The sequence below is a fragment of the Ambystoma mexicanum genome, chromosome 6q (assembly GCF_040938575.1).
Source record: "Ambystoma mexicanum isolate Mex_15411 chromosome 6q, UKY_AmexF1_1, whole genome shotgun sequence".
NCBI lineage: Eukaryota > Metazoa > Chordata > Amphibia > Caudata > Ambystomatidae > Ambystoma > Ambystoma mexicanum.
The window spans coordinates 259197603-259341781 of NC_090937.1; positions in this window are offsets into that span (position 1 = coordinate 259197603).

Sequence of the window (144179 nt, forward strand, 5' to 3'; positions counted from 1 at the left end):
AAAAGAACATTTTAAGCTGACATGCATCTCTTTTTACCTATATTTCCACCTTCAATTGGTGGAGGACATGTTAGCAGACAAGGATGTTCAGGTCAAACAGTGCCAAGAAGCAGCCCAGAAACATTCTTAGGAGCTGTCAAGCGCAAAGAAATTGTGCAATGACAAACTAGAAGACATTATTGGATTGCAAGATACACTGAAAATGTTTCAGGTTTCCATAACTGCAAAAGCAAAATGCAATTGATCAAATGCAAGCTGAAATCAAGACATATCGTGATGAACTGCACTACCAAGTGACACCGTTTTTGAGAATCCAGGCCGCTAATAATCAATGTATGGTGGCAAAAAATAAACTTCAGTGAAAATATAATGACCAATATGCATGTAATAATGGCCTGCTACACAACATTGTGACACTAAAGCAAACCATTGTGGAATTGAAAAAAAACAATAACAAATACATTTTCAAAGACGTTGCGTCCCAAACTGAATTTGATCAAATTAATCATCATTTTAGTGTTTTACAACAAAAGAGAGATTAGCTAGCACAAGCATGTGTTGCTCTAATCCATGAGGAACAGCAACTGATTTAAAACGTAAATCAGGCACATGTACATAAGGGTTTGAGCCTAGTATCTTCCTAAGAAGTATCCTAAGTAAAAGATGCAAATTTACATCTATAAGGTTATTTGGAACAAATAGAGACTGCCTTTATACAGGCATTCCAGTGAAAAGAATAATTTGAAAATTTTATTTTGCAGTAGGAAGAGAAAAATCTTGAAAAATCTGGCATTCTCAAAACTTGCCAGCATGATAATACATTTTTACAACAGGAACGGCAAACTAAAATGGACTTGTTAACTTCACATTGGAAAATCCTGAAAGCTAATCAGGGCACCATGTGTGATTTGAGAGAATAATTAGTCCACTGTAACAAAAAGAAAAATAGTGTTGCGATAGAAGAAATTAAAAGTTATGCCAGGAACTAAGGGACTATAAAATGACCTTACAGCAGCACAGCAGACAACCACACGATATTGGTGCTTTGGACTGGGGGGATTATGCCATCTACCGGAAACTTCCCTTATGCATGCTGAAGGACACAATATGCCTGTCCCTTCTAGAAAACAAGGAGCTGTGAGGTATCTAACATCCACTGCCCCAAATATTTCTGCCCAGGAAGGTGAGCATTCCTTATCAGATATAGATTACTTCTCACCACTACCATCGACAAGGGGAGAGGGTACCCCATTCAGTATGTAAGGAGGGGATAGGACTTGACATGAAAATACATTTGGACCTGAGGTAAAATATCAAGAAGGATTGAGAGACCAAAAGTGCACAACATTATTCTGCAGAAAAATTCTTCAGCCAAAGAAGGGCATTTTATTTTAAGTCTCTGCCCAACGGAAAACTGGGAGGATTAGTCTATGCAACCTAGGAGAAGCAACAGTGTTTATTTTCAACCCTCAGAGGAAGAAAATCACTATTATCCAACCTCTAAAGAGGGCTCCTGGAAAAAATCCCAGAGAAGAGAACAAAAAAAATGGAGGCTGTGTCCCACACAGGCATCCCTGAAATTCATATAGGCGGGAGGGCCCAGATGACAACTGGAAATGGGGTTCCAGCAGTAGGTTTGACTTTGAGGGGGAGTGGACTCAGGTTCAAAGATACAAGAAGGATATATCCATAAAGAGCTTAATCAAAAACCCCATGAAACTAATAAAAGCCATCAAAATTTGTATGACTCTTTATCAGAAAAATGTTACATATTATGTGTGTTAACATCTAGAATTGTATGAACAAATAATGCCCTTGTTTGAAATACAAAATTATGTCAAAAAAAGGGAGCATGCAAAATGGATGTTCTCTCTTGGGGTTTCCAGCTTCTTTCAAGGGATGGAAGACCAAAATGATGATAGATGGTTGACTGATAAGGCAACCATTTCAAAACACTTTTCTGCATATAAAACCCCCCAATAGGTATGTGCATACAATATGGTGTGTGGTGAGGACCAATCTCCAAAAGAATTTGCACAAGTTAAAGCTTGCATTCGCACAGACATTTTAGCAGGTAAACACCAACAATAGGGAGTACATTACCACATGTTTTAATTCCCTTCCAGAATACATGGTCACTCAGTTAGTGAGTAACTTTGATGACTTGTGAAGTCTCGAATGGGTGATTTTTCAAGCTACAAAGATGTATCTAGTACATCTGAAGAGAGAGTAAAGAGAAGAGAAGAGAGTAAAAAACACATCTGCAACTGCAAAAGTGGCCGAGGGGAAGAGCATTCCTCCTTTGGATCAGAACACATGGGGGTACAAAAATGCTCCTCTTAATACCAAACAGAATGATCAACAGAGAAGGCCATTTGCCTATTCTGAATCCAATGATGCTCAATCTGGGTTCCAAAGTTCAGACGTCCTCAGACTCCAGTACATATTTAAGTTCACAGTAACTTGGTTCTAGGCCAATCATGGGCTACCGGTAGACTCCCAACAGGGGTGGAATTAAAATCAAGTAACAGTTCCCCTAGAAACAGTAATCTGAATTTCGCATGGGAAGGCAATCAAACACCCTCTCCACATAAAATAATTCCAAATGCTTACCCTCCTAATTCACATTTCCAAAACAACATTCTTCCTCCTCCTCCCGATTCCAGGATAATAGAGTCAAGAATCAAGATAAGTGGAGGCCCATAAATTAGGGTTAGATTAGTAATTTTCAACAATACCAAGGGATATTTAGCCTTCCAGGGACAATCAAAGGTATGTCAAAATATCTCCCCACAGTCCTGAGGGAGGAGAACATATCTCTCAACTTGACCAACAAGATAGAGAGCATTGGACAGATGTTGAGAGCACAACCAAAAACTCAGACTGCCAGCATTCCCCAAAATGGCCCTTCGTATGGATCAGGTGCTCCAGGTGAGAATGATATGAGTCAAACAATCTTAATAACAACGTCCTAGTGGAAGAGAAAAAATAGATATGGGGGAAAATACATGCCATTCCTTCAAGGAACCTTCCTTTTTGACCCATTAAAGACCATTGAAAAAAACAGCAGAGAAAGATATGAGATTCTGAAAATAAAGAAATCAAATTTTAATGATTCAGAGAGAGGAGAACCCCAAAAACCCAGCAAATACTGTTTTCTCTTTCAGCGATGGAGTGGCATCTAAAGAAAAGTGGGTCAAAATAGAAGACCCTGAATCCAATGGTAGATAAAAGGAGACTGAGAAGTGCGTAGAAACCCCTAGACATGAAATCCAACCAGATAAAAGAGAAACTATTAACAAAAACACCCACAAACAGTAGAGGGACCCCTCCACACCCTACTAGCGGTTTCTGAAGATTAGCCTCTGTACAGAAAAGGCAGCAACGAGGAGTCTCTGGATAAGGGAGGTCCACCTACTCCATAATTAATTTCCAAGTGTGTGTTTATTCTAATAGGTTCCCAAGTAAATTCATGTGAACTTGATCTCAAAGAAGGACATGCATACATGGTAGCGACCAAAGTTCAAGTTCAAGAACTAAATGACATCAAGAAAATTCATGACAAGATGTCAGATAACTCACACTTTCTTTGTAAACTAGAGTCTAAAGACTTAGATTGTATGTTCCTGTTCAGGTCCAAGGTCCATGTGATTTATCAGCTCTGGTAGACACACTGTCACAGGTGACCTTGATTTCAGAACAACATTTTGACCGATTCAATCTAGGAAGGGTGAGAGTAATAAAATCCCTCTCATGCTTCTCCAACACTCCAACATACCAAATTGTGAATGGAAAGGATATTTATGTCAATGACATTGCGGATATGGAGATCAAAGTTGCATGACAACATTTAAAAAAATCCAGTGATCGTCATGGCTCTAGAGGACACAACCTGTTTACTGGGGAAAGCTTTCTTATGAGGCAGTTCCCTCTGATTACTTGCATGAAGAATGTTCTCTGGATCCAAACCACCCACACCATCAAGCTGAAGAGGAGTGACATTTGCATTAGCCTGAATGGCACTTGTAACTTGAATTAACTATACCCACCCAGATTTAATTCACATTTTCAAAACAATCATGCTCCTGAGATCACCAATTCTCAGTAGGAGAACAGATTGGTGATGGGACCTCATCTCAACTCCTAAAAATGGATCTGCCTCCCAACAATCAGTGGTCCTCCATGTTGGATGGGGATACCTCAATGTTCTACATTCAAAAGGACCCCAAAGAAGTTTAAAGTTAAAAGTTGTCCTATAAAGATTCAAGAAAAACATATGCACAATTTGACTCACATTCAGAAAAAGAGTAAACACATATTCTTCCATATCAGGATGAATGGGGGGAAAGATCATGTGCTTACCAAAGGCTGTATAGGAAGGAAAACCCCTCATTAGAAAAGACCTGTTTTGGCAACCCCAAAAAGATCAGATCATTCCCTCTTCTAATTTAACATGTAAATGGGAAATTGGATAAAGACTCTGAGAAATAATGAGGTGCTGGCATTGGAAACATGTTGGAGAAACACATTGGTGAATGATGTTCCCAAACATTCTGCTTGTTACAAAATAGGTCACAAAGTACTCAGGTGGCAGAGATGTTGGCAATTTATCAAGCTGTCCCCACTGCCATAAACCATTAACTCATAGAACTGATGATTATTCCTTAATCTGATTATGTGTGAAATGGGTTTGCGGAAAAACAGATTCATTGGGAAAATAAAGGCATGCTTTGTGCAAACATTAATCCATTAACACATGGTAGATTGATCCAAACTATTAATGATCTAGTGACATCTACTGAAATTACCATCTATTGGAAAATGTTCAAAGGTCATTCCAAGAAAGAGTGTCCTGGTAAAAGTTGAAATAAATTATATGAACATTTGGCCAAAATAGAAACTTTATAGAGAGACTTTAGAGATAAAGAACACTTCCTGGGAGCAATACAGTGACCAGATCACAAAATCACGCTGATAGTGAACGTTCAGCTACTCAGAGGAGTAGAGATGCTCGATCACTACTCAACAGGAGGAACCCATTATTGGGAAATTCTATCATTATTTATAAAACTCAATCAGTTTTCCTAGGACAGATCTAGATTATCAAGGAAAAGAAGACCTCTGAGTGCTGTGATGGATCCTGCACATCCCCTCACTAAACCCACCCCCCTTAGGACTTCTCCCAGGTGGCCAAGGAAAGGCAGATGCTTCCTTATCCTGACCTTGTGGATGGTGTATTGTGGGAGGAGCACCTGGGAATAGACAAGGCCCGGGGTGGTGAGGAAATCCCATAGGATGAGACACAATATTTGTCTTTAAAAGGGAATAAACTTTATCAGGTACCAGGGCATATAATGGCTTATTGTCGTTATGGTGTACCTGAACCACACATCCTAACGAAGGAAAACCCAGTTGAGGTCTCTAAGGTTAGAAATCCACCTCACTCCCAGAAGAATAGTTTGAGGAAACCTGTCAATAATAGCTTAGATGAACTGCCTTCTTCTTTTAAGGTAAAATCTTGTAAACTTTTCTTTAAAGCATTTAAGAGGAATATATCTTCCTTAAAAGCTGACAAGAAAAACATATTCTGTTGGTTGAGTCCCATACTTCCCTTACTACTGGGATGAGGACGAGGGCTCAAGAGCAATGCTCTATGCGTAATCAGCATGTTAAGCTTAATGACCCTCACCTGACGGAAGCAGAGAAGCTTAAAAGGCCCCCTCAGGTGCAGCCCATTAGATGGTGCTCTGGCTGAGTAATCACACACAAGCAGCAGTAGAAGGAGAGCACAGGGCTTGCAATCCAAGCAGTTTGGTGGTAAAAAGGGATGGCAGGACTTTGACCAAGCAGAACCCAGCTGCCTGTCATGATAGGGTCCTGTTCCCCCTAACTTTGAAGCACAGAAATTGCGCAGAACAAAGCGTGCTGGACACCGTGGCTGAAAGTTGGTGTACAACCAAGGGTCCCAGGAGGAAGAGGAGCTCTGTAACCGCTTGGCAAGGATGAAGAAACCTTTACTGAGTAAAGGTGTGTGTCCAAATGAAGCCAGAAGCAGTTCAAGTCCTGCAGCATGCAAAGGGGGCAAGACAGAAGCAAGTGAGTGTTACTCAGCGTTCTGATCATTTGCATGAACAAAGGCAGGCAACTGTATCCAAACAAAATCACTCACGTGTGAGTGAAAGCTTCGTAAACATGACCGTTGATTGTCAGATAATGGGAAGTTACAAAAGCAGCACTCGGATACGAGTGAACTGTTGGAATAGCACTTGCGCAAGATTAAAACACTCTGAACCAGAATAATAGCATTTTAAAACTTCTAAAAAGAGAAGAAAGACTAGTCACATGAGCTTAAAAACAATTCTGAGGAAAATGTTAACTGGCTAGTCAATTGTGAAGTAGTTGAAGATAATGTAGCAATGACTTTAAGTGACTGAACATTGATTAAAGTGAGTCTGAGGGAACAAGCATTGCCTATGCCAAGAGTGAAACAAGTGTTGCCTAAGACAATGGTGAAACAAGCATTGGCCTCCCGAAGAGTGAAATAAGCATTGCCTAAGCTAAAAGGGAAACAAATATTTCCTAAGGTCAAGAAGGATACCAGCGTTGCCAAAGCCCAGAATTGTATATGCATTGTCCTCAGCCAAAGAGACTAACACCAGACACACAAGTGGGCTTCTTTGATGGACAGGAAGTGAAGAGGCAAATACCAGGTTGAAAAAATGTGAAGCTTGCTGATTTTAATTGTTGCTTTAAAAAGTTGGTATAACTCACATTGCCAAAGCCACATGGAAGAAAGGTAGAATTGCATCCTTAAGGGTGTTCTGGTTTTTGATGTGACAGAAAGACAAGAGTGGCAAAAAGACTGCCCTTTTGACACAGTGAGTGTGACACAGAAGATTGCTGTGCTTACTTGGGAATGTTGAAGGAAACTAAAGTGAATCTTGTCTCTTCAAAAAGAATGTTTGATGTCACTAAAATGCAGATTGCTGAAGCTTCTGTAAATATTGATGTGGCAAAAAGACAAACTGGCAAAGAGGCAGCCCTTATGAAAGGTGAATGTTCAGAGGAAGAGTGCTTTGCCTACCTGTAGGTGTTGAGGAGCACTGATGTGCATATTGTCTTTTCTGAAAAATTGATAAATATTACCAAGTTGTGTTTCTTCTTTTGCAGTCATAGGTTGTGGGAAAGCATATTGACTCAGAACACCATTGATGCTATTTGATGAAGTGGCAATCATTATTCAAGGAAGAAGATACATCTTTCTTCTGGTTGAACATTTGTTAACAGAACCTTCTTTTGACCAAGTGAAGAAGCCAAGACCTGAGTTGGAACTTTGTTGCAAACCTGGATTTCCTTGTTTCTTTTTGTTGAACCATGGAACTAAATCTAATTTGAAAACTGCAGAATGGAAGTACACTCATGTCCTTAAGAGAGACTGCGAATATACTAGACACACAATTGTTGATGTTTTTTTGTGAATTGCCATACATCTTTGTGTATATTTTATGTTGATTGTGAGGGCCAGATTCCTTAGTTAGAGCGTTTCCTTTAGTTTTTTATGGGCAGGGAACTCCTTGCCAAGGTGGGGATAGCAAGGTGTTTGTTGAAACTTATAATTTAATAAAATGACAGAATCATCCAAACGTTGTCGACCTCACATTTCTGCCCCCTCACAGTACTGATGACAGCCATCACAGGCTCATTTACAGAACTCCCAATCTACAACCATATCTTGTCTGGGCGGAGAAAAAGCAGCATAGTTTGCTTATTACCAGGGCAAGATTTGATTATTTAGTATTGAGGGGTAATACTGTGAAATGGCCTAGATATCCAGATGACCATAGTTGCCCTCTGTGTGGAGCTCCCAAAGAGAATCTGATCCATTTGATTTTATTTTGCTTGGGCTATCGGGAGATTAGGAACAGACATTATTGCAGATTGTACAATGTACGGATATACGTCAGTACAGACCCGCTATGATATTTCTCTTGACGGCAGGAACCAAACTGACGTCATGGGCTCTTTTGTCCTACTTGAAAACTGCTACGTATAGAAGCAAGGTTTATTTTACGGGGATTGGATGCTGTATTTTAAAACTGGCCAATACGCGGTTTTAAATTCATTTTTGAGATTTATGAATATGTTCTGGTGTGTGATTCTCATATTTTGTATATTCTGTTTATGCATTGATGTTATGTGATTGATGGATTTTTTTATCTGAATAACTAACTTGTTACGCTCACCTGGTCTCTACGGAGGCGTTGGGGCATGGTTGCAGCCCTCCCTGAACTTGAATCAGCCTCTTCAGGCCTCTCCCTCAGTAGAAAAGCTGTGAGCGGTGGTACGTGGTGATACTGCTCCTGCATGGAGATAACAGTGAGTGAGTGCGCCAATCTGTGATTGTAGTACCTCTCGAACCCTTCACCCCAAAGTACGGTTTCTGTGAGCATACGCCGGCCCATAAAACTCACCTGTGAATTATGCAAGATAAGCTTGCCGTCCTGCTACTTCTGGAAGGGGCGCGTTGAATGGGATGTAGTTCCTTCACTGATCTTTGATAAGGATTAGTTCAGTCCAGCTGCGACTATGCTTCTCCTTATGATTGGTAAGTCTTTCTTGAGCTCTTGTGATGCGGTTCATTCTGTTTAATGTCTTTATCAGTCAGTCAGTCAAACAAGTTTATTCGTATTTGAAAAATCCATCAAACAACATAAAATAAATACATACAAACAGCCAAAAATTATACAATTCTTGAATCATTTCTAAAAGTCTGTGCAAACAATGTTTAAAATGGGGCATAATAAGATAAAACAATAGTTAATTCATAATCACTAATTCATAGAGTCCAGTTTTTACAGGGACACAGTTAAATAATTGTACAGAAGAATTCCACCAATATTAGGTTTTTCATAATTGGCTTTCGTCTCCCTGGAGCCTCATCATACTTTTCCTAAAATACATTGCTCTTTTTAAAAATGTGAGTAGAGCCCACGCCGTAAAAACAGTACCTGCACTCAGAAGAAAGGCGAGAGCAGGTTTATAGTGGCATATCTCAGACCTCCTTAGGGCTGGAATCAAGGTTGCTCTGCGAATGCCTGCATAGCACGAGAAAAAAAACAATAAATGAGCCATATCTTCCAACTGGTGGCCGCATACCGGACAACCACCCGCATCTGGGTATCCTTTCCAACTTGCTGTATTCGCTTGCAAGAGGAGGAAATCAAACCATGCCCTTGTAATTAGCCACCTATCTTTTTTGTATGGTCTCCAAGTTAGATAAGGTTGGATCCCAGAGGGCCTACTGATCAAAGAGTGGAATTCATCAGATTTATTGCCATTTTCCAAAAGTAATCTTTTCCTCACTATAGCCTCTCTTACCACAATTTTGTGGCTCGACCCCTCAGTCTTTGTTATAAGTAGGGCTGGCGGGAAAAGAGCACTGAGGTTGACCTCCCCAAGAGCATTAGAGATATAGGCAAGTAGAGGAATTTTTTGCCACCCCACTTTGCCCACCAAAGACCGGATAATAAAATGGCACAGGGATGCATATTCGTTGGTCCACAGCCGGATCCAAAATAAGATCAGGGCCAATGCCCACTGGTCCTCCCCGAACTCCATTCCCAGTTCTCTATGTATTGAGATGCAAGCTGCTGAGTTCGGGAGCCGCAACAGCTGTCTGAAAAATGTATTTTCTTTGACTTGGAATTCCGCAGCCCTTTGGAGGCCCCAAATTGGGGCACCATACAAGGTTACGGCCAATGTTTGGGCACCATAAATCTTGTAAATCACTTCTAGAGGCTGGTCCGTACACCTAGACATAAAACGAAAAATACCCCAAGTTTGCTGGCTCATTTTAGCCGATAGTTTCACCACACGTGCTCTACCATTCAAGGTTTCCGAGAAACTGATGCCCAGGTAGTCAAAAGCATTGACTCAGGGTATAATTTCACCAGCACAGAGCATCGGTTTCATAGCCACTGGCCGTTTTCTACCCACACATGCCATCACTGCAGATTTTTTAGAATTGATTTTGAAACCTAGATTGCACATGAAGGTTGTGTATGCATTAATCAGGGCCTGTAGGGCTCTAGGGGTTCTTGCCAACAAAACTGTATCATCAGCGTAAGCTAAAACTGGAAAACCCCGAACCCCCAAAACTAAGAAATCTGCCAAGATATTAGTAAGATCAAGTGAAAAACCATTGATGTAGAGGCAGAAGCAGATAGGGGCTAACACATAGCCCTGCCATACACCAAACCCTACCCTGAAGCAGGCCGTGCAGTGTCCCCCTGGCCCACTACGCACACACGCCTCATTGTCTGTGTGCAGCTCGACCAGTACCTTCAGTATATCCCCGGGCACCCCAAGGACCCGAGCACGGCCCAGAGATTTGCCCTATACACCTTATCAAAGGCTGTCCTCAGGTCGATAAAGGCTAAATATACTGCCTCTCCCCTACAATGAGCCGAGTTAGCCATCAGGAGATAAAGGTTAAGGCTCTGTTCCATTGTGCAAACCCCTGGACAGAATCCAAACTGGATATCCGAGAGGATCGATGCTTCCCCCAGCCAGGATTCAATGCGAGCCAATAATATTCTCCCAAAGATCTTAAAAGAGGAGTCCAACAAAGAGATTGGTCGATATGCACTTGGACTAGCCATATCTCCTTTTTTTAAAATTGGGAAAATAATAGCCCTTTTCCACTAAGGGGGATAATTCCCTGATTGCATACATGCATTGAATACCATTGTTAATACTGGTGTGCACAGATCCAGCGGGTCTTGAAACATATCAGAGGGATCATGTCCGGTCCCTGAGCCCTATTATGGGCTTGAAGGTTGATGGCCTTTCTGACCTCCTCCACCTCAAACTTTAGACCGGACACAGCAAATTCTACACCGGCTTCGGTGTTCGCCCCCACAAACAAACTCCCAAAATGTTGTAACCATGGCCTCTCCTCCACGTGGGTCCCACTGCCCATATTAGTCCTACGTCCCTCCGAACCAACCTTTACAAATTCCCAGAATGCCTTCTGATCTCTACTATTAGCGGCATTTAGGAAGCCCTCCCAGGCCACCCTTTCAATTTCCTGTTGTCTTCTTTTTATCTCCCATTTATAGGTAGTTCTGGCTTCAGCAATCGCTCTTCTGCTGGATATTGGGTCCTTAAGTATTGAAAGCAAGGTTTGTTTGGCCTCTTAACAGGCCAAATCGAACCACCACCTCTGCGGTGACCTCCCCTTAACCTCAAAAGTGGTCGTGAATTTCAATGTAAGAGCAGCCACCAGTTCTACAAATTTGTCAACAACCACCTTTGGTGGTAGACTGTTCCCCAATATGTCCACCAAAAGGGGTTCATTCTCCCTAATTGCATTAATGTGTAGTTCCTCCTCTAAGATAGTCCCCCATTTGATTCTACGGGAGCCAGTGGGCACACCCAACATTGGTCAGGGGCAGTGACCTTGGAGAACCCCACCCCCAACAAGCCCTTTAACGACAAACAGATAGGGTGGTGATCACTATGTACGTCGGCGTTCACCTCAAAACTCACAGTGCTCTCCCAAACGGTTACAGAAATGCAAAAGTAATCAATTGTGGAGGAACCCAAGTGGTTGTTAAAGGTCACCTCGCCCGGTATCCAGAGCTAGGCAACCATTAACGGTACATAGACCCCATTCATTCAGCCACATGCTCGTCTGCAGGCCCTTCGAGCACACTCTCACATCCCTCATACAGGGTGCGGAATATTCCCTAGCCAGACCTCCCACGGATCCAGTGCATCCCTGGAGGCTCCCATTCCCATTTTAACATTAATATTGCCCGCCCATATGTATGAAACATTTGTGTTACTTCCTTTGAGCAATAGGTCTTCAATAAACAGCTTGACTTTTGATAATCTGTCTAACTTCGAGATGTGCGGACTGTTGTAGAAATTAATAATGCAGATTGACTCTCCCCTTGCTGAGGACAAAATATCCACCTGTAAAAAGTCCATGCCTGTGAGAATCACCTTGGTCCTACATTCAAGTGAGCATTTAATCAGAATTCAAAGACCCCCAAAGCATCTGCCTCTCGATTCTTTCTTAGCCGGAATGTCATATGAAGTGAAGCCATCAAGTTGCAGGGGTTCCAAGGCCCACGTTTCCTGAAGTAGGACCACTGCGTTGGCTTGCAAAAGCTCAATCACAGGCCCAAGATTCATCTTATTGGTTGAACCCGCAATGTTCCATGAGAGCAGACGACATTCAGTAGTCGTGCTCACCGAAGCACTGCGAGTTGGGATGGGGACCATCGGCTCATCTCCCATTCTAGTCACCAGGGGCTTGCTGCACCCAGGTGCACCCTGTAGTCAGTCTACGTCCTCGCATGAAGTTAAAATCTCATAATGATTGACATGGGGAATAGAGCTTACTGAGGCCTTCTCTCTCACGGAATTGGGCCCCCTCCTCAGTGGAATCCTGCTCCAGAAAATCCCCCCGATCTTTGTTTGGAGTAGGCCGGGTAGGAATAATACCTTTCACCCTAGTGCCCACAACTACCCTTCTGCCAGACAGCTGGCCACATTGCACCAGCCCCCCCCCCATTCTCACATAGAAATAATCCAGAGGGAGCAATGTACTGATGAGTCTATTACCGTTAGTCTTAAGGCCCCTAGCTAAGTTTGTATTCAAAAGGTAGTCTGCTATTGAGGTGTCTGTGAAGGTCACCATGACACAATCCCCTTACAGATCTTTGGGCCGATTTCCAACCCAACCCACTCTTCTTGCCATGCGGATAATTGTGGGGTCAATCTTGTCTTTATATGTTGCTCCTATTTATGCCTGCAATAATGTCTCTCTTCTGTGTTCTTCTCTTAGATGGAAATGCGGCCTCAATGCAGCTGTGAGACGCGAGACGCAGCCAGATGGAAGATGGATGCTACCGCAATGTTCGACAGCCGGTAAGTGATGGTTTAAGGAAAAGCGCGAAGTATGGCGAAGTGCAACCTTAAACTGACTGTTTTTTTCGATGTCTAGCCTTGTCTTCTGTTTTTCCTTACAGGCGCTGCTGTCGATGATGGAGCTTGTCGTGCTGCGGTGCCAAGATGAAGATTTCGGCGTTCCGGAAAGTGTAAAGATGAATACTTTGTTTCGCCGAAGAGATCTACAGGTAAGAACAGCCTCCCCCAGTTGGTAAGTATGCTGGCAGGAAGCAGGATGTCCAGGAAGCAGGATCTTCAAAAGTAAGTCTGACTTCAGGCGATGGTGAGTGTTACGCTGCTTGCAAGTGCAGAATAACGCGAAGCGTTTGTCTTGAGGATCGGGGCAGCTTATATAGCGGAGATTGTGGGCACGCCCATTAGGGCCGGATTACCAGCCACACCCTGCCACTCCTAGAGAGTGAGCACGTTTGAAGGCAATCCATTAGCAGCCACACCCAAGAATACACTTGGGGCTGCTTAATGGATGGAATGTTCAAGGTTAATGCATCCTGCTTAATGGATGGAATCTTCATGATTAATGCATCTGAATTGCTATGTCCATAATAAAAGCTTTTTGGTGCTGAATGGATGTTCTTATTTACTTTTGTTCATGAGCCTGGCGCCAAAGGCGCCAGGACAGTGTCCACCCAGGTTTTCTGTGCATGCGACCCCTGCATGCCTGTGCCCCTGACTTCATGACCATGACATAACTATGATGATGATGGCTTGAGTGCCTTCCTACCCCAAAATGTAAGGCAGAAACAGCCACCACTTTGGTGATCAACCACGTCTTGCCTCTTTTGGTCCAGTTCAAAGAAATGAGTCCAACACAGGTAGTTGTTTACCAGTGAGCTGTGGAAAATCCTAGGACTGAAAAGAGAACTCCAAAATACCTGCTGCCCAGCATCAAGCAGGGTTGTGGAAAGACACAACCAAACAATTGTGAATGGCTTGAAGAAGTATGTGACGGATTCTACACCAAATTGGGACATACAAATACCACTTGCTCTGATGACCCTCAGATTTACACCTTCTTCTGCTACCAAGATGTTTCCAGTTGAATTAATGACAGGATGAAAAATGTTACTACCTTCACACCTGCTTTATCTAACTCAGGGGGAGACTTTGATAAATGCCTCAACTATGCATGAACACAGAGAATCTCAGAAGACACCTATAGCATGCTTTTGCACATGCACAACACAATCTGGTAAGGTGCTAAAGGGGTGAAGATATATTATGACCTGAAGACAACAAAAAGGCAGTACAAAGTAGGCGATGGAGTTCATCTTTATACATTTCAAAGGATCCAAGCCAAGGAAAAAATAGTTTTTACCATATTTGTGAGGTGATTTTGAGATCATTGATGATATCTCACCTGTCGAATATAAGTTTCTGGCCCCAAAAGAAGATCTAATTGAGGACAAATTAGCCAATATCAATCAATTGAAAAGCTGTGACACTCGACCAGCTTTGAGAAGAAAATTAAACCTGGAGAACAGAAAAGGGAAATGATTAAAAAAGGGTAATTAACTGTGACACATTTTGAGTGCCATGGAATGATTGGATGAAATATCATTAGTATAAAAATGTATGCATTCAAAATATTCACGATTGGATACCATGTTTTTAATCTGTTTCTTTATGTGTTAATAAACTCACCTTTCTACCCCTCTCATTAGTGAAATAAGCAGAGATTTCTTTGTGGGGCCCAAATGGAGGGGATGGATTTTCCCAAGAAATTTCCAAAGAGGGGAGAAGATTAACACAAAAGAAACCTCAAAGCAAAACTTTACATTTAAAAATAAATATATGAACAGCATCCTGCGCAAAGCATTTGAAAGAAATACATGTGATGAAATGTGACTTCAGAAGCTTATCTAGAACTAGAGTGTGTTGGTCCATAGTGAAACACAAGGCACAAACATAAATATGTTTAGTCACATGAAACAATACAGCAATCAGTACTAAGGTGAGAATAGTCAAATATGGGATGAAAATGACAGCATTTTACAAACAAGTGAAAAATCGAATTGAAGTCCACATTACTTTTACTTTCTCCTTTGCAGGAATGAAAATCAGCATCAGCAAATTAAACTTTTAGAAACTTGAAATATCAATATTTGATAGTACCTTGACTGCGAACGGGTTTATAATGTTGCCGCTGTTCAAAGAACCAATCAGAATATTAAAATGTGGAAAAGAAAATAATGGTAATTGCTACATTTGCGAATTAAACCGTGACTTTGTCTAGCCAGCAACATTGCAATTTCTCTGGCAAAAATAACAGTATGGGAGGATGTTTACCCAACTAAATGAAACTCAGGCTTTGAAGAGGTGCAATAATCGTTCTGACACTGCCTGGATTCACCAAAAGAGCAAAGGTTCTCTTTGTTCTGGGAACAGCCCTTGCAGGAAAATAAATACAACTCATTAACAAACTCTACTTGTCACTGGGTCTAACCAACAATTCCCTAACAATACAAGTAATACATTCTGAGAAGCAGGCTTGCAGTGAATTTGCACCAGTAATCAGAATATTTCAGCAAACAGGTATTTCATGTAGGAGGCAATTCACACATGCAGACACCTGGAGTCTGACATCTGTGACAGCAGGGGCAGAGAAATGTATTGTATTGTTGTATTTGTATTTATTAAATGTAAAAAGCACCTTTCGTCAAAGGCGCTGAGCAATGAAAGAATCAAAAATAAATAGTACAATCAAATTGATACAAATTAGTAGAAGTTACATCAGCAGAGAAAAACAGAGAATTTTAAGTGGCTAAAGATGAAAGAAGATAGAGTTTGATATTAGTCTGGAAAATACAAAGAGAGGAGGAGGTAAGAAGTGAAAGTGGAAGAGCGTTACAGTGTTTGGGAGCCAAAAGAGAAAAAGAACTGAAACGCGATGAGGCACCAAGGGGTTAGGAACAGTCAAGAGAAATTGATTCTGACATCACAAGGGGCGTGAGGGGACATAGAATGAGAGTAGAGAAGAAAGGTAAGGAGGGGCCAGCCCATGGGTGCATTTGAAGGCAATTGAAAGAAAGCGATAAAAAAGACGGTATTCAAAAGAAAGTACTGAGATTGTAAGTCGGGAAGATATAATAGAAGCCAGAGAGGGTGAAGAAAAAAGAAGGCGAACAGAGGAGTTAAAAATGGAATGAAGAGGGAAGCAATGACAGGTAGGGACCGAGAGCAACAACGATGAACAGTAGTCGTTACGGGAAAAGACAAGGGAAAAGAGAAGACGTTTAGTGGCATGAAAAGAAAGATAAGCATGAGCAAGACAAATGTTAAACAGAGCATAATGGCATGAATGGGCAACTGAGTAAATATATGGAGAAAAAATGAGGTAAGGATCAAAGATAATGCGCAGATGTGTGCGCTGAAAGTGAAAAGGAATGAGTGGATGGAGGAAAGGAAAGAAGGGGGGTGGAATGGGAGAAATAGTAAAAGAAGGGAAGAACAGAACCTCAATTTTTGAGGGACTGAGATGTAGAAAATGGGAAGACATCCAGTTCTGCACTGCTAAAAGACAATTTGAAACAGTGGAATGCAAGACAGAATCAAAGGAAGAGAAAGATCTATCTGGGTTTCATCAGTGTAAAGGTGAAAGGAGAGATTGAAAGAAGAGATAAGAGCGGATAGAAGAGCAGTATAGAGGGGAAAAGAGGAAAGGGCCAGGTACTGAGCCTTGGGGAACACCATAAAGAAGAGGGAGCGAGGAAGTGGAGTGTCCAGGCCAAGTGACAGAGTAAGTCCATTGCGAAAAATAGGAGAGGAACCATTTGAAGGCAGACCCCAAAATACCCAAAGTGGAAAGAGAAGAGATAGGAAGGGAGTGGCCCACAGTATCAAAAGCCACAGATAGATTGAGAAGAATTCAAATAGAAGAAAGCTCAGAGTGACGAGCTCTGAGTAAAGAATTAGAAACATGAGGAAGAGCAGTTTCAGTAGAGTGAGATGGCAGAAACGAGACTGCCAGGGGGGAAAAAGAAAATGAAGAGTCAGGTAACGAGTTGCCTGGTATAGTCCCATTCAAGACTTTTAGAGAGAATGGGTAGGAGAGAAATAGGGCGTATGTTAGCTGGGGAAGATGGATTAAGAGAAGGTTTTTTAGAATATGGAGGATAAGTGCATGCTTAAAAGCCAGAGGAAAGCAAGAAAGTAGAAGAGAGGAATTAATAAGAGAAGAAAGATAGGGAAGAAGATGGGGGAATACTTGGGGTATCAGAGAAGAAGGAAGAGGGTCAGAAGGAAAGGCCGTAGTATGAGCACGAGATAAGAGAGCAGAAGTATTGAGGTCCAGAATGGGAGAAAATGAGAAAGAGTAAGTTAATGGAAGAAGAGAAGGGAAGGAAGAAGGAGAGGGGGTGAAAGCAAGATGAAGATTAGCTACTTTAGATGTAAAGTACTTTGCAAAGTCAGAAGAAAAAAGGGACTAGAAAGCAGAAAGATCTGCAAATTACCCCGAGAAGCCTAATTTCAAAGGACCTTCAGACAGTGGTGCCCCAGTCTTTTCTGGGGTCATAAATGGCCCAGGTCTATGCATCAACGGGGCCAACATTATATGGCCTTTTAGGCCAGGAACTGGAAATACCATTAATAATTTCTGAACCCATCACATGCGATTGAAAAAAAGCACCTTTAAATGTTTGCATATAGGATCAGATTTAACTGAATATCTGTTCATAGGAATGCTGTAGCAACTTACCTTTTTTTAATTTTGCATGGTGTAAAACTATATCAGCTGAATGTAAAACAATATTTTTTGATATGTGTTAAACTATCCAAAGTAGACAAAAGTAGATATGTTTGAGCAGAAATGTTGCACATCAGTAATTCATATATCCTGGTGGCCATGCCAGCTAGGATATTATTCTGAGATGGAAATATTATTGTTGATTGAAAGTATTAGAGAATGAAAAGCAGAATTCTGTCACACACACATCATATGTCGTGCTTTGGTGAAAATCACTTTATTTGATTTGCCTGATTGAGAACAATATAGAAAACTAATTAACTTAATCACATATATGGAACATGCTGTTTTAGAAAATCACACATTTTTTATTTAGAAATCTCCAAGAAGACATCACATCAAATGGCCAGGAAACTGGATTTAGGAGTTATTACCAGTACACTGCCTCCTTCATTAATATGCCAAATTAATGTTTGAAGAGTATGTTTTAGTGTGATGTCACTTTTGGAGCACTGTCCAATCACATAGGCTGACCAATCAACATGGAGAAATGATACACATCTCTAAATGAACTGGATTCTAATTTATAAAATGTCAAACCCATAGACAGGCCCAACTGCAGAAGGAAAGAAGGAAAGAAACCAGGCAGTGGAGGGAAGCTGACCCATCTTGCTGACTGATGTCCACCTGTTACTAGAAGTGGATAATCTGACCAGTCCTTCAGAGGGTACCCACCTGTCTCTGAAACACTTCCTGTGTAAGTTTAATGCCATGGGGAAATATAATTCTACGGAGTGTGTGAGGTTCCAGAATTAAGGCATGGACAAAAGGGTTGCATGTTTTGGGGTGTAGACTTATTGCTCACAAAAGGTTGGGAAAAGGCTTCTCTGTCCCTAAATCTAAGAGATGTTTCCCTGACTCAAAAGAACCCATGAATCCAGTCAATATGTCCATCTTTCCCAGTCATGTCCCCAAAACCCTTTTTCTGTCCGTGCATCACTCTATAAATGAACAAAATGGTGCAGGGATGACCTCACTCTAAAGCAAACCGTGTTCATCAAGCAAAACATAATTATTCTCAGCCAGTTGGGCTTTAAAAAAGATGTTTTAAAAACAATGTTCAAAAAAGAATGTTCCAATATTAGGGGGTTGCTCCTTTTACCTTGGCTTCTAAAGGGACGAATGTCTTTTCAGTCTCTTCTTATTAAACACGCAGTGATCTTCCAGACGATACAACACGTTTCTCAGTCTTAGTGTCAAACTCACTTGACTCTGATCTTCTTACCACCTGCTTCCGGTTGGTCTTCTTATCTGAGAGGTGTCAGTCCTTCTTTTCGAAGATAGGGTCTATCTCTTGAAGCGGCCAAGCTGACACCCCAGTATGATCCACAAGGTGTTCAGGTGGGCTACCTCCAAGGCAGATCCAAATATATTAGAGGGAAGCCCTATGGGGTAGAAAACCCATCTTATTGTGTTAGTACCGTTCCACAGAGATTAGAATGCCAATGCTGCTCCAGAACCATGAAGTAACATCCAGGATAATGCCAGGCGGACAGATGGAGGGTCCAAAAAAAAGAAAGAACACGGCCAGAACGACAGGTACAAGAGCAGGAACTAGTGAGGAGAAGGGGGGGGAACTGGAACGGACTCACACAAGAATAACAAGGAGTAGCCAGGAACAGTAGAGACAAGGATTCAGAAGATTTGAGCAAGAATAAGCACAGTAACAAGAACAAACAGCGCCCAGGCAATTTACCAATATGCTCCGATTATGGAAGCAATTAAGAGACTTCTGGGACCATGAACTGAGTCATCTGATTGGATGAACCACGCCACAACAACTAGGCCGCTACACGCGTCTACTCTAGAAGGCGTGTCAGGACCAAAGGGAATAGCGGAAGTGTCGTGCACGATTCATGACACTTGGTTAAGCCCTTTTGGTTCTGGCTTCCTATTTTGGGTGCAAATCCCAGAATTGCAATATTTGAGGAATCTTGGTGTACTCTCCTACCAAGACCCAGTTGGTTCTTAAATTCTCCTTCTTTCTCATGTAGGGCTCCAGCCCCTGTTATTTCTGATTAGCTTTGGGTTTCCAGACCCACAACACGTGAGGGGTATTGGTGTACTCTCCTGTCAAGACCCAGCTGGTTCTTATAATCTCCTACTTTCTCATATAGGGCTCAAGCCCCTGTTGTTTCTGGTTATATGTGGGACCCCAGACCCTTTTGTCCTTAGTCTCCCTTCTGGGTGCAGGTCCCAGACTCGCAATACAACTTTGGGCTTGTTTGGTTTACTCTTCTCCCAAACACAGCATTCCTTCTTTTTAAACTTGCTTTCATGTGGAGTTCCTGACTCCCTTATGTGTTCTACTTCAATTGGGTGTGGGTCCCTGACTCATAATTGCTGTCCACAATTGCTTGGTTCACTCTGCTGCCCAGCTAACATTTATTTTATCTTGTGCTTATTTGTCATGCATTAATTTGCTCTATAACCATTATCTCTTGTAGTAACTACTCCTGTTTTTCTGTATTTCTCTCAATGTTTTAGACCAGAATGTTCTCTGACCCTTATTCTGTCCTTTCTGTGCTTTTCTCAGCTTCCCAGGACCTCCTCTTACTTCACACCAGCTCGCGTATCTTCCTTCTCGGGTTAACAACCTCTAGGCTGTGAGATTCTGTCCTGATGCTCTGGTAGTGCTCCCGCATGTTTTCGCTTTGGTTTCCCACATCTATTCGGTAAGGCTGCTACAGGGTAGCTGGCTTCCAGCCTACATTCGTTCGCTCAACTTTCCTGACACACTGTGTCTTCTCTCCTTGACAGTCTTGCATCTCTGTGTTCCACTCTCCAGCTGCCAGCTTTGTTTCTCCTGTCTCAGCTACGTGGAGGGATCGCCCTTTGCTGATCAGCTGTACTACATTTAAACTTCTGTGTTAGTAAAGAGAGTTCTCTTGAACCAATGAGATTCTGAAAAGAAATAGACTGCCCACTTTGGTTTACCAGAGGGATCTTCATCCTCTCAGTCCTCTTCCTCGTCTTAGTACATGGTCTCAGATATAGTAAATCAATACAGGTTTGCTCTTTACTCTGCATGAATGAATTATTTGGATTGGTTTTTACAACAAAACATATCAGTCACATCAGGGCAGATGGGAGGGGAATTTAATTCCTAACAAGGGTAAAAGCACTCTGCAGGATTATACTGCATCTCCGGAAGATGACTGTCTCCAGTTCCATAAGGGCCTTCCCTTTTTAGGTAAACCTACCGCTGTGCACCACCCCAGGGGAATTATTGTACTGTGGATGCACTGCCCCAGGCCCCAGGGAAAGGTCTACCCTTAGAGGAGTAGGGATGATATCCCCAGATCTGTCACAAGAGGTATACTCCAAAGGTGAATAGATTAAATTCAGTTCCCTCTTATTTGTGAAAGTACTGAGGGTAGTATATCATTTGACTGTATATCCTGGGAAATTTGTACATATTTCAGATGTGTGAGTGCTTCTGGAAATTTCAAATTTGATCAAATAGGCCAAAATGGTGTGTATATTTGGAGATGCCTGTCTTCTTTTCTGTGTAATGGCCAAGTACAGAAAAGGGAGCCATACAATATCCCATTTTGGACATGCCTAGAACAATAATGTAATTGAACTCATTCTCTAGCTATGTCAGTTAGTAGGGTCCTGTTACTATCACTGAATTACTCAAGGAATTAGGGAGTGTTTTTCACTTACACTAATTTTCCCAATTTAAATGGTTCATTGAAATATGACGATTGTACACTTTTAACACATGCAATAGAAACAGAATTGAAGAGAACATAGCAAGCATACACATTAAATGTGCACTATTCATATGCAAGCAATTTCCATACATGAATGTTAAGTGTTCTGTCTTTAAATTGAGTTTTCTACAATGCTGTTTGAAATACTGACATGTCTATTAAGTAAGGGAAGGTGTTTATTTTCAGTAAATGAACAATAGAGACAGTTAGATAGGCAGGATATTCTGGTTTAATTTGGTTTTCCATCAAATGAAGGCTTTGTCCTCAATCTTCATTTACTTTTCAATGCATGGTGAATGTGCACTCAGGGTAAACCAAATGAATGTATGATGACGTGTGTGCTTTAAAAATTCTACCTTGAAGTTAAATGCATCTTCAGAAACTCAGTTTACCACTGTATGATCATTCATCATTGTAGTAGCGATTGACAGTGACATTTCATAGATAATGGTAAAAATGGGAATTTGTTTAAATTGAAATTGGTGTGATTATTCCTATTTCCTAAATCAATAAACCTTTTGTGCACACCTGTGGGTTTCTTGTCCTGAAAGAGGAGGGGGGCTCTAGGCAATCAATACTGTTAAACAGGTGCATCTCAGGTTCATGAAAATAACTTTATTTAATTAATAGAAATTGTGCCTGATTTGGGGTCGGTGGAAATTTCCCCAAACTAGGTGTTGCCCAATTAAAACATCCCACAGTTTGCACACTATTGCCATGTTTTCCTACCAAAATCACAGGTCTCAATGCCATTGCCATGTCTTACCATCAAATTCCCAGGTACTAACAACATTGCAAGGTTTTGAAATGTAAAGTCCATGTATGCCGTTTGGCAAGTATTGTGATCATATGGCAAGTAGAGAAGACTTACTTTTGTAGCAGGATGGTTTTGCCACCTGGGCAGGGAGCATCAATGATCCCTGAACTGTGAACAAACCACAAACTAGGTGATGATAGGGGAGGAGCAAGTAGTCTCTGCACTTCCTTATCTCAGACTCTCTGCCTTTTCCACGATCCAGGGGTGTGGTTGGAGCAGGCAGAGAGCATGGAATCTGGAGTGAAGCATAGTTTCGTTCTTACTGTCACTCACAGCTCCATCGGTCTCCTTTCAAAGGCAGGCGGGCTGGAGAAGTAGGTTGATCAAGGGAATGCGGAATGACAGTCTTCTCTGCTGCTCCTCTCACAGGGTCCAGGCAGGTGGTGGGAGATTACAGAGAGATTCCTTTCCACCCCACTTCCTCTCTCTGTAAAATGGGAGAGGGTCACAGTATCCATGCTCTTAACCTGCCATCTGAATGCTGTATTACGGTTTGGAGGTGTTTGACCGTATGAAAAGTGGCCGCAGCAAACTGGCTGAAAGAAACAGCCCGCATGCGGTCACTTTTCATATGGTGAAACCCTCTGCCAAGTGGCTACCGCTGTCTCTGGCCCTCAAATCCAGAAAAGTCATCAAAGAGAATGTATTACCCTCCTTGACGGTCACAAACCCGAATCCTTTCATGCATCCGATCCAAAAATCTTAGCTGATCTTTACACTAGCACACTAACTGCTGCTATTGACACTATTGCCCCTCTAGCCCCGAGAAAGTGAAGCCTACAACTCACGCTAACTCCTGGTACTCACAGGAGCTTGCAGATCTCAGAACTAAAAAAAAAAGATCTGCAGAATCTTCCTGGATAAACATCCCCACTGACGTTCTCAAACAGAAATTCACCAGCCTGGCTAAACAATACAAACAGGCCTCTATTACTGTAAAAGCCTCCATCTTCAACACAGAATAGCCAATGCCAACTCAGACACACGAGAACTATTCTCCATCCTCAGATAATTGGAAACCCCTGTCCCCCAAGTCTCCACCCAGATTAAAGACTCTTCCTGATGTACCAGCATACAGAATACTATTTTACATTAAACTGGCATGCTTCAGAAAATAATACTCTACAATCAAATCAGCCTTAAACACTCCTGACAGAATATTCCAGCCAACCATATCATTACACTTGACACCCCTAACACCCTGAAGTTCAGCTTTACTAAAATATACACACAGGATACCCTTAACATGCCAAAAAGCCTTAAGCTCTCCAGATGTAAAGGAGATGTCTGCCCAGCCTCACTCATCAAAGGCTGTGTGGAAACACCAGCCCGAATCATCACCAAATTCATCAACGCCTCTTTAGCAACAGTCAAGGTCCCATGCAGCCTTAAAGAAACTTGGGTTTTACCCCTACTAAAAAAACTCTCTTGACCCAGCAATACCTAATAACTACAGACCCATCTCCACAGTACCTTTTCTACTTAAAATAATTGACAGAGCAGCTTAAATCCAGACCCAACACCAATTAGATTCAATCCACATCCTAGGTGTCAGGGTTCCACCTGGGTCAAGGCACAGAGTCTGCACTCCTCGATCTCAAGAACCAAATAGACGATATCAGAGACAAGATAAGCCTGCACTTCTACTCCTTTAAGACCTAGCTGCAGTTTTCGACTTTGTTCACCACAACATACTGTGCCATCACCTCACTTCAGCAGCCGCCTTCTACCCAGAAGCTGGATCATGGATAACTTCCTTCCAAGAAGGTAGAGTTATGAAGATTTTCTCTTGTGCGTCCCCGGCCCCTATCAATTTTGGAGTTCCCCAAGAGTCATGCGTATCTCCTACACTTTATAAAATCTTCACTAAGCCACTTTTTTGACCTCCTGGACTCTCTTTCCATTGTATATATCAACTATGCTGACGATACACGCATTCTCCTCCCTCTCTCTGGCACTTACACCAATGACACCACCCTGCTTAACTGCACATACGTGACCATTCAAGCCTGGATGACCACCCTTAGTCTTTGCCTTAATGACGAAAAGACAGAACTTATCCTAATTGGTCCCCATTCTGCAAATAAATACTTGACCAGGACTACACAGCCTTCAGCATCAATGGTACCAAGATTCTGGTCTCACCAACCTTAAAAACTCTAGTAGTCTACTTAGACTCTACCCTCTCTCTATCCGGACAAGTAAATGCCATATCCTCCTCATCAGCTTACTCCACCAAACTCCTCAATGCCGCCAGACCTTATCTCTCAGAGGGTAGCTGCCTGATGATCACCCAGGCAGTAGTAGGTGCAAGGCTTGACTACTGCAACGCCCTCTTCACTGGCATATCCTCACACAATGTACATAAACTTCACAGACTATTCAAAATAATGTCCTATGAGCTGCCTTGAACCGACCTAGAAATGAACACATATCTGATCGCCCATAAAGCGGTACATTGGCTGGCTATCCATCAAAGAATCCTATTCTAGACACTTGCCATCACACACAGATGTATCTCAAAATCAGCTCTTTCCTATCTGTCCCAATAGATTGTCATAAACCAAATGGATAGGCCAACTAGAACGCCTTACACTCACAGACTGGTGCAATCCAAATTCAAACGCGCTGGAGCTGAAGGCTCGAACTTTCCGTTAATGGCCGCAAAACTATGGAACTCTCTCCCACCAGCTCTGACAGCAGAAGAATCATACTGGGCCTTTTCGCAGTGCCCTCAAAACCAGGCTGTTTGCTTAAACTCCACCACGATGAATGACCCTTGTTAATCGATGCACCTTCTCTGTAACTCTAAGCCAATGAAATGCCGTTAACCATACGTAACATCTCTGAGCTATGTAACCTCTATGTGTTGACTATGATTCCAAGACCCATATGTCGTTATGTTGTTTGAACTTGTACTCTTCTTGCATTTGGGCCACATTTAACTGGTTTCCATAAGCGCCCTGATGCCCAGCGGTTTGTGTGCACTATATAAATGCAAAAAATAAGTAAATAAAATAAATAAATAAATCAGAGTTTTCTGCACCCTTCAGAGGAGCACCATCTCTAGGTCGCCGCTGGTTCACTTCTCATTGGTTGCAGATCCCCCTTCAGGGTATGGCAAGCAAAGATGAACTCCCTTTTGCTGTGGCAGTTAACGGAGTTGCCACATGGGTCCTAATTACCTGGTAGCTCTCATAGTCATTCCAGGTAAGGGCTAATCTGGACCTCTGCTGCAAATGAGTCCTGAGGACCGTACCAGACCTGGTTGAGACTTTCAAGGTCCCTGCAAGGAGGCAGCAGTTATAGCACTAAAAATGCAATATTGTCTGGAGAGTCTTCTTCTTTGAAATGTCAGCCTCCGTCACAATTGTATTACGGTGGGACAATGCAATAGTACAGTAAAAATATATGCCTACTTAAATTATTAGACAAACAAATATGCAAACAATCTATGGTTTCGTTATAAATCTCTAAACGGGTAGAAAGTCAATGACGTTGTGCATGAACGAGCAACAACGAGTTTAGCTAGGTGAGAACAGATTTGGCTTTTTCATTTAAATAGGCTATTTCAATGGTTCTGCTGGGATTCCAGGAGCCATGTTTATGCCATTATATATTTATGGCAAGGGGGCAACCACCGTTCAAATTTTGGGGGAGACCAATATTATCAATGTACATTTAGGATTGTGATCTTGGAGCAGTTTATCAGCACTCCTACAAAATTAATCTGTTATCTCTGTTGCAATGTAACAAACCTATATACAGGGACTATATGGTTGAAGCCTGTGGTAAGGAACAATTGATCTATCTAGGAAGGATTCCGTGAGGACTGCCTTTCGCTTAGGATGGATGAGTTTTTGAAATAATATTTTTCCTGTGAAAAGCATCAGCTAAGGGGATTCACCTATCCCCATGGGATGTCACCCCAAAAGTTTGATGGTCTCTAAAAGTCTGCCTATGGCTAGCGTATTCCCACTTTTGGGGGATAGAGTCTGGAGATTTGTTAATGGAGAAACTACCTTCATCCCATAGGGGCAGATGGATTCTGGGAATTGTCACCAGTAGAAAACAGTACAAATAACCTTTAAGAAGGACAGAGTCTGCCCATTGTCACAGGGATATAACACTCCATGTCATTTCATCTGTTAAATTCTGGGCATTGTCTCTCTCACTCATAGGAAGCATGGGTAACACATGTGCCCTTTGAAATAAGGGTATGAGAGAAAATGCAAGGTCCCAGGAACAAACCGTGTCTTATTACCTCAGGATGGAGTCAGTGAATTTTCTTTGGGGCAAAAACAATATTTCCCTTTTATTAAGTAGAGATTCTGGGTATTTACCCATAGAGAAAGATCCTGCTGCCTCTAGAAAAAATGGGCTCTGGGGATCAGCATGAGTAAAGAAGAAATCATTAAAATTTGAAATTGCGCCAGTAAGCGCTAAACAAACACAAGGTAGTGGTATGTTGTGAAAATGGGTTCTGACAATTAGCAAAGAGATGGTGGGCCTTTTTGGAAGGATTGTTTAAGGGGAATGGCTCCAGTATAATAATTTAGTTACTTTTAGGAGGGATGGGTTTTGGGGATTGACCAGAGACAGTGGTCGCCTGTAGGAGGGATGGTTCTGGAAATTAAGAAAAGTAGACAGTGATCAAGAACCTTGGCTTAATAGTCAAGGTGAGTTCCCACAACATCCTCATCAATCAGTCACAGTCAGATAAATGTCAGGCTCCTCCACAAAGTACCCACATTGGTAGCATAGGCTAAGCTCAAGAGTTATATCCCTGCCAGATGTGCCAGGGATTAATGACCCATAAGTACAATGCAAATAAGAAATAACAAATAAAAGAATGGACTCATGATATGAATACAAGGAGTGCATTCTGATACCTTTAGGAAGGATGGATTCAGGGATTCACTTACCCAGGGATATGAAACCTATCACTCAGAGGAACAAACAGTTCTGTGTTTTCAATGTAGTACATACAATATGTTTCCTGTAGTGCAGATAGGCTCCGATCAGTCTCTCAGGCATATACAACTGCTAAAATGTAGCAATAGTGGGTTCTATAGGTTCATACGGATAGGGAAGCCCTTGACCATAGAAAGGATAGGTTTGTGCAGGGAAGGAGAATATGCTACCTGCAGAAATAACGGGTCGTGCATTTTCTCCAAAGACTGGGAACTTTGCCTATAAGAGAGATGGGTACCTGAAGATTCATTCAGGGTAAATTGAATTGTTCACATGCAGAATGGATCCTCAGACATTTTTATTTTTAGTGTAGAGGGCACAGTTTCAAAGCCCTGAAAATCCAAATGAACCCTTCTCCGGTTAGAGGTCTATAAAGTAACAACCATTACAGTGGCTGTTAACACCTATTATTACATGGCTTTGAGGCTCAGAAGCAGGAAGTGCTGCATAAAAACAATATTTTTAGCCTAGTGGCAGAGAACCTGTCAAATAATATAGACCTCTCGAATTAGCATATAGGTACAGAGTTTGCATCTCTCAAGCGTGCTAGTCACAGGGATACAAAGGCTCCCACTCCAAGACAGGGTGGGCTGAAGTGGTTATCCCAGGGACAAAGAGCCTTTTAACTGCATTGCATGATGGGTTCAGTGGATCAGAGCAGGCATACAATGTTGTTATCTTATATAGAGTATAGGTAAAATAAGACTAGAAAGGGGCAAAGGATTTAACAAAGAAATAGAACAGTCCATCTCTCAGACTTATGGAGTCTGAGCTGTTCCCGGGAACATGAGACTTGGGACATTGGCAAAGGGATTGCTATCCATATCAACACCTCCCTTAATTAAGAATGGATGCCCTTATTGGAATTGTTTGTCATACTTAACTCAACATCTCAGCATTTGAAAGGTTCAAGACAGGGATTGACCAGTCATGTATGTCTTTGTCTCTTTCTAGAGACCTCAAATTGAGGTTGTTGCGTTTACCTGATCATTCGTTCTTTAGTCTCTTACGAAAGGTGTGAAATCTTGAGTGATTTTGAATGTTAGGCCAATGTGGTACCTAGCAGATTACTCTAAACACTCATCTAGAAATTAGTCTTTCTGTATTCATGCTCATCCAGTCTGGATTCTCATTTCTGGAGAGATATCAAACCAAAGGTGAGGAACACACTCTATTTCCTCATATATCCCTTTGTATTGCCAACAGAGGGACAACTCCTTCCATCGTCTACACCCTCTCCATAATTATCCCTGCTCTTCTGTCTGCCCACCCCTTCCCATGATCCCCCTGTATAATCCATTAATATCACTTTCCATGCACGTTATCTGGTTTAGTGGTTAGGGTCTAATAAATGCAGCACCACATCCTAACAGTGTTTCTTTCTGAGCTCAGCACTTAAACTGGCTGTGGGCAGTATATGAGCCATGGGGGTAGGAAGACCATGGGAGAAACACATGAAAAGTGAAAAATAAGAAAGTCATATTGTAGAGAAGAACATGGTGTCATGCTGCAAAGCATTCATCGGTTTGTTACCAATTCTGAATATGTACCAAGTGGACGAGACGCTCGGCTCATGCAGCGCATTTTAGGTATTGGAATTTGAGATGCATTTATTTCACCCAGAGGAGGAATTGCTGTAGGATGAGATGAGGCTGTGGGTGGCGCAGATCTCAGGTGTCTCAATCTAGTGCCTGGCATTGCCTCGCTCACAGATTAGTGGCCTGGCACTGTGATTATGGGCACACTGAAGAGGTGGGCCACTAGCTCACACCTTTATGCCAGCAGACAGTACTGCATGAGCCTGCACAGCTAAGAGACATTTGTATCAATTTTAGCGAGGTTTGCTGGTGCTAGGCATAGCCTGCATAGCATGCTGTATGGTGAATAAAGTGATAGTGCGCCGCAGCAGATGATATCCAGGAAATAAAACAGACATCATAAGTCAATTATAGGCACCAGCATGTTAAATGAAGATCAGCACATTTGCCAATTTCCCCATATGAATGTGTTATCGACAGGCCAGGTCTGTCAGAGGCAGCAAAATTAGGGTGCTACCCTGTGAGTCTTCCTGAGATGCTCCCCGTGGCCCCCAAAGAATCTCACACCACGCTACAGACTGCCAGGCCAACCTGAGTCATCACACATGTGAAATGCGCATGATGGTCATGTAGCCTTAGGGCATGCCACACGCTGAAATAGCTGAAAGAATTAAGTATATTTTTTAATCAAACCTTACATCTTTCACACAGCATAGCAACAAGGGGTGGAGGTTCCTTACCCATGGCACCTAGTTGTACCAGCCACCAGTGTGGATGGCTATTAACATTATTACGTAGGTGTCAGCGGTAGAGGCAGTTTTTGACTTTTGGTGCTGTGGGTGGGTGGATCATGAGGGACACTGGAGTTGTTAATGATTCAATGTCACAGACGGGAGGTGTATATTGTTGAGTGCGGGACAATAAAATCTCCCACAAATTAGTGGGAGCGACTGAATGTAGTGGGTTCAGCTGGGCTCTCCAAATTTAAAATGGTGCATTTTACAGCATTGTTTTTTAGAAAGATTGCGGAAAAGGCACTTGAATTCCCAATTGGTTCCCTAGGGTAACACAGAAAAATATCCAGTAAATGCAAAAATGAAGAGAGCGTTGTTACAAAGGGGAATGGCAAAAGAGTGATGGGTGTTGCTAAGTAGAAGGGCAATGTTTGCCTCAAAAAATACAAAATGAGACCAGGCAAACATGTTTTTTGGATCACTCAGCATGATCTTGCGTGGACTTCTTGGCATCCAGTCTGCATATTTTAAATACTTCTCTCCAACTCAGTTTGCAAATAAATCACTGTCTTTAAATAAAATGTGTTTTTCACACAGTGCATAAACAATTTAATCAGACTGTCTCATTTTGTTAAAAGTACTAAGTTCATGCCGGCAACCGCCAACATAAACACTTATGTGGTGAGTCCCTTCAAATTTCCACTTTTACTAAATGGAGTGCAAAAGGAAAGTGTTAATGCAGAGGAAATGTCATTTATTCTTTCATTTTACTTACCATTTTGTAAAAAAAAATATAAAAGTTGCCAGGAAAAGATTAATCCATCTGTTCTTAGCATGTACTAAATGTAGGTAGATTTGGCATGAATTAATTAATTTTATGCCTGCACGAAAATCTCATGCAGCCATAAAACTAGGTGGATTTGCAGGTAGAGCTGAATGACGTCAAGGACATGTATTTCCCCTCTTATTTCCCATTCTGCCTGCAAATTTCAAAAGCTGTGAAGCGTTCGAAAAATGTATAAACTGGTGTTAGCCTTTAAAAACTTGTTTATACACTTAATTTACTGCATTGCAGATTTTAATATGATGGCCAGTGAGTAAATTGCCCAAATTCTGTAAATTTAAAAAAAAAAAAAAACAATGGAAAAAGAGGGCATCAAGAATCACCTGGCTGATTTGCATAAAGCAAAGGGCACTTTGGGATCATGTGAATAGCATGTTTTTATATTTAACAAATATATCTGTGATAGTGGTTTAAGCGGAAACCTTTCTGAGCAAATGCACACTGGCTATGGTGCTCATTCCAATTATCACAATTTTCACCATACCAGTGAAGTGTCTGCAAATCATGAGACATATATATCCATGTGGACACCTTTGGATGTGGTTATGGACATCAGGAGGAAGATTGATTGGTGCGTGCAGGGGGAATGGATTTGGAGTTGGTGTGGGTCCCCAGTCACAGTGGCATTTTGGGTAATGAGTTAGTGGATCTGGCGGCGGGTGAGGGTATGAGAAGAGGAGCGGTTGATAGGAGATTACCTTTGAGTGTGGATGAGGTGAAGGCGGTGGTGGTGAGACGAGTCATGGATAAGTGGCAGGAGAGGTGGGTGAGTGGGGTGAAGGGCAGGTGGATGTTTGGTGTTCGTGGGAAAGTGTCGGTGAAGGAGGATGCGGGGAGTCTGGAATGGAGGAGGGGGAGGAGGTGATGCTGAATCAGTTGACGATAGGGCATGCAGGACTGAATGATTGTCTGTTTCAAGTGGGGAAATGTGAGTCGAGGGATTGTGCGGTGTGTGGGGTGCCTGAGACTGTGGTACATTTTCTGCTTAGGTGTGAGATGTTGAGGAAAGAGAATTGATGAGGGTTCGATTGTCTGCGCTGGGTGTGGCTGAGCTGAGTGGGAAGATTTTGCTGGGAGGTGACGGGGAGAGAGGCAGGAGGAGGAATAGTGTGATGTTGGATTTTGTGAGGAAAACAGGGCGGTGGGAGGAGTTGTGAGTTTATGTACGCTAAGTATTGATTGGTGGGTCTGGTGCACATCATCCTTTAGGATGGGGAAGCGCCTGCGTGGGTCCGCCCACGCATCTGATAATTAAGAAGAAGAAGAAGAAGGACACCTTTTGGTTTATTTGTGTAGCCTGGACAGTCTTGCTCAAACAGCCATTCCTTTCTTGCAAGGTTGCGTGGAATACTTGGGCACAGAGGAAAGTCATGTTCTTTATTTTGAGGGAGACAGCAAACTCTTAACCCGCCCACCCCCCCAAACTGCATAATGCCGCCCCCCCGCACCCCCCCCACCCCACCCCGGTAGTTGCACCTATGGTTCGACGGGATCAAAGCATGAACTCAAATGTCTCATTGCAATTCCTTGACCGTTTCCCCAGGTGTTCAAAGGAAAGCATTCCCGGGCGTCATCTTGGAACCACAGGAGTCAAAAAACCTTTGAATGCCTCCCGCCCAGTATTAAGATGCATGTATGTCCTGCAATGAAATGAGCCATTGTTATCAGGATCTACTATAATATTTGTATTTTGAGTGTATTGCTTTACAAAGTGCTTTCACCAAACCGTTGAATAATTTTCAGGCGGTACAAAAAACATGAAAAATAGAAATTGCATGATATGATATGATATGGCATTTCTAACTGCCTAAACACAAGTGTTTCAAGGCGATAAAAATCAGATTCGAGTGAAGAGGAACGTGAGAAAGCTTCAAAACATGAGCCAGACCTAGAAAGGGTGAGAGAAGATCTTAAGGAAAGGCGTTAAGAATTCCAATCTTTGGGGGTTAAGCGTGAAACAGAACGCAGGCGGGATTGGGCACAGGGCAACTTATAAACTGTGAGTTTGGGAACGGGAACGAAGAACGTGAGATGGCACAGAGAAAGAAACGAAAGAAGAAAGATGTACAGGGGCAAGGGGAGGCCATGAATGCATTTCAACACGATACGGAAAGGGTGAAAGAGGAGTTGTGGTTAGAAGCAAAGCCAGGAACTGGAACGGAGAAAAGATAAAATAAAAGTACGAGGTGAAAGGCAGAAGAGAATATGAAAAGCACAATTACAAATGGAGCAAATGTGTAGGCGGAACACCAATCAGAAAAGCAGAACAATAATCGAGGCTGGAAATGAGTAGTTCGGTAACAAGGAAAGAGAGAAAGGAGTGGGTCCTGCGAATGTTCTAGAGGCGACAGTGACGTGGACAGGAAATATGGAGCTGGTCGAGGAAGAGGAAAGAGAGGTGAGTGACCTCTGACTTGGAGAGCAAGTGGCAAAAGATAGAATGGCGTCCCGTGTGCCCTGGAAGGGTTAAGAACGAACTCTTCTTAGTTTCTCTAAGAGGCACTCTTTGAAACTCCCATTTGCGAAGAGAATTCCGCCTGCATCGATGCAAACACATTCAGTTCAGGGGGAAATCCATTGAGTTTAAATAGTGTTTTCCTGCTCAGTGTGATTTCATCGCTGTCATAAAAATAACGCTGTCGCCCCGAGAACAACTCACCAACGACAGTGAATGTTGCTCTCCTTGTTTTATAGTGGTGACCTTTTCAAAACATTCGTTCGCATGTGACCAAATAAACCCGCGACGCACATGTACTGCACTCTGTAGCGTTCTTCCAATAGCTGGCTTTAATTGGTCACTAGCCATGACCTACATCCCCCGTACACTGCTCCTTCCTCCTCCGCAGCTGCATGCTAATCGCCCGGATGCGGTGTGCAGCAGGGAGCTCGCCTTAAATTATTCCTAACCTACATTGGACTGGGATTTCTCTCCTAGTAATCTTTTATATTAATGCGGGTAAGTGGATTTTTAGCACCACAGCTATAAAGGTCCTTCAGAATATGGCCTCAGGCAGCCAGCGCGGGATTTGAGTTCCCCGGGAAAAGCGAAGTGAATTGCGCGTTTTCCCACACTGCAGAGCGGAGTCGGCCATGCTTCCGAAGGCTGCCAGGCATGCATGCCAATGCGTTCCCTAAGCCAGTGCACCAGGCCCCCGTCCTGTCTGCGCTGTTGAGGGGTTTTTAGTCAGGTTTCAGTGGTAGTCCCAGTCTGGCTGCCTAGCCCCTGGGCCGAGGGCTCGCCCCTCACACGGGGCCTTTCGAAAGTTTGTATTCAGCCCTTGATCTTTCTGACCTGAACACACGTGGCCTGATTCGTGGAATATTTTGCACGGAGCAAAGTACTTTTCACTGGTACAAAGTGACTCTGCACTGCCAAACATACACCCTGATTCATGAAACAGTGCAATGTGACTTTGCACAGCAAAAACACTCTTTGCACTGTGGCATGAACCAGGGTGGGGCAGTGTAAAGTGTATTTGTTGCTGTGCAAAGTGACTTTGCACGGCAAAAAGACAATTTGCACTATGGTTGTTTATTGGCAATGCAAAGTCACTTTGCACCAGTGAAAAGTACTTTGCACCGTGCAAATAATTCCACGAATCAGGCCCACTGAGTACTAGCAACCTGAGAAATGATAACAGCTATTATTGCAGTGCTCAGAAACGAGAGGAAACCAGCAATGATGGATATGCAAACATAAAATGAGATGTTATCATTATTAATACATAATCAATGCTGGTCATAAGGATATGCTGATGGCGCTTTCATTTTGGTAGAAACATAAAGCACATTATGTAGGAAAAATAACTAAGTAGAACACCCTGGGTCTGATTTACAAAGGTGTTTAACAATAATACAATCCCACTAAAAACACCATTGTGGCCCTCTGGGGCTGTTTCCGAACGCATTTTCAATGAGCAAATCCCATTGCAAAATGCTTTGTGGATCATGCCAAATGTTTGAGGTAGCATAGCAAAGTGATTTGGGAAAGCACAGCATGGCGTTGCCACTAATTGTCACAGTGTGTATTTTTAGAATCCACATTCATCCCAGTGGGGCATTTTGGTACTGATAATAGGCGCTTTTTGTTACTCAACTCAGAGGTACTCATGTTGTCGACCTCAGAAGGATACATAGCTGTTGAGATGCGAACATCTGGCCATGAGGTCAAACTTAGATCTCTGTAGCGCAGTGGTCTGCGATGCATGGCTCCCCAGATGTTTTGGATTACGAATCCCATGATCCCTCCTCTTTGTCTTTGCGAGTTTAGGATAATAGGTGCTTTAGGACAAAACATGTATCGCGCGAAAGGTTGTAGACCCCTGCTGCAGTGGGTGCATTAGTCATGCGAGCCACACACCCATTTACACAATAACATGTTGTCTACATGGATGGGGCGAAGAGTTGTGAAGTTCTGAATTCCTAACATCCAGCATCTTTTTTGTGAGCCAGCTGTACTACTTCTTTGACCTCCAATATCAGCACTGAGGGCATGATTTACAAAAGCGATTTGGAATGGGAAAATCCCATTGAAAACCCCTTTGTAAACCAGGGCACGAAAGTATAACTTTTCTGTTGCTATTATGGGCGTCATGTAGAGTTTGCCAGATTGTTCAATCGACAGGTTTCCCACCAGCGGAAACAACCCTGTTTTAAGTTAGTGCTGCACCGGCTTTGCACTGGCGGAAAGCTGTAGGAGAGTGCGCCGGTAACTAGTGCCATGCGTGGACACTAAAGGATCTTCTGCTGGTGTAAAGCCGGTATAGTCCGATCTTAAAACAGTGCTATTTCTACCTGCGGAAAACTTGTGTATTTTACAATCCGCCAAACTCTAAATGAGACCTCTTGGCCCTGATTTACACAAATGCTTTAACATATGAAAGTCCCATTACATTTCTTTTTGGTACATCGGGAACTTTGAGTCTTTGGAAAAAGGTAACAACAACAGACAGCAGCCTGTGGGAGTCTGAGTGCCCAAAGTCTGAGGCCGGGTATGAATGCGTAACACAATATTTTGTAGATTGCATTGTGTGCAAAGCGGGGAGCCTTAAGGTGCTTGGCTCGAACCAGAGTTTGAATCAGTAAAATAACGGGTGGAATCAGTTCACACAAGTTAAAACAGTAAAAATGACAACTTGCCCTTACAATTCTTAGCTTGCCTTATTGTTGCTTATCATTCGAATGTCTGCCTCCTGCCATCCTAGAGGAGACTGTTGCATCTTTCTTCTTTACGCCATCTTTTCCCCAGGACAAAATCCACAGGGGAACTTCCTCTCTTTTAGTTGCATCTGGAATAGTGGGCATTTCTCAACCGAAAGTAGGGCGGGGCTTGACCATCCACCCAACAGGGAAATCCATTCACGTGTATACATTGTCCATCAAGATATTCAGGTAACCCCCATTAGGTACATGTCTGTTGATATATATTTGTATTTGCTATCCGGAAAATCTGACTGGAGTTTATTATTCTGTGTGTTGACTAGTCCAGCCCGGTTGTAGGTCATAGTTTCGAAAACAAAAGGATTGAATGCCTTTTGTTCGGCAGTCAAAGGACTGAAAAAAAGGATCGAATTTTTTAAAAATTATTTTTTTTATGGGGGGTTTCCCCCCAACCCACGTTTTCTTTATTGAAAACACTTTTTTACCAACCCAAACTAAAAATATATTAATAAATAAATAAAAAAATCCTTTTTTTCCGATCCTTTTGCATTCGAGCAAAAGGTTATTCGATCCTTTATTTTCGATCCTTTGACTGGACACCGTCCAGCCCCAATTGGAACCATAGCAACAACACAGACAACGCTCAAATGTGTGTTTTTGTGTTGTTGGTTGTTTTTATTTTTTTCTGGTGACTTACTGTTTATTTTTCACAGGGAAAGCACCAACCGTATCAAGTAAAACTCTTTTCAGTGTATGGCCTTGTACCCTGAACGCAGTCCCACCGAGTGAAGGCTGCACACAGCGGCAAGGCCGTTGTCATGTATGCATTGCCATTCTGTCTCCCTGTCATACTCTCCCCACTTCTGCGCGTGCTCATTTTTCTACCCATATCACTTGGTCACACAGCCTAAAGAAAATGGGAACATCACTGAGGATATTGTCCACTTTCTAGTTCTACTTCAAAAACTCGTGCCAGGCTTCATACGTGAATCCCAACAGTTTAAGAAAGCATAAAGATCAACGTGAAAAAGCCAAAACTACACCCCCTACTGAAAAAAACATACTCGTTTTAGTTCACTGAACATTTTATAGGATCTAGTACGAGAGTATTTTTTGGAAACTGCTCACAATAATACAATCCTATGATAATAGAACAGAAGCGAGTCACATTGGTGAATGAGCAGGGATGTATGTGATGTATATTAAACTCTGGAAAACATTGCGTGAATATTGATTCATACGTTAACATGCGCTGGTGTGAAACACGTGCCATCGTTCCTGAGAGTACAGCCCCATGAAAACAAAGGGAGGCATCATTTGATATCACAGAACTAAAAACTGTTTTTATTAACAGTCGGTTCTCGAAAAGTTTTCTCTAACATATCCGTTGCATTCAGTTATTTAAAACCTGATTCAGTACGTGTTTCCTGTTTATTTATTTCGTTTTACAAATACGTCGACAGACCAGTTGATGACTGCTTCGTCCACGTTTAACAAGTGTGGATACTCTCTCCAACGTGCTTTTCAAGAACTCTCCGATTCATAAATCAGTCTAGTTGCCAAAAGGCAAGCGAGATTAGGGAACACAAACCTCTGCATGATAAAACAGCAAACGTATCAAGTGATTGCCTGCGCTGCCCAGACGGTTCAAGTTCAAAAGGGCTGCGCGCCTCTCGCGGCTATCACGCTGCCAACGCAAAGCCGAGGCACGCAGCGGACGCGCACGCCTCCATTTTGTATTCCATTGACAGGCAAGCTGCGCGATTGGACGGAAGGAATGCCTTGGGAACTGGAACAAGGCTTGACCATGAATCATTCCCCTCAAATCATAAATGAGGTGTGACCGGCCCAAGGCACTGCTTCTATTTATACATGGAGAGACATGTCGGGACAGACGGTACTATTACTTTACAAGCACAAGGCCGCAAAGCAGGATCCGCTTCCCAACATAGCGCTGATTTGCTAGAAAAATCCCTTTCATACACTAATGTGTCAACTAAAAATATGGAAACGGGTTCACATATTTCGGAAACAGGTTGCCTTTGTTCCTTGCAGCCATCCTAAGAAAGCTCAACCCTTGCTGTTGTGTTGGTTCCGTCCCAGGAAGAGCCCCTGGGGGAGATGGGGTTTCTCACTTACCATGTCTAACTAAGCATTTGCTAAGCTCTGCGCTTGTGGTCCTGCAAGCCCACACTGCAACAAGGAGCAGAGCGGCATTAGCTCCCTCAGAGCTTCACCCTCCATAATTCACTTCAAACCCATCCTCCAACATCTTATTAACCTTTAGAGGTTTCATCAGCAGAACGCACTCCAAAATCTGCCCCATTTGTTTTCTTTTATACAGCAGAAGTGGCTACATCAAATGCCTTTAATTAAATCCCTGCCAATATCGCCGGCGCGTTATTAGTGTGTTTTAGTGCGCCAAGTCCGCGGAAGGCCTATCCAAGCTCTCTCGGTCTATGCTAAAGAGGCGAGGCAAAAAATAAAAAAATAAATGTTTCAGCATGTCTGGATTTTTGTATTTCAAAGTCCTGACTGCTTTATCTGAATTACAGATTTAGAGCTTTGTTATGTGTGATGGTTATGATAATACGATCACCAAGGCACAGAGACAGGGAGACACAAATCCCCACGAAAATCCCTTTCTCCATTTCCTAGCGCCGTCGGTGGAGTTTAATATGTGATCGAATGATGAAAAAGAACAGGACGAACTCGAGTTTTAATAAAAATTCCAACAGGTCTACATATAGTTATGAAAAATGTTATTTGCGAGGCCAATCTTTAATAAAGAAAAAAAAAATCTGCTACCAAAGAAAATTCCCTCTGGTCTACCTGCTATGAATGTGTTTTTGGAGATGTACTATTTAAGGCTCTTTAAAGGTTATGGAAATGATCAGTTAAATAACTTCCAAGCGAGCACAACAAAACCTGTGCATGCAAGCTCCCGTTTTGCAGTTTAATCAAATACACAGACAAAGCCTCCTCTCTTTCGTGCAGTAAACATTTTCCGGCTGCAGAGGAAATCTTCCACTTAATTGTTGGTCAGAACGCCCAGACAAAGAGGGGAAGAAAAACACTCTTTCAGAAATGCTAAAATCCGCATATGAAAAACATCGCTGCTTTGCTTTGAGTCGTCCCCACTAAGCATATGCCAAGAGCTGAGAGACCACTGGAAGGCCCAATTGTGCCTGCTGAGATTTAACGTTTTTGTAAACACACACACTCTTTGATGCGGTTTCGCTTTTGCTGCCTGCATTACTTTCGAATTAAGTGGAAGTACGCTTGATGCTTTTTCTGAAATAATAACATACTATCATCAGGGTTTTATTCATTATGTGCTGTAAAAATAGCTGTTATTATCACTCAATTTATTAGTACTCAAAAGGTGCTGGATGGTACCACACGTTATTTGAAGAGATTCTGAAAAAGACTCCTTACCAGAAAGACATGCCTGCTTCCTAGACAGCAAAACTGTGCACAGCACCTGGTTACCAAATAAAGAGCCTGGAAGTGGTGACTGCAACTTGGCTGGAGCAGCGACACTTCGGTGGAGGCAACCATGCTGGACAGAGGGCACCGTGCTCCACTGTACCATACTGCAGTGTTGGTGAGGGATGGGGTGGTGTTGCACCGACTGACCATGAATAGAATGCAGGTTAGTAGTGGTGGCCATCTTAATTCCAGGCATCCAAGCTTTGACATCCGCGAGCCATACATATAAACCCTGGGACCAGTGGCCCTTTAAGACAAGGTATCAATACTTACAGATGGATGGGGATGCACACCTTACTCATACATCAATAATCAAACTGACTCAGGAAGTTGGCAAAACTTAGTACTTTTTAAAAACAATTACTTAAAACAGGGAGTTACAACAGACATCAACAGACGTTTGCTCAATTTCTCTCAACGTGTTACATAAAAAAACACAATTATAGCAAAAATGTGTCATCATTGACGTCACACTATGTGGCAAACTAAGAAAACCTACTTGGGAATGTGATAGACTTTAAGGGAACATCTAAGTATATGTTGCATACTGACGGGGTTGCAAGTGGGTCTCTAAGATCAGATGGACAACTAAGCTCATTCCAAGTGCAAGTCATCTTCCGTGTCATACTAATACTCAACGCTCTATTGGTTACCCAAATTATAGGGCTCTTTAATACGTTGCCCTCTATAATTGGTTGGCATGCTCATACCCTTCTGGACTATTCTAGTTGCTAGCAGCACGCAAGCTGGTTACCCCAGGTGCTGGGAGGGTTGGCCTGGTCATGCTTCCCCACCCAATTAGCCCAACAACTATCATCACTCGTGCAGTCTGCCATTCAATTAGGCTTTGAACTGTGCTTGAGAATAAAAGGGAGTGTTGCATGGTCTTATCTTCTGTTTTTGGTGTAGCTTGATCCAAAGTCTATTTCGATCTGATCATGTGACTAGAGAAAACGTTTTCGAGCTCTTCGTTGCATGTAATACTATTAAATGATTAACTCTTGACACTTCAATGTTTTTCTATTCCACCTCAAACAGAAGATTGTTTCTTTCTCACATTCATGTAGCGTCTTGACAGACAACCAGGCTCATGGCGGCCTCGACTCTTGGTGCTGGGCCAGTCAGTCTTTCTTGAATTCTCCTTTGCCATCAACATTTTTTCAACTGTACCACACTCAAGCCCTTTCTCTTGACTGGGTTTTAAGCTTGCTAAAGTACATTATCGAACATCCAGATTCTATATATTCCTATGTATAAACATTGGCGCATCGCCACAATCTAATCACTACGTAGCCAGCCTCAAGATTACTTCGTCTGCTTGCGGTACAGCATCTGTACAAGTGTAAAATCACTTTGCATTTTCTTCAGTGTTTCTTCGCACAACCATCTTCATTTCGAACCCGATATGTTGCTTAACTTCAACACCTCCTCTCTGGATCTTTTAGAATGTTTATTTACCTTGTTCATTTGTGTCTTTTCTAGGTGTATCAGTTCTGCTCTATGTGACGTCACCAGACCTTTCTCTCTTTCAGTTTCATACCTCTTCCGGGACTTTCTCCAAAAGACCATTATTTCTTCGGGAATGCATGTAGAGTTTTCTAAATGGATACCTTGTCTCAAGAATTCTTTGCGGTATAGGCATCATCATTGGTACTGCACGTGTCACATTTTCTGGTTTCCAACATATAGGCAACATGGGGACGAAGCTTCTGGTAGGCATATTTGGCTCTTCCTCTACACTCTCCCATCTGGGCGATTCATCAACCACTCTCTCATCAGTCTTCACATCTAGACTTCCTCGTCTGAAGAAATGTTTCTTTGGAGTCCATATCTTTATGACTCCTTTCAGCAGGGGCTTTGCTAGGGGGGGCTAAGGGGGCTAGAGCCCCGGATCTTTTGGTTGTAGCCCGAATAGAAGCTCAGGAGCTACAACCAAAAGGCTAGCCAGCCCAGAGTACTGGCAGCCTGGACATTAGCATAGCCCCTGATCTTTTTCAGACCTACCAACACCCCTGCCTTTCAGGCATCCAGCTGATTTCAAATGCTCATCAACACTCCAGGTCATAAGACTGCATTGTCCATTTGGACTGCAGTAGATCCATTTTCCCACATACTTCTTGTGGTTCTTCGGATACAGGAACTTTGTTCCTTCAAATGCATGAATGCTGACCTTTACATAGTCTCTGATTTCTTCATCTGACAGATCTTTAGGTTTAGTACCTGATTCAACATCAATCACAATCATCATACCTACTGCTTTCTTCACAGTTTTCTTGCATTGTGTGATTATTAACCTAATCACACAGAACCCAAACATGATCATTACCAACAGGGCTCCCAAGAACTTGAAAATGTCCACCATCCATTGTGGAACCCATGGAAACATTGACGCAAACCAGCTGTCATCAGCAATATCTTCCACTTGGTCTTCCATCTTGACATGTAGGTTTGTCAGCTTCGTTATGGTCCCTGTCAAGGTGCCATTCTCATTGTCGTGAGAAGGTGTGAATGTGCAACATGATTCTCTGATTTTGGCACAAACACCTCCATCCAAAGCTGTAACCATATCCAAGACACATGTGTTCTGAAGAGCCGTCAGATATATGGCTCTGAGCTCCTCCCTGATAGCATTGAATCCCTTAATGGTGGTGTTGATCGTCTGCAGAAGCTCCCATCTGGTTATCTGTTACCACTTGGCATTTCCCATCGTCTGGATCCCAGGCATAAAGATAACGGTAAAAACTGAAGCAGTCCTGCTGACCAATCCACGTTCATATGGAATACCATCAAAGGCTTCTCTCGATTTGGCTGAGAAATAGTTCTCTCTCTTCATTCGATCAAGGAGTTTGGAAGATTTCTTCTTCTTCAGGTGAGCATCTGCTTTTGGAAACTCCTCAATGTTCAGGTCACATTTCGGGATCACCAATGTTGGAATATGAGCAATCACGACTGAACACAGTCCTCCACAATCTCTGGGCATGTATGCTCTGAAACCGCAGGCCTAGTAGTGATCCATTATCACAACTGTCCCATCTTTCATTCCTGGCACATCGAATATTTGACCGTTCTGCTGATTCTCTCCAACTTTTCTTGTGCCATTATTTCTGAAGCATAGCTCTGCCCTAGCCAAAGGCACTATCTGCAATGGGCCTCCTTTGTCTTCGACACACATCAGAAGCTTTGCCAGTCTCAGCCACAATGGTTTGCATCCTTTTTCCACTCGTTCAATTTCTGGCTTGTGATAACCAGTTACTACCACAGCTCTGCATACGACTTTGACTTCTTCCCAGCCAACTGGAGAAAGTACTGTTCCCCGGATTCACAGCTGCCCCTTTCCTTACAGCTTTAAACTTCTTCATCAGCCTTTTGCTTGGCAGTTGAGCTTTCTGTTTATTTCCCATCAAAATCCAGCTCCCTTCATGCCAGGCTGTTCATATCTTATCACATTATCTCTGGTGTGTGCTCTTTCTCTTGTCTTCAAATCTTGGACATAATCATCTTCTTCTGGAGTTGACCATTCTGTGACCCATACCAAGGATGCCGTTCGACCCTGCAATTGACTTCTTGTAGGACAGAGTGCAAGGTGAGTCAGGCAATGAGCTGTTTGGACATCTATCTCGATAGCTATGAATATTTTAGACTTTCCAATAGCATAAGGCAGGAGAGCACATACATAGCAATCCTTCTTAGAAGTTATTTTTCCCACTTCATTTATGTGCTGGTACCACATGTTATTCCCCAAATGTGTTGTACTGTCTAGATAATCATTTAATTCATAATCATCCTCCCTTGCACTTCTCTTAGGTCTCTTTTTTTGCCAAATGATTCAGCACATAATGATCATGGAGTAAATCAAAAACAGACCTCCCTTCAAAAGGAAGTTTAGGGCCACTTGTCACAGGAGTAGGTACCTTCACATGGGCTACAGGTTTAGGGACAATCACATACAGCCTTGGCCTTCTTACAGCGTCTAGGTCGGCAAAGGTGACTCGAGTGGGAAGGATTAATGGGACTCTTTCCCTTTAGGGACCATTAAAGTAAATAGTGTGGATCCATAGAATCAGAAAAAAATAATAGATGCTGAATAGGCATAAATTATGCACCAATAAATTAGTCTCTTCCATCTGTGTCTTTCCACACGTCGTTGACTCTGCTTACTTTCTGGAATTGCAATATGTTCAATAGACCACATTTTGCCTCTGATTACTTTTAAGGAAGGAAACATTCTTTTTAATCAGGCAAATTTGTCAGGTGTTCAGGAAGTGGTCTGATTTGCTCTATAATCTCCACAAGTAACCGACTGATTGCAGGACAATTTATAGGATCTCGTATAATCACATAAGTGTTGGTGTTACCCCAAACAAGATGAACTTGAAGTAAATAGTAAAAGATCATGACAAGTAGATTGTGAGCATCGTCATTAGACAGAACCATTTGTGTGTCCAAAGAGAAACTCAGTGAGAAACGAGTCGGGGGAATGTTCCCTCTTCCAGTCGTTGAAAAGAAAGTCAAGATCGGGCATTTTCCATTTACTTTAGTACTCCAAGGTCCAATGTCAACAAACTCCTGTGGCTTAAGAACAATAACTTTCTCACTTCCTGCTGTAATATCTATAAGGAGTGTTTCAGGGCAGCCACAGTCCAAATGTACACTTTCATCCATCTACTGGATAGTCTTTGCGTCCTTCTTCCTCATCATCAATCGAGTCTGCACATGCTGAACTTCTTCTTGACTTGCTTCTGAATGGGTTGGGGATATGTAGACTTTCACATCTCCTCAGTGAATTCAAGCTTGTCTCCCTTAGACTTTAACTGCTGAGGGAGTAATGTATTCCACAACAAAAGGACAACTAAATCTGGATTTGTGCCACTTCCTTGTGAAGTACCTTACTAATACAGTGTCTCCAGAATTTGTTTTAGAAACAAATACATTTTCAGGTCCGTTTGCTGTATTGTCTTCATCTGTGTTCTGAGCCCGGCACCCCTTTCACTTGAGTTGATCTGAAATGACAGAGATGCTAGCGGTCATTCATGTTAAGTACTCAATTCTGCAGTTGTCTGGGCATCACTCATAGTCTTCGATGGAGGAGTCAGAGGCATTCTCATCCACCTTCCTGTAATTAGTTTGTGGGATGTGAGGTGGTGGACAGAGCCGGGCTGATTTCTCAATGCATATAATGCAAGTGGCAGGCAATGCAGCCACCCCTTCTTCAGTGTCAATTTCAACTTTGCGATCCTTTCTTTAAGACGACCGTTGAGTCGCTCACATATTCCGTTCACTTGCGGGTGATAAGCAGAAGAAAATGTATATTGAATGCTAAGAAATAAGGTAATCTGTTTGAATACCTCATTCACAAAATGAGGTCCATTATCTGATCTCAACACCTCACATACTTCCCATCTAGGAAATACTTCTCAAACTAAAAACTTTGCATTGCAAGTGCCATCAGGATGTGTGCATGGACCAGCCTCAATCCATCTTGCAAAGGGGCACACTACCACTATCAGATACCTATATCTATTACAAGCCTGCAGCATGTCAATATAGTCAGTATGCAAATGCTGAAAAGGACCATTTGGTTGAGGAATTATTCCTCTGATGGTTCGCAGCATGTGGCCAGCAGTAAACTTTTGACATACGATGCAATTTACTACATAAAAAGAAATGTGTTCTAACAGGTTTGGGACAAACCAGTCCTCCGAAATGGTTGCTGTGAGGATCTCCCTAGTAACATGCGCAGGGTAGTTTAGCTGTTCTAACTCCACCCTTAATAAAGCTACAGGCATCACCAATTTACCAGTGCTATCTTGTCGCCACAGTGCTTCAGAAGGGGTAAAGAACACCTCCTCTGTGTCAACAGATCTTTTTCTTCCTGTGGAGCTCCACCTTGAATTTCCATCAACTGTGTTCTTGATAAATGATTAAACTCTTCATTCACAACCATAATTATAAAAACAATTATTTCACATCAGGAGTATCAAAACTAGAAATATCAGATGAATATGCAACCCTTTTGGCCTCTTCGTCTGTGGATTGGTTTCCATGCGAAATAAAGTCAGTCTATTAGTATGTGCAGCGCACTGAACTTTTGCAATGTCCACTGGGAGTTGTAGTGTTAAATAGCCTGTCCAATATTTTGGCATGTTGCACTGGAGTGCCGTCCACTAAGAGGCAACTCCTTTTCCAACATGCTAATCCTGTGTGCATGGTTGACATCATGTAGGCGGAGTCACTGTACACCGTCACTTCCTGCCCTGGCCCTGCTTGATTCTCAAGCGTGACAGTAAGCACCACCAATTCTGAAGCCTGCACTGAAAAATGAGACGGAAGTCTTGCACTTGCTACTACTTCAAATACCCAGTTAGCTCTGTGCCTTACCACAGCTGAATCTGAATGTCTTTCTCCACCAGTTTGATCGATCTTCGAAGACCCATCAGTAAAGAGAACCTCCCCAGCTGCTAAAGCTTTCTCCTCTACCCTCGGTATCTCATCACAGAGCTCCTCATTATTTGAGCAATCATACACTTGTTCATCTGCTACCAGTGGTTCAGCTACAAATGTGGCAGAGTACACCATTTTCCTCTGGCTGTCTTCATTGTGAATTTGATATAACCACCTCATAAGCAAGCTCTTTGAGACGTCAGTGTACCCTTAGGTTTCTCCAAAACAGCAAACAGAGCATGCTCAACAAATAAAGTCATGGAACTCCCCATCACTATGCTTGCAGACTTCTCGATAGCGAGCATGGCTGCTGCCAATGGTTGTTCGCATTGGAAATGAACCCTCATAACTGGGTCTAAAATACCACCATAAAATGCTAAGGGTTTATACCCCAATGTCGTTCTAGGTGTGATTACTGCTGTCATAACTGTTCCATTTGTGTGCGAAAACAAAAATAATTCCTCAGAATGATTGGGAATCCCTAAAACTGGTGCTGTGCAAATTGCTTTTTTCAATTCATCAAACCCTTCCTCCATCTCCTCAGTCCATTACATTTTTTCCTTATTCACCCGTGCTTTCTTCAAAGCCTGCAAAAGGGTTCTTGTATATGAACTATAATCAAATACTCATGCTCTGACATAATTACACAGCCCCAAAAACTGTTGCATTTGCTTTATTGTGAGCGGTTTTGACGTTTTCATGAGTGCTTCAGCTCTTTCAGGGGTAACTTTCTTTCCTTCATGTGAAATTAACTGACCTATGTACAACACCTCTTCCTGACAATACTGCAATTTCTCCTTATCCACTTTATATCCTTTGTCTGCTAAAATAATCATTAGCTGAATCGACTCTCGTCAACACTCTTCCTCTGTTGCGCTACAGACTAAAATATCATCTATGTACTGCAGCACAATGCTTGGCAAATCAATTGTGCTTAAGTGCATCTGCAGGACCATATTAAAGATCGATGGAGACTCACAGTACCCCTAGTGCAAACATGCACTTTTCAGCATAGTCTGACAAAACGTAAATGAAGTAAGGTCTTGGTAATCTTTGTGCAACAGGATTGAGAAAAGAGCATTTTTCAAGTCAATCACCATAAAATATTGTGCTTCTGTGGGAAGACTCCCTAAAATTGTCGCAGGATTCGGAACTAGAGGAAATTCTGCCTCTACAATCTGGTTAATCGGCCTCATGTCCTGGATTAAACACCATGACCCTCCCTACATTTTTTTATCAGATACACTGCGGTATTACATGGTGATTCTGACGTCACCAAGATGCCTTGTTCCATCATGGCTGATATAGTCTTGAAAATGCCCTCATCTGCCTCTCGAGACATAGGATACTATCTTGCTTGAGGTAAAATTGCTCCTGGTTTCAACTTAATCTTGACTTCTCCAACCCCCTTTAACAGGCCTATGTCATAGGGGCCCATAGTCCATAAAGAGTTTGGCACCTTTTCCATGTCCTCATCAAAAAATGCCGGATGCTGCCACACTATCCCCATTCGCTGTGGAATCTTTCTTCTTTCTATCTTGATCCAATGAGTAATGCTCACTTCGAACACCACTACACCATCTGACAGGTCATCTTTAAACATATCCTTGTCAGTGACATTAGTCAATCTGTACCCTTCCCCATGGCAATCACTGTTCTCCATGGACTGCCTTCATCATCAAATCCTTCTAGCATGGCCAATTCTCCTCGCACTATTGCTGCCTGCAATTCTACAGGAAAAACCTGCCCCCCCCTCTCCGTCCATAGGTATCTGTGAACACAAAAACTAAACCAGGTAGCCATGTTAACAAAATGCATATCCTATAGTGAAAAAAACATCTGGCTCCAACAGTTTTCCTCGCAGAGCTATTTGTCCTGTAAATGCCATGAAAAATGTGCCTACATTTAAATAATGTTTTCCTGGTGTGGAACACACTATGCCTTCGTCAGTGAAGCAAATCGTCATATTTAACTTTGTCACTAAATCTCGGTACACATATTAACTGGTATCTGCCTTGAATACAACAATGGGACAGACATATCACACTCTCCTATAGAGACTGGTAAAAGGAACTCTACTTGTAGCTCCAGAGAACCCTTGAGCATTCAAGGCATTTCCTGATAAGGAAAATGCTCCCTTCTTGTATACATGAGCGAGTTGCCCCAGTGTCTACTAAAAAAGAAAATGATTTGCCTACTGTAGTAACATCAACCCTTGGTTCCTCTTGAGGATTTGGCATCACCGATAGTACTGAACACATCAAGTCATCCTGTGAGCTGTCCTATTGTGGGTACATGCTTATTCCTGTACCTGTAAAATGATTCCCTCCCGCGACAGTGACACCCCCTATTCTAGGAGTCAGTAATTGTCCTGGGTTTGTACTCTTCTGTATCTGCATGGGTCCGTGCTGTGGCTGCCCTTGTGGCGGATTCAGTGGTGCTTGCTGTGGTTTCAAATCCTATTGTGTTTGCAGCACATGTGCTTGATACACTGTCTGATCTTGGGCAAACCCGTCCCTACTTTGTGGGCTATATGCTGGAGGATAAGCTGTCCCCTCTCTTGCGAAGTGCCCATTCTGTACATACCCTTGGCTCCCATATGTTCCCACAATGTACACTGTCATTCCACATGTCCAAAACACAGGAGGGAGTCTTCTAATCTGCCCTCCCTACATGCCTTGAATATCAATCTGCACATTCTGAAAACCACCTTGGTCATTTTGGAAGCTTCCTTGATTATTCTGAAAGCCTCCTCTTCCTCAGAAACCTGTTCCCCTGCCTCTCAGCATGAATCTGTTCCATCCTTGAACCGACTGTTGTTGATTATTTACCCGTGGCATCCCGCTACTTGCTGTGTCCCAGCCCCTCTCCGCTGGTCAACATTGCCCATTCTATAGCATATTCTGACAGTTTCTTCTGTACTAGCTTAGCTTCCTCGAGCTTTCAGCATGTTACCTTTTTAGATTTTTCTCTTGCAACAATTGGCAGTGATGCACAATGGTCAGCTGTATTTCTTTCCATGGCTTTGCTTCCATACCCACCAGCTTCTTGAGCTGTCTCTGTACCTGTTCCAGCAGTCTCTGACACAAAATATGATAGAATACAGGTATTGATTTTTCCCATGGCCCTTGGGTTTCCAAAGATCACTGCTCCTCAAAATTCGGAATGTAAGCAAGCAGATCCTCACCTTCCTGCATTTTACGCGCCATAATTGCACCCATATCTGACATATTAGGATATTGTACTCTAAGCGCTTTCCAGACTGCCGCTCTGCAATTATTAAATGGCACTCCATCATGCGCTGTGTTCTATGCAGTGACACTCGAGTATCCTGCTCTCATCCAAATGTTGTCAGCCATTTCCCCAAGGATAGCTTCAAGAAAACCCTTAATGTCCGCCATAGCTAAGGTATTTCCTCCTGTAATTTTTTCCGATTCATAAATCCATTTCCCCGCCCTCGCTGTTAAGCTGGGCAATTTGCATCTTAATTTGACATTATCCACCTGGGGCCACGGGATATACTGCGGTCTGACACCTCCTTTTTCTAACAAAGGGAATTGCGAAATCCTAAAACCGCAATCGGCTCCCATCGTCTGCCTATCCATAGTAGGGACACTGGTTCCTGACCGCCTTCTTCCTGGTAATGACCTCATTCTGCTCACATATGGTGGCGATTCCACCCTCTCACTATGAGATCTCCTTTTAAGTTGGTCTGAGAACTCCATAGGTTCTGGCGTCCTTTCTTTAGGCTGGTCCAATTCCGACCACCTTACTTCCTTGTCTATCTGAAAACATCGCTCAGGACCGCATGCACTAACACCCTTCTCCTTACGGAAGGTTTCCCTGTCTTCGTCTGACATATCTTGGCCCCAACTAGAATGGCTATCACCTAGTGAGCCCAGTGCACACCAAAGAGTGTATAATATTTAGTTAAACTTAAATATAGTTGGTAGGGTGCCGGGAAGAAATCCAACCTTGACATTGGGTTGTATTAACCAATGTAAGAACAACAGATGTCCACAGAATTGTGGTACCCTCCCGTCCCCTGCACATTCAAAGGTTATTGTAAACAACAATCAATGTCTTAGTCATTGTATTTTATGATATAATTTATAACATATTTTTGGGAAAAAAAGGCATTTTTAGCACAATATTTTTAGAAAAAAAAGTAATTTTACTTCAATTCTGTATTTTTGACACCAAGCTTGATTAGCTCATTACTGAATCTTAACACTGTTACAATTCACATATCATTGATTCCAAAAAGTGTAAAACCATTTTGTTTCTCAAATCTCAATTTCTGTTCTAGGTGATCTATTCAGATGAACAAATAAACACATCAGATCCTTGAATTTTTGTACATATGTTGAGTTCAAAAATCATATTTTATTCAGTTAATCCTTGCGTGTTTAACATTCTACACGTTTCGCAGTAGAGAATCCCCTTCTTCAGGAGTTGTTGATCCCTTTTCTCTGTGTCTTAAATGAACCTATGGATTATAATTGATAACATACATTTAATTTCACATACTGTTCCAAGCAATAATCTGTCATGATTTCTGGGACAGCAAATAATCACCTGGATGTCCAATGTACTGTTGCTTATGCTTTTGCTTTTGTTCTGGTATGTTTTCAACTTCTAACCACTCCTACTGACTGGGTCCCATGTGTTGGTATTTGCAGTAACCTAAAATCTATTAAGAACGCTGTGGTAAATCTAGATGAAAAACTAATCACAATTAAAACCACAATTTGTCTAGATTTTAACAGGAGATCATAGTAACTCAGACGAAAATTTCAAGGTATTCAACTGTACCCAGTTTAATCAATGTATATTGTGTCACCCCAATCATTTGTTCTGTGTGTGACCATGGTGGTCAGCCAATCTATAATTTAGTGAACCTATGAATAGGCACCTTCTTGGGGCCTAACACAGGGTCCCATCTGTATAGTTCTGGATGTTAACAATTACTATAGTGGTAAATCTGTCTTGTTTAACAAGTGTCTAGAACCTCCTTATGGGCCAGTTCTTGACTCAAAATACTGGACAAAGTCAATGTCATACAGTCCTTTCATAGTATATTCTGGATTTGCATTGACAACATGAAAAATATATATTTAGCAGGCATTCTTACCCCTTTTGGCTAGGATCTCAAGATGGTGCCCTAGGTAAAGGGTGGTTCAAAGGTATAGTAGTGCCTAAGATAGGTGGTTAGTCTGGTAGTGCCTATTATAGGCGGCTAGTCTGCAAAAACAAAATATAATTAATGATTATTAGACTAGTAGTTAACTAGTGATTATTCTGCAGTTGTACTAATCTCTACTATCTATTTTAAAATAGAAGTAGTATCTCCCATTAGTGGGGATGTCTAAAACATACCTGAAAAAGGTTTGGGAGTTTCAAAGCTGCATCTTCAGATAGCCGCCGAAGATGCAGACTAACAAAAATGGCTGCCTTAAATCGTGTGACATCATCACGCCGTAGCGGAATGATGTCACGGTGTTGCAGTGCGTCAGCACGTAATGTGATGACATTGCTATGTGTATATTTCTTCTGTCAGCCGAAAAACAAATGATATGATTAAATGGGTCTAAACAATGTGTGTGCATAATAAAGACATTGTCAATGCCCAATGTTGCTAATCTCAAGAATGATGATTGTGAGTATTTATAAAGGATGAAGAATAATTAAAAAAAATGGTTGTCCAGTTGGTAGGATTTTATATTTTGAAATTATATGACATTTTATGAATACTGAAGTGAATATCAAGATTTAAATGGGTTCCCAAGTGGTGTTCAATTCTAGATGTATTGTAAATTTAGTCAATTCCCCTATTGGTATCTGTTATGTGAGGTAGTAGGGCAATGTAAGCTCTTTTATTCTGTTGGAATATCCTGATGTAGTTAAAAATTCAACCTCCTATTGGCTAAACCCAGTTTATTAGTGGGGGCTACTGCTCTGGTCATATTGGGATATGTGTACTGGAACATCCATTAGAGGTCTACACAATATACTTGGGAAATATATATTTGACTATATCCTGTCAAAGGTTGTTCATCCAAATGCTTGTCTGTTAATCATGCTCACATTCTAGTGCCGTACATAAAGGAGAACACAACAGAGAACATTCCATATAAATTCCAATTTACAAGGTTTGTACCATACATTGATGTTTTGTGCATTATTTCAAAAACATGAGTATCCTGTATAATATTCCAAACCAGAAGCTCTCAACCTTACCTTTCATAACAATAGTCCAATGCTATCATTCAAGGAGACCGCTCAGGCTGAAGTACTCATACATCCTGTTCATCTCTTACATAATATATGCTGATGTTTTATGCATGATTCCAGAAACATAAGTATCCTCTTGTAGTATTCCAAATCAGATGCTAGCTATCAAACCCTTCATAACAATAGTCATATGTTTATATGTACTTTAGTCTCTATGTTTCAACGGAAATCACTCAGACTGAACTCTTCATTCATCCCATTTGGTGTCAAGCTGTTAAACCTTTTTATTCAATAGACTTCTCTTTGGTTCATATGTTTGGCATGGTTTCCCCCTCTTGGGAAATTGTTCACTATTTCCAATATCACAACTTTCAATTGGCAATGTTGTGTTTACTCTGGGAAAAATGTCTAGATACTGGTGTGCACCAATCGTTGCAGCTCCAAACCTATATGTCTCACCTTACTTCAATCTAACCATTCAGTCAATACCATTAGCGCCAGGCTCATATAGAGATGTGAGCAGGAACACTTTATTTCAGTGCAGGAGTGCTTTTACTTTATTTCAGTGCAGGAGTGCTTTTATTTTACAAGAACTTTCCAGGAGCTGAAGGCCTTTATTCCAGAGAACATCCTCATGTGCTTACTCATCGGGTGTGGTTCTCTAGGCCCGGTCTTCATGTGCTGACTCTTCGGGTGTGGCAGGGTGTGGCAGGCAGGCTGAACCTGGTGGGCGTCGCTTTAGAAGCTCAGCTATATAAGCTGTTCCAACCTTAAGGCCGGTGCTTTTTCGTTACTGTGTACTTGCATGCAACGTGATGCTCACTGCCGCTTGGACCAGTTAACTTACCTTTGAAACCAGGCGTTCTCTTGCATACTCACCTCCAGGAAACCAGTGCTTCGTCGCTTCATCAGCAGACTCATCTCCTGACATCCAGTGATCTTGATCCCGACGCCACAGCACCGCACTCGGCATCCACGAACTCGGGACCCTGTGAAGAAGAAGAAAGACAAGGTTAGAACATCCGTCCTAGGGCCACGCTGCTTTTGAACCCCACGCACCCCCTAGTTAACAACTTACCAGCTACTGTAAAGCTGCAGCTTCGTTCCTCATTCCCTCCGGCTGTCGCCTCGAGCTCTGCAGCTCCTGCCGGGCCGGCAACATCACCTGCAAGGGAAGAAAGCAAAAGAGCAAACATCAAAAGTGGAATGGACAGAAATACAATGTAAGATCAAACAAGGAATATCGAGGCTTAGTACCACCAAAAATTGGATCCGCCAGTCACGAAGTCAAAAAGTTAAGAATATAACTTTATTCTGTACAGATTCAAATATCAAAGCCGATAGCTATCTGGCTCCCAACCCCGCGCAGTGTGTAGCAGAAAACACTGTGAGGGAAGTGAGTACTGGTCATCACAAAACATGCAGTATTTATATACAGTCCTGGTCATAGCCCAGCCCATCTCCAAACAAATAGGTTACAAATTTGGGTTTGTGCCCAGTTCACATAACAAATATACAACAAGACAATGAACTTTACAATACAACAAAAACAGACGAGGAAAGACAAAGGCAAACAGGAACACTCACCTGAAGTATAGTGGCTTAGTTGCAGCAGGACTGGACTACCACGTGCTAGGGACCAGTGAAGGAGCTGAGTCCAGATCATAAAAGCGCCCCTGCCAGAAGCAGCAGACAGAGTGCTCACCAAAACTAATCAACAAGAGCAGTCCTGAGCAGCATCACTTATTGCCATCAGTCACCACATAAGCGCAGAGGGCGAAGTCAGACTCAAGCAACCTCACTCCGGTGGGCTGCAACCATGCTCCAATGCCTCCGCAGAGACCAGGTGAGCTTAACAGAACACAAAGCCTCTTCGAATCTCTGCCTGGGCGTTATGGAAACTTCTCAAATGGACCAGTTGGCCCAATTACTCGGAGTGTTACGGGCTGAAGTTCATGCCTCAAGACAGGAAACCAATGTCCTAAGGAGGGATCTAATTGTGAACCAGAAGGCAACAGATGAACTAGTAAGGCAAATGCTCCAGGCACAGGCAGACCAGGTCCCACTGCTGGGGTATGCCCCTCCTGCCGCGCCTCCACAGCCCCCGCCAGTACAGGTGGTTCTTCCAAGGGGGGTTCCACTGGCCCCACCAGCATGCTTCACAGGCGCTCTGAATAAGTACGCCATCTTTATGAATCAATGTTGCCTACATTTCTTGTGCAGACCTGGGGCATTCCCCAACGATCAAGCGAGAGTGGCATTTGTACTCTCATATTTGTGAGGTAGTACAGCGGACTGGTCAATACCCTTGGTAAACCAGGATGATCTTTTGCTTTGAGACTTCAGAGGTTTCCAGCATCAAATTGGGAAGCTATTTGCACGGCATACTCAAGGGGGGCTCTGGACAATGAACTGTTATCACTACAGCAGGGTAATCATGACTTACTAACATATATCACTTCCTTCAATCATCTGATAGCACAAACTAACTGGCCAGAGGAGAAAAGAACTATGCTCTTTTACCGAGGCTTGCAAGGGGAACTTAAGGATGTATTAGCGAAAGTAGTAAATCCCCCAGAAAGATGTGCTGAATACATTGACCTGACTGTGTAGCTCAATCACAGATTGCAGGATCGGAAGATGGATCAGGCTAAGGCTGAGGGGCGGTCGGTCTACGTGCGACCACATGAGAATCAAATCATTTCACACTATCAGTCCAAGCCAATGCAAATCGGGGGGTTGCGGAGCCCACTCACCAAGGCAGAAAGGAAGAAAAAGAGACAGCAACAGCTTTGTTTGTACTGTGGTAAGGCAGGTCACTATCTCTGAGAATGCCCGGTGAATCCACCAAGGAAAGCAGTTGGAGCAACTGACAAGGGTGAAGAAGAAGAACAGGACTCGGGGAACCCCTAACTCCCTGCAAGCGTAGGGGTCCACTTGTCGAGCGGTGAAAAGGAACCTATACAGACCTCACATCTAGTCATCCCTGTGCTCCTGGTAAAACACAAGCAACCGTCGAAAATACATGCCTTGGAGGCATACATTGACAGGGGGGCTGTGGGAAATTACATGAAACAAGATCTGGCTTCCCGGATAGGCCTTCCTCTCTGACAGAAGCAGGTTTTGAAAAAAACGTCACAGCAGTTGCTGGATCTCAGCTATCATCCGGCCCAGTGACGCATCACACTGAGAAGGTCACACTTCTGTGTCAGGACGGTCACCAAGAGGACATCACCTTCAATCTCATTGGCGCTCCTCAGTTCGAGATAATATTGGGAATGCCCTGTCTGGTGACCCACAATCCCAGAATTGACTGGCATAAACAAGTTCTGACCTTTCCCCAAAACTGTGCCGACACATGTTATAGCAAGGGATTCTCATTAAAAGGTCTTCCCAACCCAGGTTCATCGAAGAAAGAAACCATACTGGGCCTCACCAGTTCACTACACCCTGAATACCTGGATTACCAGGATGTATTTCAAAAAGAGCAAGCAAACATCCTAACTCTGCACAGACCGTATGACTGCGAAATTGATCTGGAACCTGGAGTTCAAGTTCCTTGCAGCTGGATTTATGCCCTAACAAAACAGGAAAACCAGCATCTAAAAACCTACCTCGATCAGTATCTGGCAAATGGCTTCATTCATCCGTCCAAGTCCCCTGCATCCCCGCCCCTCTTTTTTGTGCCTAAAAAGGAGGGAGACCTGTGAACTTGCATTGACTACAGAGCACTTAACCAGATCATGGTAAAAAAACGGTACCCATTACCGCTTATCCCCGAGCTCTTGCATCAAGTCAAAAATGCTCAGATATATACAAAACTAGACTTACGAGGGGCCTACCATCTAGTAAGAGTCAAAAAAGGAGACAAGTGGAAGATGGCTTTTTACACAAAATATGGCCTTTATGAATATCAGGCTATGCCCTTTGGACTATGTAATGCCCATGCGGCGTTCCAATTTTTCATGAATTACATGCTCCACGAACTGTTGGACGTCGGCGCTCTTTTCTATATTGATGACATTCTTATCTATTCGACCACCAAAGAGGAGAACATCAACCATGTCCGGGCAGTTTTGGGGAAACTGCAGCAACACTGGCTCTATGCCAAATTGGAGAAATGCTTCTTTCATGTGACAGAGGTGGAATTCCTCTGCTTTATTCTCACACCACAGGGCGTATGCATGGACACGCGCAAGGAAGACGCTATCTTTAACTGGCCCTCCCCCGAGTTCACCAACTTTAATCACCAGTCAATTCCCGAGTTCTCTCAGATCGTCCACCCAATCACCTCTTTACTAAAGAAAAATAAACAATTTAATTGGTCCACAGAGGCAGAGAAAGCCTTCCAGGAACTAAAACAAGCATTACCACAGCACCAATTCTACGGCATCCTCGACCAGAACTACCATACGTGGTCGAAACTGATGCTTCCAACATAGCAATGGGAGCAGTCCTGTTACAACGAGACCCCAAAACAGGTCAGTTACATCCCGTGGCATTCTGGTCTCGCAAGTTTTCAGCCCCTGAATTGAATTATGCAATCACTGATAAAGAACTGCTAGCAATTAAGGCAGCGTTCAAAGCATGGAGACATTATCTTCTTGGAGCTACACATACAGTCACCGTCATCACGGATCATCGCAATCTACATTATCTGAAGAATGCTAAAGTGCAATCATCTCGCCAACTTCGCTGGGCTCTGTTCTTTGCGGAATGCGACTTTGTCATCACCTATAGACCCAGAGTACACAATGGAAAAGCAGACGCCCTGTCTCGCATGAGTGAGGGAGAAGAGGCATTCACTACACCAGACCCTGGGGGCATCATCCCTGAAGGACAAATCAAAGGCATGATTGACGCAACCACCACTCTAGACAACTTGAAATCTGACCTGCAATACTTGATGAGTCCACCAGCGCAACAGGAATGGCTAGGGAAGGGAGACCGGTATATGATCGTGGACAACCTACCATACTACCAAGGACGATTGTACATCCCAGATAAGAAATTACAGAATCAATTCATCACAAACTATCACGATTCAATAGTAGAAGGGCATCCGGGAATAGCCAAAACCCAAGCTAAAATAAAGAAAAATTACTAGTGGCCAACTTGGTGAAAGGACATTGTCCAGTTCATCGCAACCTGAGGCACCTGTGCACAACACAAGTCCCAAAAACAAAGGCCTGCAGGTCTGCTACGTCCTTTAGAAGTACCCCCAGCACCTTGGCATACGCTATCAATGGATTTTATTACGACCTTCCCTCTTGTAATGGATACAATACCATTTTAGTCGTCGTAGATCTATTTTCCAAAATGACCCACTTTATTCCCCTGAAAGGTCTCCCAACTGCTTCTACTTTGGCTACCGTGTTTTTGGAACAGATTGTCTGGCTACACAGGTTCCCATCAATATTGATATCAGACTGAGAAACTCAGTTTCTCTCTGCATTCTGTAAAAGGTATTGTAAAATTGCCAAAATCGACCTCCGGTTATCTACAAGCCATCACCCCCAAACCGACAGCCAGACTGAACAGACTAACCAGACCCTCGAGCAATACATACGGTGTATGCTGCAACAAACCGAGGTTACCTGGAATTACATACTTTGGTTACCTGAATACGCATGTAACAACTCCATTCACACCAGTACGGGACAAAGCCCATTCTACATAGTGTATGGTCGACATCCACGGACATCCGTTTTTGACCCACTTGAATCATTAGAAATGCCAGCTGTAACGACCTTACACAAAACCATCACCCAGGTTTTTAAGGAAGCAGCAGAGCATCTTGCCAGAGCCAAAGAGAAACAGAAGCAGTTTGTGGATCGACACCGAAGGGAAGCTCCCAACTAGACAAGGTTTGGTTAGCATCCAAAAACATCCCCCTGAAAGGACCACGGGCGTTCCATCCCAGATATCTGAGACCCTACATTATGAGGGCTGTGATCAACCCTGCGGTCATGAAATTAGAATTACAGGCCCACATGCGGATCCACCCAGAGTTTCATGTCTCCCTCCTAAAACCATTGAGACAAGGTACGCGGATCGATACTCTACCATATCCTGAAATAGTTGAAGGAGAAACAGAATATGAAATTAAAAGGATCCTAGACTATAATATGCTACAGTCCAAGTTATACTACCTTATAGACTGGAAAGGTTATGGACTCAAGATCGGACCTGGGAACCCAGTGAGCATGTCCATGCTCCACGATTAATCAGGCAGTTCCACCGCAATAACCCCACTAAACTAGGGCCAGGGGGGAAACCACCCATGAGAGGGGCCTTGAGGGGGAGTGCTGTCATGGCCACAGGCCCCAGAACACAAAAACCACACCATCTAGTGATGGTAGCAATGGGTCACTTGACTCACTTATGTCCCTTTGAGACCCATAAAGACAGGGGCCCTGGCTGGACTCAGGCCTGACGCCTTTGGCCAGGCTCATATAGAGATGTGAGCAGGAACACTTTATTTCAGTGCATGAATGGTTTTACTTTATTTCAGTGCAGGAGTGCTTTTATTTTACAAGAACTTTTCAAGAGCTGAAGGCATTTATTCCAGAGAACATCCTCGTGTGCTGACTCATCGGGTGTGGCTCCCTAGGCCTGGTCTTCTTGTGCTGACTCATCGGGTGTGGCAGGCAGGCAAGCTGAACCTGGTGGGTGTGGCTTCAGAAGCTCAGCTATGTTAGCTGCTCCATCCTTAAGGCCGGTGCTTCGCGTTACTGTGCACCCGCATGCAATGTAACGCTCACCGCCGCTTGGACCAGTTTACTTACCTTTGAAACCAGGCGTTCTCCTGCATACTCACCTCCAGGAAACTGATGCTTCATTGCTTCATCTGCAGACTCATCTCCTGACATCCAGTGATCTTGATCCCGCCACTGCAGCACCCCACTCCGCATCCACGAACTCGGACCCTGTGAAGCAGAAGAAAGACAAGGTTATAACATCCATCCTAGGGCTGCGCCGCATATGAACCCTGCATGACTCTAGTTAACAATTTACCAGCTACTGTACCGCTGCAGCTTCGTTCCTCATTCCCTGTGGCTGCCGCCTCGAGCTCCGCAGCTTCTGCCGGGACAGCAACATCACCTGCAAGGGAAGAAAGCAAAAGAGCAAACATCAAAAGTGGAACGGACAGCAATACAAGACAACGAACTTCACAATACAACAAAAACAGATGAGGAAAGACAAAGGCAAACAGGAACACTTACCTGAAGTATAGTGGCTTACTCGCATCAGGACTGGACTACCACTTGCAAGGGACCAGTGAAGGAACTTGGTCCAGATCATACAAGCACCCCTGCCAGAAGCAGCAGGATGGAGTGTTCGCCAAAACTAATCAACAGGAGCAGTCCTGAGCAGCATCACCTATTACCACCAGTCACCACATAAGCGCAGAGGGCGAAGTCGGACCCGAGTGACCTCACCCCCAGGAGGACAGCAACCATGCCCCAACACCTCAGCTGAGACCAAGTGAGCATAACAGAACCATCCTCTGCTACCACCTGAATCCCGGGATCTGGGGCCCTTTAAGACGAGGTAGCAATACTTAGAGATGGATGGTGATGCAGAACGTACTCATACATCAATAATCAAACCAACTTAGGAAGTTGGCAAAACTTAGTACTGTTTTATCAACAATTATCTGAAGCGGGGAGTTACATAGGACATCAATAGCTGTTCGCTCAATTTCTCTCATTGTGTTACATGAAAAAACACACATTTATAGCAAAAATGTTTCATCATTGACGTCACACTATGTGGCAAACTAAGAAAACCTATTTGGGGATGTGATAGGCTTAAAGGGAACACCTAAGTATACGTTCCATACTGACGGGAGTTGTGAGTGGGGGGTCTAAGATCAGGTGGACAACCAAGCCCATCCCAAGTGCAAGTCATCTTCCGTGTCATACTAATACTTGACACTCTAATGGTTACACAAGCTACCCAGTAACAAAGCAGTAATAAAGTGTCAGGATTGGAAGGAGGGATTTCTTAGGTTTTTGCATGGTGTGAAGGTTTGCAATCTTGCTGTCAATAGAAAAGATTCTCTTCTATATCATTGCATAAGGCAAGAGGGGCAAGCAATACAGAGGAGGCTTCCGGTTCTTCTGACAGCAGATGCTGACAGTTTGAATGTCTTTAACATAAGTATTGCAAAGCTGGATAAGCACTTCATTGTTAAGGAGAATACAATTCTTGCAAGATATCACTTTTGCCACCAAAGACCAAAAGAAGCATGAAACCATAGAGGGATTCCTCACTGTGCTTAGTGCATTAGCCATAAAGTGTGGTTTTGAACATTGTAAGGATGAATATCTAAGTTACAAGCTTATGATATGCTGCAGCAATCACAAGGTGAGAGAAGCGCTGTGGCGAGAATGTGATATAATCTTCAAGAGAGCTGTTGAAGTGGCTAAAATAGTTGAACACACTGATAAATGCATTAAAGAATTAAATACAGATTCGGAGAAAAACCCCAGAGGTGTGACGAACCATGTTGAACCTGGTATTAAAATAAAGGATGTTAAGCAAAAGGAACAAAAGGAGGAAACTAAACAGTAGTTCATGAAGAGGCTGGAGATGAAGCAGAAGTTTTGATGGAGGCTCTCTGTAAAGCAATGCTTTCAGTGAGGGAGCAGAGAACATCTCGCCAACGGCGAGGAGTGTTTTGTGCACCACGTGATATGCAGGGAGAAAAGGACATTTGGCACTTGCTGCAAGAAATGGTCCAAGCTTGTGACAATGAAATGTGTTCAGAATGGAGTGTCCTCGTTGAGTGGATGGTGTGAGCAGGATGATGATGAGGGGTGGGTGGTGAAAGCAGCGGTGAAGACGTTGGACGCTAGACCAAAGAGAATCAAGCCTCATGTCGAGATTGAAGTTAATGATGTTGTTGTCAAATTATTGATTGACAGTGCGTCAGATTACACTTTGATGAACATGAGTACCTGGAGAGAGAAGTTTGATTGCTGTTATTTGCAGGAAGCAACAGTGGGGGCACACGCTTATAGTGAAGCGCCTATTAACATATTTTGAAAACTTGAGGCATGTTATGGGTTTAAAGTGCGCAGTGCAATACGGTTTAGTGAAGGTCACAAGCAAAGCGGGTAATTTGTTATTGTGGGACACACAAGCAGATTTAGTGATTAAGTAGGACCCCAAACACCCCTCCCAGGTTTTGGGGTGCAAAGGGGGATGAAGAATGGCAGAAAGCTGATTTAAAGGAATGGGATCCTAATGTGTTAGAGGAGATAACGGGATGTCGCAAGGGTGTTCCACACTACATTAAGATGAGGCCGGGAGTGGTGCCAGTGAGAGTCAAGGCAAGGACTATTCCAGTGGCTTTGAGATCAGGAATAGAGGGAGAACCTGACTGCATAATGAAAGAAGGAATCATAGAAGAGGCTGAGGCAGTGGAATGGTTCAGCTCAGTGGTGGTGATAAGGAAGCCTAATGGTAGCGTGACGCTGTGTATAGACCTTACGGGTCTCAATAAAGATATAGTACTGGAAAGGTGCCACTAACAAAGATTAATTAACTCTTAATGGAAATACGGAGGAGGTACATTTTCAACCATTGATCTAAGGGCACCATACCATCAACTTTATTTACACGCCGCATTGGTGGATCTAATGACATTCATTACACTGTTTGGTTTATATAGGTCTAGGAGGATGCCCTTTGGCGTGATTTCGGCCTCAAGTGTCTTTTAAAGAGTGATGAGCAAATTGTTTGGAGGCCTAAAGGGTGTATGCTGTTATCAAGATGACATACTGGTGTGGAGAAAGAATGTGCAGGAACATGATGCAAGGTTAAAAGGAGTTTTGAGAAGAGTATGTGAAGCTGGTTTGATTATGGGTGCAGTATTGGGCATGACTTGTCTGCTCAAGGGATTACATTTAAAATCAATGTGATTGCACATATGAAAGCGCTGAGGAATAAGGCTGAGTTGTCCTCATAGCTGTTTTTGATAGAGTACTTTGGGAAATGTATCAAGTATTTAGCGTAAAAAAAGTATGAGGGAACTCATCACAAGGAATACCATTTTTTTTGGAGTGAGAGGTGTCACTAGGAGTTTGAGCATCTGAGGTAAAGTTTGGTGGATGCACCCATGCTGAAGGGTTTCAAGGAAGATTTGGTGGTCCATTTGTTTACTGATACCAGTGAAAGAGGTTTAGGATGTGTCGTCATACAGTAGAAGGATGGTGAAGTGCATATATTGGCATTTGCGTCACAGGTGCTGGAGGATGCAGACACAAGCTATTCAGCTGTTGAGAGGGAGGCTTTGGCTTGTGTATTGCGTGTAGACAGGTTTAAGAACTATTTGTGGGGAAGGTAGTTCTTCATTGAGATGGATCATAAACCACTGGTAGCCATTTTCAATAGGTAACGCCTGGAAGGAGTGTCAGAATAATCATTAGGTGGCTAGCATGGCTGCAAGGTTTGCACTTTGAGGTTCGGTACATTAAAGGAGGACACAACCTAGTTGCAGCACTTTGTCTCGAAATGCTGTTCAGGATATCGCTAATCCTGTTGAATGTGAAATAATTAATTATCTGGAGGGAGATGTTTTTGTGAATAACCAAGTTGGTGTGGAAAAGGATTGATGAGCACAATGTGATAGAGGTGAGGTTTATAACAGAGTGGTGGAATTTGTTCAGAAAGTTCCGCCCACAGTGGAGTTGGGAGACGAATACAAGATGTAAAGGAAGGTGAAAAATGAGCTGTGCGTGGAAAAAGGATTCTTGGTGCGTAGGCACCTAGTAGTGGTGCAGGAAGGGCTGAGAGAAGTTGTTATGAGAATTGCCCATAAAGGACATTTGGGAGAGGGGGGTAAAATGAAAGGTGTAATTTGGCAGGAATACTGGTGGCCGGGTATGGATTCTCATGTAGAACAGTTTTTGAAGGGATGTGCAGGATGTGTGTATAATGATAAAGGGCTGATTACGCCAGCCATGTGTGTGTGGTGGAGCCGCCAGCTTCCATGTTGGATGTAGTGGCGGTGGATATTGTAGGGCCAATTGCGGATGGAGGAGGCCAAGGACATTTTGTGATTGTGGCAGTGGATATGCTGTCAAAATGGTCAAAAATGTGCATGGAGACGGATATTAGTGCACAGTGGGTGGTGACGTTTCTGGAATCAATATACTGGAGGGAAGATTTTCCGAGGAAGATTGTATCAGATAATGGTCTGCCATTTGTAGCAAGGTAGATGGAGGAGTTTGAGAGAGAACGGCATGCAGCATTCCACAACAGCTTCGCACAATCCCAAAGGGAATTCAGTGGTAGAGAGATTCAATAAGATATTCAATTGATATGATAAGAAATGTGGTTGCACCAGGTGGTGATTGGGTGCGTGCTGTCATGGAAAGGGTTTTCCAATATAGGTTGGCTCTGCGCAAAACTACAGGGGCATCACCTTTTGTGGAGAAGAAAGCCAAACACAAGGTTGCATCGGGGTTGGATGAACATGTACAAGGAGAATAGGGAGTTGGTGACGGACGCTGAAGCAAGTTAGAGGAGGAGGTAGGGACAATATAGAGCCAATTACAGGTATAAGAGAGAACACAGTGTGAGAGATACACAGATGCCAAAGGGCACAATGATTCAGATGAAGCTGGGAAAGAGAGTAGATCAAGTCTTGTCAAAATTTTCAAGGCCGATGAGGGCTGAGGAGGACATGGGAAACACTGTGAGGTTGTGCAAAGGAGAAAAGTGGAGTAAAGAGAGAGTGGCTGTACTGGCCAGATGAGGTGAACACATTACATGCTTGTGGAGGTAAGGGTGTTATAGAGTGTTGTCCAAATTAAGTAAGGGAAGGAGGTGTGTTATTTTGCAAGCTTAAAGCACAATTTATAATAGGTAATCTTTTGTTAAAATATATGTTGATGTATGGGCGATCTCTTGTTTCAGTACATGTTGATGTGTAGGTAGAATCTTGCGTTGAGTACAGTCTTCATATGGAACATTGCTGGGACCCAGTTGGAAGTAAGAGTTGGAATGTATGGATTTTAAAGAGAGAAGAAGGTGTAAAGATGAAGGAGGCGTTTGGGGCTGCTAAAGCATGAGCTTGAAAATAAAAAGAGCCAACAGAACTCTACCTAAGGTGTTGCGTTTCCTAGTTGCACATGGAAACATAATTGCTACCAGCACCCAAAGCATGTAACAAAACATTTTTTGTGTGGCTGTGTCATTTTGTAAACGTGAGCCTTTTATTGTGGGTTGTACGTGTTTTACAGCTCGCTTGCTGCTACCCGGCCAGGAAAATTCAGGCTGGCTTCTGTAGGATATCCTCAGTGAATAGGCATGAAAACAAGGTACTTAGAGACATTCTAAAATACAACCACATTCTTTTTCTACTCAGGGTGCAGATGAGATCACTGTTCTTATTTTGGACGCTCCCTCACATTTCCATCAGATGTAGGTTGGTGGGATTCTCTCTTCTTGAGCACAGAGCACTCCTTCTGGCTTTTATTATTTTCCTAAATTCTATGGATGTGGGTCTTTACTTCACCTGCATTCACTTCACAATATATTAACTGTGACACATTCACTTCTCTAAACGTTTACTTCTGCTCTCTTCCATTTCTCCTAGCATTCACTTTATCATTACAGAGGGAGACCCCATACCATCCTCCTTTCTATCCGATTTTCTTTGCCCTGCCACTCTTTGACCAAAACACTAAACATAAGCTAACCTTAACCACATGCATTGCCACCTTCACAGTGGGAAGATGCAGACAAAGTAAAGGCATGAAGAAGTGAAATGCATGAAGAAATACATTTCAGGTGAAGTGAATGTAGACAAAGTAAGTGCAGACAATGTTTTTTGGGGGAAGGAAAAGGGCGATACCAATAGCACTGGCCAGGTCTTCCACCAGATTAGATGAATCCAGTCCAGCGTTTAGAATTTACACAGTGGAAATGTTTGAAAAAGTGTTCTGTGTTTCATTGGAGATTACTGGGATAGTCCTTGGGCCTTCTGAAAACACAACCTGATTCTTCAGCTCAGCTGGCAACAAACCTAACCAAATACTAAAATGGGATTGTGCGGAAGGCAAAGTACACCCTAAACTGAGCATTCCACCTCAACCAAGCGTCCCATCGTCATGGTTTATATTTTATTAAATGAGCTCTAGTATTACTCCAATAAAAAATCACATATCTGCCAACAGTCAATTTAAAAAGAGGCAATGCAACCAACAGTGGTGCCACCTCAGTGTTATGATATATGATAGGTTACTTATAACGCGCATACCCAGAGGTTTCTAAGCGCAGACCTGAGAATCAGAACCTGTGTCACTCCCTGTCGTCTTGCTTCTAAGACGAGCACGTTGCCGCTGAGCTATCCTCCCGAGACAACTGGTGCATAGTTAATGAAGGCATACCCAGTTCCGCTGTGCCCACCAGCATAATTTGGTGGATAATAATGGAAATAATATTTAATAATAATATACTGCACTGAAACTCAACAACTGAGTCCTTAGCATTTCATCACAGAGCAATTGATACGGAAGCTTCTGACCCTATCGTAGGACTTATTAAATACACCCAAGTAAGTACACACTTTCTCTGCAAAGCTTTTATATGACAATTTACACACAGGTGGGCAGGCACTATTCGTCGAGCAGGAAATTCACTGAATACACATGTATACAATGTTGTGTCTTGCATAGCTATGTGTCTTATTGCTTAATTCCTAACATTGCCTGAAATTCACAATTGAAATGAGAACTGGCTGTGTACTTCACATCACGTCACTACTAATCAAGGCCTTTTATGCGATCAAGTACATGATGTAGCTTGAAATGACAACTTTCTTCCGAATATTGCAAACAATAGCTGATCAAATCGATTTGAAAGTGTCAATGATGATTGTAATATATAAAATATGTTGTCGCTATATTATCAAGTCTTATAAGTGCTGATTTCTTAATAAGGTGTGAATTTCACAGACAATTTAAACGGTAACATTTGCTATATACGTGTTAATTCAACATTCACTCATTGATGCATTCACTCACTTGCTCCCTCAATCACTTTCTCACCTCTCACAATTAGTCTCTTGAAATCGCACTGTCCATAAGAGTCAATGGAGCACCTATTCCAGCTGTGAGTCTGCGCTTGGATCTTGGTTCAGGGGTTGGCGCTTCTTTATTTCATAAATAGGGAGGAGATGAACCAAGCACAGTCCCAGCAGGGCCCTGCCTAGAGAAAAATTCACAGGGCCTAATTTACAAAAAAAAAGCGCAAAGTGCACGGACGTCATTAAAGGGTCGCCAGGGGTCGCAAGTGCGACCCCTGAGGTCTCCGTTGCTCACCCTGTGGTCTTCCTTGCTACCCCAAAAAAGAAAAAAAAAGAAAAACAGTGTCTTTTTTATGTAAGCTCCTGGGCTGTGGCCAGCACTATGTGGCTCTTTGCTTCTGGAGTGGCTGGCTTTATTGTTCAGGCCCCTTAAAAAAAATGAAAACAAAATAAAAAAGAACAGCGGTTCAATAAGAAAGAATAGGAATACCAAAAAATGTGTCTTTCTGGAATTCTGTACAATAATTGCTAGCCGCATTACAAGTTTATTTTAGGCACACTTCAAGGGGTGAGTCACTGATTTAGTCTGTTCTTAAACACCTTAAGTCAGCCTTTCATCCTTCTGAGATTGATAAATGAGTACCAACACAGGTTGGATGATATTGTATGTATAGTTTTTCTAAATAAAGCACTTAAGATTAAGTGCTATATAATAACACATCATTATTTTGCCATGGATATCTGCTGGCATTCACAGTTATTTGGTAATATGGGCCTATACACAATGATCTTAACGATACATATGGCGATCCATTCTTGTATGAAATGTATATCACATTATAGTGATATCATAAACATATTTTTCATAGTGTACTTAGGAACAATGCTATGTGATACCACTTCCTGTTTTGTCAAGGGGTGGATGGTCGTGTTGCCTCTCTACCCGCGATATCACCTCAGGGTGGGGTCAAATGTCATCACTTCCTGTGATGTCATCAGAGGTCAATGGCCATGTGATATCACTTCCGCTACCCCCAGCATTTTGATGAAATGACGTCCCTGGCAAAGTCTGCGCAAAGTAGTTAGTGCGAGAAAGAACATTTCGCAGGCAAAAAAGAATAGTGCTGGGAGCCGATTTATGGAATTAAATGCACACAGAAACCTGTAGCACAAAGAATAACGAGTAGCGCCCAGAATGTACCCAACACACCCCCTTCAAAAACAGAACATAGGAGTATCAAACAACATATGCCCCAGATCCATGGAAGAAAGTAATCAATGATTACTTACCAGCAATCACCTTTCTCTAGAGGAGCAGGTGGAGGCCTCTTCTCTAGTCCCCACCCCCTCACCACTGTCCTATTTGAGTAGCAGATAAAGGGCTACCATTGGTAATTCATGCACAAGTTTATGTGACATGTCCATATCGCGTCGATTGTATGAAGATATGCACTCAGACAGCCATTCAGAAGATATCTTCACGACAATGGAGGGAACCTACCAAGAAGGAGGTCAATTATCTAAATGCAACAAAGCGGCTGTACGAATCATGTATGAACATTAAACAAAAGCCTGAGGACAGCAATATGATGTAATAAAGAAGACATTTAAGCCTTAGTCTAAACAATGTGAAAATACTTAAGACTGGTGATATAACCAAAGCACTAAGAGAAACAAGTACCAGGAGATGAAGTTATTGTGAGAATAAGAAGATGAAGTAACGTGCTGACCAATAACTGTAAATATGCTGTAAAGCAAGGTAGAAGAAGCATGTAGAAGTGTGATGAAAACATTATTATATATATATATATATATATATATATATATATATATATATATATATATATATATATATATATATAATGTTTAGGACGTCCATTGGAAGAAAATGGACGATGACTCATGTTAAAGAATAAACCCAGCTACCTCAAAAACAAGCTTAGGATCGCAAATTGAAGAATTGATGAAGAAATAGTGCAGTATAAGGGAGGCCTGAGTCAAGGAGGCAATTTCGAGAGATGGGCGCAAGGAACAGAGAGGGGCGAATTAATAGACCATGTGCATGAGACATATTTCTGCAAAGATTCGAAGGGCAAGGACATGTAATCATGTCAAGTAAGGCAAAAGCATATGTGAGGTGGAGTATGCAAGTCTCTAAAGGCCAGACAGTGTAATGGCACCCTGGTCAATTAAATCAAGTAGCAGAAATTAAGAGGCAGCAATGGACAACATTTGGGTCTCCTGACATGTGATAAATAACTCAAAACAAAGGTTATTCATTAGAGCTTTATGTTAAGATAGTGGTGTTCTCACACTCCTTTGACTGTCCTACAACAGTGAGCAGACTATGAGGCCAACTACAAATGATAGACCTTGGCTAAGGATCAGGTCGATGACATACGATGGACTAATTGGGAAAACAAAGAACAAGTTGACGCAGGTTGAACACCCAGGTTTCACTTTGCTCATGTGCTTGTAAAATGAGCTGAAAGTCCAAGGTTGGATAGGATTGCCAAGCAATCAAAAGGCTTGCCATGCACATTCATATACAATGTTGTAGTTATTAGCCCGCTACCATGTTCTCTGCTATAATCAATATGTGACGTGGAAGTAGCTCAGTGGGTGTCCTACAGACAAGGAGCAGCCAATGAGATATTAACACTTATATTATTCTATAAGTAGAAATGTTCCCCTAATCCAATCCTTCCTGGCCTTAGGTTTTTTTGTGAAATGCCACATAGGATGACATCACGAATGACATACGAAAAAGTATATAAACAGTGTGCAAGCAAACTTTGGTGTGAATATCAAGCATCTTTTTTGACAGCTGTATGTCTCCCTGCTTTCTTTCATTGAGATTAAAGCAGTATTTTACCATGTTCCTTTGGTCTGTCTGATTATTTGGTCTTTGATAATTATTGGTAGTCCCATCTAGCACAAAGAAGACGCTTCAAGGTGCTAGAGCACATATGGTAGCAGTATGAATGGTTCAGGCCTAACGACCTAGATCTAGGCGCAACTTCAGACCTCGGACAATCATCAGCTCCTGCCATTAGCCAGACTATCACAGAGATTCCTGCGGAGGATCAAGTGTAAAAATAATCATGGGATCAAGATTCGGTTTCGCAGGTCCCTCTTTGATGAAATTCCTGTCTGATCCCCCAGTCACCCCGCAGACTGAAGGCAAACTGGTTGATTGTAGGAGAGTCGATGCAGAGAAACTCGAGCTGAATAGCGGATGTCAGTAGACCATCGAATATGGTAAAAATCAAAAGGGTGAGGGATTGTGCTGTGATGTGTTAAGTATATATATATATATATATATATTTATATATATATATATATATATATATATATATATATATATGGATAGTAACTGGATTCTTTAGGGTTTATAAAAAAGAGACAGATACCTCAATTTCATAGGCCCATGAGGGAAAAAATACATGCCGTAACTCCATATAGGAGTGTTAAGGGATTCCTGAGGAGTAAAGCCAATAAGAAGGGCGTGTATTAAGCTCTGAGACGGAGTTAATAAGGACAGTAAAAGAAGACGTACATAGGAGAGCAAATTAAAGTGCACATATGTATGGGGAATAATATGTTTTTATATCATTTTTTGCATGCTTACACTGAAACATGTAAAATAAAAAGCACAAATAAATAAATTAAAGTGATATTTGATACACTTTTTAAATAAAGGATTGACGTCAATCAGAAGATCAAAGTGAGATGAAACTAATATATAAATAGGGAAAATTAGCTTGAGATGCTAAAAAACCAAGAACAATATAGAAATAATTGATAGAAATAGTAAACGAAGGAACGAGAAAAGTTGTGGTGTGAAACATTTTCAACATATTTTGATTCACGGATTATGAGCAGCGACTGATGGTGTTTGCTCAAAAAGATTAAAACAACATATTTAGTAAAAATAGGAAGCAGAATAATAGACTGGGTAGGTAATGACAGTCTGAATTGACTTGTCACCATGAAAGACACACCACTTTCACACCTATGCAGAACATTTATTTCTTTTTATTTATTTAAATGTATAAAGCGCTCAGCAGCCCTTGGGCATCGTGGCGCTGTTACAGTATTCTTACTTAGTAGCGAGGTGTGTAGAGTTACATGACAGACATTACAGACATAAAGCCAACATTAGAAAATACCATTCTGTATGGATCAAGGGCACAACTAATATAACACTTATGTCATAGCCTCAAGAGGGTTCATTATCGAAATCGATGTCACGTCACATGAAGACATACTTACATGCCACTCAGAAAGGGAAAAGGATAGAGAAAAAGTTATTCATTTTAAAGCTTTGGAATATCTTTCAGAGTGAGAAAGAAGATCCAGTTGAGAGAGAGTGGATGCTTAATCGGAATAAAGGAGAAGATGTAATACCTGCGGCTCCTATTTTACCTCCTGAAAAGCAAGATGAAAAAGTTGACAAAAAGGGATTTTATCCTTTAAAGGTAGCAGCAGGATATGTTAATCCATTGTATGAGCGACAAAGTATATTAACACGCAATGAGAATAAACAGCGTGATGAGAGAAAAGAAAGGTAAGACAAGCAAGTAGAGATAGATGAAAAAGCAGAAAGACAGAAGGGAACAAAGGATACAGCTATGGGCATGACAACAGTACAGGACGAATGGATGGTAGGACAAATATTGCTCAAACTAGATGATCAGGGCATTGATGGAGTACGGGAAAGAGAGGAAAAAGTAGAGTGGGAGAAAAGAGAAACAGATGAAGAAGAGAGATTATACAAGGAAGAAAGTTACAAAGAGTGTGCATAAAGGAAGGAACAAAAAAGGTGTGAGATAAGAAAAGTGAAGGAGAGATTGGAAGAGGAGAATCAAATAGAGGCAGAAACCCAAAGATTGAAAGTATGTAAGTTGCAACAAAGGCGAGAGGAAGGGGAGTTAAGGGAATTAAGTAGAAAAATAGAAGAATGGACAGGAGTAGGGGATTAAGAGATCACGAAGTAGAATATTTATGCCACAGAAGTATAGTGCCCGCAGAAGCACAAGAACAATTGGAAGAAGAAAGAGGGTCACAATAGCCCCTAGGGGATTTGCAAGGAATGCCACGATCAGCATTGGCTGGTGGACAGAACACAGAAGACATAGAGCTGAGGCTTCAGAAATTATATAAGCAGATGATGGACAGAGAAAGGTATGAGATGCAAGAGAACATTGAAAATTCCTGATAAAAGGGAACTGAAGGTAAATCAAGGAGCACTCTAACAAACGACCACAGATCGATGACCCTAAGTAAGTTAGATCTTGACGAAATAGAACAAGATAACAGCCACACGAGCTGGGGCATAATGATGTCAGATGAAGAAAGATAGGAGAATAAGTGGGCACAGATTTTCAAGGGAAGCCGGCAATGATAAAAGGGTAAATGGTCAGATTTAGAAGACCCCCTAGAAAAAACACCAGAATCAACGCTATATGTGGAATGACCGCAAGCACAGTCACGTAGTACAGGGGATATATCCCCACCATATGTAAGACGATTAAGGGTATTGCCAGGATGGAGACAGACCTGCGAGGACAACGTTGCTTGGAAAACAAGGAGCGTGGCTGGGTATGATTACAAACCAAGATTGTCACAATTTCCACTAATAGAGAAAGGAGGGGGTTGACCACAACATATATCATGCCCCTGATGGCTAAAGAGAATTTAATGTGTACGCTTCCAAGTTTAACTCCGGCAGCCGGAAAATGGATTTCTGAACTAGAGAAAAGGACGTCAGGAGCGACTTTAGCGATAGGCAATATTAAAGTCCAATTATCAGCCATCACTGCACAAAACACGGTGCATGATGGAGCGCTATTTAACAAATGTAGAGCAGATGTGTGGTGATCACTTAGAGTACAATATCCTGATACATCGGATATTGGGGAAAAAATGACCAGGATACGAGGGGAGACCTCATTGCCTTTATTCGGGAGATTCAGGACAGATGGAATTGGAAACACATGAATCATGGGACAAGACAGTGGCATTATTTTACCCTATCTTGTTTTAAGGGCAGCCAGAACCAGTGCAACATCAACTAAAGGAACAGGTAGGAATGGCAGAGAAGAGCAACAGACAGGTACATCACAGTGGCCCATGGATATGGGAGCCATGCAAGAAGCTGCACCCAAAATGTGGAGTATGACTGTGGTGGGAGGAAATTCTTTCACCGGTACGGGGATGAATTTATATCCACAATAGGACAGCCCACAGAAGGACTTGATGTGTTCAGTGATGTCTGTAACACCTGACCGCCGAGAGGAACCAAGGCTCAGGGAGACGATAGGAGGCAAGACGTTTTCATTTCTTGAAGACACTAAGGCAACTTGTTCCTGTGTCCTTGAGGGACATTTTCCAATGTCAGGTGTTGCCATGAATGCACAGTGATTATTTGGGGCAACAAATTTAGTTCCATTTACAGTCAAATTACCGATTTCTATAGGTGAACACGACATGTGTATGCCATTGTTGTATTCTAAACAAACGCTGGTGAACATATTAGGACGTGACTTAGTGATGAAACGGAACATGACAATATCTTTCCCTGATGAAGGAATAGTGTGTTCCACTCCAGGAATACATTATGTAAATGTGAGGGAGCTCATACTAGCATTTACAGGAAATAAAGCTCTAAGTGTATTACCGATAGACGAGGAAGTGTTTTTATATGAAGTCACAATTTTATTATCATAGTTGCTTAAATTGATCGGCAAGGTGTTCAGGATACATGATACAATTTTGTTCAGGCCATAAATTCCTATGGATGATGAGGAAGGCAAGCTATCCCTTTAGAAGTAGAAGTAGACAAAGTGAGAGAAGAAAGTGGGATGCTTCATGGGACAGACAATGAGGGAAATGATTGTAGAACAGTGATAGCCTTCCATGAAGGATACAGGTTGACAGATTTGACTGATGAGGAACTATATAGGGACAACAGTTCAAGTGAGGAGACAGTATTTTTCATAAAGCTTACTTATGGATTAAGGTAGAGAATTTAGAAATATCACAGAGAATGGCATTGGTAAAAAAGATACAGCCATTTCTTCAGGAAAACTTGGGAAAGGTGCCAAATATATTCTGGACTACAACTCCATATGACGTGGGTCTATTGAATAGGAGCAGTGAAAATAAACCTCAAACCAGGAGCAATTTTGCCATGTGCAAAGCAGTACCTCATGATCTGAGACCCCTAAACAATATAGTTGAAGCAGAATTTCTTTTAGTTCCAAACCCTGCGACAATATTGTGTAATATCCTGCCAAAAGCAAGGTATTTCAATATTGTAGATTTAAAAAATGCATTTTTCTCAATTCCACTTCACAAAGACTTACAAGATCTAACATCCTTTTCATATAGAACCATTTATCTGAAACATACTTGTTTGCCTCAGCGGTACAGTGATTCCCCTCTATTTTTAACAGAGTACTCCAGATGGACTTTGGAAATGTTCAACTCGAAAGTACCATAATTGAATATGTTGATGACATTTTAGTGTGCAGTGAGACAGAAGAAAGGTGCAGAGCAGACTCTGTCAAGCTTATTGCTATATTGGCAGAGTAAGGGTACAGAGTGGATAAGGATAACTTACAATATTTCCAGGAAAAAGTACTATATGTAGGGCAGTTGATTTCACACAAAGGAAGAAAAGTGACACATGAAAGGGCAGAGGCCATTATGAGTACTGAACAGCCAAGAACAGTAGGACAAATGTGACAATTCTTAGGCCTATGCAACTATTGCAGGGTTTGGGTTTTCGATTACAGTACATATATTCAGCCACTTTTAAAAAGACAAAAGGAAGCGCAGATGGCAAATAATCAACTAATATGGACAGAAGAGATTACTGAAGGCGATCAGAACAGCCACTGTGTTTCAAATTATCGTGACAAATTCTACATCATATAATGACGGCAGTACTCACGTACTCACGTAGAAAACAACATTAGGACATGGTCATAAATTAGCCATTAGCTTATTACAGTGGGATCTTAGATATAGTCATGAAAGGACATTATCTGTGTAAGTAATCTTTGGCAGCAGCTGCCTTTGCAATTGAAAAGGCTTCAAGTGTGACCATGGGGTGTTCAGTAACGTTGTTTGTAGAACATGCATTATTTTAAATTTTGGACATTGACTACACAAATAGCATCAGGATATGAGGTAATTATATCAAACCCTGTGATTAAAATTGTTAGGTGTAGTGTAGTGAATCCTGCAATGTTTATGGCTGAACCAGTGGGAGAAGATTATATGCATGATTGTTCTACGTTTACCGAGTGTTATGATGATATTCCTCAAGTTAGAGAGAATGCTCTAGGGAGAGGGGAAGTAATTTTCATTGACGGGTCATCGAGAACTGACCAAAAGAGTGGGGTGAGACATACTGGATCGGCAGTGGTAAAACTGAACTGAGAGGGTACATTTGAGGTAATGATCAGTAGGAGATTGTACCCAAATTACTCAGCCTAGGCTGCAGAATTAGCTGAAAAACTTTAAGGATGAGAAAGTGATATGTACTCTGACTCCGCCTATGTGACGTCAACTGTACATGCATGTTTTTCATGCTGGAAAAGGAGGGGCTTCCTCTGTGCAGACGGCACTACAGTGCAACATGCGTGATTATTAGAAAAACTCATTGAATTTCCCAGATACCATAGCGATTGTAAAATGCGGAGCTCATTCAAAGCGAACAGATTTAATTTAATCTCTCACAGAAACGAAGCCGCATATTTAGAGTCCCAATAAGCGGCCTATAATCCAACTATATCTGAGAGTAATATAACAAATCTAAGGCAGCCAACAGGAGTGATGCATGCTGGTTAAGGAAGGATTCAATATGATGTCCATTGTACAGTTAACAAGACTACAAGGACGAGCATCGCTAGAAGGGAGAAAGTTATGGAAACAAGGGATGTTTTCTGTCCTCAACTGAGGAAATTTGGAGACAGGGTAGCAGTTATGCCTCTAGCACTAATGAGGGTAGCATTGGAGCAGCTTCACTACCCAGCCCATTTGACTTGTGAGAGTATTGCTGCTACTTTTGCAGAAGAATGGTTTGACTGACCCTATATAAACATGTGGTACTATTCATTATAAACTGTATTGTGTGCCTGAAATGTACTGCAGGTCACACTCTGCGAACAGTAAGAGGAGCAATTCACAGACCAAGCAGACCATTCTGGCATATGCAGATAGATTATGTGGATAGGTTGCAGACCTGCAATGGATATAGGTATATGTTAGTTGTAGAATGTTCATTTACGAGATGGATCAAGGTGGGCTTATGCACACACCCTGATGCCGCATGTGCCGCCAAGTTCCTTGTGCATGAAAGGTTTTCCAAGATAGGGCGTGTGCGAAGGTTTTGTGATCTAATAATGGACCGCACTTCGTGAATGAGATATTCAAAAATATAGTTCTGCTATTATGCATTAGGCATAAGTTTGCTTCTGCTTATCATCCGCAAGCAAGTGGATTTTGTGAGTTCCTCAATGGCCTTTTGAAAGAGAGGATAGCAAAAATAAAAACCACTTTAAATAAGGGATGTTTTCATTTCCTAGCCCTTGTGCTGTATGCACTGTAGAACCAGCATGGCTCAGATCATCATCTGACGCCCCATGAGTTGGTGACTGGAGGCCGCATGAGAACTCCTCTCATGACCCCACAAGGGAAAATACAGATGCCCACAGTGTAGCAAGGGCTCTAGGCAATGAAATGCATCTTATCTAAAAACGATGACTGAAAGTGTTTCTTTTATGTCCCAACAGCTCCTGAATTGACATGAGGGGTCAAGGGAAAACCAGAAAAACAAGCAGCCCATTGATTTAGAAGAGTAGTTCAAACCGCTCAGCTTGTACCCAGGGCACCAGGTGCAGGTGTGTAAGATTGTGCATACCTGGAGTACCTCTCATTTTGACACCCCCCCCCTGAAGTGGAGGAGATGAGCCCTACTGCTGTGAAGTTACAAGGCAGGCGAGCATGGCTACACCCCCATGATGTTAAACCTTACAAAGGACACATCTTGACCTCTCCTACATTTACCCCTACCGAAGCAAGTGAAGAACCTCATCGAATACAACAAGATCCTGGACCAAAATCCAGGACAAAACAAAGGAAGATGAAGCACAATTTTTAGATGAGGGTTTCTTTAATAAATTGACTTCTAGCGATCTTTGAACACTTTCTCTACACTAGGAACAAGAGACAATGGTACAGAAGCAGTAAAAGTCAGAAGAAAAGAAGAAAACGAACTTTATTTTTCCTATTCTACTCATTGTACACACATTCTTGCTTGCAGTCTTACCCAGCATTATTACAAAGGCATAGCAAAGGCATACCAATGTAGTGAAGTTTCTTGGAAACACTAAAAATATTACGATATTTCTGAAAATTATATTGGCAATTATTTTACAGTTCTTGCTACAGTTATAACTAAACAATACATTGATACATTAGGTGCATGTCAGAAATAATTAAGGAAATTGAGATGTTCCAAGAGGTAAGAACTGTAGCTCCACAGAAGAAATGTACCAAACGAAGGATAATGATTGGAACTTTCTCTGGTATTTTAATTTTGACTGTTCTCCTTATAGCATTGGCATTTACACATGTTAAAGCAGTCAGGAGCCAGAAAATAAGACACCCCCCACTATTTCCATTATTCCTGTTAACCCTATTAAGAACCCAAAACCCCATCGCGTTCTGATATTAAAAGAATTGTTTCCTGAGTCAAGAGGAAGTTAATGAAATACTTAGATAAATCGTCTAATTCAGCAAATGACTTTTGGTACCAGCACAGAGAGAGACCATTGAGAGAGAGTCGTTATGTGTGCTCATTAATAATGTATACCATGAATATGGAAAGAAAATGTATTGCAAGAGAAATGTCCCCACACAATGAAAAATGTCTGAGTCATCTAGCAGCATTCACCACGAGAGGACAATTTGAAGTGAAGTGGGCACATTTAAGATGGCGATCAAGACAGGCTTTTCATATGAAGATACATATACAAAGACAATAAGAATGGAGTGTGGATTGGAGTGGACAAACAACAAACTTATTTATCCATCCCCATTTGGAAGGAAGATACAAACTGTTCATATGAAGACAATGAATTGCTCAGATATGACTGAAAATTCAGGAGAGCCAGGATGCTGGGAAAGAGTACAACTGTTGGTGTATGGGCGTTTAGCAACCAGATATGGATGAGAATATGGACTTACATCATGCCCTGCACATCTATTGAAGAAAGACAGAGTCCATAGAGTGCACAAGGTTAACAATGAATGCCTGGAATAATGGGCCAAGTAAGCCAAACTATTAACCTGGGTTGACAACGAAGCAGGACCAGTGCATATATTACAATTGAAGAATGCAGCAAACAGTTTCAAGAATGATGGCAGCGTCTATGTTCGAAGGAACAAAGGTTGTGGAGAAATAATTGAAGTACAGGGAATTAATGGAGGAACTGCAGTTCTGATGGATCGATATTGGGCGTGTGGATTCAGAGCCTACATGCAGTTGCCTAAAGATTGGGGAGGAGTGTGCTCTATTGTAAATGTGCACGTCCCAGCATTAGTGATTCCCCAAAGTGACATCTATATTGATGAGTTCCCAAAAACTAATGAAAATAATAGAAGGAAGAGATCATTTCATCTTCGCCAACTGAAAAGAAAGAATTATTTCTCATCAAAATCAATAAAGGCTTATGAAGATATTTCTGATGAACACAAGTTATTCAGCAAGACAGCCATGATAATGACATCTATATTCATACCAGGACTTCAAGCTGCAGTAAACGCCAAGTAGTTGCAGGTCACAAGGTGGAAATTGCTGCAGACAATCAATGCAACAATAAAATGATTCAACGCAATAAAATAAGAATTGAGAGGCATCAGGCTGATGACTCTCCAGAACAGCTATGTTTTGCATCTGATAACAGCAATGGAAGAAGGCGTTTGTGCCAAGGTGAGGCCTTCTTGCTGCACATGTATACTATCACATGATTGAGAAAATTGAACCCTGAGGCAATAATGATGGTAACGACCCTGCATACAGAAATGGAAGGCAAAGCTGATGAGACGACAGGACACGGTTGGTTCTCATCCCTGTTTTCATGGATTCCATCTTGGTTGGTGAATGCATTCAAACTACTTGGGGCACTACTAGTATTGGTGTGGTTTGGATTCTGTATGTTAAGGATCATCTTGGAACAATGCCAAAAAACAGCCAAGAAAGCTATTGGAATGAAGATAAGGATTGACATTAACAGTGGCACTGGAGAGAAAAGCCAAACTAAAGAAAGTACTCAAGAAAACCTCAAGAAAAGTTCTCTTGCACCTCCAGGAACCAGGTTCTACTATCTCCAAGATCAGAAGAGATATGTGGGATGATGGATATTCCATTACCAGCAGGGGATTGTCGCCACATTACCTGGAGTATGGATGAACACTTAAAGAATGCGGGTCACCTGAGGGGGTGATGAAAATATGTGTCCCAAAGAAGAGACAATATGATGAGATGGTGGAAGAAGATGAGCAGGAATTGCAGAAGAAGAGGACAAGAAGAGCATGGTTGAATTCTCGACCAGAGGGGGGAATGTAGAGGAGCAGGTGGAGGCCTCTTCTCTATTCCCCGCCCCTTCATCACCATCCTATTTGAGTAGCAGACAAAGGGCTACCATTGGAAATTCATGCACAAGTTTATGTGACATGTCCATACTGCACTCAGGCAGCCATTCAGAAGATATCCTCACATTGAGACAATGGAGGGAAGTTACCAAGAAGAATGTCAATTGCCTAAATGTAAGGAAGTGGATCTGAGAAACATGGATGAACGTTAAACAAAAGCCTGATGACAGCAATATGATGTCATAAAGAAGACATATAAGCCTTGAGTTATGAATGGGTACAGGTGAATTAGCTGTCACCAGATACAACAAACATAGAAACCTCATGGAACTTGTGGCAAGACACGTGACGACATGAGTACCCATCCCCAATTAGAGACCCCAAACACCATAATGAAACATCTCACTGATAACCAAATGCATCCTTACATTGACACCAGTAGACACACTACCAAAAAGTCACTCAAACAGCAATGACACAACTACACCAAACATGAAGTGCCCCAGCACATGGAATGGCATCAGACAACCATCCCTTGTCAGCTTCAGCTGTCTGATGGTCCCACCCCTACATGTGAAACACTTGTCCACATGTCCAAGTCAATCAAACTCACATCACCATGCCAACCACAAACAACCCAAAACATTACCCAACAACTTTACCCAATGAACATTGTCACAAATGAAGTGCCATGTCAACCACAGCATACCTGAATCACATACCCATGCACACCATTTAAACAATTGGACAACAGGCCTGTACAGGAAAGCACAGAGGTAGGCAAGCAACAGATGCATATGACAAAGATGCAAAACATGTGACTCCTAAAACATGTCACCTCCCCATATCTACAATACACCACATACGTTAATTGAACATGGATGCAACATACCAAACATCACACATATATGAAGCATATACATATGTCCCCCAGCAGACAGCACAGTAATAACATGACCCACAGAGTGTGCTCATAGGGACTGCCATGGGACATACTCACCCAGAGAATATGACCAAACAAAAGGTGCACATGACTCAAGGATAGCAGCCCATGCCAGCAACAACCTCTCTTCTACCTTGACCCTGCAATGACTATTGCTGCATCACATGCTTGCTACCTGTCCTCCTCCTGTTGCCTCAGAATGTGCACCTGGGTTGACACCAGAGCCTGCATGCACCGTCGTACCTGCTGCCTCACTCGCCCCATGTGTGTATCTGCTTGCCTCCTCCCACTGGCCATGCTTTGGATTTGCCTCCTCTCTGTCACCATCTCCTGTTGCCTGGCATTGCGTGTGCGGTGCAGGTGCTCCATCCAACTGGATGACAGTCTGTATCAGGGAAGTACAGCACATGCACAGCGCTCACATGCCTTGTGTTCATTCTCTGCCTGTTCCACTGTAGACTCCTGGCCAGGCTCAGCGACCACCTCATGTGCCATTGAATGGACTTCCACCTCCACCAGGGACACAGGTACATCTAAACTGGGCAATGGTGGTACAAGTGCACAGGAGGCCATGGTGGTAGCTGGCATGGAGGCCTCAGTGGAGGATGGCTGGCACACAGATGAGGAGCCGGAGCAGGTGGCCATTGCAATGTCCTGTCCCGGAAGATCACTGGAACGAAGTGCTGCTGCCAGTTGTGACAGCAGAGGGCCCATCTACACATGATGTTCTACAAGCAGCTCATGAGGTGCTTGCACAGCATCACACATGGAAGCCTGCCACCTCAGGTCACCCATCAGCAGGGGCAGCACCTCACTGTAGATGGCCACATCAGCTGGAAGTGTGGCCTCTGGGTGGAGGCATCACTGAAGGTGGGTAGCACTAAAGCAGATGGCCCTCAGACATAATGTTGTGCTGACCCCTCGACGGTGCACTGCACATCCTCCTGTCTCAGGGAGAGGTGTGCAGCTTGCACACCCACCTCACCACCCACACCTGAAACAATGGGCAGGCCTGCAATGGTCTTCTCCTTCTACTCCTCCATCAGCCCAGATACCTCCAAAGAGGTCTCCATGGTTTGGGGCCCCTGTGTGACAATGCCACCACCACCATGTCGCACACCTAGCAAGGTGTCACCACAATGATGGAATCCTGGGACTCACCCTCAGCAGCATTGCCCAATGTATGGGATAATCCCCCAGCCACATCACCCTCAGACGAGGTAGAAACAACTGGGCTTGGCAGGGGTCTGTGCTTGGGTCTGGAGGACTTGTCCCTGGTTTTCTGCTCCAAAGCACAGCTTGTACCATCTTTGCCAGCCGCAGCAACTATGAAAAAGGGAACAAGGAACATATGCACAAATCAACAGTGCCAATGCATGTAAAGTCACCACAATAGTAACAGTTCAATGCAGTCAGCATGAGTCAACCAGCAACTGCCACAGACATACACTGGCCATACCCTGCAATCGGCATGAATATAGTCACTGGTGTAGGAAAAAAGACAAGTCACAATGACGAGACATGCACATGTGAACCCACCACATTGCTGTGTGGCTACATACAGATGGCAACAACTCATTCCACAGCACAAACCAATGCTGCAGTGACCCAAGTGTATCCAGCAGGCATGGGCATGGGAAGGCACCTGCCCACATGTGTCCATAGCACCATATGCCCAAATCCATACACCACATCTATCTACACACACCCCTGACACCCTGAAATGAAAGCATGCAACATGTGCATGCAACCATTGCTGAGGATCAAGCAGCAATGCAGTTGCTCCCAACCCCAACAAATGTCATGATGACATATCATGTATGCCCCCTCAGTCAGTGGCCTGACAGATCACAATGCTGTCCCAGATAGTCAAATGCACTAAATTGGCATTACCATACATCCATATGCATATGTCTGTATCAGCAGTTAGTGGGGATGTTGCAATCATCATACGCAATTGAGCAACCCATAGAGGAGGTGTGTGAATGTACCGCACATTCCCCCAAATTCTCAATCTGGCATCTCTTCCTGTCTGAGTCCTTCCTGTCAGCATCTCATATTGCATGCACACGAGTAAAGTATCTCACCAAGAAATGACAAAGCACATCTGTACACCTGTCCACTTCAGAGTTGTGTACCATAACATAGCATCAGCTTGAGGCTGCATTCCACTTAAGAATTGTACAACACACATCTTGTGTGGGGGGAAGACTTGCTCACTTCATGCATACCTCTGCAGATGACATACATTCTGTTGAAAAGTTCACCGTGTGGGTACGCATCAGCAGCTTGGATCTGTGCCTGCAGGTCAAGGACCTGGGCATGGACAGCTGTGTTAACCCTCTACAGGACCCAGAGATGAAGGGGTGACACCTGATGGTGGCCTTCACGGTGCACCTCCACAGACGCAGCAGCATTGAGGGCCGCCTTCACCTGGGTCCCGATCCTGAGTTCATCCCAACACTTTTTGATGTGTTCCGTGGTACGGACTGCATCTCTCTCCACATTGATGGCAGCCGTGATGTCCACCCAGATCTTCTGACACCTGCATGTCCCAAGCTGCTGATGCTGGTTGAAGAGGGCATCATATGGGGCAAGGACCTGCTCACCTGAAGCAATGAAGTTGACAGCTTTGCCTTGGGGGTGCTGGTCCATGTACCAGACATGGCTCCCCTTGAGGCTGGTGGTTTGAAGCTGGGGCCTGATGTATGCTGGGGAGATGCGGTGGTGGTACTGAGTTAAAGAAGTCCCAAGATGGCAGATGAGGTGGTAGCAGAGCCTGACAGTGGAGCCACAGGAGAACAGGCTACGAGGGAATACCAGACACTCAAAGGCAGCGTCAGTGGTCAGCTGCATGTCACACTCTACCAGGCAGCAGGATATGGTGAGGTTTGAAATATAGGGCAGGAGGAGGCATGAAATTACATGAGGTAAGAAGAACAGGTGCCTCTCATACATAGTGGAGACAGCAATGTAAATAGCAGAGGAAGGGCCTATGCATGTAATGTAGCGGCCCCTTGCATAAGAGGTGGCAGAGACGTTCAGGGAGTGCAATGCACAATTCCTGTTATGCGTAGAGACAGAGATTGTTAGGGGATGTATCGCACATTTTCTGTCATATGCAGGGACAGAGATTGTTAGGATGTGCAACATGCATTTCCTGTCGCGCACAGGGATGGAGATTGTTAGGGGATGCAAGATGCATTTCATAGAGGTGGGTATTTTATGTGGGTGCCACCTAGATTTTGCACCCATATTTACTGGTAGCTTGCCCTAACTGCACCATGAGTGGGAGGGATCCGCAGAGAGGGAAAGGACAAAAACAGGGAAGAGGGCAGAAGAAGAGTCCACGTGCCACATGCAGTGGTGAGCCTACAGGTGCCCCTGCACCACCAAGGTACACTAGGGGCAAGAGGGGCCAGTTGGCACAACTTGAAGAGCCAGCACCCAGCAGAGAGTCACAGGTCAAAGAGAAAGGGCCACCAAGGAAGAGCGCTGTTCAGATGATGAGCTAAAAAAACCTCACTGATTATTTCGATGAACACCAGGTTGACCTGTCCACTGGGTCTAGCAGTATCCTTCCTGTGACCGAGCAGTCGGGGATGTCACAGAAGGTCACAGACCACATCAATGCTTGTGGTGTTGAGAGGTGCACTGCGGAAGAAGTCCACACGAGGATGAGGATCTCATGCAATGCACCAAGGAGAAGCTGGGCAACAATATTCCCTTCCATGCTCCTGGGCTTCTAACATCTTGCTGATGGAGCCCTTGTGGAGCTGCCCTTTGTACTGTTCCCAGGACGGACTTTCTAACATGGCCACCGGCTTGCAGTGAAGATTTCCTGGTTCCTGGATTAGCCCGATTGCTGCTCGCACATTGGCTTTGCATTTTTTCAACTAGGTCCGGGAGCCGCAAGGCAACGTCGGCCCCAACAAAGGCCCACCTTCAAGGCTGTGTTACATCCTGTCTGGCTAATTTCCTCTCATGCTCCTGGGCTGCTAACATCTTGCCCGGGGAGCCCTCGTGGTGCTGCCCTTTGAACTGTTCCCAGGCCGGCCTTTCCAACATGGCCACCAGGTTGCAGTGAAGATTTCCTTGATCAGCCTGATTGGCTGATTGCGCATTGGGTGTGCATTTTTTCAACTAGGCCCGGTAGCCGGCAGGTGACACAGATCCCCTCAAAGGGACACCTTCAAGGGCCCTGTAACATTACATCTGGGCCTTTCTGGGCCCCGGAACAGCCCTCCACCTTCTGCTCGCCGACTCCACCTACTACACCTGTGGCGATCCTCAGCACGCAGCATTCTACTGTTAAGGCAGTCCTCCCCTCCTTCCTCCTGACCCATCCCTCACTCCTGTGTGCGTTGTCTCAGGCCAACCCTTCATTGGTCTACCTGCCTTCTTGTGGAGCGCTCTGACTTTTGCAGCTTCACAAGTCTGGCTGCGCTGCAGTAGCTGAATCCCTGTCACTGACTCCCTCGCTCCCTTCTCCTTTGTCCTTTCTTTGGATTTCGTGGCATTGGTCCTACACTGTGCTGCTAACCTGATCGCTTGGTGCTATTTCCCACTAGCAGGATTGCATACTCCCCCCTTCTTCCACGCCCATTCATCTGACTGGCCATAACTCTATTGACTGCATCCTCACCGCATTACATGGACCATTCATACTGGCCTCCATCTTTTATTATTGGCTTCCCCCGCTCAGGCCTCTACTTAAGCTTTTTCTCTGACTTTCTCCTGGCACTCCTCAGCTGTCCCCCCTGACCTTTCTTTACTGGCTATTATATCTAACACCTATCCCGTCACAAATCGAATATGTTTGTTTTTGCAACCACTGATTGTGTTCAGTAGTATGCCCCTCTATGGTAGTCAAATCTGTTTTGTTTTGAAATTACTGCCAATGTTAGAAGTATGCTCATCTCCTCCTCTCTTTGAAAGTCAAATCTGCCTCTCTTTGAATTGCTGGATTTGTTATAAATATGCTCATTACCTCTTTGCTATGAAAGTGAATTCTGCCTGTCATGTGTTAGAAGTATGCTTATTTCCTCCTCTCTTTGAAAGTCAAATATGACTGTTTTCAAATTGATGGCCATGCATAAGTATCTTTTTTCCTCCTTGATATTTATCTTTACACTGCCTGTTTGTAATGGCTTGCTGTCTTCAGAACTATGCTTTTTCCTCTCCTCTATGAAAATCAAATCTACTTGTTTTGCAATTGCGAGCTGTTTAATGTTCTACCGCCCCCTCTTATCCCTCTCTCTTGTCCTCTGTTCTTGCCCTCACCTCTAATGGTCTTGTCATTCTACTGTATGCTGTAACCTATTGCCTAATCCTATCTCACTTGGTTTGATCTTGGATTGCCTTGTGGTTATTTAGGTCATGGTTTGCAGTCCTTCTCTCTCCCTCCACCTGCCCCACAGCTCTCCGCTTTGCTTTCAATGGTGATATCAATTTCCCCTATCTTCTCTAATTGCTACTGTATCACTTATCTTATCCCTCTGGGCAAAGGCTGGAAAGAAAACGTTCAAGAAGGATCTCCTGGTCTCCAACCCGGGCCTGCCCATCGCTGACAACTATGTCAATGTTTCTACCAGACAGACTCTCACTGACATCCTCCTTGTCGTTCCTTCTCCAGACCTTTGGACTCCCCATGTGGTCTCTTCGCTCTCCCCTGTCTCTTTCTCTCTTAAATTAAAGGTGGAAACCGCTGGGACGTACTCTTGGTATCCTTTCTTTCCTCCAGGGTCTTCATTTATGTCTACAAGAATGGTACTGCAATGGCTCAGGGCTCTCAGCGCAACCTCCTCCTCCTTGATAGGCATCTCCCAACTCTCATCAACTTCCTCCCCTCTCCTACCTCCCCTTCTTCTGTCATCCCCCTGGCTCCTCTGCCACCTTCGACAGGTGAACCACAATCCTGTACCCCTCCTGGAAGACCTTCAAATGGGGTAACTCGCTCCACTTAGCTAGCCTCAACTATTGCTCTGCTGTTAAACACTCCTCTGACATATGCCACCTCCGTGAGGGCCTCAACCTAGATGTCCTTGCTCTCACTGAAACTTGGATCATGACCAGCTATGTCACAAGTTTTAACACTCTCCTCCCTGAGTGTTACAAGATCTTCTCCAATGCCAGGCCTAACTAGCCCAGCTGCGGAGTGGCCCTCATCTTCCCTGATTGGGTCCCTACTTCTGTCATACACACTCAGTCCTACTTTCCTTTCAAATTACTTGTCTGCAGTCTTGGTGTCTCTCCCGGCCTCTCTCTATCTCTGGCAACCATCTACAGGCCATCTGGCCAGGTCTCCCACTTCATCTCTGAATGGGCTGACCTCACCCCTTCTCTCTGACCTCCTCCTCCATGCTTCTCCTCCTCTGTGACTTCAATTTTCACCTCGACTCCACTGATACAGTGACTGGGCTCTTCTACAACCTCTGTGACTCTCTTTCCCTCTACTATCTTCCCTCTAGTCCGATGCACTCTGTCGGACATACCTTGGATACTCTCATCTCTTCAGATCTCCCCATTTCCAACACTCTCATTACTCCTCTCACCTGGTCAGATCATTCCCTCCTCTCCTCTCACCTGGACATCCTTGGTCCCTCAGCTAAGTCTCTGCCCACACTGCCAGCCTCCTTCTCCCTCATTGGACTGATGAAGTGAGTGTCAGCTGTCGCTTTTGCCACCACCTTCACTCCTCCTCCTACTCCTGCCGATGACTCACACTCTGACTCAGCCCCTACTAACCTTCGCCTCTCCATCTCCAACACTCTGGACATCCTTGGCCCTGTTATGAGGATCTGCATGATACCTGCCTCCAAGTGCAACTCCTGGTATGACTCTGACCTGGCCACTCTGAAATGCAAATGCAGAAGTGGCAGGCTTCGAGCACATCCTCTCCTGGGCAAACCCTTGGAGAAGCTGGCCATCTCGCAGCTTATCCACCACACTGAATCTGTTGGTTGCCTTCATGACCATCAGTCTGGCTTCAGAGCTGCCAGAGGCACAGAAACTGTTCTCCTGAACACCCGTTTAGACTTGCTCACTAATCTTGATTCCATCCCTCCTTCTGTTCTCATCTGTCTCGACATTTCCTGTGCCTTTGATACAGTCAATCATGCCACCCTGATAAAGTGGCTCCATGACTCTGTTGGCATCACAGACCTGGCTATGGACTGGTTGACACCCTTCTTCTTGGACCAATCCTCCCAGGTTCAGCTGGGTCCTTGTCTCTCCTCCATCTTGTTCTCTACCTGTGGTGCCCCTCAGGGTTCTATCCTCTTGCCTTGGCTTTTCAATATCTATCTGGGCCTTCAAGCCAATTTGAGCTCCACCATCTCTCCTAAATTCAAGTGTTATGCAGAGGACACCCAACTCTCCTTCAAGCTACCTTTCGTTGCCTTTTCCTCTTCCTCTCTTATTCCTGAATGCCTGTCTGCCATTCAGGCTTGTTGCACTACTATTGATTTCTGCCTTGATGCCAGTAGGACAGAGATCCTTCTCATCAGTACCCCTGCTCCCTCGTTGCCTCCCACACTCTGGCCGCCCTCCTTGGGCCCCCTCCCCTCACCCTCCTATGAAGCAAAACACCTGGGCATCCTTTTTGACTCCTCTCTCTCCTTCTCTCCTCGCATCACAGACCTGGCTAAGAAGGACTACTTTCAGCTGCACCTCCTCAGAGGCATTCTCCCTTTCCTAACCTTCCCTCTGAAGCTTAATGTCTAGCTCTCCCTTTGTCCCCTTCAACGAATCCAGAATAGGAGTGTAAGACTTATCCTTGCTTTAAAGCCCAGGGACCACATCTCTCCAGCCCTTAAATCTCTCCACTGGCTCCCAGTTTCTGCGAGGATCAGGTTCTAGACCCTCTGCATCATCCACAAGGCTTTCTGGGGCCTGGGACCCTGCTATATCCAACTCTCTTACCCTAAATACCTCCCTACCATATCCCTTCGCTCATTTAGCTCTAACTCTCTTCAGATCAGACATGTTGACAAGGAGAGAGTGTGGCGCAGATCTCCTTTCTCCAAAGGTGTCCCCCTCTGTAATGGCCTCCCTACCCCTCTCAGACTTGAAACGGATCTCCTTAAGTTCCGGAATCTCCTCAAGACCTTCCTCTTCTCTTCTTCCTTCCTCCTCCCCCTCCCCAGCTAATATCCCTGTCTGCCCTAGAATGGTTGCCTGGTTCCCCTCACAGTAATACAGGTCCATAAGACACCCCCTGCTCAGTCTACCCTGCACTTGGTCTCCCCTGAGCCCCCCTCATCCTGCACTTGCTGACCCTATTGCACATATTGGGTCGCCTGCACACCTGGAGACATTCCAGCCCCTTGCTTGTGGTTCCCACTTCCCCTGCAGTCTCTGCTTCCCCTGGCCTTGTCCGCCTGGCCTTCCCGGAAACTTTCCTCTCTAGGGCCCTCCACCCTGTCCTGCACTTCCCCCCACACCCCTCCACCCTTGCACTTCTCGTTACTGCACTTGCACAATATGAATGTCAAAAGGTGTACTAGGATCACTACTTATTGTCCTCCCTTCCCCCCTCACTCTTGCCTTATTGCAATTCGAAACACTTGTGTATAGACACATTGCAAATGGCCAATACAAAATGTAAATACATTAAAAAATGTGGCCTCTGCCCAGGCGACTGGAGGTGGATCACCACAAGTGGACGACTGGCTCCATTTGAAGAGGTCCCCAGTGGACTCATAAGCAGTGAGCAGGTGGTTGGTGTGGGAGGCGTGCAGCCACATCCATCCAGTGAGTGCCATGTGTGCATGGCATATGTTCTTTCATTTACGCTTGAAATGCTGTCAAATATTGTGGTACAGTTGGTTGGGTGCTCCTCACCCTTCCTCACCCATTGATGGGTACTGCAGTAATGCTACTATAGTCATTTCCATAACGTTTTGTGCATTCGATGAGGTGAATGCATGACTTGGACTTGGTGTCAGTGTGCGGTTGACATTAATCTCACAGTACAAATCACTGTAAATAGAATTTCACTGCTAAGCCAATACACCTGTGTGTGACATTGGCATGCAAGACACATCTCAATGAACACACTCACAGTGTCATGCTTGTGGATAGTGCATTGTGAAAGAAAATAAATTATGACTCACAGAATTACACCAAGGTGTGGATGAGGTCTGAGTCATCGATTCACTGGCCCTGGCCACCAGTGAACATGGATGAGCGACAATGTCAGTGCAAAGACGCATGACGGTGTGTTCCAGAGTTACAGTGGTTGTCCAAGAGATGTTTGAGTGATGTTTATTCCATATTTGGAGCCTGAATGGTTCAGTGGCCATGTAAGTGCACACTGGTCATGTCCATGTCGCACTCTCCTCACATATGTTTGAGATTCATGTGAACGTGGCTAACCGCATATTTTGCTGAGGGCAATGTGGTGAAGGGGGTGATGGGGATAATGACAACACAGATACCTGCTTGTAGGTTTGGTCAGCAGAGGTAGAGGTGACACTTCCACATGTTGCAAGTAGACAACGTTCAAGTAGAGTGGGGCTCAGCAATGATGCATGGACCTCCATCCATCCACTCATGGGACTTTCACTCTCATACATGTCTGTATTTATGTATGTTCTCCTACTCCTCCAAACCATGGTATGTTGCAGAACCAAATATGCACCAACATGATTGCACAGGTATTTGAATGTCAGTCACCTGTGCCTTTCAAGTCGTAGTGTTGTCAGTCCCAATGTGTGATGTATGTGTGGCTGGCCCTGTTGTGTTTGTATGCACTGTAATTCAAATATGCAAGTTCTGCCAGATAGTCATGCCACTGTATATTGGTGTCTGTCTTTGAGTAGGTGATGACACGGCAGATGAAGAGGGGGAAGGAGGAAGAGTAGGAGTATGAGGTGCAACCATCCACCAGTGCAGCCTGCAAGGTCAACCAGAAAGAAGAAGCCTTGGCTTGGGGCTTAACTGATGAGGGATGGTAGGCTAATTGACCAAGTGGGTAGTAGTCTGACAGTGTTCCCTGCACCTGGGTTTCGTTTTGCTCACATGCTGTTAACGACCCGAAGATCCATGGTTGGTAGAGAATGCCAACCAATCATGAGGGCCTATGTAGCAGTGTACTATACCATGTTGCAGAAGCCAATTTGCTGCTGTTATTCTGCTATTAATGTGTATTATACGTATTTAGAGGTATTTTTAGGCGTGCCTACCAGATAAAGGCCAGCCAATAATGTTACTAACACCTAAATGATATATAGCTATATATGTTCCCTTAGCCAATCCCTCCACCCGATAGGTTTTACTATTTGCCACATAGGATGACCTCATAGTTGATGTACATCCAGGTATAAAGCCTTTGTATAATCGGAATATCACTGAGAATGAGTGAGCTGCTACTTGTTTGTTCACCAGGTTTCGATACTTTATTTGAGCTGATAATTATATTCTTTGAGTCTGTCCTGTTACTTGGGTTTGAGATTGTTGATTGGTAATTCCATGTGGCCCTTGGAACACTCCAGGTGCGACTGGACTACACCATCCCATGCAGTTCCTAAAATGGCTACCCATAGCAATTTCATTGAAATCCTTACGCACATTTCCCGATTTAACTCAGAACCAGCATTCGTGGTCAAGGAATATCTACCCATGACTGCCTTGCCACAATATTTCGTCCACCAAGGAAGGTCTCTAAGATGGTCTCCAAGGGTTGTCTGGGGGAATGGCCTCCTACTCCTAGGCCACCGCTCTCTGTAATGGTTGCCTCTTCTGATTATGCACCAAAGTTAGCATGTGAATATTGCAGGAACAAATGAAAATGCATCTCTTACTGTCCGAGCTTCAATAGATGTAGCTAGTTTTAGCTTCAGACAGTGGCAGCGGCAGAGATGAGTGGGGAGTCAGCCCCTGCCCGGGGCTCTCCCCTGCTGCCCAGTGCTCCCACCCGCCTCCCGCTGGCACCCTATTAGTCGCCCTCCCAGCAACAAAAGCTTCCACTGCTACTGGCTTCGAAGGTTGAGACCACTCTGTGGAGGTGAGCGTTCAGACTTTAGAAAGAGTGTTCCATCCATACAAGATCTTCATACTTCTGCCCTGTGTCCATCCAGTGGAAAGCAATAGTGCTAAACGACCGATCCAAGAATGCCACATGGTGCTGTTGGTCAGAATTGCATCGAATAAAGTATGATTAGCTGCATTTGTCAAAGCTGTTGAAATATAGACTTCTACATGCTGTGTGGATATTTTCAAGAGTGTCCCCATTATAGCCTCTCTGTTTCATGCGCGGCTCTATTTTACCATGCATTTGGGGTTTACAATGATCAGAATGTGCTGCAGAGGTTTTTTTTTTTACACACTGCAGTAAATCGCCACCCAAAGCCTTTATTTGCTGCTATACAAATAACTTCACCTCAGCAGTTCCTAAAGTCTCCATCACACACTTGGCCACTTCACAACTATCGTTTTTTTCTGAGGTGATCGTTCTTCTGCTTCACAGTGAGTGTACACTCACTGTTAGTGGCAATGTCAGTGTTGTATACACATCACAGAACATAACAGCGGGAGTGGGCAGAGTCTACAAGGATTCCTTTTGAGAATTCACTACAAACATACACGCCCTTAGGGGCTCTGCTACAACCTTAAATCCTTCTCCAAGCCACAACAGATGTCCGCTGCCAGTGCCGCCCTACGACACAGCCTCTAATTCCAATCAGTATCCTGATCTTAAGGCTTGCTGTACCCTCTTAAAATCTATTTACACAACTGCTTTGCAGATCGCCGAATGTGTACACTGTGTTACAACACAGGAGAGGCCCTCAAATGCACGCTACATCCTACGGTCGGCTTCTATCTTCCCAGACTGCCAGGTAGTTCATGTGAATTTTTCTGGAATGTTCTGCCAAAGTGCGAAATTTTTCACTGAATCTTCATGAATCAGGAAAGCTTTAATTGCGCTCATTTCAATTTCTGGCAGATTCACCAACCCAACCACAGTCAAATGTAGAAAATTAGTACTTGGTTTTGTGTGGCGTATTATTAATTTATTTGACGCTATATTTTGACTGTCAAAAAGCACCAGCATGAATACACTTATTTTTCATAGTGGTGAAAAACGGAAAGGTGGTACGAGCTACATGGCGAGGAAAAGGAGGACGCGTTGCAAAACTAACAAGGTTTTTGACGAAACAGTGAGCAGCCGAGTTCTGTCTTACAACACAGTGCTTTTTTTCAGGATAAGAACTAACATTCTTTTCCATAAACCTCAACCTCAGAGCTCATTAAATGATCTGTCCATTTAGAACCATACCTTCCAGTTCAAGATGCTAAAAGTATGTGGTGAGTGGAATAATATCCTCTATAATAGGGCACTCCGTTCCATTGGCTGTACTCATCCCAGGTTTGCAAGTTATGTAAAGACACTGGGCCTTATTATAAGTTTGCCGGTCCAGTAACAATGGCACAGGTAAGCTTGACGGTACCGTTGTTACCGGACCGGCAAACTACGAGTTCTGCTCGCGGGTGCCTTTTCGACTGCCAGGTCTGACATGGCGGACGGACCGGCAACCCGCGAGCAGACCTCGTCGGAAGCACCGGCATCATTCAGGAATGGTGCCGGTGCATCGGACCTTCCCATTCCCATGGGAATGGGGAGTAATATTTTCGGATGCCCGGGAATGGGCAATTACTGGGTCCGCTGGGGCCGTAATGGCCCGTTAATTGCCCATTCCTGGGCGCCGGGAAAAAAATGATACCGGCAGCAGCCATGCCGGTTTTACCGGCACGGCTAACGCCGGTCTCATAATGAGGCCCACTGATTGAAATGGGAATTATTTACACATGCATTGGTTATCCAAAAGGTAGTACTGAATGGCAGTTTTCTGGGCAATTATTTTTTGTACGCATTTTTTGCTGATTTATTTTACCACACACATATAGATTGTAAGTTTGGGTAATGTGTATAGGAAGGGGGGCTGAGAAGTGGATGGTGGAGGAGTGGGAGTGGGGGATCTCCCCCTCGCGTTTGTGTTCAAAAAAATTGAACAATCGGGCAAAACAAAGTAACCAAATTGCAATTCCGCAAATAAACAAATAAATAAATAAATAAATAAATAAATAAATAAATAAATAAATAAAACTTTGAAGAATGTTCCTAGATCCATCCTGAAAACATGGCACGCTTAAGGCATTCCAGGGTGGAGTTGCACGCATCTCCTCTGGTGATGCTCTGGGAGTAGATACTGCTAGGAATCGATGTTTCTGCCCCATCCAGCACCTATTTTGCATGACAATTAGAAATCTAGTCCTCACTTGGAGGGCTATTATTTCTACTCCCCTTGCATGCAATCATTCAATAATTATGACAGATACCATTACTAGGAGACAGATGACCCGTACAACACATTAAAAGTAAACTGCCACGGCTGCTTAGATAATGTTTTTATAGGTTTGCAAAGCTAAAGTGAATGTCACTCGTACTATAATGATGTTCTCTCCTGAATGAAGCCTAAATATATAAAGCGAAGGCAAGAATGCCCACGTGCCCCTGGGATCAAGCGGGGGTAAGTGATGGATCAGGGCCTTGCTTGTATCCTCTTATCCCCGCTTGCAATTACAGAGTGGGGTCCGATGCGTTTAGTCGCAGCTCCGGGTCCCTGATCTGCAAAGGAAGCCGAAGTAAACACAACACCGAGTCGTGTGCATTAGAGGAGGGAAACGGGAGACCCTTCATATGCTGTTAGCTGCCCAAAGGGGTCAGCACAAATGTATACAGTGCAGCGATGGAGCCATCGGCGGATCGCGTCTCATAACAAAGGCGCGGAGGGAGAGCTCCAGGGGGAGAAAACACCCAGGCAACTGGAGAACCCTGAAACTAGATAATGCAGACATGAAAAAGACAGGAGGGAGGCGGCCAGAGAGTGTGGCAGAAAGCGCGAGGCGTGGAGGAGATAGGCTTGCTAAAAACACGCCAGCAGCGAGCGTGATACTACTCTTAAAAACAACAGTGTTTTTTCCAAATGCTTTACACGTGTAGCATTATTCACATCTGGCCAGATTATCAAAGATGTTCAGGTGTGCAAAAAAGTGCAGCAAATGAATTTAGCACCAATGGTGCTGCTCTGATAATAGAAAATGGAGCAAACAGGTTTAGCCCCAATTGGGAGGGGGGGGATTGGACTGGCCGTTTTATTTGCTACATTTGCATCATAACATGAAAAGAAATGTAGTAGACGTCTTTTATTGTATGTTATGCAGCAAATATGGCGCAAAAAACGGTGTCTGTAGAAATGATCGAATTCAAAATGGAGAAATGGTCGAATTATTTTAAAGATTTTTTTTTTTATTCAGGGACATTTTACTAAAATATAGGTGTAGGGTGGGTTAAGGGTAATAGTTAAGGTAGGAGGATATGAAGGAGGTGGGAGGGGGTCCCCCGCATTATTAAAAACAAAATCCAGTCCTTTCTCCATTCGATCATTTCATGGCAATCCCAAAAAAAATCCCAATACATTTTTGCCCAACTGCAAACGTTTTTAGGTAATACGGATAGTGAGGAGTTCGGCTTGCTCCATTTTGCTTAATGAAAGCATGTTCCCAATTTTTAGCACAAGTGCACATTCTAGATAGTCTGGCCCCGATGGATAAACGACCTAAGCCGCCATATTTATATTAGCGCGCAACCTCGTCAGACACATTTTTATCTGCGCGGGCTATCAGATAACTAGACACGCACTTTGCTTCTCACGGAGCAGAACATGTTCTTGCCATAACAAAAGCAGACTGCAATATTGAAAACACATTGAAAAAACACCAAGAGATTCCCCCGTCATTCCGTCTGAGGGAATTTCAGATTCAATTCAAGAGTGGACTTCGGGCCTTCATTAATCTTTGGACTGTGGTCTTTGATGTCAACGTACATTTTTTATTATTTTTCATCAGACAAAGCTGAGGGGAACCTGACATGTACTTATAAGGTTTGTGAAACTTTTTTTCATCCAAAAATCTATTTATTCAATAATCCTAAATAAATGTGTTTTATTAGTAGTTAATTGCTGGAGCAAAGGGTTTTTGCCTCGGGCTGCAAGACACTGTTTGAACGGATTAGCTCCATAATGATTTTTCTTTTTTTATCTTCTCTGCTTGCCATAAAAAAAAAAAGATGTCTGTGGTTAGGCCAGTGATGCAGAGGGGAGAGTTCTTTGGCATGCGAGTGGTTTTCGCCCTCGTTTTTATCCTTGCATATTGCCCTGTTGCTGTGATTGCCTGATGGCTTTCTTTCCTAAATGCTTCAAAATTGCACAATTTGGTGGGTTTGTTTGAAAACACTGGCTGATGCGTGCTTTAGTATCAGAAGTTCGCTGTCACATCATTATAGCAGATGACCCTGCATTAATTGATCAATAAGCACTGGCATTAGAGAGCAACGTGTGCAGAGCCTTGGAACTTCGGGCCAAATGCGCTCACAATTAGTCCTGGGTGAACTCACCAAATGCAGCACTAACACATTTACCCAAACTCCGTATTTGGGTTAGACTGTCTGGTGGGATGTCGCAAGATTTGTGGGCCATTTCAAATGGGGCCCACACTCGATCTGACTTTAAGGATAGGCGCATGATGAGAGGATGACCCGCGTTCCCCAAACCTCTCAGAGAAGTTCAGCAGAACAATCAAAACCCGTGAATCTCTGGGGAGCTTTGGTAGACTTATAACAAGACTAGATCACTTCGTGTTTCTCTGCGGGTGGTCACGTCATCCTAGTCAACCCAGATTGCAGGAATGGGCGCAGAGTTTAGGGGAACACACAGTGCACAGGCCCCTTACTTCTGTAGCATAGGGGCAGGCACCACACTTTGGGCCTGATTTGCAAAAAGTGTTTTAACATGGGAAAGTCCCATTGAATACATGTTTGTAAATAAGGCCCTTGGCCTTGTAGAGATGATAACACTTTCCAGCTGCCGACCGAGACTACAGGCATTGTGATTGCTGCACGAGGCAATGAATGCATGGCTGTCTCTTAAGCCATGCACATAAGCTGCACTGTTAAATGCAGCGACCTTGCAGAGTATCAAGGATGCATCTGCAATGTTAAATTCTATTTTGAAGTTGAGTGACAGTCCCAAAAGCAGACAGCTGGCAGGTGGAGAAACAGGTTGGGGGATTATTGCTGAGGTTTTATATGTAGAGTTCAACTTCTAAATCCTTTACGTTTTCTCAAATTCAGTAAAATGTGCTCAAAATGCCCCGTTTCCTCCAAGGAAGGGGGCGATTTTGGTTGCTTGCTCCTATTCACCGGGAGGAGGACACAAAACAAAACAAAAGTGGGCATGTTGTCAAATTTGCTAAAACATGCAGTTACCGCCACTATGAGCTAGATTCATGGAATGTTTTGCAGGGTTCAAAGTGACTTTGCACTGCTGAAAAGTGTATTTTTGCTGGGCAAAGTCCAGGCAGAGTCAGCGCACAGTAATTTTTGCAGTACAAAATGACATTGCGCTGACTTTGCACTGCAAAAATACACTTTGCAGGGTCCCATGAATCAGGGTGTGTGTCTGCAGTGCAAAGTCACTTTTCAGCAGTGCAAAGTCACTTTGAACCGTGCAAATAGTTCCATGAATCAGGCCCCATATATATAATCTCATGCCGCCAACAGATATTTTCCTTTCCTGGTAACTGTCTCACAACACATGCATCGTGCATGTATGTCATTCCAGAAAGTCACTGGGATGTTGTCCTCCCTGCACGTGTGCTGCACACTCTGTTACAGCCGCTGTATCTAATCCTTTGCCTAGTCACAAGACCATCATTCCCTGTACGCCAATATGGATATTGACAACATGAAAATCCCATCCAGATGCCACCCTTCCCTTAACCACCCTGACCCAAATCAAATTATAATCCTTATCTTTTTTAACCACAGCAGTCACCCCACTGCTGCCCCTCCATACAAGACTGATGGCAATCTCCAATCGCAGGCGCCCCTAATATGTATTGAAGCTGATCCCAGTCCAGAAGTCTGAGTTTTCTGGAAAGTTTGGCCTGTCTGAGTAAGTGGACAATGTTTGGGCTCCGAGTTCAGGGGGCTACAGCCTCTTCGTCTATTCTGCTTCGATTCTAACCAAAGTAGTAACAATGGGTTACAGGGTAAGGCATGCACCCTCCTCAAAAGGCAATCCCAACTTTTCAGAGTTCTCAAACCGTTTTTAACTGAAACAAAGGGCGAAGGAAGGTCATTGTAGTCAAAATTCAGTTTACATGAAATTGTCCCTTTTGCTGGGCTGGACCCCCTGAATGAGATATGGAGCCTCAACTTCCCATAGTGGGAAATCAGGACCCTGAAAAGGGCTGGGCCTAAATAATTTGCCAGAAGTGAATTGATGCGGGCAGGTTGGGGCTACCCACAGCATAGCCATAGGCTCAACTCTCCAGTGCACCTTACTCACTGTCACCTGCCCGCTGCAAATGCCCACACATACCCACACCAATCCTGCAAAATGTCCCAACCACTTCTTCTGATTTGATCTCCGAGAGCAAGGCGCAAGGCCCTTAGCTGATCAGACCATGGTGTCTCACAGCTTGGGCAACATACACTCCCACCCAATGCACAATGTAAATAAATGCAAGGAAACACAAATACTCTCAATTAAAGGGAATGCTGAGTTTCCAACCTGTAGGGGATAGTTAGATATGTTGTTGAGTAATTGTAAGTGAATATGCCTTTCAAATGTAACTAAACTACCTGTAGCCGGCACCCCGTACACTATTATAGCCCTCTCTCTCTCTCTTTCTCTCTCTCTCTCTCTCATCCTCTCTCTCTCTCTCTATCTCTCTCTCTCTCTCACTCTCTCTCTCTCTCTGTCTCTCTCTGTCTCTCTCTCTCTCTGTCTATCTCTCTCTCTGTCTCTCTCTCATTCGCTCTCTCTCTCTCTCATTCTCTCTCTCTCTATCTCTCTCTCTCTCTCTCTCATTCTCTCTCTCTCTCTCTCTGTCTCTGGCTCTCTCTCTCTCACTATCACCCATACTCTCATGCATGCTTGCACACTCGGTGTTCTTTATCTCTATCTATCTAATTCTATGTCTCTGTCTTTCTGGGCGAGGGTCTCGTTGCCAGGTGGGCATTGCCTAAAGTTGCAAAAGCAGCTATTAAAAAGAAAAAAAAAACGATTGAATTATTCCAACATTCTAAACCATCTATGTTTAAAATTTTACAAAGTGGATTTCTAATAATCACTTCCACTACATATTGTAGTCATAATAGGAATGCTACTGGTGTCTTACTAAGGAAAGCACATGATCAGGAGCTAAAATAACCATAGAAAGAATTTTCAGATGACAGTATGATGTACTCTTTCGAAATACCACTATGAGAAAGGGGAAGAGCACAAATAGCACCAGTGACGGTTGCAGCCTGGTTTGCATAAAACCAAAGAGGATTTTTGGAACAAAAGAATGGCCACTGATTTTTATATTTGACAAATATGCCTTTGATCAAAGTGCTGTATGCATGAATCATTAAATACATAATGGACAGTTGGCATGGTGCGTATTTCAGCTCACCCTGATATTAAAATGTGTGTAACAAGACACCATATGCACTTTTATGCACATTGGCAAAAGTTAGAAGTGAGGATACATGGCTGTAATTTCAGTCACCCCTTTGTGGCTCCAACAGCCATATAGAGCTATGGTTTCCGTTACCCACATGCATGAAACTTTAGCTTGTTTCAATGTGTGTGTGTGTGTGGCATATATAGGATGGCAAGTAAGATCATGGGTCAGTGCTGCAGTACTGTTGGGGAGGTTTATGATGTGGTGTGGTATATTAAAAATGTACACAGCTATATATTTAGACTCAGTGACATGTATAGTGATACTTTATTTAAATATTCACACAATGCTAACATGATGTGACTAGGATATTATTACACTTAACCATGAATGAAATAATATATGGTAAAGTCACACTGTTTTGGTGGGCATTGTTAAGACATTTAAGAACGTTAGCCCAACAGACTACCATGCACACTCGATTGGTGATTACCAAACAATTCACTGCAGAAAAAGCAGCCGAGGGCATGTTTCTCCTCCAAACGCTATGCATTTCTTGAGTGGATGCTGAGCATTTTTTATTATCTTTCAAGTGCAGTAGGACTCAGATGGAGGTATATTTCAAATGGTCAGTATACCTAGGCCATTCGTTTATTTTTTATTTTTAGAAGGGTCATGCTATATGTATAAACTATGCCTCTGCTGCCTGGCAAAGTCATTGTCAATGTGGCATAACACAAAACCCAGAGGATGGCAGAAGAGTGCAAGGGAGGGAATGATTGACGCAGACGCTGGAACTCAAGCGCAGGACGGAAGGTCAGATTGTTTGAGACTCCCAGGTAAAATACCTTTAACCGGGGAACACCTGCAGATCAATCATAAAACTAATGAAGACTGGGGGTGCCTTGCCTCGTCAGCCTGTTACCCTCTGTGTCGCCTATGTCCATGGCTTTCCAAGTGTACCCTTAATGATGTGGCATTTATAACGCGCCTATACACAAGTGTTTCAAAGTGCGACGAGGCAAGGGAGGGGGAACAGAGGGAAGACAGACAACGATCTTACTAGGCCAAGTGTCATTCAGATCGCGCAAGTGCAAAGGAATGGGGAGGAAGACAAGTGCAGGGGGGGAAGTGCAGTGCATGGGATAATAGATAAACAAGATAAATAAACGGCCAGCAGGTGGCAAGTGCAGGGTGAGTGCAGGACATAAGTGCTAGTGGGGGGACTGTAGGGATACAGAAAACAGACCACAGGTGCAGGGGTAGCCAGGGATGCAGTGCAGGCGTGCATCTGGCAGGGCTAGGGCCCGAGATATGATGGGTGGCCAGATAACCAGTGCAGTTTCAGTAACAGCCAGGACTTTAGCAGGGGAGAGGGGGAGAGAAAGCAAAGCAAAGAGGAGGGTTTCCAGGTGCTTCCGGAACCGCAGGTGGTTCTCCTCAAGTTTCAGGGAGGAAGGGAGGCTGTTCCAAAGGGAGGCCCCAGCCGAAGAGAGAGATCTGCCACCAACTCGATGCTTGGAGAAGCGACTGACCCTGAGGGAGTTGGAGGCGGATGAGCGAAGAGCTTGAGAGGGAAGATATCTAGGAAGAGAGATTTGAAGGTATTGAGGCCCCAGACCCTAGAAGGCCTTGTGGACAATGCAGAGGGTTTTGAACTTAATCCTTGCAGCCACTGGGAGCCAGTGCAGAGATTTCAGTCCTGGAGAGATATGATCCCCGAGCTTGAGGCCAAGGACCAGTCTCACAGTCCTGTTCTGGATGAGTTGCAGAGGGTGTAGAGTGGAAGCAGGCAGATTTAGAAAGAGGCTGTTGCAATAGTCCAGCTTAGAGAGAACCAGAACTCTAGAGACAGTGAGCTTCTGGGGGAAGGAGAAGAAAGGAAGAATACCTCTGAGGAGGTGCAGCTGGTAGTGTGACTTCTTAGAGACGTCAGAGATGTGAGGCGAGAAAGAGAGTGTGGAGTCGAAGATGACCCTAGGGATTTTAGCCTTGCAGGTGGGAGTGGGGAGTGGGCCAAGAGAGGCCAGCCAGAGAGCTACAGGGAAGGAGGGAGTGGGTGTGCCGATGAGGAGACTCTCAGTCTTACTGGCATTAAGACAGAGGTCATTGGCGGCACACCACTCCTGGATAGAAGACAGTCAGAGATGAGGGATGGAGAAGAGGTGGCCGAAGGTAGCCTGAAAATGAGCTGTCATCCGCATAGCACTGAAGTTGGGGCAGAGAGCGGCAATGCGGTGGGCAAGGAGTGCCAGGTATCGGTTGAACAGCCAGGGGGAGAGGTTACCCTTAGTCTACCCTTCAAATTGTATCCTTATTTTCATACCCAATTACTGTATATAAGTATATCAGAAAGCGGCGGCGCCAAAAACATCAAAGGGCCCCTCTCATCCCACACGAAAGATCACTCCTACGAAAGTGTTGACCTGACCCAAGCTTACGAGTTGGCCATTTTAAGATGTCTGGAACCTTTGGAGAGGGGCTAATTTACAAATCTGCTTTTCAATGAGAAAATCCCATTGAAAACTGCTTTGCAGATCAGGTCCAAAGTTATTTTGAGGGGTCTAAAAAACAACATGATTTATGTATTAATCCAAATTCCTGAACGATTACAGGATATAAGCGCATGTATTGCTGCTGCCTGTTTGCAGTAATGCTAGAGGGAGCGTTGTTTAAACTGAACAGGCAGAGAGTGGAGCAATTCAGTTCAATTGCGTAAAAGCGTTTTACAATATTTTTCATCTGTTAAAAATGGGGCTCTCTGTACTTTTTCTTGAAAAGTGCACCCAATTACCTCTTATATTAAAAGTCTGCTTTTCATTTTTGATGCCGTGTTGCTAGACTAGGTAGAAAACACAGTCCTGGGTAATATCGGTTGGTGGTAGCCCACAAAGCCCCAAACAGCTCACAATCTCAATGTGATTGATGTTCCTTAACATGACGGGGTCCTTTATAGATGTGCAAGAAAAGAGAATCACTTGTAACGCATCTCACATTTTCACGACGTTGCATTTGTTGCGTGTATGTGATTTAGAATAACCTGTAGGCGAGTTCGTAGTGCTGTAACAGGCTCTGGGCAGGGCCATGATGTACCTTGATGGACATCACAGGCGAGATGCCTCTTGCGCTTTACCTCCTCCTCCTTCCTCGTACATCTCATAACAATAGCAACAGTTCTGATGAGATGCCTGGCCTAGCCCACCTCACACAGCCTAGCCTCCAAGTGCTTAAATAGTAGTTATTCTATGACAAGACAAGAGGCTCATATTATGCATTGCAATCTTTACTCTGAAACCACAGCAGCAAAGAACAAACTTTTACAAACAAAAAAGTTGTAAAGAACAGAACTAAATAGAGTTCAATGTCAATCTAAGGGAGCTCTCCAACCCATCATGGAGGACAGGTCATGACCGGCAGGAGACCATTGAGCAGGGTCCCTTCCTTATATGAGTCCATTACTCTAAACCCACAGCAAAGTCACTCCTTATAGTTGTGCTTTGTATGCTGGTGAAATATTGAAAAATTGTATTGTGTTAATATAATATGTTGATATTGTGGTTCATTGGTGATACAGTATATATTTTTACTGTTTAACACTTAAAACATTTAGTTTCATAGTGTTTCTGCCGCTTTATTGTGGCAGGGTCTTTTATTTTGGTTTCGTTACCCAATGCGCGCGGGCATATCAGAAGCTTTGGCTTCAAGCCCGTCGCGCGTGGGTCTTAGAATGGTTCTTTGGCGCTCTAGCAGCCAGGTGTCCTTTCAGGGACTTGTTGGGGCTTGGAGGGTGGCACCGAGCGGCCCACTCTCTCCTTTCCTTGTGTGTGCTCGGTTAGGGGGCCGGTCCGCCCTCCCGCTCCAGTCCGCGTGTGCGGCAGGATTTGTTTAATGGGCTGGCCAGCCCTTCTATTCCAAGCCACGCATGTATGGCTATGTGTTGCCGGTTGGCCGCCCTCTCCTTTCCCATCCCGCTCCTTTCAGGTTCAATACGAGCATATTATACACGCGTGCCCCCACCCCTCCCCACCCCTTTTTTCATGTCATTTCCTTTCATGTAATGTTTTAATGAATGTAAGTATGAGGACCCGGCTGGGTTGCAATTCGCATGGCCCTCTTTTTGTTGGTGAAGCTCTTTCAGTGAGCATTCTACAGCGTGCAGCTGTAACCTCTCTTTTTAAGTCCTCCATGTTTTTTCTTTGTATATATATGTGTATATATTTATGTATATGTATTTACATATATATTTAAATTGGTATTTTCAGCTTATATATTTGACACTAGTTCGCCTACTGAAGAGCCTCATACGCTGCCAATCTGCAGTTTTATTTATTTATTTATTTAAACGCTGCACAGGGCATAGGTGATTGCCTTCACTGTAGGTGCCATAACCTGCTCGGTTTCAGGTTCTGCCTGAGTTCTAATGCAAGGTTAACCCCTTGTATACTGCTGATTACCACACCCTGCTGGGGTGAGCAGTTTGAGGTACACTTGCTCAGTGTATTCCTTCCTTAAACTTGGCAGCTTTGTTTAGGTGCTGCTTGTGACAGATGTCATTATCTTCCCTGTAGGTGTGCTGTCACCTGCTCGGTGGCAGGCTTTGCCTGTGTTCTTCTGTGAGGCGACCCCTCGTAAAGTGCTGGTTCCACACATTGCTAGGATGAGCAGTGGAGGTGCACTTGCTCAGTGTACTTTTTTGCTAAACAATATATATTTTAGAGGTGCTTGGAACACATTTGCGTTTTCAGGATTGTCAGTAGCTCGGATAGCTCAATAAGCATCAGCTTCTATAAGGGCCAGGGTTTGGTCCCCTGTGGGGGCGTAACCCCTCTTCCTTGGGCATTTTATATATTTTATATTATTTCATATTATTTTATTTATTTATTCATTAAGTACTTCAAAGAAAAGAGTGTGTGGAGGTGGTTGTAAACAGACCCATGTGGGGGTTGTACCTTCCTCTCTAGCCATCACTCAGGTGATAACCTTCGTCTTTTAGTTGAATTCTGTCGCCCTTTATCTTAGTTAGTTTCAGGACAACTCATTCCGTTCCTTAGGTTTTTCTTTCCACAATAACAATTGCTCCACTAAGTACCCGTGCTGATTAAGTTGCAGAATTTTCTCTCGACATGAGGAAGAAAAAATGACACGTAATGTCCATATTGAAGTCTGCATGGCTTGATGCTCTCTTTAGAGAGTGGCATGTTTCCCTTTCTATTTGTCCCATTATGACATTCATTATGCTATTTGGACTATTGGTGGGGACAAGGTCAGCTCGAGGGTAACTGTTCAGTTTTGTTGCAAGGCAACGTTGAGCAACCATGTTCTGTCTTGGATGGAGTGTTTGGAAACACTTGCTGGTATCAGAGGGATGAGTTACCAAATAATACATTTCTGGCGCCCGCCCCATGGTTTTCCCCCCAAGGCTTGGACTGTTTTCAGCTGACTAACTATCCGTGTGTTACAATTTCTCCTCTGCTCGAGGAGTACAAGCAGGCTTCTGTACCCTCAAGAGAGTTGTTTAGTTTCTTTCATTATATAATTTTTCTACAGTGCAGCGAATAGAGTGCGGGCTTTCAAATCTGCAGAGCCTACTGATGCAGGTTCCTAATTTGGAAGGGTCTGAATCAGTCTTTCATCCTACTGAGATCGATAAGTGAACACCTCACACCACACTCCGTTGGTAGTAGTTTGAGCAACACTTGTATACCTGAGGGTTCATAGCACTATATAAGTGCTTTTCTGCTATGGGCAATGTGCTTAATTTCCCCATAGAGTCCAGTCAGCCTTACATGCATACGGAGGCTCAGACCTCAGTGTTTGAAGGGACAGTGTTCCCAGTATTCTTTCACAACCTTTCATTTAAGGAGCATGATAAATATCCCAAAGTCCTTTCCCCCCCTCATTCCCCTTCCCGCCATCTCTGGGGGAGATTACACCATAATATTATACCTCTTGCAGTAACTCCTGTGGGTTTCCGTTTCTCTTTTACAGGAGTTATGGCTCATGACCAGTGCATACTCGCTCTTAGCATTTCCTTCCCGCCAGTTTATTTTCCTTTGCGCCAATGTCCTGGTATTTCACTAAATTATGCGGAGCCCCTCCCCCTTCCACGGTCAGGGGGTTGGTTAGAAGTGCAAGAGTGTATTTATTTTAAGGTTTTAAAGCGGGGCTTTAGTGTGGTCCTCAGGGTAGCCTCCTTCTGGGTTGCAAGGTTTTCCTTAGATAAGTGGGGAGGTTTTTCTCCTCCTTTGGCAAGACACAATATCCCTTGGTGGGATAGAGGAGTCTGGGAGTGCTACTTTTCTTGCATCCAAATTATTATGGCCCTCTATCACAAGGTGTTCCAATGTCTATTTTAACTATCTCACAAGGGGTCTGTCAGTACGATTTCCAGAGGACTGGGATATATATTTAGTTCATGACTTGATTCCCCTAGTTACCTGCATGGCAGGTAGACCTTTTGGGTTTTTACAGGAGATTATTTGGCAATAAGGTGCCAGCACAGGGTACTGGGGGCTTCAAGGTTCTTCAGATTGGCTAGGATAGAGCTGAGGCCTCTTCTGGTGAGCAACTTCATTTTAACTGTTTAGTGATCAGTTTCTTTGCAGTTTAGAGTCTTTGCTAAGACTATGGAATTTAGTGGTCCTCCTTCGGTTAGTTTAGGATCCTCTAGGGGATTTATCAACCATGGAGGAGGGAACACGGTCCAAGCACCTGGCTCATCTACAAGGGGGTTCAGATATCACTATAATGGTAGCGATTGATCTTCCTTTTGTCATGGTAGCAGAGTCCTTCTTCAAGAGCTCAGGAGGTCTGAAGATCTTCGTCCTGGCGGTGTGGCAGGTTTTACCTTCCAGGTGGGGCCCCTCTCTTCCATTCTGCTTCTGCCTCCAGAAGACATGCCTTTCTTCGTATACACATATGACTGGGGGGACAATTGTGTGTTAAGTCTATTGCTTTCCAGCTCAGGATAGGTCGCCCTATTACAGATTAATAAAATGACTTTTTACTCCCATTTTACCTTTTATGAAGATTTGTCTTTCCCACTTGGTTCCCTAGTGTAGTTATGTGACATGCCCTGTTTCTAATACGATACCTTCCTTTAACGCATGGGATGGAACCTACAAAGCTTTCACCCCCTAAGGGGTATTTTTCTTTATCTCCAAGAGAGCTAAGTGTTTATCTTCTTTTGTCTGCTATCTAGGTTCCCAACGATGGTATGAATTAACTGTTTTAAATGTTTGATTGGACAACAGAGGAGTTTATTACTCCGTTGGGTTTTTCCTAACCTATTAGTATAGGAAAACTTTGTTCAGTGTTTCCCCCCCCCCCTCTTTTTAACCAGTTGGTTTGGGTGCCTGTAAGGAACGCTGGAATTGGCACATCTTCCACTTATTTCTTGCAGTGGATTTGGCTATGCCTTATAAGACAGTTATTCGGGCAGCCTAACCTTGGGCAATACTCTTGCGGTCAGCTGATTGATCAAATGAAACATTTTAAAACATTTTCTTCTCCTATTATTATTTTATTATATTGTCACTATTGTATTGATCATGTTGTACTAATGGGATGCAAGGGCTTCAAACTTGCATAATATGAGCCTCCTGTCTTGTCATAGAATGGCTAACCGCCATACTAACGTGAGAAGGAGGTTTAGATTCTATTAAAGACAAGGAGGGCGAGTATTATCCCACCCACCCACCCTTTATATGATATAATTTGGCAGTTATGGCACGCATATACACAGGTGTTTCAAGAGAGAACATTCTTTGGTTTGTTGTTCTTCCCATCCACCCACCCTTCTTGCTTGTTCTTCTTACAGCTACGAGTTGAGGTTCTGATCAGGAGTATGACTCACAGTTACAAGATGTGGAGTGCGTGATACGAGAGCTTCGCTGGATTTGTCTTCATCGTTTATCATCTGATCTGTGCAGTGGACGTCTGGTTCAAGACAGCTACAGAGAGAGGAGTTGGGTTTAGAGTAATGGACTTATATAAGGAAGGGCTCCTGCTCATTGGTCTCCGGCAGGGCATGACCTGTCCTCCATGATGGATTGGGGATCTCCCTTACATTGACATTGAACTCTATTTAGTTTTGTTCTTTACAACTTTTTTGTTTGTAAAAGTTTGTTCTTTGCTTCTGTGGTTTCAGAGTAAAGATTGTAATACATAATACTCACCTCCTTGTCTTTAATAGAATCTAAACACCCTTCTCACGTTAGTGTGGGGGATTAGCCATTGTATTACCCAACGGCACTCCTTTTATCAAACTCCTCGACCGCGTTGACCCTGCAAGGATTTAAGTGTAAACAGCGGTCTTGATGTGACTGATTTTAAATATACCCCACCGCCCCCACTGCTTCGCAATACATCTTTTGAGGGCATCTCGGTTTTTAAAAGCTTGTATACTTTGGACATAGATTTTCCTGCGACACCTACCCACATGGCATTATACCTTCCGTTTAGTATTATTTTCCTGGGGTGATATATACAATATATGTAAAAGTCAGTAATATTGCAGTTGCGTTTGGCAAGCTAGTCTTGCGGTAGGAAGGGAATGGAATGCATCGCTTGTGTTTTTGTTTGGCATTTCTCTGCTTCGCCGTCAGCCTCGTCACTCGGGCGGCGCGCACGTGACGACCTCCGATGCACAGAACACGGGCGACGCTCCGTTCTTCATGTTCTCACGAGGGCTCATTTGCTAATACTGGCTGAACGTAGCAATCTTTGACACGCTTCACAGAGGGTTATTTTTAAGGCAGGTATGGTAATATATTCTTTAACTGTCTTTCGGTACTAACCGAAGTTTTCCCATTTACTTTCGTTTTTGTTAGTTTATATTGCCTTGCTGCTTTAAACATGTTACATTATAAGAATTTGTTTTCAGTTGTTCACATTCTGGGAGATTACCTTGGTAAATGTACCGGCAAGCTGTCCCGGTTTATGGAAAATTCGTTTTAATAAAAAAAATAATGTTTTTATGAACTGAGCAATACTGAATTAAAATGTGATGTTAAACTGACGTCACCATGTTGTTGTACCATGTTTCTGTTAGTGAAAGCTACGTGTTTAAATCCAATAAAAGGCATCAACACTTGGATTTTGTGTGACTTTAACATTGGACTAACTCGTTGATGGCTTCCCTTTGCACATCAGCATGTTATTTCAGGCTGTGAGAGAGACCCAGAGAGTCGAGCACTCAACTCTCAATGTGAAAGACAGGCACTGACTGGTGGAAACACCCAGTGGAAAGAACTGAGCAGCGGCCTAAGTATATCTTATAGAACTGGCGGGTTGGGCCTACTGAGCTGAGCGGGAGCTGTGGAGTGGCCTTAAGTGGACTCATACCCTGGAAACGGAAACATTGTTACTTGTCTGGTTGACCAACTCTCTCATTCCCATCATTAGAAAAAGAAAGTGGACACACTTTAGAAACACTGCTGAGTGCCCTGCTGTGCTCAGAGGAGTGATACTCCAAATATCATGGACGTGAACCAGTTGTCTTGAGCACCAGAAAGCATTGCACGGCGCTATCCTTGTTGAACACCGTAGATGCAAGCCTCAACTTCATGCTGATGGATGCTCAGTTATGTCCAAAAGCATATTACTAAACTCAAAAAACCATCCAATCGTAATGCTAACATTGGGTAATGAAAATAACCCATGAGAGTCTTACAAAAGTCAACTGCATCGTGCTCATATCACCGCCATCAGACGCATTCCAGAAAGATTCTGCACTACCCTCAGAAGTAGGTCGCATGTGATCTACATATATTGGACTAATTTAAAAGATATTTCCCAGAGAATTGCAGGCTTTGGGTTCTTTATGAAGATGGAGGTGATGGGCTGCGGTGGATGCGTGCACGCGGTTTGCATTTCCGATTATGCATTGTCGGCGGGTGGGGTCGCTGAGTAGGGAGATGGCAGGAGTAAAAAAGAGTACATTATCATCATAGAAGCTTATCTATAATCAAAGTCATCTATGACCTTTTTATTAAAAGTGTGACTTATTAGAGATGTCAGGCTCCAGTAGCTTACCCCTAAGCATTTCATCTGCATGTCTAAGGAGCACAGTGTTACCTTATTCTAATAACAGGAACACCAGGATTAAGGACAGCACCACCACATTTCATCACAAAGAACAATTTGATTGGCGGAGCTCAGAGATGGAGTCCATAGCTGCGCAATGTAGAGTCTGGGTTACAGCATTTCCCCAAAATATAGTGTGTTGCTATGGACCATGCTTTTAAGGAAATTAGGCTACAACATGGGGCGTGGGGCTTTTTTAATCATAATTTCACATCTGGGAGCTGCAGTTAGCCGATTGATAGGCAGGATGTCTATACGCCCTGTGTATTTTTGGGGTTCACATGCCAAAAAGCGAGAAAATCATGAACTAGAGAAAACGTGCTTTGCAATGCACAGTTTATTCCACACATAGCTTCTTTAAAGTGCCTTTACACCTCTGTAGTCTGAATGGCTTTGGTAGAAAATCAGTTGGTGTCCATCAATGTCCTGGTCAATGGTTTCCAAAAGGCCAGGAACAGCTATGGAGCAGTAAGTGGTACCAGCCCCCTTTAGAGGCAAACATGCAAGAGGTGCCTCCTAGCTTGTAAATAGTGGACTGTCCTGCATGCGCATGCTTTGAGGCAGACATTGAGGACTTTCTGCTTCAATAGATCCATGCAGCAGTATGATGACGAGGAGGCTGTGGTCCCAAGCTGGCAGCGAGCTTCATTCTATTGGTGGTTGCTTCTGAATGCAAAGCCGGCCCACTCCATTAGGTCTAATATGGAAATGAGGAAGCCCAGAGGCTAGTACCTTCGAATGAAAACGCTCTTAGGCGTGGACACGAGCATGCCGTGTTCGAGGATCTCAAGTAACTTGGCTGGACTTTTATTCTGATCTTACAATCCCATCACCAGTTGCAAAAGGCTGTCCGGTATCCTTTGCCGAAATGGAGCTATCAGTCATTAAGTCTTGAAGGTCACACAAAGCATAAGGAAGATTGGGCACAGCAAACGGACACTAATATACCGGAGGACTGGCTCACTGCACAGAAGACCAGATTGTTTTTCAGAAATACCAATATATATAAAAAATATCCACAACTACGAGGACAGTCAAGTGAGTTAAGCACTTGCTGCAGCCAATTCTAAAATAGCATATCTTATTATTATTACTATTATTATTAATATTATTATTATTATCATTATTTTTTCCCGTTACCATTAATTATTGCTATATTCATAATAACAATAGTCAATAGTAACGGCTAATAATAATAATAATAATAAACTGAAATAGATTGTACACACCCACACATTTTTGTAAACATGCTCATTTTGGTTCACCTGAAAAACGGAGGCGATTTTGCAGTTTATTGGTTTCTCAAGCCAACCCAAAAGATACATTGCAAATCTCCCCAAAGGTTGTATTGACTCTACTGAACATATTAAAATCAATCCAGACAACCGAGGAGCCTCCGTGAAATGTGTTCTATGATTTCTGGACCTTTGGTTGAGACTGAGTCTGGATACGCCCTTTATTTGTTTACCTAGAAAAATGATCTGAGATGAAGCTGTGCATGGAATATTTGCATTCAGGTTTACTGAAGAGGAGAGCGTTTCTCTGAAGCCTGACCCCCATCTGCACTCAATAGATGCCTCTGGCTTCGGTGCTCTATATAAGTGTCAAAATAAATAAATAAATAAATACATTGTCAGATACATGAAATCCCCTATGTGATCTTGGTTTACAGCCACACGTTGTTTCCCAAACGTATTAATGAGTAGGTGTGACAAAGTGGAACCCTTGTGGCATCCACATGGGTAGGGCATCAGTAGCAGGAAAAGATTCCACAATGACCTGGCATGTTTTACCCACCAGAAAATAATATAGTGAAGCCAGCACCTACTCTACGATACAACCCAAAAATATATTTTGACATATTCATTCTCCTGAAATGCGCTAAGGACCCTGCCAACTTTTCTAGGTATCCCAGAACTGCCTGTATAGACATGCCACATTGTTAAAAGCAGCACCACAAGAACTTCTGCTATAGCTATGTAGAGCCAATGGTCAGGCAGGAATCCAGATATATGGTGCTGTTAAGTATGACTCTCCAGCTGGAGGGGGGCCATCCATTCCAGGGGCTGACCTTAGGTCTGCTGTTGCCAACCAGCGTGTTATATTATGTTAAAGGATATTTATACAGCACGCTATCACCACCGTAGTGGTCCCCTGGTGCTCTGGCGGAATCCGAAAAGGAAAGAGGGTGGGATGGGTTAGTAAAGTTGAGTGGAGGTGGGCAGCTTTGCATCTGGAATCTGCCATGTCTTGCGATTTAAATTCCAATACATTTGGGTGCTTTTGTTGAACACCTGGTTTGAGTAGAATGGGCAAAGGCGGTAATCTTGTCTCTGAGACTCCAGGAAGATTTAGGACTAGAAATCTACGAAAAAGACCACAGGCTTTGGCGTTAGTATGGTAGTGATGGTAATGTCCTGGTATTGTGTTTTGGATACCACTTGTTTTTAAAATGCCCCTAATTATGAGTAGGGTTTGCATAGGGCATTTACTGCATGGGGTACATTGGAAGTCCTGCATTGTGTGATATGGGCTATTTACCCCAGCCAGTATTTATATATATCCCATTCAAATTAAATTCATTATTAGATATTATTTTAAAATATGGAGGTATTTAAAAAATATGTTTCTGGCATTACCAAAGTAGTCATAATCAGTGCTGGATTAAACCCTGTGGGGGCCCCAGGGCAGTCGAAATGTAGGAAGGCCTGGAGCTGAAGTAGGAGATCCAGGCGGGTAGACTAATATACAGAATGGGGAAAGGGAGCTGAGACTTAGTGCATCAAGCCAACCCTCATGCAGGAGCCAAACAGCCCATGGGAGCAATGAAAGAGGTTTGGGGCAGTGAGGGGGCAAGTAAGGAGAGTGAGCGTGTAGGCCGAATGCGGGGGAGGGAAATAAACTAGATGGGAAACAGGGAGAAGAAACCCTATACTGGCAGATAGGTGACATGGGAACCAGCCAATGTAAAGACATATCAAACAGGCCGATGCTTTCATCTGACATCGGGGCAGGACTAGCAGAAAGGACTAAAGCATCAAAAACAGAGATGAGAAGACTCCCATACAGGAATAGCGGCAGCACTGACCAGGAGGGTAGTCACAAAACCACCTGAAGCCGCTGCTGGAGCCAACGTCAGAGGGGACGGGAAGAGCTGGCGTGTCCACTCTTCACATCATTGCCATGTGAACAGGACCGACGGCTGACAACGTAAACAGCGGTCGCTTGTGGCCAATACGTTTCAGTAACAGAAAATAAAACATATCCGTCATCCTTCCCTTAGTCGGCATCTAGTGTATGCTGGAGCCCTGAAAAGCAACACCAGCCTGCCGGACCTGTGGGCAGGACTGCACGTGTGGGTACAATTTACAAAAAAAAGTAAAATAATATTTTTTAAAGAAGAAAGGTAAAGAAACAGCCCACCGTCTCACTTCCAATCTGCAAACAAAACAAAATGAAAAATGGCTATCTTGCGCAAACAAGAACAATCTCCACAGCCAATGAAAACATACTGACATCACATACATTGCACATCCAATCACCTACTGCTTACATCAACGAACACTGAACCAACACCCACAGGTAAAATACATGGACACTTTCGAAAAAAACATATATATACTGCGTTTTAATGTAAAGTTGGTGATTTTTGGTACAACATAAATAAATATTTATTAAAAGAGTTACAAGCACTACTATATATTTTTAAAGCAGTAAACAACTGTTTAAACATATTAACATATAGTGGCCACCATTTTGAAAGTAAAAATGGCAGCCAACATGTGCACACATTACAAATGCAAGCAAAGAATGCAACAGGAGTGTGGTTCTGGGTGGGATGGGTGGAAAAAAACAGAGAGTTGAGATACCATTGGGCGTTAAATGGGAGGACACGTAACCAAACAACACTGTATCCAACACTGTATCCATCGTCATATGTCATCTCTATTGGAAAGTATTACAGACCCTCATTCTTAGCTCCACTTTGAAGCTCTTATTTGAATGACAACAGTTTTGGCTTAAAGATAGTGCTTTCAGTGTCACCTATCAGCCAAAACTAAAAATGTAGCTGCAGGGTCCTCCGGTCCAAGAACCAGCGACCCACCCAATTGTTGCTGGGGTTTCCCTGGACCTTGCACTGGTGGCACCACAGCTCATTTTTTTAAAATGCAGCTGCAGTGCTGCCAGGGCAAGAACTGGCCTTGCCCAGAATTGTTGCAGGGAGGGTTGCTGGGCCTTGCTCTGGTGAATAGCAAATGCTCTATTCACTACAGCCCTAACATATATGGAGCCCTAGGGCTAAGATTAGACCAGTGACCAGCCTGTGACATTGTTCTGGTGGCACGTGTTGCAGCCCTTGATGCAGCCCATCCCTAGCTCATCCTGATTACTCAGAATACAATGTGCCTACATTGTTCCGGATGATGAGCCTTATCCCTGCTCCCTGCAGTGACATTACCTCTAAGAACCAGCACAGTGGGATGGAGAAGTGTGATTGTTGACAAAAATGTCACAGGTTGCATAACATAGTGAGTTTTCTCATCACTAGCCTTGCCATTGGGGCCCCACATCTCATTAAAAATGCAGATGTGGGGGCTGTCAGAGCAAGACACGGTGACCCCCGCAATTGTTGCTAGATGGTCATCGGTCCTTGCACTGGTCGCCACACCGGCTCATTAAAAAAAAAAAATATGCATTTGGGGTCCGCCAGCAGAAGACCCAGCAACCCCCACAATCATTGGGGGGACCAGGCTTTGCCGTGGCGGCCGCCAACTCGTTAATAAAAAATGCAGTTGCAGGAGCCACCAAGGTGAAACTCAGCGCACCACGTTTAAAAGAAATGCCACTGCAGGGGCTTTCAGGACAAGAACCAGCGACCCCCACTATTTTTGCTAGGGGTGCACTATGCCTTGCCCTGGCGATTAGTACCTTCACTATTCCGTACAGCCCTAATATATATATATATATATATATATATATATATATATATATATATATATATATATATATATATATATATAGATTCCTATAGCTAGGATAAGACCTGTGACACTGTTGAGGTCCCATGTGATGCAGCCATTGCATCAGCTGTTAATCACGATTCCATTCCTAGCTCATGCTGTTAACACATAAAACAATGTGCCTATCTTGTTCTGGGCAATGATCCTTATCACCGCTCCCCACAATAATATCACAGGTTGCATAAAATAGTGGGGTTTTTCACCACTAGCCTGTCGGAAATGTTGGCTATTGACCTCTTCCCATATTCTTTAGACATATTGTTGGGATCCATAAGTTCATGAGAAAACCAATGATCAGTGCTGGAAGCGTGCAACTCGGTGTTACTTGTTATGCAAGACCGTACCAGAGTTGCGCCAAGGGGCTCTTTTTCGTAGGGGTACAGGCACGTGACCGGTCTGCGGTCCAGATATTCAACTTCACCATTGACATGTGAGTCAGTGGACAGAGGAATGATAACTTGGATGTGACCTCACACTGGATGCCCTTTTCTTTCTTTTCCTGCTAGGGAGGGCCTCAATCCGGAAGTATTCATAGAGGGCAGCAAGAGCATGCAATCCAGCACCGGCCAATTTGTGAATGCAAGGATTTGAATAGAGAGATGCAGAGGGGTTGACGCCAGGAAGAATATGGGGAATGTACTGTCACAGTGGGTAACGCTATGACACTTAGAGGTAGGCTTTGTTACTGTTGAGAGAGAGCCAAATATATTTCCTGTCCTACGAATTGGCAAGAAACATGCATGCTACTTGCTTTGCACGTGCCCTTCATCTTGAGGTGACTTGTTTCATCAGCAATTTCGAGTCCATGAAGGATGTGATTGCTGTAGCCCGGATCAGCTCACACTTCAGTCAGGCCTACACACAAGAAACATGCTTCTCCAATAGCAGGTGTGCCACACGTTGTCACAGCACCACCTGGAGAAAGCAATGTCAACCTGCTGGCAGTCTACTTTGCCTATGGTGGACAGGCTAAGTGAACAATGCAGTACCATACATGGGTATTGCATCAGTGACAATCGAGCTTTAGATGGGGCTTTCTGTATGCCAAGACAGTTACAGCTGCAGTTGATTTTTGTATAAAATTTTTGCAGTCCTTTGTGGCTTTGGTTTCCTAAATTGGCGATTTCTAACTGTGCAGTAATAAATGATTTGTTTGTTACCTGGATGCTGCACCTGTTGAAGTGTATATTGCGGCTGCTGCAATATAGAACAAACTATTCTTTTTATTAGTACACTTCCTTAGAGTGCGCTTCCGGTATTCCTTTTCAGAATTTTAAATCAAACAAAGAAACATCTTTGATCGATTATATACATCTTTGTTTTTTTTTAATTTCCTTTCAAACAGAATTATTTTCTTCAAATAAGTATATCCATTCAGTCTCTCAACACGTGTTTCTCCACGTTTAATGCACGTGGTTCATCAGGAGAGTTTTCTGTTTACAAAACAAAACAAGACAAAAAACACATTTATTTCTCCTTAGCTATATAAACTACAATGTATTGTTTGTATACAACAAATTTGGTGGTCGAGGCAAGCCACCAATATACATTTATCATACTCACCAATTATTTCAATTTTTTCTTTCCCTTTAGTTTAATAAACAATTGTCCTTTCTTAACTTCCAGACCAATTTTATGGGATTCCTATGAAAACCAGGAGTAAATACATTTTTTTAGGCTAGGGTAAAGTTTAGGTAATCCCTATCTTTTCGGTGACATACAGTATCCCTTAGCTGCAGTTGATGCCTATAATGTGGCCAGCCTTATGTTGGGGCCACCAAGTGTGTTAGCTGGCACAGTGCATCATTCAGTGAGTTACTGCCACTGTTGTACGTGGTAGAGCTTAACCTATCCAACAGGTCCAGGGCTCAGGCTTTGGCTAACACTATAGTATAGGTGGTGAGAGATGTGCTGTCAATCTTTCAAGGACATCCATGCATAACATCAATAAAAGATAACCTGAAATCTCTCCTGGCCTTGTTTCTTCTCCCATGTTTCAAGAACAAAGTGGCTGCTTTTCAATCACACGAGAACCCAGTAGAATGAGAACATGTTTAGATGTGCAAGGATAAAGATTCGTGGATGTGGTTATGGGAAGTAGCATTTCCTGAAGGACATGGTATGGCAGAACCCGCAACAACTTATGGGATCAACACAACATGGCAAGGGATATCAAGAACATTTTCATATTCAGTGACAGGAAGTTCATTCATTGCTCTTGTTGCCTACTCCACGTGGCCCCGATTCTGGAAACACTACTGACAGTGATAGGCTGGTGTCAGTGGGAAAGATTCTCAAAAAAGTAGCACAAATGAAAGGAGCGCAGAGAATGTGCTTGTTTAATTCGTGCTATTATTAGAAATTGACAGGTCACCTCATCCTCTAGCGTGACTTGTGCATTCCAGGTGGGGTTGGACAGTGGCAGAAAGATGCACTGTACAGCTCCACACAGTGAAAGGAGGGCCAGGTTTGATTAGTGGCATTTGTGGTTGTGAAAAGGCTAGGTCGCGTGATGGACTGCTGGTGTGAGTGCGGTGTGACTCTCTTATCATGATGCAATGGCATTAGCATCCGTGCTACCACTTTTCTGTTCTTAAATACTGCTCCTAGTTCCAGCTATTTAAGATTAGGGGAGAGATACTTTCCAACAGCCAGAGAGCCACCGACATGAGCATTGTTAAGCTTCTTGCCCCATTCTCCCTACTCTGCGAGAGGCGCCGACATGGGCTTTTCCTCTTATCTGAGAAACGCAAACATGAATTATGTGGGTTCTCCCCTCTAACTCAAAGCTGCCAATGTGAGCATTTATTTTTTACCTATTCCCACTTTTGAGATCCACCAACATGAGGTTTTTTGGGTTCTCCCTGCTAACTGACAGCCACCATGATGAGGATTCTTTGGCTCTCCCCGCTTCCCGAGAGTCAATAAGCGAGAAGATTGGTGAGTTGCCCCTGCTGAGAACCAATGTGAGAATGCATTTGGGTTTTGCCCGCCCTAGATGAGGCAGATCAAGACAAAACGTTTGTTCCGAGGGTCTCCATGGCGATGGTGGGTGTAGGCCGGGAGTACATGAACTAAGTACATGAACAGAGAATAGACCAACGTTGGAGACATGGGGGAATGCTTACAGGGAGATGTTAGCAAGCAAATAGATAGTGGCAGTCGGGATGGGCTGACGGGGACGCAAAACAATATACTGGGATTATATTGGAGCCTATTCTAAGTGTGGGAGATGGAGAGGGAACTTGAAAGTAAATACCTTGGAGGTTTTTTGGAGGTCGAGGACAAGTCTGAATGGTGGGGTAAGCCAAGGAAGAGGACGGATCATAGGTGAAAGTATATATGATGTGGCAGGGCGATGGTGAGATTAAGAAGAGTGGTAGATTGGAGAGTTCCAGTAGGGGAGAAATGAGAGACAAGGGCTGCTAGGTTTGGTGTGGCTAGTCCATGTACAATTAGGTAATGCTTCTCTTTCTTTCTACCCTTTCACAGTTAATTGGGAGATGTGGTGAGGGGCATGCAGGTGAGACTCCACAGCATCCTGAACAGCGGAATCTTCCAGCTCAACTGCTTGATAATCCCCCACCCATAGGGGAAATGTGTGCTTGCCTGCTGGAATAGGTGATCCTACCAGTTGCTCTTTTAGACACAACCAACGTTTCTGGCTTAGGTTTTGGGGACCAAACCAAGGCAACACATGCCTGATGGTTTCATCCATTACCTCTGCATGTTACTGGGCCTCTTTTCCACACCTCTGTATTCTATGTCATGGTGGGGTATGCTGCACCTCTCGACATGCTGGGAGATAATTCATCTACACCTCCAGTGGAGGGCTCCATGACAGTGGTGACAGAAGTTTTTCATGTATACAATGGTGTTGTTTTCTGCCTCTGCAAAATGTGTTCGCATATTGCAGGTGCGCAAAAGCCCTCTTTTCTTGCTCCGCTACACCTATTAATTGGAAAGATTGCTCACAACTGCGCCTTCCCAATGCTCTAGGAGGGGCCTCTAAAATGTTGAAACAGCACCCTTTCTTTTGCCCTCTTCTCTGGCCTGCCTTCGCCCCTCTACAGGACTGGAGCAGCCAGAATCAGCTCTTTCATCCTTCTCTTCCTTACCCTCTTCTGCCGGCCACAGCTCCTTCACCTGCGCCTACTCCCCCTCATCTGCCTGCCTACATTGGCCCTCTGCTGCCTCCTTCTGTTTCACCACATCTTCTGCTGATTGCTGTGCCCCATCCATCTCATAACGTTCCCCCTTCTCATGCCCCTCTAATTCTGCCTACTAATGTTTCACTCCTGCTGCAATTCAATTGGCTCATCCTCGTGTTCCACTTCCTTCTACCCCTCAATCTTTGAACCCCTACATGTTCAACTTCCTGCTGAACCTCCCTCTGGGATTTCTGTTCCACCTCTTGTTCATGACCCACTTCTTTACCCAAAAAGAGGGGGCACCAAGTGAACGGCTTGTACAAGGGGTTTTTGTTAGGTAAAAGGGTTTCACAGCTTGTTCGTCTTTTTACAGTTTTGTAGTGGGGGAAATAGATACTAAAAGATTAAAACAAAGTTTCACAGCAGGTTTCATTTTCTTGCTTTCCTTTTTTTGGGGTCTGATGAGGAAATGTAAGAAAAAGTGGATTAAAAAAACAAAAATCCTACTAGATTTCACAAAGGTTTTTCATAAAGGTTTTCATACATTGTATTTTCCCTTTTTGGAGTGGAAGGAGGAAAGGTGTGGGACATGGACTACAATTAAAAAAAAACAACAAACAGAGAGAGCTACCCAAAGAGGGAGTCAGAATCTTAGGAATTTCACAAAAAGGCACATTACAAAATACAAATACACTAACAGGGAATGCAATGCAAGCACTGCACACAAAACATGCCCTTAGGTCTACAGCAAAAGTTCCCCTGCACTCATGCCATGTAGATCAGCCTTGTTCTTCCTTCTAAAAGTGAAGCACAGCCCGTCGAGAATGATGAGGTACGTTGGGTCTTTTATCAGCCCACCAAACCTCCTCAGAGAATTGGACTACGACTGATTGGCCAAAGCCCTGCAGAATGTTCAGTGGTTCTTATTGTCTCCCTGATGCCTGTTCCATATGGCCAATCACTTTTGGGGATTTGGGTGCCATTTCTAGATGTTGGCGGGCATGTGTATAATACACACACAACATGTCCACAGTGGCTACATCACAAGCTCTCATGCTCTCAGCCCATGTGGATCTTCGCTTTTCTTCTTTCTAACAGTGAAGCACAACCCACAGAAACGAGGCGAGCTGAGCGTGTTATCATCCGACCAAACCTACTCCGAGAATCAGGCTATGACTGGTGGCCAAAGCCCTGCGGAATTTTCAGTGGTTGTGTTGCCCCATGATGCATGTTCCTTATGCCAATCACTTCTTGGGGATGTGGTTGCCATTTTTACATGCTGGCAGGCCAGGCAAGATCTCACGTGAACCCCGACTACCTTTGCCAACAGTTTTGCTCATCCCAGAGATTGTTGAGGAGGGGGTTTGCTCAACCTTAGTCAAGAGGAACAGATTAACTGCTTATCCAATAAAACAATTGAAGCTTCGGTTTTCAAGTTAAATCATGTTCCTTAGTGGTGTAACGTGATTGAAAGGCATAAAAGCCTTGCGTAAGGCTTTAACACCTTTCAACCACGCCACGACTAACTTTCCATTTATTTGTATGGTGTATAGGAGGGGAGGAACGTAACTTGCATTTCCGCCGCCTCCCTCCCTCTCCGCCATACAAATACTCCAGAATCTGCATGGACATGGATTTTCATGCTGGCTTAGATGCTGGCGATCTTCACTGGCATAAAGCAGGCATCCCCATAGGGACCCATTGTACATACTCCCTGCCATGCGAGCATGGCAGCGAACCTGTACAGTTGCAATGAAATCCTCCACGACATGTGCGCATGTCCCTCCCCGACAAGTGAACATGTCAGGGAAAGTTTCATCTAAATTGGGTACACTGCTTACCCGGTGCGCAAGGTAAGCAGTGTTCCCATTTCAATGAAAGCATCGCGTGCCATGCGAGCATGGCAAGCAGCGCCAACACACAAAAAAGTAAACGCTGTGTGGCATGCAAGCATGTCAGGCAGCGTTCATTCACTTTGCAGTGTGGAGTGCAAACATGAAGGGCAAAAGGCAGCGTACACGCTTGCATGCCGCCCTTTGTCCTTTATTTGTACCCTGCAGTGCAAATGATGAAACTTTGGCGCAGGGGGCCGCTTACGTTACAGTGTAAATGTAACGGCTCTGAGGCACCAAATAACTCATTTGGCCAACACTAGGCCCAAAGTGTTTAATTTTGAATAAAATATAGTCTCTTTTCTACAAAATGGAGCAATTGAACTAATTCTTGTACGTGTGTGTGTGTTTGTGTGTGTGTGCGCGCGCGCGCGCCACACATACACATGTATGAGCATGTTTGAGTATTGTACATGAGTATTTGTGTCTGTCTGTTTGACTTTTGGAACCTGTCTTCCACATTAGGGCGTTCCATTGATTGTTTAATACACGTTGCTAGGGTATGTTGCAGTGCTAATTTTATTAGCATTGTGTCTCTTTGGCTGCCGGGTTCTGGAATCTGGGAAAGCCTTTGTAGATTAGCAGCTGCGGGCCCTGATCGCCACGCAGTTGCTGTCTATCAGTTGGCTCACAGTGTCAGGTTGGAACACATGATCTGCTCTAGAAACGCTAACACGAATCCTTGCTATGCACAATGTTTCTGAAACTCCTCATGATTTTAGGGATTCTACGTGATAACAAAGTGTTTATTGGAATGCAATAATTATTTAAAGGGCGAGTAATGTGGCTCAGTATCTCAAACAATGACCTGAAAAAAGGAATTTTAAAATGAAATCGTGTTTTTTTAAAAGTGATTATTAATGGGTGTTATTTATTTGACCAGTCTTCATGGTACTTAATGTACTGACCACTGCGGATGGATGAAGGGCGGAGTTTGCCCGGATGGAATCCGAACAGATGACGGCATGGTGCACAAAGATAAGAAAAGCGGCTGCTGAGCTCTCTTGGACAACACACCACCCAGAGCTTACCTGAAAATGCGTTCATAGCACTCACATGTGTCATTTTTCTTCGCAACTTAAATCGCTGAGGTTGGGAATATCACCACCTAAGCTATTCATGTGCTATTCAGTACACTACGCCCTGCTATATGTATTTCATAGCACCTATCTCTCGCCCAAATAATGCTCTGAACAACCTCTCCACGGCACCAACACTCCGGTTTACTCACTAGCCGTACCCACACGCTTGCCGGCTCCCCGTGATCAGAACTGTATCCTGCTCAGTGCTGTGATTGAACTGTATATTGCCAAATGTCCACCCACACTCGCTAGCCATCCATGTGCATGCATGTGCAACACTGATTAATACTAACTGTATACTGCATCTGCATACCCTGACCCTCATCGGCGCCCAAACTACAATAATGCAGAACACACATACACCCCGGCACCAAATCATCTACCTACTGCAAGCAACCACACTTACCCTTACCACCCTTCACATCTTCACCCTCCTCACAATGACTAACTGCATACCCATTAAAAACTTCCCATCTAATTGTCAGTCCCAAACCACAACCATACCAGCGCCACAGTCGTTGACACATCAATCGCACAACACGCTTGCAACCACCTGCTTGCCACCCAATAACACATCCAGACTTCTCAGGCTCAGGGCCCACACAGCACCCTCTCCACATGTAAGCTCTCCTAAATCCACTGCCATAAGGAACACCAGCGTTAGCACCCGCTTCCAGCCCATTCACTGCATTAAACTCCCCTTAGACTTTAAGGTACAAAATATCTCCAGGGTCTCGTCCAAGACTACCAAACTGTCCAGGCCCAAACCTCAAACTCAAACACACACAGATCACACACTCCCCAACAGACAAGCCTACGCCAACAAGAAATCCATCTCCAAACCACTACACCGCACTAAATCTAACCCTGCCTCAATACACCCCCCCTCTTAAATATGCTCTCATTAATGTGAGATCGCTAGCTGCCCATGCCTCAGAAATCCATGATCTGCTTTCCCAACACGACCTAGACCTACTAGCCATAACAGAAACCTGGCTCCAGGAAGGCTCAGGTCCCGACATAGCCTTCGCCCTCCCACCAAACTACTCTATCCTTAGAAAATACAGACAGTCCTCCAGAGGAGGAGGCGTAGCCCTCATTGTAAAAGACTTGCTCTCTATTAGAGAGCTTAACCACCAATGGGTAGTCAGGCAACATTATCTCTGCTAAATGCTCACTATCACCTTGCTGCACTATAAAAATTCACACCATTTATAGACCTGCCATCGCCAACCCTGAATTCTGAGCCTAACTACACCTACTAGGAGACAACCTAAAGAAAAATACCAAAACACTGTCATTAGGAGACCTCAATCTTGCCTTCAATGACCCCAAAGATAAAAGTGCAGCTGCCCTTGACAAAGAGCTCTCCAACATGGGATTCCAACAAACTGTCACCTCACCCACACATTGTAAAGGCCATACCCTAGACTGGGTGACTGACCACAACTGCCAGACCCTCCTCACCGATATCTCAGCCCTCCCCTGGACTGACCACAATTGCATACAATTCTCAATTCCAGCATCTAGACCAGCCAAACTAGCAGTAAAAGCACCTCCCACACTAGCTAGAAGCTCTAAGAAACTGACCAAGGAAAACCTCCTTCCTTTCCTGGAGATACCTGATCTTAAACCTCCCTTCTCGAATGACCCTATCACCCTGGCCAACATCTAGGCCAGCATGATGACCAAAGCCATTGATACCATTGCCCCACTGGAACACAAGAAAGAAAACAAATCACTTCACGCAAACGCCTGATTCACAGACAAACTAGCAACTCTAAGATTATCTAAAAGTCAAGCTCTGAATACCTGGCAATCCAACCCTAACAACACCACAAAAGAAAACTTCAAACAAATATCATCACAATACAAAAAAGCCATCTCCCAAGCAAAAGCCGTCTCCTTCAACGCACGCATCACCAAAGCCAACTCTCAATCTAAGGAACTCTTCTCCATCTTTAAAGAGCTCATCACTCCTCCTACCACCCCCGATGACATCATCAAAGATGAAAATTGGTGCTCAAACATCCAAGCAGCCATGCTAAAAAAAATAGAACTACCCCAGGACAAAATCCTAGCACAAGCCAAAACACTGCCAAAATACAACCCTGTGTCGCCATCCACCCAAAATTCTAAAGACGCCCCTAAACAGCTCTTCTCCTTCCAGGATGTCACAGAAGTAGAGGTCATCAGCATCCTTGAGCAACTCAAACCCTCCATGTGTAAAGGCGACATCTGCCGCCCTAACTTAGTCAAGGAACTAGCACCGCTCATCAAAGCCTTTATCAACGCCTCAATCTCGGCCATGTCCGTCCCAGCCAACCTCAAAGAAGCTTGGGCTTGCCCGCTTCCAAAAAACTGACACTACACCCCTCATCACCTAATAACTACTGCCCCCATCACTACTGTCCCCTTCCTTTTAAAAATCTTAGATAAGGCAGATCACAACCAAATACAACTATTTCTGGAAACCAACAATATTTTAGGCAGAAGACAATCAGGATTCCGTAAGGGCCATGGCACGGAAACCGCTCTCCTTGATCTTAAATATCAAATCACATCCATCATGGACAAAGGTAAACCGGCCCTCCTCCTTCTCCTAGACCTCTCAGCCACCTTTGATCTTGTAGATCACAAGACCCTCACCTTACACCTTGTAATCTGAGCCCACTTCACGAATAAAGCAGCTACATGGATCACCTCTTTCTTAAACGGCAGAGCCATGAAAGTGTTCTCCAGTCATGCCAACGCCACACCCACTACCATACACTGCAGAGTCTCTCAGGGTTCTTGCACGGCCCCTACACTATACAACCTTTTCACTAAACCACTCTTTGACAAACTTGACTCCCTCGGCATAGCTTACACGAACTATGCCGATGACACTCAAGTCTGTCTCCCCCTCACAGGCTCCTATGAAACAGACGCAGCGGCAATCCACTTCATATATAGCACAATCCAAAATGGATGGCTACGAATGGACTTTGCCTCAATGGTGATAAAACTGAGATTATCATCATAGGACCTAAAGAAATCATAGCTAAGCTTGACCGCCAATACTGCAACTTCACCATAGATAATACAGTCATACCTGTCTCTCAGGCTGTCAAAACCCTAGGTGTCTACCTAGGCTCCATACTGTCCATGACAGGGCAGGTTAATGCAATAGCCTCAGCCTCTGCACACACCACGAAACTCATCAATCAAGTAAAGCCTTATCCTTCAATACAAAACTGCCTCACCATATCTAGAGCCACCATAGGAGCTAAGCTTGATTACTGTAACATCCTCCTTGCAGGCACCTCCAACACAAACCTAAATCAGCTCCAGGTTATTCAAAATAATGCCCTTAGAGCGGCCCTCAACATTCCTAAAAGGGAACACATCACTCAAGCAAGCCGTGAAGCACACTGGCTCCCAGTAAAAGAACAAATCACCTTCAAGACCCTCACTCTTACTCACAAATGCCTTACACTCAACGCCCCACCTTACCTTTCAGATACCATTGCGTGCGATGCCGCCACACGGCCAAAAAAACTCTGTCACTCCAACAAACTTTGCATCCCCACTATAAAAAGGAGCAGACCAGGATGCATTGGCTTCCCGCACATCGCTCCTAAACTATGGAATGCCCTCCCGGACTCACTTAGAGCTGAACCCTCCCTCTCAGCATTCTGGAAAGCCTCAAAAACCACCCTCTTCAACTAACCCCACTGTGACAGTTAGGCTCACACCAGCTATATGCTACGCATGCTACTGTCTCTGTTTCTTCCTTGTAACTAAGAATGTACTGTTTGCTTCCTCACTATGTACTATATAATATGTAACTAAGGCTGTACATCTTCTATGTAACCAGTGCTACGATGCCTATGGGTTGCTGTGCGCTCAACAAATGTGAATAAATAAATAATAAATACATAAATATTTTTATGACAGGAAGAGGAGTGGAAGGACTGGTCATTTTTCTGAGTGTCTTTCGCAATTCCTTTACTGAATTTGCTGAAACTAACTGTAAAAATATATATAGGTGCAAATTAGCTCACAGTGAGCAAGCCATTCGTACGTCGAGTCGGCACCTTACAAAACTGCAAAATAACATAAGCTAAAATAAAATTTAGAAGAGATTGCCAAAATATAGGTGCAAAGTTGTGCATCCTAAAGAAGGCCACTCCAAAGGATATTTTCACCAAGTTAGAGTACCAATTGGATGCTTGCCCATCACTCTCTGTTTAGAAATGAAATGTGAAGTAGTCTTGCAGAACCCCCTGTTGCCCGTTTGGCGACTTTGTTGCACCTGGCCCTGTAAGAAAAATGAGAGATTAGCACCAAGCGAATATAGAACAGCAATATACGCACAATTCACTGTGGTGTCGGTCGGGGCTCAGAGACTATTCCTAAAACTAAAAAAAAACAGTATGATCCTTTTGCAGAACCAGCCCCTAACGCCTATATAATTCGACCAAGCCCTGATTGCCACTCACAGAAGTTTCCCAACCTTGACCTGGAGTATTGTCATGAGAGTCAACAAACCAATTTCTTCTTGCCACAATGCCATAGTGACTGCATCCTGTAAGTAAATGACTAATGCTATTCTTGCACCCCCAAGTGACCTATAGTGACATACTGGTACAGTAAAAGAGATTACATAAATGCTGACCGTAACCGGGCCCCATTATGAGTATGTCGGTATTAATACCACCAAACACATTTATATTTACTGTTAATTGTTTTGGAGTTAGTCTGACAAATTACGGGTGGCGACATGGCAGTAAGTCCTATTTTGGGATCCATAGGCCTTCTATGGTGTTCAGGTCATTTACAACAGGTGGATATTCCCTGAGGGTAAATCTTTAATGTTTCTTTCTGGAGAGGATACCTCCTGCAAAGAGCAGGAGGCAGTACCTGATACTTACCTCACAACTCTGAATATGGCAGTGTGAAATGTACCGACTGATGTGAGATAGTAAGTGGAAACAGCTGTGGGTAATGCCATTTAAACCTCAGTACATTATTTCAATATATGTTGAAATAGTGCTGCTTGTGTGTTCTTTTTGCTTTGCCGCACTAGCCAAAAGCAATCAGACTGCACTGATATTCCAAATGTAGGAAAAGCCCATACATTTGATTTAACTCTTAAACATGTGCTCACTTATACACAAGATTCAATGAAAACACTTAGTTAAGGGGATGTTATCGTTAAGTTGCACTAATAAAAACCTATAAAAATTCAAAGGAAAAACGTTGTTACAGAGATGTTATGGTTACAGGTAAAACCGAAAAACCTCAGAAATTCGACAGTTATGGTAAGCTAAGCAACCATAACTTGCTTCACCACCGTGCACTGCTAAGACTAACACCTAGGACATCAAAGATGACATCACAAATGTCTTGGTCTCTCACAGGTGATAATGATTATCCCTCTTTGTTACAGGTACATTGTTTTGCCTCTGCTATTTCAGATAGAAATATCTAGTCAGACAACGGACTGCGAAAGAGGTTTTGACAAAGTTTAATTATTGCGGAAATTGAACTGAAGAACTCAGTTGTAGGAAGAAATACATTTTAAACTAATATTTTACATTATCGCCGTTTTCCCTAAACTGCCATTAAATAGTTTCATTACTGTTTGTCTGGTGATGCAAAAGTCACTTAAAATGATTTATAATCCTAACAACATTCCAACGACATGATAAGAGGAAAGATTGATTTTTGTGTGCAAAAATACAAAAACATATTTTAAAACAGTTTTTTAAAATACTTTTAAAGTACCATGGCAAGTTTAAAATTAATGATAAAGGCTTACAAATGGCAGGGTTGGAAAAGGCACAGTAAGCACAGCAAGAACATCCCAGGTTGACATAAAAGTGAATAAATGTGAATATGAACTTGGGGATTTGATAGCTTGGCATCTAGTAATTTCACAAAGTTCAGAGTCACTGCATTCCAGGAAGGACAGAATAAGAAGAGAGTTGATGTCATTTGGCAAAATGTGGAATGTGAGGAAATCCATTATGGACAAATCGAAACTTCTAGCACAAGGCTAAGGTCATAACTTTAAAAAAAAAACATACGTTTATAATAAAAGGAGAAAATGAACATGCAATGTTTACCAAAGGGGTCAAAATAAGAATATAGATACTCCTGTTATGTAGCTTCCCATAGTCATAACAAATGAGACATTTGGGGATTGGTGAAGTTAATATTTTCCAGGTTGAAATAACAAGTTGTAGATTAGAAAATAAAGATCTTATTTGTAAAATGTGTTTGACTAATCGGATTATTTCAAGGCACAGGACTCCTAAATTGAGAGGTATTATGGTGAATGTTAAGGCCTAACAGACGGGAATAAGTAAGTGGAAGGGGAAAAGATGGAAGTAACCAAAAAGTTAAGGTTAGGACCTGGGAGGAAAAGCTACTAATGAACATCCACAGATACGATGTAAACTGAAGAGCAGGAAATCTTGCACCCAGAGGCTGTGGCCATCACACGAAAGTGGAGAAGATCCAATGGTCCAGTTCATTCAGACCCCACCTCACCCAGTGCCCAGCATAGATCAGTCTTGATATACAGAGTAGGACAGAGCAGGTGGCTTGTACAGAGGGACGCACAACCACCCACATTTTTTGCAGAGACTCACCAACCTAAAAAAATCCTTTCAATCGGTTCCCAAATACAGCCTTTCAAGTAAATAGCATGTTAGCATCCTAATGTGATTAACCTGTTAGTAGGCCACCTATGGTAATTAGCTATTTATATTACACCTTAATTCCCCAGACTACCACAGGAGCAAGGATCTATCCACATCTGTGATTTCTGACACAGAATTACACTGGATTACAATACCTAATACTACAGTATGAACCTTAGCTAAATGGATATCCATATCAAACTCCTCTTCAATAGTGAATAGAGAGATAGGGTGGGAGGATTATCATAAAGAGAATACAATTCAATATCATATGGTTTTAACCAAGAGTTAGACCTGTGTCCCTACAAAAACCTCAACATAATTTGAACCTCTAACACTGATTGTCCTGAAACATAGTAGAAATGATGGTGCCTTTGTCCTTAAGACATGAATCCAACTCTGGTTACTGGTTTGCATACACATTACATTTTGAGCTTTTCTAAAACATGATTGAAGTAAGTTGATGACATTTAAATGACATTGTATCACCAATTTAATTCATTGGAACACACAGTGAATACCCCTGGAAATGCTGAAACAAATCATTTTAAATTAAGTAAACATATCAGGCATAAGGTTGATTCAGACAAGAGTTAATATCTGGTTGGAGGTTTCCAAATATCAATGTCGTTCCCAAAATATATTACTTATTCATGCTAGATTTCAAGATTTAAACAGACAGATAAAATGTCATATTACTAATGTCTTTACAAAGCCCCTGTTTGTAAGCAGTGACATCTATGATATAACCTAAAGGTGCCAGGTCTAAATAATCTACGTAGATTTTCAATTGTTAATTACAAGTATTTTTACAAACAGTTTGTGTCCTGATACTGAAAGTGGGTGGTTTTGGAGCCATCAAAATTTGGTTGTGCTCACTGTTCCAAGAATACGAAATTGCTGGTTGTGCGATTATTGTTTCAATTGGGTTGTTATATTTCCCTGAATGGGTTTCACCCAATGAAAGATTAGGTTTGGGTATCGTTATGACATGTAGACTGTAGTTTCTGGTAATATCACCAGGAAAATACCTTCCATAAACAGATTTGACAAAACAGTCATGAGCGAGTTTGGAGGAGTTTAGTTGCAGTGAAATAGATGGCTCCAAGAGAAAGGATAGAAGTTATTTTGAAATTCAATATAAATAGTAACATTCAAGATGAATTGGTCCTGTGTTTTTGATTGATTTCATGGTTAGATATTGGATGTATATTATGTGATTGCACATAATTGCTATTTTGATGGCAATTTACTTAGAAGATCAGTGGCCAAAGAGAGATATTTTATTGCTATAGACAGTTAATTTAATTATTGGTAATTGATTATATGAGCTATTGGTTTTGATTCAGTCACCTATCTAGTTGAAACATGTCACAACAAAATTTAGTAACACTGAATTAAATAAGGCCCATGCTCTGTCCAGAAAACTTCAAAGAGACTGGGTGGCACACGATTTTGATATATGGAAATTAAATATAAATGAAAGAGTATTGAAGGTAGGGCTTAATACTTGTGAAAACAGGGATTATTGAATTAGTCATTAGAAGATTATGGGGGTAATTCATAGAATTCAGCGCACAAGTGGCGCACGTGGCTGGCGCACAGTGTGCGCATGCGAATCCCTGCGCCAGCCGCGTGCGCCAAAATACATTTCCACGCACAGCGTATTCATGGATTCCAGCCACCAAAACCAGCCATGGTGCACAGTGGCGCAGCGACCCTGCAGCAGCGCCAGTTACGCCCCCAAGAACGCCCCTTGCGCAGGGAAAAGCCATCAAAATCCCCAATCCAACGCAAAGGGCTGCGCTAACCCTGTACCAGCACGGCAAGCGGGGTATGTGTATCACTGGGGTGCACGGGAAGTTCCTCACGTTATTTCAGCTGGGTACGTGTATTTCAGGGGTGCGTGGGAAGTTCCACACGCAATTCCATCAGGGTACGTGTACATCAGGGGTGCGCGGGAAGTTTCACACGTGAATTCAGCAGGGTACGTGTATATCAGGGGTGCACTGGAAGTTCCACACGCGAATGTCCTGGATACGTGTATTTCGGGGTGCGCGGAAACTTACACACGTGAATTCAGCAGGGTACCTGTATTACTGGGGTGCGCGGGAAGTTTCACACGCGATTGGCCCTGTGCGAGCGTGGTACGTGTATTTCAGGGGTGCGCAGGAAGTTTCACACGTGATTCCATCAGGGTATGTGTATATCAGGGGTGCGCTGGAAGTTCCACACGGGAATGTCCTGGGTACGTGTATTTCGGGGTGCGCGGAAACTTACACACGTGAATTCAGCAGGATAGCTGTATTACTGGGGTGCGCAGGAAGTTTCACACGTGATTGGCCCTGTGCGAGCGTGGTACGTGTATTTCAGGGGTGCGCGGGAAGTTTCACACGCGGTTCCATCAGGGTACGTGTATATCAGGGGTGCGCTGGAAGTTCCACACATGAATGTCCTGGGTACGTGTATTTCGGGGTGCGCGGAAACTTACACATGTGAATTCAGCAGGGTACGTGTATTTCAGGGGTGCACTGGAAGTTCCACATGCGAATGTCCTGGGTACGTGTATCTTGGGGTGCGCGGGAAGTTTCACACGCGATATCAGCATGGTACGTGTATTTCAGGGGTTCTGTGGAGTACTACATGTGAATTGGCTGTGTGGGTCCTCCCAGGTGTTCGCTCTACAACCTCCATGGCCCCTGCAGGCAGCCCACACCACGGGGGGCTAGCCTGCACCCCCACTCATGTCCCCCAGCACCCCCACCCCCCAGCACTGTGGGGCTCCCTCCACCAGGCCCCCAACTCATGTCCCCCTGCACCCCCACACCCCAGCACTGTGGGGCACCCTCCACCAGGCCCCCAACTCATGTCCCCCTGCACCCCCACCCCCCAGCACTGTGGGGCACCCTCCACCAGGCCCCCACACATGTCCCCCTGCACCCGCACCCCCCAGCACTGTGGGGCACCCTCCACCAGGCCCCAACTCATGTCCCCCTGCACCCCCACCCCCCAGCACTGTGGGGCACCCTCCACCAGGCCCCCACACATGTCCCCCTGCACCCGCACCCCCCAGCACTGTGGGGCACCCTCCACCAGGCCCCAACTCATGTCCCCCTGCACTCCCACCCCCCAGCACTGTGGGGCACCTGCCAGCAGGCCCCCATTAATGTCCAACTCATGTCCCCCTGCACCCCCAGCCCCCAGCACTGTGGGGCACCCTCCACCAGGCCCCCAACTCATGTCCCTCTCACCCCCACCCCCCAGCACTGTGGGGCACCTGCCAGCATGCCCCCACTCATGTCCCCCAGCCAACATGTCATCACAATCTAGATCCCTGGCCCCTATGGTCAGCCTCCAAATGCCAAACACCCACCGAGTATTGCATCCACCCACTTAGAAATGGCAATAACATGATAGAACCCCAATTGCAAGTTTGGAAATGAACACATGTCCCTCACATACACCCAATGGGTGTCAGTGAATCTCAAAACCCATATCATGATATGCATGAAACCAATGAGATGATACTACACATTGAAGTTTGAACAAAAAATATGTATTAAAAGAAACATAAATTGAATAAAAAATAAAAAAAACAGAAATGGGAATTTAAAAAAATAAAAAGCAGCATGTCCGTGAAATAATGCAAAACCAAAAATCATAATCCAAAGGAAAGGTGTCCAAAGTCACAGTTCACAAAAGTAAATCCAATGGAAAATTATAATTGAAAGCCATTGCTCCATGGGTAAATTGTAAAAAAAAAAAAGAAAATCCAACAGTCAACTATATACAGATAAACAAGCCAGGGTCCATGATCCCAACAGAAGAAATGAAACCTATCTAATAACACTACCTAATAAAAAAAAACTATATACAAAAATGTGGCCCATTGTCCAAAAGGTCCAAAAAAAAAGCAAAACCAAAGGAAACCTAACACTAACTACAGAACTATTTACAAGGGCAGCGGGCTAGTCCGACGGCTCACTTTTGGATGTCCCGGGCCAGGGCATCATGGAACTCCTGCTCAATGTCCCGGAGGCGCTCCTCATCCATGGCCCCGAGGGTCCGCAGGGCCATCGACGTGTCCACCTCCAACCCCCTGCGGATTGCCTCGAGGCACTAGGCCCGCCTCTGGGCCCTCCGCATGGAGTTCTCCGCCCTGACCATCGTGAGCTGTGCCTCTTCCGCCCGCTGCCGCTCCGCAACTATGGCGTGGCCCAACCGCTACCACACGGAAGACACTTCCCGTCCTGGGTCCTCCTGCTCTCCCGCCGATGCCTGCCCCTCCAATGTCGAAGGCCCCGAGCCATCATGGCTCCCACCACGTTGCTGCTGTGCCTCTGCCCGTGCACTGCCTCCTGCTGCCTGCACATCCTCCGGCTGGGGTGCAGTCGTCGATGTGGCCACCCCTGCTGGACGTCCGACTCCCGACTGTGCAGGCCTTTGGTTGTCCCTCCACCTGCCACTCCCTTGGCTCAATCCACCGAACCCACTGGCCATACTGGTCAGGGCGGCATTAGCCAGCCATGATCTGTGCCACAGTCCAAGAGGAGGAAGGTTGCACCTGCAGCACAGGCTGGGACCCCACACACAGCCACGACCTCCTGCACATCGAGGAAGAAGCCTTTCTGCAAGCAGGAACTGGACTTCCTCGTGGACTACGTGCGGGGCCACAGTCGTGACATGCTAGTGGGTACCAATAGTCAGACTATGGCTGCACAACGTGACACCCACTGGAAGCATGTTGCGGAACATGTCAGTTCATTTGGCCATGAGGTGCGCACGGTGGAAGAGTGCAAAAAGCGCTGGAATGACATCAAACGCAGCACTAAGGCTAAGCGTGCCTCTAATTACAACTTGACTCTGGTGACTGGCGGTGGGCCTGCACCAGAGGAGGAAGAGCTCACTCCGCATGAGGCACTCGTTGCGGAGTTCATACCACCTGAATTGGTCGAAGGAGTGGGAGAGATGCTGGACTTTGATGCCCAGTCCAGTGAGTGTTGATGCGTGTTTGTTGAGGAGGTGTGTGTTTCACTTGTGGGATGTGTTGTGCATGATTGCCACTACATGTGACGTGTACATGGTTCTGATGTGTAAGTAATGCAATGCTTCCGTGATGCATGTCTCCTCTGCCTGCATGCGGGGACTCCTTGTAGGCATGCTCCCTTGCCCCTCCTCCGCCACTCTGCACCCCAGTTCCACCTTTGCACTGGTCTGCTTCAATCTTACCAATGTGTACTTTCTTGTTCATGCGTCCTGTGTAGATGCTAACTTCCAGCGTAGAATCTGCCAGAAATATGCTGTGTGGTACAGCCTTAGTACTTGATGCAGGGTATCTCACTTGTACTGTGCATAGGTCAGATGTCCCGCAGGGACATGAGTGCCCATTCATGCTCCATGTGCATTGCACGCATGCCCCTATGTGTCCTTGACTGGATGATCACTGTAATACAAGTCCTTGGTTACATACATTGCATGGCATCTCATCAGCCTTCCCATGTCAACTGTGGCTCAGTACTGCGTTGCACACATGTTTAGGGTCTGACAATCTGTGTGGCTCACAGGCCTCAGCCTCTTCAATGCCCAATGACTCTGTCCAACTGTTGTTGTGTCTTCTTCACACGTGGGCGGCCTCCAGAGTTTTCATCATGTGTCCTGCTTACTGTCCCATCATCATTTGCAGTGTTGTCACTTGAATCACATTAAGCTGTTGATGCCAGTCAACACTGCCTGTCAATACACAGGTATATGGTCAGCCTTTTGATACCATGCTAGGCATCCCTGCTTTGGTACTGGGGTGGAGGGGTGCTTGTCTTCTAGATATGGTACACATTGAATGCACAATGCACGTAATGCCTGAATTTGACCTTGCACTGCCTTCACATTTCCTAGCACACACCATGGAGTCCTTGTACATGTAGGTAGTGAGTGGCGTACACATTTTCTGCACTGCATAGACCCACTTCCATGGAAACTGCCACCTTTCAACAGGTCTGATCACAGAAGCAATTCAAATTTGACCCAGCATGCATGTCAGGTTATATGTTGTGTGTCACATGTCTGCCTGATGCGTTTGCTGTTGGTGTGTGTGTGTGTTGTGTGCTTCTGACATGTGTAGTGACCTTTTTTCTCTCTATTTTTCAGGTGATGATGCAATGGAGGCAGAGGATGGTGTTGTCATGCCAGACACAGGGTTGTTACCACTACATCAACCCGGCACAAGTGGGGGTCGTGGGGTGGTAGGCCACGAAAACCCCCAAGTGCTACAGTCCATCTTGTCTCTGGCTGACTATGAGTCCAGCCTTGATGACGACTCTGACGTCCATGTTGAGTTGGATGACCATCAAGTCCATGTGTCAGGGGTGAGTGATTCTGATGTGGACACTCCTCTGTCTGCGACACCTGCACTGAGGGATCAGACAGTCTTGGTTCCTCCACCCGTGGTGGATCGGGACGCAGGGTCACCCTCCACACCAGTCACTGATGTGCCTGGGACATCACGTCGACGGGGGCATGTAGTCGTGCAGCCGCGGGCGGTGCCAACACAGCGAGGACTCCCGGTCCTTGGGTCCCGTAGGGGTCAAGCCCGGCAACGCGGTCGCCGCGCGCAACCGCAGTATACTGAGTGGGAGCAAGACATGACTGCCAATTCAGAACGGCAGGGGGCAGCAATGGAGAACATTGCTGAGAGCATGGAGCGTGTGGCCCGATCTGTGCTCCCCCCTGCTAGGCAGGTGCTTCTCCAGCAGCAGGCGGCACGGTCCACGGCCCGCGCGCTCAGGCTGGGCATGGCGGCCTCAGACAGGGCACGCAAGGCTGAAATGTCGTCTCTGCGTCAAGCAATTGCTGCTCACGCAGTGGCGCACATGGATGCCCTGAGGGAGGAGTATGCTTCCCTCAAATCCACTCTGGGTGTCCTTATGATGTGCCAGAGGCAGCGGGCAGAGGAGAGGTTTGCACAGCTTGAGCGTACCATCTCGGCTGAGCTACAGGCTTGCCGGGAGGTGCAGCGGTTGTCCAGCCAGGCCTTGCAGGAGGAACTCTGTGTTACACGTGCTACCTTGCAAGAGGAAGCACGTGTATCACGTGAGGTTCTGCATGCAGACCTACGTCACATCGCCACACAGAACCAGGCTCACCCGTCCGGCAGACTTGCTGCCGATGAGGGGCAAGCTACGGCTAGGCGTGGCCAGGCTACTGTGCCACGTCCTCCTTTCCAGGATGAGCCAGACTCGGACGACCATCTATCTCCCACATAGGTCGGGCTGTGCAGGCGTTGAGCCCATGGAGGTTTTTTTTTTGGCTCAGCATCATCGCATGTGTATGTTGAGCAGCACCCTGTACCTCCCCCCTCCTGGGTGCCTCCCCTCCCCCCCGGGTCATATGTGGCCATTTTTGATTTTTCTTTTAGTTTAGTTAGTTAAGTTTCTGTTTGATAGTTAGTTTAATTAGGTAATGTAGGTTTTGCATAGTTAGTGTAATTACTTAATATAGTTTAAAATTGCTTGTCTATTGTGCTTTCATGTGACGGTGCGGTGCTTTGTGGCTTTTGAAGGCATCCACTGTCTGTCCCAGCTGGGCCCTTCAGGCTTGTCTTGTGTATGTGTTTGCTGCTTGGGGTCCTTGACTTACATATGCCACTCCAGCCTCCCTTATCCATGGGCTCGCAAGGATGTTTCGGTGTGACAACCTATTACACAAGGGCTTTGGACTGTCATATCTGTGGCATGTCTGGTGCTGTGTGACTTGTGTTGACACCCATAGTGGGGATGATTTTGGTGTTATTGTCCACTGTTCAGCTTTTGCTAGATGGGGTGTTTCATGATTAATGTGTACATTCATTGCTATGCATTGTGTAGTATGTTTCTCATCTTTACTGTACACGTGCTTGTTGCAATTCATGCCGTAGATATTGTGTTCCACACTTTGGATGTGAAAGACGGACTGATGGTGTGATTTCTGATGTAACTCTCTGACATGGTCAAGTAATGAGATGCCTGAAGAGACACACACAGATGACTTTAAAGCATTAATCATGTGTTTCATGCCCTTTCTGCAGGGGGATGAGCCTCCAGAGCACCTTTGCCAGCAGACATGGCCCATTGGACGACGGAATTCTGGACCCGTTTGATGGTGCCCACATGCACATGTGTGCACAAGCAGAGGCACAGTGATTGCAGACATACATCCTAGAACTGCTGACATGTTCCAAGGAACTCCAGGCAAGGTGAGCAGCACAGTGGGGCCACAACACAGCAAAGCTTGCACCAGGCGAGTTGCACATGGAGGCTTAGTCATAGCACTGAGGGTGAGCTTGGACGAATATTGGTGTTGAAGCACACAATGCAGCTCAGATGTGTTGGTGGACTGATGGCTGTTGATTGTAAGGTTGTCTGGGACAACTGCAGGGGCAGTGGCACATACCCTCCGGTACACCAAGGTCCATTGAGGCACTTGTATCAACAATGTAGCCTTCCGAGACATGGAAAGGGGCAGCTCACAGGGACATACAGCAAGGGACATACTCGGGTGCAGTGCATTTCCTTTCCATGTACTTTTTGATAAATCCACTGCCAACTTTGTTTCGGTCATGGTGGAACACAACTTGCTCTGAAGTCATGCCTTGCTATATGGGTCTGTCTGCTTACCCAGGGAACATTGCATGTTGTGTGAATTGTGACACATTGGTGTTCCATTTGCCACGCACCCACCGGCGGCTGACTTACTGCATTGACTGTGTATGACCCATCACAGGGGTAATGTTATATATGGGTACGAAGCATCTACACCAGATTGTCTGTTTGTAGAGTAGTTTGTTGCTATGGGGCATGTTTGGTGGTGTGTTTTTGTGTAATGGGCACATACAGGTTATTGACTGTGGCTCTCTTTGCAGCATTGCAGTGCTCCTGTAACTGGACCTGAGAGTGCGCAGGCAGGAGGCTAGCACTCAAAACCAGAGCTAAGTGTCTTGTTGTTTTTCTTTCAAACTGCTCTGCATAGGCTTGCTGGGGGGTGCACTAATGCATGGATGAATGTGTAATTTGGTATGTTTTTTTTTCCCCTAATCACCCGGAATCCTATCCAATTTTAAACCCTGTACCCTCTACCCAGTGTTCCTGCTTCCCGTACCTATCCAAGCAACGTTCCCTAACCTTCTTTCCCCGCTGGGGTTGTGGATGCCTGTGTAAGCCCCAAACTTGCAGGCGCCAAAACCCTAGAGGGGGTGGTTGGTTCGTGCCACTCCTAAGCCTGGACTACAGAAGGCCATGACAATGATGTCCAAGTTTGTTTGGATTGTGTATGTGTTCATTCAGGTAGTACATTTTCGTTCATTCACTACTTTCATGTGTCATTCCTCCTCCCCTCTCCTGCCACTCATTCCAGTTATCCAGTGTGCCAACACCTGTCCCGTCCCGACTGCATATCCCTGACCCTCCTTCCCCACCAGGGTCTCAGAGGCCTGTGTGAGTTTGACCTTGCAGGTACCCGGGACACAGCGGGGGTGGTTGTTTCGTGACACTCCCGCGCCTGTACACGGGACCTGTGACACTACACATCCGTTCATGGTGCATCATTCTATGTTATGTACCACACATGGTTCACATCCTGTTGTGACATTGTTTTACTGTGCTACCTTGGTTGTTACATCATTGTGGTAGTACTTGGCCTTTGTGAGGTACTGCTACGTCAAGTCATCTACTGGAGGCTGTTCTGGTTCGTTTTTCTGGCCTGAATTTTGTGATTTTGCAAATGAGTGTGGACTCTGAGGGTGCAGGCACCTTTTTACACACAAGGTGGGAGATGGTGACGAAGGGGAAAGGTGATCCTGTGGCCAGGTGGAATTGAGGGTTGAAGGCTCCATGACCCAGGTGCAGTTGTTCAGTGGGTCATGGTCATTTGTGAGGGAGGGCGGGGAGTTGTTGTTGATGGTTGCCTTGCCCTGCAGTGTGATGGGAACCCTGACATTGTAATGGTGGTATCCTATGTACATGTTGTGTTCTGCTGATCAATGCCTGTTCATGTGTTGTGTTTACCTTTCAGGTGCAAGGGGATAGTTGTGGTTTGACATGCTGGGGTGTACACATGGTGAATGTTTACATGTATTGTGTAGAGGACACTGATGGTCACTTGATTGCACATGCATATGTTGAGTGCATGTCCTTACTGACCCACAAACTTGCACTCTGATGCACTACACGTACAACCACCCTTGCATATCCACGTGTACACTGTTTACCTTCTGGTACCCACTGTGTCCCTGCAGCACATGTTCTGTGACCAATTATGGATCCTGTACATGCCTAATTTGCTTTTTATTGTGGTCTGTCGCTTAGATGTGATGCTCAGGGTGTGCATCACAGACAATGGCTGTTCACTGTGCTGTGCGCTGAGCAGTGTGTTGCAGGAGTTGGACACAGCACACAGAAGCTGCAGTGTTGATTTTGCAATGCACAATGTGCATGTAGACAGGCATTCATTGTTATGTTACGTCTACAACTCTTGTAATGCATTTGGAAATGACTTATTTTGGGTGGGAGGTTGTTGGTCAGTCGTTTCATCATTTCATCTGATTCAATGTCAGGCATCATTGTCTGATGCCACTGTACATTTTGGACATGGCAATCTGTACCTTATTGTTACTGTGTTGGTGTATGGGTATTGCTTGCCATGTCACGTTGTGGTTTGGGAGGGTTTGAGTGACATAACAGTGATGGCCATGGCCTGTTTTGCAGGTGTGTGATTCACACCTTGCATGTCAGGGTCATCCGCTTCTCAAAGCAACTAGCTGGGGGTAGATCTCTCTCCGCGGCAGGGGCCTCCCTCTGGAACAGCCTTCCTGCCTCACTGCAACTTGAGGAGAACCATCTCCGGTTCGGGAAGCACCTCAAGACCTTCCTCTTTGCTTCTGCTTTCTCTCTGCCTCTCCCTTGCAAAATTCTTCACTGGAACTGTACTGGATCTGCAACTGGGCGACTCTCACCGACCTCGGTCCCTGGCCCAGCCACTCTCCACTTGCACTGCCTCCCTGGCAACCCCTGCACTGCGGGACTGTCTCTCTATCCCTACAGCACCTCCTTCCCAGCACTTGTCTGCACTTACCTTTGCAGTTGCCACCAGCTGGCCTATGTATTTGTTTTTTAGTCTACTTACCCTGTACTGCACTCCCCCCCTCCCCTTCCCCTTGCACTTTTCCCTTCCCCCTACCCCTGCACTTGCACAATCTAAATGACACCTGGCCTAGTAGTATCGTTGTCTGTCTTCCCTTGTTCCCCCCTCCCTGCCTCATCGCACCTTGAAATACTTGTGTATAGGCCATATCATGTCATGTCATATGTGTGCCTTTTGGTCACACAGGATAGCTTGTGTTTAAGTAGCTAGGGATGCAGACAATGTGGCACTTCCATGGCAACTATCTCAGGGTGGTAGGGTTGTGACAGTTGACTGTCTCTTTGTCATCATCGATTGTCACCTGGTATGTGCCAGGCCTGTGTGCACTCCGCAGGGGTGGGAGTTTAGGTGAAAAATGTGGCCACAAGCTGGGTCCGGGCTTCCTCGCCACGTGCCCTGTCCCCTCCCATGGGCAGCACCTGTGCCTGTGGTTGGGGATGTGGGGGCACCACCATGTCCACCGGTACGCCCTGCCGTGTTGCAACATTGTGCAGGACACATGCTGCCACAATGATCCTGCACACTACTGGGGGTGCATAGAGTAGCTGTCCGCCAGAGCGGTCAAGGGAGCGGAAACGTGACTTAAGCACTCCGAATGTGCTCTCCACTATGGCCCTGGTTGCAATATGGGCGGCGTTGTATCTTACCTGGGGTGGTGTGGTGGGGTTCCGGATTGGCGTCATCATGTGGTTGCTCAGAGGGTAGGCACTGTCCCCTGGGGAGGTGTAAATGGTTGTGATTATTGGGGTTTGTGTATTTGTGTGTGTGTGTGTGACATGCATGCATGTGCAAGGGCATTTGTACTCACCTAGGAGCCAGGTGTCGCCATGCTGCCCAGCTTCCAGGGCCCGGCTTAGGGCGGACATTCTGTATATGAAACTGTCATGGGTGGAGCCAGGGTAGTTTGCATAGACAGAGGTGATGATTCCCTTTGCATCGCATACCACCTGTACATTGATGGAATGCCAGTGCTTGCGGTTTCGGTAGATGTGCTCAGTGGCCCTAGGTGAACGTAGGGCCACATGGGTGCAATCTATGGCACAGAGCACTTTGGGGAAGTGTGCCACACAGAAAAAATCCAGGACAACAGCCTGCCTTTCTGCGGGTGTTCTGGGCATGTATATGTGCCTGCGGACTGAGGGGCACGCTGTCATGATTGCCAGTACCTGGTGTAGGCAGCGTGACTGCGTGGCCTGTGAGACCCCCCCCCACTATGGCAGTAGTCTGCTGAAATGACCCAGTGGCCAAAAAATGCAGGACATTGAGCACCTTCTCCAAGGGGCTCAATGCTTGGGAGCAAAGGGTGGGGGATGTAAGGTCATCTTCCCACTCCCTGACCAGGTCTAGGATGATATGAGGTGGAAACCTATACCTGCCGTAGACCTGGTCATCAGGCATCCCAAAAAGGCTTGTCCGTGGTGCGAAAATGCGTGCCCTAGCTATTCTCCTCCACCTGCGGTGTCCCACGATCAGTGCTGCGACAAATGGGGCATTCATCGTAGCAGTTTATAGGTGTTTGTTGTTTGCGCGCACTTTTATACTGTGCGCGGGGACGCTTCTGCCTGCCTTCGTGTGGCAGACACGTTGACGCCTGTGTGCATCTTTTGCCGTGCACGGGTTTCCCGTATTCGAATCCATGAATACGGGTTGTTGGCGTGCGTGTGGGCGTTCCGTGTAGTTCCCTGCAGTTCTTCCCCAGTTACGCCTTCTTTTTCACGCGTTATTCCCCATTCCGCCTGTTACGCCCACTGTTCCGCCCACTTTGGTTGTGTGCGCCGCGCTATGTGCGCTTTTGCTGTGCGTGTAGCGCACGCCGTGTGTGCCTGCATGCGCCATGGCAGGATTGGGCGCACGGACAGCAGGAAACACGCGCAGCGTCTTCCTTGAATTGCACACGTGCGCGTGCGCTGCCTTTCTCGCGCTTGCGCTACCTTGCGCCTGCTTGCGCTGGGATTTTCGGCGCACGTTTGCTCCATGAATCGACCCCTAAGTTGTGATCGTACTACAAAGCATGCAAAACCTATTGATTACATCCATGGTTGAATTGTATTACTGTCTCATGCACAATTATAATTTACCCAAATTATGCCATTTGATTTAACAAATATGCAGGAAATGAACAATCAGATGGTAAAAGAAAGAAATCAAATACATCATGTTTTTTTTTTAACTGAATCATGTTTCTATGTAAGAATAGCAAGTTCTCACAGAACAGATGCAAGATGAACTGCTGTAATCTCACATTTTGAATTAAAAGAATGCTTTGAAGAAAATGTTATCGTTCAAAATACATTCATGATCAGTGTTTGCATACTTTTTATTTGAGCAACAGAGCGAACATGATACATTCTTAAATAGTAAAAAGTTCATAGTAAGTTCAGAGATTAAATATCATCGATACCAGAACCATTTATTTGAGCAAAACCAACATTTCCCAATGATCCAAATGCACCCATTTCTCTGCAGTTCAGACCTGGAATATTCCCCATGTCAAGTGATACAATTTCAAGCTTCCTTTATGCTAAGGATTACTTATTTCCAAATAGCTCACAGTCTTTATTTTTTTTACACCAGGCATCAATGCTGAACGGGCTTGGCATTTTCCAATTTTTCTCTATTATTGCCCTCATTATTAAACATGCAATACATTTCATCATGTTAATTGATTCCGGGTGATACTCCTCTGCTTTTTTTTTTTACCTGGGAGTCTCAAACAATCGGACCTTTCAGCCATTTCAATCCCACATCTTGAACGTGCTGAGGTAAAATATATGTGACAATCGAGTAGAAGTCACATAAATGCAATATTTAGTATATCTCTACAGATACAGCATTGGTTTCCATATCACTGATCGTCATTCTCTAGAGTACAATCTGCAGTAGTTTGTTCCTAACACCGTCTTTGACTCTCACAATCCCACTGAGGTACAAGATATTCAATATATTTTTCACACTTATATGTTTCACCATGATCTAACCCTTTTTTAAAGTGTATTTCACGAAAAATCTAATACATTGTGATTGCTAAGCCCTTCCTTCTTCCTTCCCTCTATGAAACAGCTATTGTAAGAATGGATTTTCCTGTAATATTCCCCACTTAATGCCTCCAATGTGTATCCGTAAGTAATTACAGGAAGTTTACCCTGAAACATCTTTTAACCTCATCTTCCTGTCAAATGTGAGATTCATATATATCTCTAACCTTAATTTGTAGTCAAATTACCACTTGTTGTTTGATCTTCGGAATTGTAAATTCCCTACACCTCTGTTTCTGCATTCCTGTCATGGTTTGCAGAACACATTAACTTCTATCTCTTATTGCATTAATATCAGATAGCAAAGAAAGTACAGGAGAAACTGCTAAACCTATTGCAAAATAACTGGAATTTCTGTGTGATATGAAACTGATACAAGAAAGCCAGTGAAATAGGTGCCATCATGTGAGACAAACATCATCCCTCTATACAATTCCCCCAATCCATCAAACAGGGAGACCAAAAGAAAGTGTGTGCACCAGCAACGGAAACATTTCAGAAGAAAATGGGTTTTGAGAAAGAAAATTAGTATAAAACATGCTCTGACAATGCAGAGGCCGATAGTTCAACAAAAAGTGCATTTAGGTATGTAAATCACTAGCTGGCAATCGGAAAGTCAAGATATAATGGGTACAAGCCAATGTGAAAATGAGCGCCTATAGAAAGGACTGAAAAAGCACACAGATCTGCATGCCTGTGACATAAAGCCAGTGAATGCACTTAGGACAATCTAATAAATTGTAGGGATTTTCTAGCTAATTGTAAGCAGGCATGCTTATTGAAATTGATCATAACACTGAATTTAGGCAAGAAATTAAATGAAACAAAACTGATTTACTATAGAATAACTTACTCAAAGTCAAATCAAAGGATGGAAAGTAGAAATGGAAATAATTTCCTCCAAAATGCCCAACTATTGCCTGAAAAATAAAATGCAATCTCTTATAGCGGTAGTGAAGTGTAATGTTTTCCTTTTCCAATCATACCCAGATAGACAAAAAGGTGGGTGCACAGTCAGATGAAAGGAGGGCCATAGAGCATTTGGAATTCCAAGTAAATAAGGGAGAAGGGTGGAGCTGCTTAGTATTTCAGGAGTAGACAGATGGGGAAATTAGTGTATTTACACCCATAGATAAAGTGAGGAAGTTTATAAAATGAGTTGAGGGAGCAAACCGGTGCTAATAGCACTATCGCCGGCTGTCAGTCTAGAAATCTAATTCAAGACCGCAAACATATTTTGGTGGCAGTGGGCCAACCGTCTCATGCACGATACGACAGAATATAGGTTTTCGAGTGTTGTAATGAACAGCCATTTTGATGTAACAAGAATCGCCATTTTGTTTTCTAACCATTGCTCATTGCTTTCTGTTCCTATTGCTTCGCAGTATATTTTTCGCTTACACTGCTCGACTGAGGAACAATGCTGTCTGTATATGAAAAGGACAAGGCCCGCTAAGAGCATGTCGGCTCCCAGGACGCGAATAGCACCTGATAGATAGCAAGGTCCGGAATGTAACCCCCTCTGCATGTAGCTCGCTTCCAAGAACAGAAGCGCCATGTTCTATTCAATAACCGAAAGATGCCTACGCACTCACAAATAGCAAATTGTTACTAGAATAGATGTTTGAAGGTGTCATAGTGGCCGGAGATGTCCATTGTCACACCAAGTTCAAAGAAACCCAATGAAGAGGGGTGTTAACCATGACATAGCTGATTGTTTGATATGCATTTTGTATATATGTAACTGATGTACGTAATTCGCTCTCTTGCGTCCCATGAGGTCTAGAGATACACGTCGCGTGGCGTTGAGACCGAGTTGGCCAACTGAGACTTTTGCTTTGCAATAAAACCCTAGCTTTGGGAATACAACCTCATGTCTGGCGTCTCTATCGTGTGTGGTGACTCGCCTTGTTTCCATAGACGTCAAAGTCCCCTAGGGGCCCCTTCCACGGCAAGCCCGGTGCTATTAGCGCCAGTGGAAATTGCGTCACTGTGGTGATGGGAAGCATTACAGCACCCATTTAGGAAAACACAATCCATTAAATATCTCCTGGAGGCATCCAGTTCAGGAAAGAAGAAAGAATGACTCAGGAGAGGATAAGAGGCAAGGTGGCAGAACATCACCTGCGCAAACCTAAATTCTGTGAGGGGGAGCTGGTGGTCCTCACATATGAGGTTATTGCCCACTGTGAGGAACGTTATGGCAGTCGAAATCGGAAGACCACTGGGCAGCGCAGGACAGCCATCTGGGATGCCATCTGCAAGAAGTTGGCAGCAGTGGCAAGCGTACCCTGTGATGGTAAGGACTGTGCAAGCGGTGGAATGACCTGAGGGTCATAGTGCAGGGACTGCTGTCCCAACACTGCTAGGAGTCCCTTGTGACGGGAGGAGGCACTGTGGAGCCACTGGTCCTCACAGCCTGGGAGAAGAAATGCAGTAAAGTGATGGACATCAATGGGATAGAGGGATTCAGCAGTTCAGAGGTGAGTGTCAGCAGCCAGGAGGCAGGAGGTGAGCCCAACCGCCAAACAGAAATGCATGCACAAATGACAGCTCAACATAAGATGCCCCAGTGGACAGGGACACATGTCAGCAGACCCAGAAGTTGGGTATGCTAACAGGGCACAGTGGCGTGGTGGCACATCAGCCACCCTCCACATCAGCCAGGGGCAGGGCACCAAGGGCACCCCTGGGCACCACAGCAGCGGGAAGGGGTATCAAGTGACCCAAACAAATGCCATGCACACCACACCCCTGCTGGCGCACCCTGTGCCAGCGGTATTGAGGTGTGTGAGCAACCACAACACTGTGCAACAGTCACACCAGCATGTAGCGGGACCAGTTGGCCTGCCCCATGTTGGCATGGCAGACAAGCTACAGGGAAGTGCACATCCCCCACACCGACATGTGCCCAGCCTGCCAATCACTGTGCACCACAGTGCAGCCTGGCTGGCTGCACAACAGTGCCCTATAGAGCCATGACAGTGCCATGGACTAAGCGAACACCCCCACTCCCACCATGTGAGTGCCACATGGGGAGGGGATGTGGGGCCATGAAGGACCACAAGCATGCATTGCGTGTGAGACGTAAGCTGCCCCAGCATGGGCACCCTGCCCTCCACATACACAGTCCAAAGAACAACTGGCCATGGGTCACACACCCATCGCTACAAGCAACCCCATAACGCTGAGCCCAAATGC